General features: G+C 46.5%; 4 protein-coding genes and 2 pseudogenes across 10 annotated transcripts; 5 read left to right on the forward strand and 1 right to left on the reverse strand.

Annotated features, from left to right (window-relative positions):
- The first annotated feature begins 33,267 nt into the window (after positions 1-33,267).
- LOC118656077 (ectonucleotide pyrophosphatase/phosphodiesterase family member 7-like) lies at positions 33,268-71,819 on the forward strand. The gene is made up of 6 exons (XM_036308853.1): positions 33,268-33,448; positions 55,233-55,378; positions 64,535-65,161; positions 67,682-67,919; positions 69,292-69,415; positions 71,750-71,819. The coding sequence occupies exons 1-6, from the start codon at positions 33,355-33,357 to the stop codon at positions 71,817-71,819; spliced, it is 1,299 nt and encodes a 432-aa protein (XP_036164746.1). The 5' UTR covers positions 33,268-33,354.
- LOC118657223 lies at positions 52,927-53,071 on the forward strand (annotated as a pseudogene).
- Positions 71,820-73,890: 2,071 nt separating the features above from the next.
- EEF2KMT (eukaryotic elongation factor 2 lysine methyltransferase) lies at positions 73,891-88,004 on the forward strand. Of its 4 annotated transcripts, XM_036309051.1 has the most exons (8): positions 73,891-74,019; positions 76,476-76,535; positions 78,638-78,718; positions 79,926-80,027; positions 83,922-84,055; positions 84,142-84,437; positions 85,711-85,860; positions 87,809-88,004. In XM_036309051.1, the coding sequence occupies exons 1-8, from the start codon at positions 73,924-73,926 to the stop codon at positions 87,907-87,909; spliced, it is 1,020 nt and encodes a 339-aa protein (XP_036164944.1). In that variant the 5' UTR covers positions 73,891-73,923; the 3' UTR covers positions 87,910-88,004. The 4 variants fall into 4 exon arrangements, with proteins under 4 accessions (XP_036164944.1, XP_036164947.1, XP_036164945.1 ...); XM_036309054.1 differs by lacking the exon at positions 85,711-85,860; XM_036309052.1 differs by lacking the exon at positions 79,926-80,027.
- On the reverse strand, positions 87,186-101,138 carry ALG1 (ALG1 chitobiosyldiphosphodolichol beta-mannosyltransferase). Of its 3 annotated transcripts, XM_036309048.1 has the most exons (13): positions 100,904-101,138; positions 99,682-99,759; positions 99,434-99,537; positions 97,852-98,000; positions 96,328-96,417; positions 95,646-95,756; positions 94,550-94,671; positions 94,308-94,346; positions 93,953-94,012; positions 93,115-93,225; positions 91,709-91,823; positions 90,736-90,811; positions 87,186-89,710 (listed from the first exon to the last, which is right to left on the reverse strand). In XM_036309048.1, the coding sequence occupies exons 1-13, from the start codon at positions 101,109-101,111 to the stop codon at positions 89,579-89,581; spliced, it is 1,395 nt and encodes a 464-aa protein (XP_036164941.1). In that variant the 5' UTR covers positions 101,112-101,138; the 3' UTR covers positions 87,186-89,578. The 3 variants fall into 3 exon arrangements, with proteins under 3 accessions (XP_036164941.1, XP_036164942.1, XP_036164943.1); XM_036309049.1 differs by lacking the exon at positions 93,953-94,012; XM_036309050.1 differs by lacking the exon at positions 87,186-89,710 and having other exon boundaries at positions 91,681-91,823.
- Positions 101,139-101,504: 366 nt separating this feature from the next.
- On the forward strand, positions 101,505-102,273 carry LOC118656561 (annotated as a pseudogene).
- Positions 102,274-107,540: 5,267 nt separating this feature from the next.
- Positions 107,541-118,078, forward strand: CUNH16orf89 (chromosome unknown C16orf89 homolog). 2 transcript variants are annotated; one of them, XM_036310993.1, is made up of 8 exons: positions 107,541-107,780; positions 109,179-109,328; positions 110,378-110,528; positions 111,707-111,824; positions 113,027-113,162; positions 113,800-113,904; positions 115,281-115,367; positions 117,750-118,078. In XM_036310993.1, the coding sequence occupies exons 1-8, from the start codon at positions 107,576-107,578 to the stop codon at positions 117,911-117,913; spliced, it is 1,116 nt and encodes a 371-aa protein (XP_036166886.1). In that variant the 5' UTR covers positions 107,541-107,575; the 3' UTR covers positions 117,914-118,078. The 2 variants fall into 2 exon arrangements, with proteins under 2 accessions (XP_036166886.1, XP_036166887.1); XM_036310994.1 differs by lacking the exon at positions 109,179-109,328.
- Positions 118,079-126,637: the final 8,559 nt, after the last annotated feature.

The following is a 126,637-nucleotide window of genomic DNA, read 5'->3' on the forward strand; positions in this document are numbered from 1 at the left end:
CCCATACCCCAGGTAACTTAAATGAGCTGTGGAAAGCAGGAGGTTTCAGGGTGGATTACAGTTCAGCATCTTAGAGTCACTGTGTGGGGATGAAATCTTTTTTCCTAAGCTATGGGCTACCCCTTGTTTGTAATCTGGTTTGGTAGTTGGGAATTTGGAACTAATGGATCCGGTGGAATCAGCAAGAGCAATGCAGTGGATATGGGTCTAGCAGTTGGTTAATATTAACATTAACAAGGGTTGGCCACTGTGCTGAGAATTAGCTCATTTCAATCTCCTGGGAGCCCTATGAGTTGGGCACCATTGCAATTCCTACTGTACAGAAGCAAAACAGATCTCAAATAGGTTAAGTAACTAATCCAAGGTCACATAGCTAGTGAGTAGTGGAGCTGGGACTCAAAATCATTCTTTCTTCCCCAAGGCCTGTGCTTGAAATCATTCTGCTAGTTGGATGAAGAGAGAAGCCACCCACTCCAAGTGGGGATGGGGAGATACAGGTTGATGGCCTTAGAGGGGAAATAAAGCGGGTGAGAGAGTAAAATCGGGTGTGGGAGAGGAGAGGCATCGCGGGAGCCTCTGTGAGAAGCAAGTGGCTCTTCCTCCAAAACAGACAGTGTGGACAGAAGCCCAAGGATTCGGATCAAAGCACAATTTGAGAGAATATCATTGTGAAAGCAGAGGGGAATCACAGGGATGCCTAAGGCAACTATGAGAAAGATAGGAGGGGAGGAGAGAGAGAGAGAGAGAGAGAGAGAGAGAGAGAGAGAGGCGGGAAGGAGGTATGAGGTGGTCAGATCATTTGCATCAGAATCTCTAGGCTTCTTAAAACTACAGATTCCTGTATATTGGTGAACCTCAAAAACATTTTGCTAAGTGAAAGAAATCAGGCACAAAAGGCCATATATGTGATTCCATTTATATGAAATGTCCAGAAGAGGGAAATCCATAGAGACAGAAAGTAGATTAGTGCTGCCAGGGGCATGATGAGTGACTGTGAATGGGTGTGGGGTTTCTTTTTGGAGTGATGGAAAAGTTCTGGGAGAAAGTAAAAGCTGCCTGATGGTTACATAACTTAGTGAATGTATTAAATTGTACACTTTCAGATTGTTAAAATGATAAAGTGTACGTTATATGTATTTGCCACAATAAAAAATGCAGATTTGTTCCACCATTCATTTAAGAAATACTTGATTGGATGCTCACTATGTGCCAAGCACTGCCCTGGGTGCTGGAGATACAGCAGTGAAGAAAACAGACAAAATTCTGCTCTCATAGAGCTGACATTCTAGTGGGAAGAACTGAAAACAAATAAGATAAATACTTTAAATGTGTATGCATTGGAGATGAAAATGAAGGAGAAAACAAAACAGGGAGAGGAACAGGAAGTGTTGGAAGAAGTATGGATATTGCCATTTTAGACAGGGAGGCTGGGAAAGGCTCACTGAAAGATGAGAGAGCTGAAGGGAGAGACCTAGCCAGCGATGTGGATGTCTGGGGAAAGTGTTCCAATTAGAGGGAATAGCAAGTACAAAGGCCCTGAAGCAAGGGCAGACCTAGTATGGTCATGGAACAGAGAAGAGGCCACTGTGGCTGGACCAGAGGGAGTGATGGGGACAGTGGTAGCAGAAGAGAATAGAGAGGAGGCAACTAGGGGTCTGGTCATATGGGGTCTTGTGGGTTATAGTCAGAGCTTCAGTTTCAACTGTAAGTATGATGGGGGTGCCAAATGGTTCTGAACAGAGAGCTCATGTGACCTGAGTTCTATTTTAAAAGGATCACTCCAGCTGCTCTAAGAGAATAGACTAGGATGACAAGGGCAGAAGCAGGAGGAGACCAGTGAGGGGATACTGCAGTGACTCAGGTGGGAGTTAAGGGTGGTTCAGTCCAGATTGCTCCTGAAGAGGTTCTGGATTCTGGGTATGTTTTGAGAGGGAGAAACTCATTGACTCTTTAAAAGTGGGCCACAGGAGTCAGCATTTGTAACAAGCTTCCCAGGGGATTCTAATTCAGCCTGAAGTTGAAGAACTTCAGGTTTAAGTTATCCTTTTGTTTCATGTTTTGGGAAGTGCCTACTGGATTTTCTCCAAGCCAACTCAGAACGGCTGCTAGGAAGGGCATTCTCCAATGTCAGGACTTGTGTGCACAGCCCCCAAGCAGGCCAAATGGTATGTGGGAAACAACATAAGCTCTGTCAAATGTCAGATACCAGAAGTATAGCAGTGACCCACCATGGACCCTTTCCTCAATGGGCCTTGCATTTCATGAGGGGGAAAAAAACAGTTAAAAAATCACTTATGAGTCAGAATGGAAAGTGCTATGATGAGGGTTCACATGGAGCACATGAAAGGGGCATCTCATCTAGTATCAGGTGGTGAGAAAGACTTCCCCCAACAAACAGCCTTTAAGTTAAGACTAGAAGGTGATAGGAGTTATCCAAGTGAACAAGGAAGAGGGTAGAAGATTGCTCCAAGCAGAGGGAAGAGCATGTGCAAAGACTGGGAGCTGAAAGGGTGTTTGAGGAGATAAAAGAAGTTCATATAATTCTCAGAGTACGAGCTGAGAAATACAGAAGTTAGAGCCAAATCATAATAGTTCTTGTCAGCCATGTTTATCCTGTAGACAAAGGGAGCCAGGAGATGTCGTTAAGTAAGGGAGTAATGATCATCTCTGTGCTATAAAAAGAGAACTCTGGCTGGAAGATGGATGGATAGCAAGGAGACCAGGTGGGAGGCTCCACTAACCCAAGTGAGACAAGATGTGGTGATGTAGATAGAGAGGAGAGGTAACTTAATGTGATTGGGGAAGGAGGAGGAATACAGGATGACATCTAAGTTTTTTGGAAGTTTGATGGATCGTGGGGTGATTTGGACCTGATAAACTCAGGCAGAAGAGGAAAGGTAAGCTGAGGTCAAGTTCAAGAGGATCGTCCAAGTGGATATGACCATTGGGTAGTTGGAAATGCCAGAGCAGAGTGATATAGAGAATTCTAGAATGTAAATAAGAAAATGTAAAGACCTTGGGAGTAGGTGATTCTCCCCCCACCCAAAAAAGTGTGTGGAGGAATAAAAATAGAACCCAGGGGACAGATGAAAAGGAGAGATTCATGATTAAAACCAACCAACCATCAGACATCTTCCAAAAAAATCACTGATTGGAGGTCTTCTTAGTATGAGTTATTCAAGACCATATCTAAAGATCACATATAAAAATAATGGCTGGAAAGTCTCAAAACATGTAATGCTGCTTTTAAAAAAATAAATAAATAGTAAAAAACAGGAGTTCAGCTATTGCACAGACAATTTTACAGCAAGTGTCTATCAAACAAGAATCTGAACTCACTCAAGAAGGTGTCACATCAAGTGTAAGAATCCAATTCCATTGTCTGTAGGAGCTGTTCTGCCAGGTACAAGACCCTAATCCAGTTGAAGTGACTTTATTTTGATTAACAGGCTGGGAATACACAGGTTGCTGGTTTTTGAGATTCCCTTTCCTGGGTCTTGATGCCAGCTGTGAATAATTTTCAGAGTCAAAAAGCTCCCCACTGTCAAAATAAAAATGACACTCGGTCACAGAGGAGGCAGATTATAGGTCAATCACCTTGATTATTTTTTAACTGTGAGAAGTCATTAATGCTACTGAATAAGCAAATCTGTTTGCATAACCAGATTTTTATAGGCCACTGGGAATAAAGGTTTTCCTAAGTGGATGATTTGTACAATGATAGCCTTTGGGTCTTCGATGGAACAGCGCTGATGAGGAAATGTTCCTTTAATTATGTGGAAGGCCAATTACCACGTTATAGCCACATTGTTTTGCAGATTGCATATAATTTCGCCATTTCCATAGCTTCAGCACTATAATTCTGGAGAAAACGCAGGCACCAAGAAGACACTTGAGGCACATTATGCTGGAGATGAAGATGTTTTAGCGAATTCAATTTAAGCTACAACATTAAAGTTATTTTGTTGAATAAAACATAATGCAATAATGAGCTTGTGTATGTCAACTCTATAGTGGAGGTAATAATAGCTCAAGAGAGAGCATCCCCTTTCCCCTTTTTCATGCTCATTAGAGTAATAGATAATGCTATGGAAAGAGCCTTTCTCTAATATGTGCTTCATCTCAGGTTAATGTGCTTCTTGCAACTGGGCTTCAGGGGAAAAAGGGGATAGGAGGGGGTGACGTTAAGGACTCATTTGGAAGCCATTCACTGAAGTGCTACTACTTGATGTTTTTTATCCACTGAGATTTCATGTTCCCAATTCCAACCTGGAAAGGACTTTCTTGAGACACTTAGATTAATCACTATCTTTACATACTTAGTGTTAGGAGACTGTGAAAAGCACCCGAACTTATCAGTAGAGTGAAGACAGAGGAAGAACTTGATGGTCAAAAGGCAAGGCTATTGAAATATTTGTCTCAATTCTGGCACTAATCAGTGGGACCAATGGCTTCCCCTTTCTAGGATTCAAGTTGTTCTTGTCTGTAAAACAGAGGAGTAGGAGGGTCTTCAAGGCCCCTGAAAGTTCTACCATTTCATGACCCCACCTATCTATAAAATACTTTTCATTCTAATAAGAATCATGACTACTTTGCCAAGAAGATACACTAATCATCAAGCTGAATACACCAAACAACATAGCCTGGAACTATGTAAGCAAAAACTGAGGTTACTTGGGAAGACAGACAAATCCCCAATAAGAGTAAGAAATGTTTAGCTCACTCTCAGTGTGCTAGGCGCAATACCATGTTCACCACTCCATTCCTCTTCCTGCACATGCAGGAAGACATTTCCCAGCATCCCTTGTGGTTACATTGGGAACATGTTAGTGCATTTCCACCAACAGAAATGTAAGAAATCACGTCACTGCTGGTCTACAATAATTAAAAGCAAGTGTGGATTCCCCATGCTTCCTCTTTATCCCATCCATGTAACTACAAGTGAAAAACTTTGAGATGGCCGAATTACAAATAGAAACCTTCCAGATCTCTGAAACACTGTTGGAGGAGGGCCACCAAGGAGCCCCTGACTTGCCCTGGGCTGTGAAATGGGTGATAAATAAATGGTTGTTTTGTGAGACCTCAGCAGTTTCAGGGTTTACTAGTCACAGCAGCATTTTCTCAAGATACCCTGTCTAACCTATACGGTTCAGAGAGACCTAACAGACAGAAAAAAAGAAGTTAGACTTTAATTACATTGCTAATCTTGATTATTTATTGTGAAAATGAATAAAGGAAACTTACAATGGAGTCAGGAAGCCTAAAGGGGGGAGCTCTCATGCACTACCATTCCACATGAATTACATATGCCAACAGGAAGAAGCATCAATTACAGACCCAACAGGAAGGGACATACCTGGAAATCCCAATAAGAAGTGTCTCTACTTTATTACCACAGCAAGAGGAAGATTTTTCTTCTTGCCCAACAACAAACTCAGCCAATGGGAACCATTGCAACTCAGCCAATGAGTAGCCATCACCACCCTAAACTCTCACTTTCCTCCAATGGACTTCTGTTCAAAACACCTTCACCCAACTTCCTCATTTGTTTTCTACAAAATAACTATTCTCTCCTTTGTTTGCTAGACTTGCCTATAGTTTTTGCTACACCATGCTCATACCCAATTGCAATTCTCCGCTATTCCTGAATAAACTCATTTTTTGCTGGTGAAAATAACTATTTTAAGTTCAGTACTATTTAAAAATGAAAACGCTCTCCCAAAAAGCAGAGCATCCACTTGTTTTTAAGCATGTGTGGCATGTTTGTAAACAAAAGAAAATCACATAATAGTCCATAAGGGAAATCTCAACATAATCTACTACATAATGGGCATTGTACTGACCAGTGTACGACTGTATATGGTCGTACAGAGTAAAAAAAAAAAAAAAGTCCAGCCCCTACCTGGTTTGTCTCAGTGAATAGAGCATGAGTCTGTGGACTGAAAGGTCCCGGGTTCGATTCTGGTCACGGGCACATGCCTGGGTTGCAGACTCAATCCCCACTAGGGGGCGTGCAGGAGGCAGCTGATCAATGATTCTCATCATTGATGTTTATGTCTCTCTCCCTCTCCTTTCCTCTCTGAAATCAACTAAAAATATTTTTTTTAAAAAGCTAAACACTACATACATGTGGAAAATTTTAAATATGCTTCTGAATAATTCATGAGTTACAGGAAAAATCACAATACAAATTACTAAATATTTATAACTGAATAAGAATAAAAATTTTAGCCCTAACCGGTTTGGCTCAGTGGACAGAGCATCGGCCTGCAGACTGAAGCGTCCCAGGTTCGATTCTGGTCAAGGGCATGTACCTTGGTTGCGGGCACATCCCCAGTAGGAGGTGTGTAAGAGGCAGCTGATCGATGTTTCTCTCTCATCGATGTTTCTAACTCTCTATCCTTCTCCCTTCCTCTCTGTAATAAATCAATAAAATATATTTTTTTAAAAAGAGTAAAACTGTATATATCTATATGCCCTTTCATATGGATTCGCTCAGCTTCTTGGCTATTGCTTTCATCATGTTATTCTCAGAGGCGGCAGTTATTTGTTCTACCCCTACTTTTATTACAACCTGTAATTGATAATAGCATGCCTCTTTCACCTGGAGAGCAAAACACAGCTGAATTATTCGGCAACACAAGCGTGGAAAATGCAACTATGCATTACTGGGGTGGAGGTGGGAGATGGCGAGCATGCACACCCTTCAAACTTGTCCAAAGACAGAGACAATCAATCAGGCAGTTCTCCTTATGCTGAGCATCCAAACAGAAACTAAAAATTAATCACTGAACTATTTCAATACTTTCATTTTATTTTAACTTTTGACAGCAGGTTATGATTGAGAGAAAGAAAATAAAATGATGAGAATGTATGATAATGTACACACGTGTAAAAGAAAAATGATGAGACCGAGTTGTGTATTTATCTCTCTTTATCTCCTCAGGCCATTGATCTTATGGTATTCCAGGGGACAAAGTACAGACATGTTCCTGGAGTAGTGCCCTAGACGTACAGCCACCGTGCAGGTTAGCACTGTGTGGCAAGAGTGCACTCAAGGAATCATATGCAGGAAGGAATTTTGGGCAGTGGTTCCCACTCATACCTCTTTTTTTTTTTTTTTTTTTTTTTTGTCTTTAGGAAACAGTTGAATTTCTGATGGAGTTTCTTTACAATGGTGGTGCCTGGTTCAGGGCCAGACACACACAGCAGGGGCTGGTCAGACCCTCCCCACACCGCCCAGGGATGTGGGGGAAGGAATAGAAACAGAAAATGTAGGGCTGAGGCTTCTGCTATACCCCAGATGCAACAATCAGGGAAATCATGTTTATCAGGGAAACAAAAATCCCTCTAAACTCTGAGATACTACAATCTTTCTTTTTGATACCACACTTTTAAAACATCAAATGCATAAACATAAGGTGTCTAAGTCACCGCTCTCAGGATAACGACAGCCTGTCCACTTTGGGATGTGACTGCTGCAATTGGAGTTCCTTGATCAACTCTGAACCCAATCATCACTCAAAAAAAAAAAAATAGTTGAACACCTACTGTGCGCCAGGTACCACTTCAGGCACTGAAGATAGAGCAATGAGCAAGACAAAAATCATGGGTCTTATGGGGCCTACAGTCTAATTGAGGAAGACAGAGACAATAAATTAATATATTAACATGTGTTATTAATAAATCATGTATGGAATGCCTTAATTAGTTATATCTAATTAAGATATAGTAATATAATATATGTCTACATAACTATATTTTAAGACATTACATATATGCATATCATAGTTAACTAGAGAGTTAGTTGGTTGGTTACCAGTAGTCATAAGCGCTAAAGGGAAAGTAAAGCAAGAAAGGGAATAAGGGCTGCCGGGGTGAGTTGCAGTGTTAGCTGAGTGGCCAGGGAAGGCTTCCTTAAAGTATTCCCTAAAGGCCAGCGTCAAGCCCTGCAGCTCTCTTAGGGGAAGAACATTCCAGGTGAAGAGAACAGCAAGAGTGAGTGCCCTGAGGTTTAGTTTATTGCAGAATCACCAGGAGCAGGTGAGGGAGGGCAGAACAGCAGGTGGTGGGAGACTTTGCTTTGTCCCAGTGAGATGGAGCCACTAGAGCACTATGACCACAGGAGTGACATATTCTGAGGGCTGCATAGGAGTGGGGGAGGGGGCTTGTTATAGACGCAGAAGGACCGGTCAGAAGGTACTGTGATAACTAGGAGGAGAGATGAGGAGGGCCTGGAGCAGGGCTGTGGAGGCAAATCCAGGGAGAAGCCCTCGGAACCCCTGGTGAGAATCACTGCTACGATAGGAGGAAGGATGTGGATCTCAGGAGTGATTATTTTTCTGTTTCCTTTCACATTTCTGTGCCTTCTTTTTCCCTATCTTGAAATTGGGCCCAATGCCACCTGGCCTGCTTCCCTGGGATGTTTTGTTAGATTCGATTACCAAAACATTCATGGCTTTGACGGGAGAATGACTCACCATCCCAATCACACTGTCATAAATGCCACACCCTCTAGTTCCCCAAGAGAAAGTCCATCCGCTGTCAGGATATGAGTGGTGGAGAAAACCTCCTCCTCCCCACAGAGCCAGTTTCCCCAAAGCCTATCCCCACTTGGATCCTTTCTATTACTCTCTGGAATATGGTGTGAAAATTTGATAAGATACAATATCAAAGTTCTGGTATTTCTACAGAGAAAGCTCTCACTTGCTGATTATGTTCAGATACAGCAGGTCAAAAGTACTTTTTTATTGCTATGGGCTCTCGCTCAGTATCAGAGTTCCAAAGCAGCTGGCTGAGTCAGCTCATTCCCCACCACTCAACCTTTCAGAACATCATCTGAAAATCTACAGTGTCATGCTGATTTCTGAGATCATCCTCTGGGTGAAAAGGAACTATCTCCAGCGGGCAGGGTGGCTGGGCCGATGGCAGACACCCGGGCTCTCCTGGGTGGAGGGTCATTTTCTGAGGAACACAGGTGTTCCAAATGTAACATATGGGAAGGATTCTTCTCTCAGTTCAGCCCCTAACATAAAAATCTCAACAGATGCAGCCATGTTTAAAACTGTTAATTCTGCCGAAACCGGTTTGGCTCAGTGGATAGAGCATCGGCCTGCGGACTGAAAGGTCCAGGTTCGATTCCGGTCAGGGGCATGTACCTGGGTTGCGGGCATATCCCCAGTGGGAGATGTGCAGGAGGCAGCTGATCGATGTTTCTCTTTCATCGATGTTTCTGACTCTCTATCTCTCTCCCTTCCTCTCTGTAAAAAATCAATAAAATATATTTTAAAAAAAAAAAACTGTTAATTCTCTCCTTTGGAATATATGGGTGTGAGTTTTTCTTCTAAATAACTGAGGTGCTTGGTGGGGGAGGGAGCATATGGCCAACAAGATTGGCCATGAGTTGGTAATTATTATTGCTGAATTGTGTGATGGGTACACAGTGTGCATGAAACTATTCTATTTTTTACATATTTGAAATTTTCTATAATAAAATGTGAGTACCCTTAGAGCAATTTGACAATATCTAATAAAATTACAGATGTACATACCCTTTGGTTCAGCAATTCCGCCTCTTACAACTCACCAGATATACTAGCAAAGGTGCCAAGTAAAGTGTTACTCCTAGCAGCCCTGCCTGTAAGAGCAAGATTCTGGAAACAAGCTAAGTGTTCATCTGTTCATCAAGAGAGGATTGGCTATTATGGCACATCCAAACAATGGAATAGTATCCATGCAGCTGATAAAAGGAAAGGAACACTGTGCCCTAACATGGGATAATCTCCAAGATAAACTGATGGCAGAATAATGCACCCTCGCCCCCACCCAAAAGATGTCCACGTTCTTATCTGTGGAACCTAAGAAATGTTGCCTTACATGACAAAAGGGACTTTACAGTTGTGATTAAGGATTTTGAAATCAGATTAGTCTGGATTATCCAGTGGAGTCCAAAGCAGTCAAAAGAGCTCTTACAATAACAGAGAGGTATTTCAAGATGTTATGCTGCTGCTGGCTTTGAAGAGAGAGGAAGAGGCCATGAGCTCAGGAATGCAGGCACCTCTAAAAGCTAGTAAAGGCAAGAAACAGCTAGGGTTTTAGCCCAGTGAGACCCATTTAGGGTTTCTGGTCTCCAGAATGTACAAAAATAAATTAGCATTGTTTTAAGTACTAAATTTGTGGTAATTTGTTATAGCAGCAATAGAAAACAGTATATCATTTAAATGGAAAAAGCAAGGTGCAAAACAGTATTTATAGTGAGCTATCATTTATAGGGAATGAGGAGCTATAGGTGTAGATAAGTAAAAATTTATCTGTATAAATACAGATATACTTTCTGAAAGGAGACTAGAAACTGATAATACCATTCGCCTGTGGGAAAAACTGGTGGCAAAGGAAAAAGGATGGAAGTCTGACTTTTCAATGTGTACCCGTCTTAGACCATTCATGCTGCTCTAAAAATAAATTCCATAGACTGTGAGGCTTGTAAACAACAGGCTGGAAGTCCAGATTAAGGTGCTGCAGATTCAGTGCCTGGTGAGGACCTGCTTCCTGGTTCATAGTTGGGTCTTCCCTGTGTCCTCACATGACAAAAGGGCCAGGGAGCTCTCTGGGGTCTCTTATAAGGGCATTAATGAGGGCTACACCCTCATGACCTAATCATCTCCCAGATGCTCCACCTCCTAATATCATCACATTGGGTGGTATGATTTCAACATATGAATAGGGAGTACAAACATTTAGTCTATAGCAAACCCCTTTGTACCTTTTGAATGTTATGCCATTTGAATGTATTGGCTAGTGAAAACAATAACATTTCAGTTAAAATAAACCTCCCTCCATTACCATAGCATATAGATTTTCAAGGTTCAGATTATTTAAATTGTATAATTCAAGAAACATAGAAATAAGAGTGATCACTACCCAGTGGTTGGGGCTCATGAAAGACCCAGGATATCTGGGAAGGAAAGACAAAAATAGGAGGAAAATCTCACTAGGTTTCATTGGCTATCTGGCATGCCCAAACTCAAAGGGAGTCAGCCAGTGGCCCTTTTCAAGACGACCCAAAAAGGAAATTTCTCCCAAATAATATTTAAGCCCATATTACAGACCTTCTCCAGTCTCTCTGGAATCTGCCCCCTCCCAACACACCCCAAATTAGCAGGTGGAACAAGCTTCGATTCCACCAAGCATGTCCAGGAGCCTGGTCTGTCCTTCAATGCTCCAAGTAGGCCCAACTAGACTCTTCAACACCCCTCATTCTAACTTTAAAAAATCCTCAATTCTTTTGATTTTATATATCAGCTAGGAAAACAGTGAAAGACTGTAATAGCCCCAGGCAAAAATAGCTTCCAGACCTAAAGTGATTAGCTTTATGGAAGCCATTATGCAAATTTATGGCCATTTCAAAGCTATTCAGCCTTGAGGAGACCTACCAGAGAATGGGGAGTAGAATTGAAAAGTTTTTGATTATCCAAGTTCACTCAAATTCTAATTTGAACATTAAAACTCGCTATGATTACTATGTGGCCCCTGTACCATCAGATCTTTTTAAGCTTTACTCATATTGTGCTCAAAATCAGGGCTGTGGAGAATTGAAAACAGTGATGACTCAAGGAACAAAGGTTGATCCTGGTGTTGCCAATCCCTGGGGGGTTTCTCCTCTCTCACCTTTGTACCTGGACCACAACATCAGCCCGATATTACCACTTATCTCTTGTACATCCAGGATCAGGCAACTGCAGACACACCCAAGCTCAAAGACTATGAACCAGGGTCCAGAATGAGATCCTGACAACTGAGAAAGACAGGGAAACATTTGCTGAGCACTGTTATCAGCACACTGCAAATTGTCTCACTTACATTAACTCCTTTTCTCATCTCAGCAGACTTAGAAGATCAGTACTGTTATTAGCAACCAGATTTGCCAAATAAGAAAACTGAGGCACAGCTGGCGAGTGGCAGAGCAAAGATTCCATCCAGTGATTCAACCTCTCTGCCACACAATCTTCTAGGAATTTCGGTCTGGATAGGATGGGATCAGGCTTGGGCTCTGGAAGTAGACAACCTGGGTTCAACCTTGGCCCTCACAGTGCTCTCTATGTCATTGCAAATGGGTCTTTTTTTTTTTTCTTTTAATTGATTTTAGGGAGAGAGGTAGAGAAAGGAAGAGGAGAAAGAGAGAGAGAGAGAGAGAGAGAGATCAATGTGAGAGAGAAACATCAATCGGTTGCCTTCCACACACTCCCTGTCTGGGGATCGAACCCAAAACTGGGTATGTGCCCTGACAAGGAATTGAACTCCTGACTTCTTGGTGCACAGGACAACGCTCCAAACAACTTGAGCCACCTGGCCAGAACTTATTATTTTATTATTATTATTATTATTATTATTATTATTATTATTATTACTATTATTAAGATATGATTCACATACCATAATATTCATCATCTTAAAGTGCACAGTTCAGTGATTTTTAATATATTCACAAAATTGTGCAACAGCTACCATTCATCAGTTGATGAAAATTTTGGGGTATTTCCACTTTTTGGCTATTATGAATAATGTTGCTATGAACATTTATGTAGAGTTTCTGTGTGGCTCTCCAGCTCCAAGGCACAACTCAGAAATGCGCGAGAGTGGTCAGCACTTTCTCTCCTAAGCAGAATTCTCTAGGTGAGTGTAAACCTTGCTTGATGAGCCCTGGACCCCACACCCAGCTAAAGGCTTGAATGTGGCAGCCTCAAACTGGCCTAATCACGCCAGTCCCTTTCTTGAGAACCTTCAGTGTCTCCCCATTGCGCTAAGATGAAAATGCATGCATGACTTTCCACAATCTGGCCTCGCCTATTTCCTCAAATGATCACTAATTGTTGGAAAGATTCCAATTACTCTAGATAAGCTCCTCTGAACTCAAGCAGATGTGGTGTCTCCTTATGCTGTCGGTGTGACCTTGAAAAACCACTGTATCCCTTGAGCCTAAGGAATCCTCATCTTTATATGGCTCCCTTTCATGTTGCAGTTATTAAATGGGAATATAATTGAACAGTGCCTAGCACAGCTCCTGGCATACAGTAGACCAGGGGTCACCTATTTTTTTAAAGGGTGGATAGTAAATATCTTAGGTCTTGTGGGCCATATAGCCTCTATCACAGTTACTCAAGGCTGTAGTTTTAGTGCAAAGGCAACCATACACCATATGTAAATTAATGTACATGGCTGTGTTCCAATAAAACTTTATTTATAAAACAGGTGGTAGGCCAGTTTGGGCCTGAGGGATCTAGTTTGCCAATCCCTGCACCAGTTAACTATCTCTTGTGTTCACCCACAATATTTTATTCCTGAGCCACACCCGATTCCTCACAGTTCTTTGCATACAACCTTGAAGCCTCACAGAATACCTCCACTCAAGCTAGTCCACCATCCCAGAATGTCAGCAAGGACATCCCCACTCCAGGAGACTTAGGCCTGGCTTCCCCATGCTCTGCTGGCTCCCAAAGCCCATACAGACCCTTATCCACTCATGTCCACACCATCTCATGGTAAATTGTTTACAATTCTCCCTTCCAAACTGCCCAGGGTATCTCTATAGTCCTTATAGTCTCATGGCCCAGCTCAGCATACAGCTTACCACAGGTGATCAGTAAGTGTTCTTGAAAAAACGCAGCACTGATCTGCACAAGGAACACGATGAAGGAGTCTCACAGATGTGATGTTTGAAAGCCAGACAAAGAATTTCTACCAGATGACTTCAGCTATACGAAATTCGAGAAGAGGCAAAAATGCATCAAGGTTGTTAGAAAGCAGAACAGATGGTGACCTTGGGTGGAGAAAGAGGTTCTAATCAGGAAGGAATCCAACAGAAATTTCCAGGTGTTGAAAGGTTCTGTGTCTTCATCTCAGAGATGGTTACACAGTATATCAGTTTGCTATGCTGCCATATCAAGTGTCATAAAGTGGGTGGCTTAAGACCACAACAATTTGTTGTCTCATAGTTCTGTAGGCCAGAAGTCCAAGATCAAGGTGTCAGCAGGGCCACACTCGCCCTCTCTGATGGCTCTAGGGGAGAAGCCCTCCATGTCTCTTCCCGCTTCCAGGGGTTGCTGGCAATCTTGACTTGATTAGCTTGCAGAGGCACCATTTCGATCTGTGCCTTCTTCCCATGGCCTTCTCCCCATGCATGTGCCTGTGTCCAAATTCCCATCCTCTTACAGGGACACCAGTCATTATGGACTAAGGGCCCATTCCAATCCAATATGATCTAACCTTAACAAATTCCATCTGCAAACAACCCTGTTTTTAAATCAGGTCACATCCTGAGGTTTAGGGGCTTAGGACTTCAACATAACTTTTGGAGAGACACAATTCAACTCACAACAATAGGTGTATTCATGTGTAAAATATCAAAGTGCACATTTAAGATGAGTGCACTTTACCTTATATTACATTTCCATAAAACAAAATGAAAGGAAAAAAATAAGCAATAACCAACAAGTCACACATCTCTGTTGGCATCTGAGAAACGCCAGTAATAATATCCTCTGCTCACGGAGAAGGTAGTTGTTTTTTTAAAAAAATTCTTTTTTCCCCCCTCATTTATGGCTTTGGACATGCACTCTCTCCCCATAAAATCTTCTGGGGCTCCTGGGATCTGCCTTTACAGAGAGACCGATGGTGAAGCAGCCGTCACTTTCATAGTGAAGCTGCCTTGAAATTAGCAGGACCAGCCAGCTGCTCACTTTCCACGCTCACGTGCCACACTTGGCAGTCGAGAAGGAATTTTTAAAGGCTGATTACACATTCTTTTTTATTGGTGCCATGTTTGTAGTATTTGCTGTCCCCAGCTGGTGCCACAGTGGGTGATGTAAGAAGATGTATGAATAATGGATACAACAGCTCCAGAGTCATCAGCCAAAACAGGAAGGCACAGCAGGCTGAGATGGATGAGAGGGGTAAGTGGGAAAAATGCACATTCCTGCCTAGTTTTCCCTGAAAACTGTGGGTTGTGGTTGGCTTGAAGATGAACAAGTGGATCTGCATCAGGCCCTAGAAAAAAGCTCAAGAACTTATGGGGTATTCAAACACAGGAAACCCATATCCAGAAATCCAACCTGCCAAGATAGTCACAGATGTATAAATATTTATGGACAAGGATGTTGATTTCAGCACTATCCTAACTGGAGAGAAAAAAATTAAAGCTACTGAATTAATACTGTTTCTCCATAAAGTTCCCCCCGCCCCTTGAGGCATGAGTCTTCCAAATAAAAGCTGCCTGAGACAGTCCCTGACACGAGTTGATACACAAAGGTCTTGAGTGATAAATGAGGTGATATCTTGTTGCAGTGGGGTAGGTTGAATGTAGTGGAATAGAAGAGCACATGGATAAGTTGGTGATTTGTTTGGAAAATTTGGAGGATTGTTTGTTCATGGGTAGAGGCCTCTTCTCAGCTCTTTCTCTCTTGCCTCTATCTACAGAGATGGAATAAAAGAGATGCTTGCTTTCCCAGCCATCCTTGCAGTTAGGTGGCCATGTGACTCAGTCTTGACCAATGAGACATAAAGGGAGATCTCCTGGGAAAGAAATCTTCTCCTTCATAGGAAGACCAATGTCTCCCTCCCACCACCTCTCTTCTTCTTTTCTCCTGCTCTTTCTCCTCCTCTTCCTTCTCCTCTTCTTCCTCTTCCTCTTCTCCTTTTCCTCTTCCTCCTCCCCACCCTTCTTATCCTCCTCCTCCTTTTCTCCTCCTCTCTCTCTCTCTCTCTCTCTCTCTCTCTCTCTCTCTCTCTCCTCTCTCTCTCTCTCACACACACACACACACACACACACACACATCCCTGGTCATCTCCAACCCCCTTACATTTCACACCTTTGGATGGAACTATGTAAAGATTTCCTGCTTGGGTCACAGCAGCCATCTTGCAGTCATGAAGGAAAAGGCAAGAAAAGTGCAGAATCCCCAACCCAGAAGCCTGATATCATGGAGCTGCTGAACCACCCCCAGGAACACCAACCTTCAGGTCTCTTGTGGATTTCCCCACTCACCTACTGAAAGTTGATTCTCAGTTGCTTGCAGGTGAGTGCTCCCTAACTGCTCCATACCTAGCCTATGCTGCCTGAATGCCACAGTAACGCCTATTAAGCCTCCAAAAATCCCTGGCCTTTTGCCTAAGGCAACTGAAAGTACCAAGACACTCTCTGTAGTGAACTGAAATGTATCCCCACAAAATATCATGTCTAGCCCAAACCTTAGAATATGATCTTATTTGAAAATAGGTTCTTTGCAGATATAACTAAGGTAATAACTGAGATGAGATCATTAGGGTGGGCCCTGAATACAATGAAAGAAAGTGTCCTTATAAGAAACAGAAAAGGACATACAAATATTCAGGAACGAAGGCCATGTAAAGACAGAGGCAGATTGTGGTGATGTAACCACAAGCTAAGAATGCCAGGTGCCGCCAAAAGCTGGAAGAGGCAAGGAAGGATTCTCCCCTAGAGCATGACCCTGCCAACATCTTGATCTTAGACTTCTGAGCTCCAGAACTGTGAAAGAATAAATATATGTTGTTTTAAGCCACCCAGGTGTGATTTATTGGGGCAGCTCCAGGAAATAATACTCACTCAAGTCTGTTCTGAGGCCCTAATACTTGCTGGGACCCTTTGGTGACACCAATGTGTCTCCCTCACCCAGTGACCTGAGCCACACCCTTCTTGGGGCCTCTCAGGCTGTGGGGATGACCTTCCTGCCCCCACCTCATGGCCAGCAAACCTCATCCCTTCATGCCTGGCTCAGAGGTCCATCTCTTCCTTCCCACTTGGTGGAAGCAGAGGAGACAGCAAGGAAGCACACTTTTGATTTACTCAAGTCTAGAAAATCTGTGTCCTCAGGATAAGGGCCTCTTCAGAGAAGAAAAAAAAAAACAAAAACTATCATTTAATTCCACATTCACAACTAGAAAAAAAATGTATCTTTACCTAGATAAAACACAGCTGAAATGTCCATGAATAGGAGATGGGCTAAATAAATTATGGTATATTTATAAGAGGAGTATCACATAGCAGTTAAAAAGAAATGATGCGGCCCTAGCCGGTTTGGCTCAGTGGATAGAGCATCAACCTGCAGACTGAGAGGTCCCAGGTTCAATTCCAGTCAAGGGCACATGCCCCGTTTGCGGGCTCAATCCCCAGTAGGAGCCGTGCAGGAGGCAGTCTATCAATGATTCTCTCTCATCACTGATGTTTCTCTCTTTCTCTCCCTTCCTCTCTGAAATCAATAAAAATATTTTTTAGAAAAAAGGAATGACATGTGCTGGTACATTCATAAATGCAGTGCTATGATGTTTGGGATGTTCTCCAAAATAATGTGGAAAGGAGGAAGTAGATGGGAGGGGGTGTCTTCATGAAATATGTTTGGACAGGAGTTGGCAATTACTGAAGTTGGGTGAGGGGGGACTCATTTTACTATTCTCTCTACTTTTGTATATGTTTGAAAGTTTCTGTCATAACGAGTTTGTTAAACTGAGGCAGTCTTTATGTACCCTCTTGGAAAGAAGTCCATGATATATTCTAAAGTAAAAGAAATAGCTAGTTTAAAAATAATGTATATGGTATAATTCCATTGATTTGTGTGTGTATTTTATATGAATGTAAGAATGGAGAATAATCTACAATTATTATTACAGATAATAACTATAAGATCTATAATGACTTCATTATGTAATCTATAAATTATATAATAATCTATACAACAAACCCAATAATGATTATAAAATCTGCCCAGCTGTCATTCCCTCTCATATCACCATTTCTTTTCCAAAACATTTCTTGTGTTTGTAGTTATGCATTCACAGGCCTGTGCATATTAATCACTCTATATCTATTTAGCCAGTGGGTGTCTGACTTCCCTTCCTCCCACCTGTGGAGTCAAGAACTTGCTGAATTCACCAAATGAACAAGGGAGAGCCTGGACCTAAGAGGCTCTGGAAGTTATTACCATTCCAGAGCAGTTTATTATTTATTCTTGTAAACAGAAATTCTACTCTTGGCAGAATAGCCTGTGGGCTCAAGTGCAAAATTATAACATGAAGGCAGACCTTGGGAACAACCGAGGCAGCCGCAAACAAGATCATATACTTGAAATCGATCAACACGAAAGCCCTGGAAGGCTCTCCCACCAGAAAAAGCTCATTTTGAAAGAAACATTTTGCTGAGACCCAGAGGTCAGCTCACAGTGGGGTTGGGGAGTTTTGCTAAGGCCAGGGGAGTGTGGGGAGGGGCATGTCACCAGAAAGGATCTGTCGTGGTTGGGGTTCACTCTGACAAGTTCATCTCGAGTTGTCAAAAAGTTAGTGTAAGCCAGGACCAAGGTGGGCACATTGTCTCACCATAGGGTACAGCAGCCACATCTGAGGTCAGAGTTCTATCCTTCTCTACCTGTATTGCAAATTTAAAAAGGTACACCATGAACACCCCTCTCAGCTGGAATGGGAGGAACAAAAGAAGAAGGAAAGTTCGCCCAACCCCAACACACATCACCTACCAACCACCACTTATCCATAAACTTCACAGTATAAGATACAGGCTGAGCTTGGACATTGTTGCCAACAGACCTGATTCCAAGTCCTGGCTCAGAAACTAACTTGGTCAAATAGCTTCAATTCTCTAAGCCTCAGTTTCCTCATCTGTAAGATGGAGCTGATGATGGTTCCTCCTGGACAAGGCTGATGTGAAGATTAAATGAGATGAGATATGCCTAAAGTGGTTGAAGTACATGATGTCCCAGAAGCAGACCCCCTCTGATATGGATTTGGGCACAGGTAGGGAGGAGATCCTAAGAAGCATTGATAGGGGAGTTGAGACATGAGGCAGTGACAGGAAGAAGCCAATACTGGAGGTCTGATGAGCAGGTCTCTACTATGGGCATCTGAGGCTCAACTGCACTGGAAAACTCAGAAAGACTACGTAAAGCACGTTCCAGAAGCTTCTCTCCTGAAGGGGAAGGGAGCTGGGGGTTATCTACCAATGTGTGTAGTTGGCTGGGGACTGCTCCCAGTGTGGTAACTCCCTGGTATATCTTGTCTACCCCATGCACTGGCTGAGCAAGCAGGTGGTCATGGGTGCAGGAAGGAATACTGTGCACAAAGGAGTGCGAGTACTGAGACCTGAAGCCAGGCCCCAGCAGTCTGCTACAACTACACACCATGTTGGCTAAGAGAGCCAACACTGAAGCCAGAATGTCAGGGTTGAATCCTAACTGTACCACCTACCATCTGCAGGGCCTTGAGGCAAGGGTCCCCAGATTATAACCAAGGCTGTTGACATGAGGAAATGAAAGTGGGCAACAAATGTCACTATGCTGGGCCACGGTGATCATTTAAAAAGTCAACCCAGTGATCCCTGAGAAACACAAGTGCTTTGTAATATAAAGCATAAGTATATTGTATACCTAAGACAACCACCTCAGGTAGGTGGAATGACCCAGCCGACATGCAGAAAGAACCCTGTGAGCCTCAGATCCTCCAGACTCCTGTGCACCAGGGTCACCAGGGAGAGTTGATAAAAATGCAGACTCTTGGGCTCCAGCACCAGAGAGTCTAGTACAGCAGGTTCCCAGGGCCCAGGAATCTGCATTTTAATAAGCTCCAGTCACTTTGACCCAGATGAACAAAGGACAGTGTTTAGAGAAATTTTGTCCTGACAGAACCCAAGGCTTGGTTTTTCAAATCTCCTGGCAACACCAAATGGGTAAGAGACACCTTTGGGGAAAGGTCACTATTGGACATTTAAAACAAGTGTGCACATATGAACACCCACACTATGCACATACATGTGCACATCAACAATACCAACAAATAGGGCTTGGAGCACCAACTATGTTCACTCAACAAAAGAAATGACTCTGCTCCCAACATACTCCAGAAATTATCAAAGAATAGTGCATAAGCTCTACGACCACCACAACCACCACCTCCTCCCCCACCAAAAAAGCCTCCTGAGAACCGCCAAGGTTAATGAGGCTGGTGGTTAACTGCTGAGTAAGTGCTGGCCACGCAAGTTAAGCTGCCTGAAGGCGGATTCAATTTATGGGTCCAATTTTTCCAGGAACACAAAGAAAAATGCATGAGAAGAGAGGCCAGATGCCACAGGCCTGGGTGAGAGGAAGCGACTGCAGGGTTCCACCAGGCTGTACTTGGAATTTGGTCCGGGGTGAGCATCTGGCTCTCCAAATGCCTTTGTTTCCTCTCTATCAGACTCACTCTTCTCCCGCTCCATCTACTGAGCCAAAGACAGAAAGAGGAACCTCTTCAAAGCTTTCTGTCACATTGAGCAAAGCTCCCTACTCCTTGCTTCTGAAGGTGAAGGTAACTATGGTTCCCACCTGTCCTGCTTAGCCCCCATCCACCCCCAGGCAGTGGGCAGACTGGCTGGGCTCAATGAGTATCAGCTGGGTTATTTCTCTATTGACGTGCATAGAGGTAGCACAGATCCTTGAAAACTTTACTGCTCAAAGTGAGGTTCTCAGGCCAGCGGCAGCGGCAGCGGCAGCGGCAGCGGCAGCGGCACCAACTCAGGAGCTCATCAGAAATGCCGAACCTCAGGCCCCACCCAAAATGCCCTGAATCAGAATCTGAATTTTAATAAGATCCTTAGGCAACTTGTCGGCACACATTAAAGGTCCCCGGTGTCCTCCAAATAGGGCCTGACATGCTCTCCATGTGTAGGGACACCTGCCTTAGAAAGTGTGGGGGTGGGGGACCACAGACCTTAGCTGTCTCTGTGACAGTCATTCTAGGTCTCCCCAGAGACAGCACTCAGCATGTATTTATTCGAATACTAATGGAAAATTGGTCATTTTAGTACTGTCCTAAACCAAACATAATTGTGTGTGGCAATTTACAGTGCTGATTTTACTTAATTTAAACTTTTCTCATAAGGTCTCAGATGATTAGATCATAGTTTAAATCAGGGCTGCAGCTTTATTTGGTTTTGCCTGCATAGTGTTTTTACATTTTTGTTAATTAGTTGCCAATATTTTAAAATTAGGATTTTCCACAATTTTTTTTAATTTGATTGTTCTTTGCCAGTGTAGCTCAGTTGGTTAAGTGTAGTCCCATGCACCAAAGGGTCGCTAGTTCGATTCCCGTTCAGGGCACATACCCATGTTGTGGGTTCAATCCCCAGTTGGGATGTATATGGAAGGCTGATCAATGTTTCTCACATTGAAGTTTCTCTCCCTCCCTCTCCCCTCCTCTCTCTAAGAATCAATGAAAACATATTTTAAGAAACACTTTAAAATAAAAATAAAAAATCTGATTGCTAACTTCTAAAAAAAATCAGAACGCAGGGCTCAGCAACAGAAGCTGAGAGGTAGCTGTCCCTCTAGACGGGGCCTCTGTTTACCCCTGACCCCATCCAGCCCCTGAGGATAATTGAGTCGGCAATCCTAGTTATTACCACATTTCTGGTGTTTACCCAGCTTTCTGTAACTGAGGGAACATGTATGTCCCTCTCACATATTGCACCGCCCTGTGTTAATGTCCTGTGGCTGCCATAACAAATTACCACAAGCCAGCTGGCTTAAGACCACAGAAATTATCTCCCAGGTCTGGAGGCAGAAGTTCAAAATCAAGGTGTCAGCAGGGATGGGCTGTCTCCAATGGCTCTAGTAGAGGACCCTTCCTCTCTTCCTCCTGCTCTGGTGACTCCCAGCAATGCTTGGCACTTCCTGGTTTGAGGCTGCATCACTCCAACCTCTGCCTCCATCGTATATGGCTGGCTCCCTGTGTCTGCTCTGTGTCTCTGTATCTAAATCTTCCTATGCTTTGTCTTGTGAAGATACCAGTCATTGGATTAGCCCTCCCGACTACCAATCCAGTATGACCTCATCTTAACTTGATTGCATCTGCAAAGACCATATTTCCAAATAAGGTTATACTCACAGGTACAAGGGTTAGGACTTAGACATAGCTTTTGAAAGGACCCAATATAACCCACTACACCACTAACTACATGGCCCCCATGCCTTCACAGGGATGCTTTTTAGCATTTTTCCCCTGGTCCCGTCTCCTTCCTGCACATCCTTCAGTCCCACCCCCAGCCATCACTTCTCTCGGGAAGCCTTTTCCCTAGCCCAGTCGCTCATTTAAGGGCCCTCTTCTCTTCCCAACTCATACCCCATACCTTGAAATTGCCTTTTTAAGCATCTCTCCTACCACTGTATATAAACTCAAAGAGGGAAAATAACTGTGTCCATCTGTCCACCATTTTAACTCTAGTACTTGTACTTTGTAGATATATAGCAAGCACTGAAATATTTGTTAAAGGAATAAAGGAATGAGCAACAGAATGAATGAAAGGGAGGAAGGAGAGAAGAAGGGGAGGAGACAGTAGCATATCTCGCACCTCAGATTTACAAGGATATATGCTGTGGCAAGAGACACTTTAAACAAAACTGGTCAGTGCATTTTATTTCCTCTCCTAATCAATACTGCCCAATCTCAGTGCTGGCTCCTGTCTCATTAACATTTATCAACAATGCTTGATGACATGCGGTCTTTTGCAATTGTTTACTGACTCTGGATTTTAGTTCGTCTCACGGGCAGACCATTTAGCATCAGGCGAGGACAGAGGCTGCTTCTAATCTGTATCTCATTGAGCTCGCAGGCTTCATCAATGTCATTCCAAACCCAGGCTGGCTGAGGCTCTTCCTCCCTTTTTGGAATTATATCAGTTCTAAGAATCCTTCACAATCCAGGCTGATGCTCCATCTTACTCTATCATGTCACCTTTTTTGTTGACAGGGGAGGGCCCTTCTCTATCCTGCCTGGCAGTGATGTACAGGCAAGTGATTCCCGTCCACTCTGTGGTGCTGATGTTGACAAGTATTGAGTGCAATTTCAAAGTGCAGAATGAGGGAGGGACAGGGGTCCCCGGGCTATTTCCTCCACTGCAGTCCCATTAGGGACCTGTGGGCATCTGTCACAGGCCTCTGAAAGGGGTCTCAGAATTACCATCTCAGTTCATTCCCTGGAAATGACCTTGTCACGCACAAGGCTTTGCTGAGAGGAACCTAGATTCCTCCAGGTTAGTGGCTTTTTGTTGCTAGCCAACACTGACTTCCATCGTGCTTGTTAGCAAGCATACCCCCTGGCCCTGTGAGCAAGAAGAGACTGTTTTCCCACACAGGTGGTTGGTAATTTGGTTCTCGGTACATCGCATCAGCTTCTCTGGACCTCCTTCTGCAGAACTGAGACAGCATTTGTTTTGCTTCAAAGAGCTCTGACATGCGGCAGATTAAAAAAAAAAAAACACAAAAAAAAACCACCACCATTTAAAATGTGTTTTCTCTCTGGGTTTTATTCATTTGAGGTTTGTTTTCCTGTGCCTTCAGTTTATGGAGCCATTGGGAAGAACTATCTTGAATATTTCTTTATTCCCGTGATCCCACTTATTACTTGCCTGCAGCTCTGATCATGACACCTGGCAATTCCAGCTCACCCCTGGTGGATCTCAGAGTGGGAGGGGAAGGGAGAGCAACTGCAGGCTCGGCCTCAGGAGAGAAAGAGAGGAATCTAAATGCCCTGGTATTACCTTGGTCTTGGCTGGTTGGGAAGGTACAGCCCCATCAAAACACAAAATGGACAAAGTTTTTCACACTTGCCTCTTAATCTCCTCCATCCTAGCCCAACACCAGACTGTCTCAACCTCTGGCCTGTGCTCATCTGTGTTAGCTTCCCTCTCATCTGCTCTTCTTGGAGAGAATAAGTTGTCTTAGAATTCTGAGATGGACCCCAAGATCCCCACTCCCCCAAGTGTCCATACCTATACAATCTCTCCTTGAGTATGGGCAGAACCGGCCATTAGGTTACATAACAAAGGGGAAGGAATTTTCAAATGCAGTTAAGGTCCTTAATCAGTTGACTTGAAGTTAATCAAAAGGAGATCAGCCCAGCCAGCATGGCTCAATGATTGAATGTCGACCTATGAGCCAGGAGGTCATTGTTCGATTCCTGGTCAGGGAACATGCCCGGGTTGTGGGCTTGATCCCCATTGTGGAGCCTGCGGGAGGCAGCTAGTCAATAATTCTCTCTCATCATTGATGTTTCTATCTCTCTCCCCCTCTCCCTTCCTCTCTGAAATCAATAAAAAAAATTTTTTTTTTAAAGGGAGATCATCCTTTTAAAAAGGTGGGCCTATCCTCATCAGGTGAAGGTTTCAAAAGAAAAGAAAAATGCAAAAAATAAAACCTTTAAAGAAGGTTTCAAAAGAAAAGAAAAAAGCAAAAAATAAATAAAAAATAAAGAAGGTAAAGTTTCAGAGATTTACCCCTTGGCCTCCAAGGAGAAGCAGGTAGCCATGCTGTGAGTTGCCTGTGGAGACAGGCAGCCTCTAGGAACTGCGAGCCTAAATCCAACAACTACAAGAACTGAATTCTGCCAACAAACTGAATAAGTCTGGATGAGGACCCTGCGCCTCAGAAGACTCACCAACTGATACCTTAATTTCAGCCTTGTGAGACCCAGGTAAGCCCTGACCAGACTCGACCCATGGAAACCATGAAATAATAAATGCATGGTGTTTTAAGTCACTAAGTTTGTGGTAATTTGTTACACAGCAATAGAATCTTAATATAGAAGTTAACTACCACTTTTGAACAACAGTGGAAGTTACTGCTATTCCCTCTTCCTTAATCATCTTTATCTCAGTCCTGAAAAACAAAGTGGATGCTATAGATGAGATTTGTTATAGATGAGGCTGAAGCCCAAGGAAGTGCCAGAATTTAGCAAAGGCTGCCTGCTATCTGTTGCTTAACTAGAATTCCGCTACAATCTTTAAAATACCCACTAAATTTTTCCCCTGACTCAGCCTTATTCTTCAGAAACCCGTTCCTTCAATGATAGATCCCAATCAAGTGTTAAAAGTTAGTCATGATTTTGACAAAATTTAGTAACTACCTACCAAAATTAATAATAATAAATAGTATTTTTTAACCCATATGTTTTAAGCACTGGGCTATTCCTATTGGGATAGATAGATATTATTATTATTATTATTATTATTATTATTATTACTATTATTATTGAGGAAACTGAAGCATAAAAAAATAAAGTTGCCAAAGATGACACAGTCAAAAAGCAGTAGAAATAGCAGAGCCCTGCTTTTAATCATCACACCATACTTTCCTCTGACAAAAGTCTCAAGTCTGACATTCTGAAACAAAATGGTGCCCAATAATATCTTGGAAATGCACATATCTTCTGCACATTAATAGATTACAATTAACTTTAGGGGAATCACAACTAAGGGGCTACATTAAATGAGTTCTGATAGGAGTATAACTGATAGGAGTAGTCAGCAAGGCTGTTCACAAACGTTTTGGTTGGCCTCCAGGTACATGGGAGTTGGGCATGACCATGTGATCTATTTTGTTCAATGAAACATGAACAAAAGTAATTTGTGTCACTTCCAGGTGTAAGAGTTAAGAGATTGCAATTTACCGCATTCCTTCCCCTACAATGGTAATCAAGGATATGTCCACAGATGCTTTCAACAGCCTGGATTCCTGAGTGTCTAGAATGAACAGACCACCCCCACAATGCCAGATACACAGTCAACATGAAACATGACCAAGAATAAACCTTGCTGAGTTGAGCCACTGAGGTTTGGTATTGTTGTTACAACAGTATAACCCAAACCATCCTGACTAATACATTGCCCTAATTAGGGCTTCTTACCAAAAGCAAAGGCATTTTAAAATATGGTGAAGGCCTGGGGAGGAGGGGGTGGTTATTGGAGGAAGAGCAAAAGGAGGGGATGGGGGACATCTGTAATAGTGTCAGCAATAAATAATGACATAAATAAAATAGCAAATGCCAATATAATCTGCCACTTTGTCAAGCTAACAAACCCAAGCAAAGCCAACAGCCATAAGTTAAAAGAAACAAATCATTAGGTTGAAAATAGAACTGTCAAAACAGGCACAACTAACTAATCTAGTGATTGGTGATGAACATCAGGCAAGACACAGATGTTGTTATAATCATCATTTATTGCATGTCTAATTGCACATAATGTCTGACTAAGAAAAACACAGTGTTTAAGCTCATTGTCTGTAGTTCAGAGAAGTAATTCTCCATTTATTTATCCCTTCATCCTGGATTTATTTATTAAGCAACCATTATGTTTCATGCACTGTGCTGGGTGCTAGTGATATAATGATGAACAGGATAGGCATGCCCCACCCTCAAAGACCTTATGGGCTATTGGGGGAGACAAGAATAAAAATATATAAATAAATAATAAATAATTAAAATGATAATAAAGAAATATAGAATTTTAAAAAAGAAAGTCCATGAAGGGAGTAGCAAGAGGCTGAAATGGAAAATAAAGAGGGTCAGGAAAGACCACTCTGTGTAGACATTTAAGCTAAGACTTAAAGGGTATTAAGAAGCCAAGCCTTATTCTGGGGAAGAGCAAAGGAAAATCATTCCCCGCAAACAACAGGTCTGAGATGGGAAAGAACCAAAAGAGGCCAGTGTAACTGAAGAGGTGGAAAGGTGGGCAGGAGCCAGCAGGTCTTGATTTTACTCTCTGTGCAATGGGAAGCCAAAGCATGGACCGTAAGATCACTTTAGCTCCCAGGTAGGAAATGTACTGCTAAGGATCAAGATTGGGAGCAGAAAACAGGTCAGGAGGCTGCTGCCATATCTGGCTGAGATATGGTTGGTATTCTGGACTAAGACAGTGTCAGTAAAGATGGAGAGAATGGACAACTGGAATCACAGGACTTGCTCATGGGGAAAGAGGGCAAAGAGAGAAATGCCTGGCTTTCTGCCCTGAACAGCTGGGTAGATGGTTGTATCATTTAAGGAATGGAGAAGGCATGGATGGGGCACAAGGAGGAGGAGGACAAAAAGCAAAAGTTTGGCTTTAGTGGCTTTGGACATGCTAAGTGTGAGATGTCAACTTTGTTGGCATGTGAGGGGAAAAAATAAAACAAGAAAAACCTTGCATGTGTAAATCTGGTGTTCAAAGGAGAAGTCTGGTCTAGAGAAAGACATTCAGGGGTCAACAGCCAAGAAATGGCAGCTAACCCTATGGGAATGAATGAGCTCATTGAGTGAGCAAGTCTAGAGAGAGCAGAGAAGAGCGTCAGGACAAAGCTGTGAGAACAACCAACATGTCAAAGGTGTGTTGGACAAGCGAATACTTGATTGTATTCCACCTTCTATCCCTCACTCTCGGCTTTATGCCGAGAAGGGGCTCAGCCTCTGGTGATTTCCAGTGAACCCCCACATGACATTCATTCTTCTGGGACCTTTTCCAAAATCCTCCTTCCATACTTAGTGAGTAGGATTCTCAACATACTTGCCTTTTCTTCCTCCATCCAGTCTAAGCAAAAACTTTTGGCTATGAGAGGAATAAAGGAGTCTTTAGTATCTGTTCTACACTGCTAATTCCATCAACAAGTTCTCATTATTCATGCCTGATGATCTAATTTTCTTCTTTGGCCTCTTCCAGCACAGTCATAGCCTTAATTTTTGACCTTTTCACTCTCCTACCACTACCTTTTTCCCTTGTCTCAATTATCAGGAAGTTCTTCTCACAGAATTATCTTCTGGATCCTCACCTGGGAGTAGACATTGTTTAAGTGGACATCTCCCCTTCTCATCTTTATCAAACAAGTCGGAGATCTCTGTGCATCAAATATTAAAGTCAAGCTTGATGGACCATGCTTCTCGTTTCTATCCTTCCAGCCAGTAAATTAAGAGGTTTACAACCTTTGCCAAGAAGTCTCACCAAATTTTCACAAGGTCAGGGTTTCTGTGATGGTTGCTCCTCTCTCTTTCTCCTGCTCAGAATGTGTCATGAGAGAGTGTTACAACGTCACATATGCAGAATGAGGCATCTTGTTCTAGTGGCCTCATTTTAAGAGATGGACAAATTAACAGGCTTTCATAAAATGGTTACCACCGTAGGGAAGAAAATCAAAGCCACACCAAAAAGCATTGGTCAAAGGAGTTAGAGATATTCAGGCTGCAGATAATTTTCTGGAGCAGCAGAGATCAGAAAACCATACCACCTGCACCCACGTTTTTGTAAATAAAGTGTTATTGGAACTCAGCCACATTTACAGTTGTGAGTACGTGAAACACAGAGTTCATACTTGTATTATTATTTATTAATTACTGCATTACTTTTCATTAGAATAACTGTAAGCCTACATTTTCTCCACCCTGTATTTATTTACAAGTATCTATGGCTGATTTTCATGCAATAGTGGCAGAGGTGAGTAGCTGTGACAGAGACCATATGGCCTTTGAGGACTAAAATATTTACTATCTGCTCATTATAGAAAAAGTTTGCCAACCCAACTCTAGAAAATGAAAAGAAGGAAGGAGAAAAGGAGGGAGGGAGGGAGAGGGTGGAGAGTGAGAGTGGGGGGAGAGAGAGATAACAAATGTGGCTGTATGCAAGCATCTGTTGTAAGAAAGAGGGATTTGACTTGTTCAGTGTGGCCGAAAATATCTAACAAGGAGCAATAAATTGAAATTTCAAAAACATGGGGGCAGGTGCATCCACTGCTAGCCAGAACCTAAACTTGACAGTAGTCAATGGAAGAAATAAATTAGACTATCCTACATGCCAGTTCTCTTCCTGCTTAACTTCAGCCTCATCATAAGCAGAGTTTATGTCCCTTGCACATAGGAAATGTTTGGTTCATAGTTGTTGGATTTTTTTTTCCTTTCCACTTAAATCATGCTGCAAGAACCATAATAAAAATTTATATTTAAAAAAAATTTAAGCCCCAGTTAACAGGGACTTAAACCTGTTAACAGGTTTAACAGGATGTATCTCCTAATCCTTTCAACACAGACATCTATAATTTTTTTCTGCCCACCCCGTCTCCCTTCTATTGAGACTTATACCTCTTCCTACTCCAGTCACATGGTTCTAGTGAGGGCTACTATGTTCCCACATGACCCCACCCCCCACCCCCCAGCTACAATTGATTGGTCCAGGGATAGGCATCTGACTCAAACAGGCAAATCAGAGCTCTTCCCTTGGATTTTTTGTCCTAAGTGGGACTGGAAAAATATAATCTTTCTCTCTAATAACAGGAACTGTAGAGTGAGAAAAACAGGAGCTTTTGTGACCACATTCCTCACCCTAGAGAGAAAACCACTCCTAAGTGAGAGAAAATTAAGCTGATGTACAAAAAAAAAAAAGACTGAGAGAGATCTGGTAGTGTATGAGTACCTGGTCCCTGGAGCCCTGATGCATCCCTGTCTTTCTGCAAAATGATTTCAAATGCCCTGCCCATAGTCTGTTGGTACTCATCCTAGTTGCATGCACTGAAGACTGAAGCACCTCAGGTTGGCTTACTTCCCTTCCTTGAATCACTTCCCCACTCCCTATTGGGGCTCCCTGGGATCATCTCCCAAACAAAGTACTTGCATGCCCATCCTTGTTTCAGGGTCTGGTTCAGAGGGATACCAGACTAGAGCATGATCCCTTTTCTTACCTACACTAGTAAGATGCAGCCAAGAGTTCTGACTATTACCTCCATCTGTGGTGATTCCTGAAATGTTTGTGGAATGAATTTCCCCACCTCCACACCAGTGGCCATGTCATAAATATGTAGATTTATTAACAAAATTTAATGGTATTCTTTGATCAATCTTGAATTTCACAAATTCGTTGCACTTCCATAACAGTTCCCCATGATTGACCTGTCAGTCATGCAGAAGAAGGTAAGAGTCAGAGATGGCTCTACTGGACTTGCGAGGAAGAGTCTACTTCAGGGTGGCACTGTTGGGAGATGCTTTTGGAACTCTGGGACCCTCAAGCCTGCATGTCCCACAGGTGAGTCCTGAGACAGCTTGAAAACACACTGGCAGGAAGAGATTTACTCTCCTCCATGTTTTATCCTCTGAGCTCTCCAAGGTGCTCAAGAAATATTTGCTAAGCAAGTAATGGATTTATGCCTTCCAAACCAAAACTCACCAAAGAGAAACCAAGACACACCACAGTACTGTGACCATAAGCATCACAGTGACTATAATCAGAATTCTCTCTAGACACCCACCTCCACTAAGCTCTGCTGGTTACACCAAACATTAAACTTCAGGGAACTTTCAGTGGACTTAGCGCATTGCTGAATGACTGCTGGCTATTTTTTCTGTGTTTCCAGAATATAGAGATGTGTGTGGATTATCCCTAAAAGCACCTAACTGATTAATATACACTTCCCAAAGAGCCAAACTATTTAATACAAGTATTTGTATTCCTTCAGAGAATTTACACACCAGGGACTCAAAGTTCTCTCCAGACCAAAGAGTGCTTGGCCTTGGACAGTCTCGTCCTGGTATCAACAGCAACTCTCCCCTGGGCCTGGCTGTCTCAGAGTAGATTCCATTGTTCATTGTCACCAAGGGCATCCAGGGACACAAACTAAAGATAATGATGTTATTTATTGGCCTTTAATCGTCTGTCCCTCCCACATGCTGGAAGGAGTGTCAAGTCTAATTTGTCCATCATTGACCTCATCAGATCAGATAATGAAACTATCAGTAGTAATTTATCATCATACTAAAAGTAACTAACAGTAATACTTTAAACAAATAATTTAAATTTAAAAAATAATAATAAAAGTAACTAACATCTCTTGGGCACTTACTAGTACTAGGGATCAATGTAAGCACTTAACATGCTGCATTAGCGAGGATAGACTAGGTTATGCCACAGTAACAAATTAACCTCAAAATATCAGTGCCTTGGCAACAGAGGTTGACTTCTCACATTCCATGTCCACCATGCGTTGGCTGGAGACTATGCTCTCTATATAGTCACTCAGAGACTAAAATGATGGAAATTCTCCATCTCAACATAAAGCTTCCATAGTTACTGCAGAGAGAATAGAATGGTTATGCACCAGCCTTTGAAAGCTTTGGGCTAGAAGCTGTATAAAGATGTCACCAATAGGTTTTCTACTCACAGCACATTGGCCATAAATTACAAGGGGTCTGGAAGATGAAGGGGAGCACATGGATACCCCACAAGCAGTAAGTGTTCTTGTCAACATGCATGATTTAATCAGAGCCTCCCAACTTCAGGAAACATATCGGCATTCCTTCTTACAGAGAAGGAAACAGAGGCATAGAGAGGTTGTGGGACTTTCTCCATGTGTGATAGAAAGTAAGTGGCAGAGCTGAGCTGCAAACCCAGGCCTGGCAAGCTTCAAAACACTCCCAACCATGATGCTGCATACTCATCACAAAATCCTACGAAAATCCCTCATATAGCAAAACACCATGCTAATTAATTATAGCAAAACACCGTGCTAACAACCCAACTTATGCAACTACAAAATGGAGCTCCCCTGACATGCCACCTCCTCACCCCAAAGATTCAAGCTAAGCAAGTGCCTGGAACAGAATTCTCAGGCAATTTTGCAAGAGGGAAATGGATGATCTCATCTGAGTCTGACATCCAGCTTTCAGCCCACTATGTCAAGACAAAAACTTACAAAAGCCTACAAAAACCTTACAAAAACTGAAAATCAGCCAACTGTTACCAGAAAACCTATTGGTGGCATCTTCAAACAACTCGAAAGTTTGCAGAACTTACAAAAAGTGCAAAGGTAAGTATCACCCATGCACCCACAGGAAAAGGCCAGAGGCAGGGGGAGAGACTGTGGTCATATCCAAATGAGTGGCTGAGTGAAGGTGCTTCCAAGAGGCAAAGTTCTCCCAGTCTGCAAAACTCAAGTCTAGCACCACCTCCTCCAGGAAGCCCTAAGCTGCCCAGCTTCTCAAGGTTAGGACCTGCTCCTGCATCACTTCCCACATGAACCTCCGGCAGGGCCCTTCCACTACATGTAACCCTTTATTTGTCTCCTGGAGTCTGTGATATACCAGGCAACCCCTGTATCTATACCTCTGTGTCTCCTGCACAGTAAATATGGAGTGGATGGGAACATGCTTAAACGTGTTCTCTTGGCAATTTTAAACCCCCTGTGCCCAGTAAACATGTAGCCAACTATTAAAATTATAGTTCTGGCCTCACTTGTGCTATATGACCTTGGAGTGGTTCCATATCTTCTATAAGCTGTTTGTTCAGTAAAAAAACACCCCATACATTGTAAAAATTAAGTGGAAAGCAGAATTATTCAAACCAAAGCCTATACAGTAATGTTCACTGCAGCACTTCTCACAATAGCCAAAGGTAGGAATAACCCAAATGTCCATCAGCTGGTGAACAGATATATAAAATGTAAACTATCCATACAATGGAAAATTATTCAACCATAAAAAGGAATGAAGCACTGATTCATGATACAGTTTGGATGAGCCTTGAAAGCATTACGCTCAGTGGAAGAAGCCAGTCACAAAAGACCACATTATTGTATGAGTCCACTTATATGAAATGTCCAGAATAGGTAAATCTGAACAGATAGAAAGCATATTAGTGGTTGCTGGGGCTAGAGGATAGAGGAATGAGGAATGACTGCCAATGGGTATAGAGTCACTTTTTGGGATGATGAGGATATTCTGGAACTAGATAGTGGTGATGGTTGCCCAACACTGAATGTACTAGATATCAATAAATTTGTATACTTACAAATAATTAAAATGGTAAATTTTATCTTATGTGTATTTTACCACAATGACTTTTTAATTCTTATAGGGAATTTTCAACTAATAACCTTCCTAAGATTTAAAAAAATAATAATGAAATGGGCATTTATGACCATGCTGGCTGTTTTCATAATCATAATGAATGACCACTTATCTTCCCTATCAAAACAGGATTTTACTGAGCAAAAGAAAGCACCAATCTAATTTGTTCTCCAAATCTTAGCACAGTATAGGAATTAGTATAGGAATCCAAAATATTTCACACCATTTGACTTTTCTTATCGGGATAAATACACACAACATAAAATTTACCTTTTTTACCATTTTAAAGTGTACAATTCAGTGGCATTAAGCGTGTCCACAATGCTGTGCAAACGTCAACTCTATGCATTTCCAGAACTTTTTCATCATGGAACACGTGCCACACTCCAGGCATTTTGATCCTCAGCAGAGCTGGGGCAGAATTATCAATGTGGACTTTGTTCAACCGCAGATAAAAAAGGGAGAAAATGGGAGCGGGCCCAGGAACTCTGCGATGTGTGAGTGTAAGGTGCTCACAGCATGACGGGGCTCCGAGTCCTCGGGCTGGTGCTGCCCATCCTACTAGATGCGGCCAGCGGCCACCCCATCTCCGGGAGGAAGAGCTTCAACAAGCTGCTGCTGATCTCGTTTGATGGCTTCCGCTGGAACTATGACCAGGATGTGGACACCCCCAACATGGACCGCCTGGCCCGGGAAGGGGTGAAGGCCAAGTACCTCACCCCACCGTTCGTGACAATGACCTCCCCATCCCACTTCACCACAATCTCAGGTAAGTGCCTCTCTGCAGCCAGTCTGCACATGCTGGTGGAAGGCCCGGCATCTGTCATTCCCTGAGGGAGAGCCCATTCTGGCTCAGCTCTGGGGAGACAGGCAGCTCATGCAACTTGGGCTCACTCCCTGGAAGAAGCACCAACTTAGAAGAGCCTGAGATCTCAGAGCTATTTCTAGAACCCTGTGGGCTACAGAGCCCTGACCTACAAGCAGGATCAGGACTAGGACCATAGCCTCCTGAGGGATCTCTGCACTCCCAGGCCCACCCCACCCTCCACCCTGACTTTCACACAGTGGCTGGTGATCTTTTTAAAAAGTAAGTCAATAGCCCTAGTCGGTTCGGCTCAGTAGATAGAGCGTCGGCCTGTGGACTGCAGGGTCCCGGGTTCAATTCCAATCAAGGGCACATGCCTGGGTTGCAGGCTCGATCCCCAGTAGGGGACATGCAGGAGTCAGCCAATCAATGATTCTCTCTCATCATTGATGTTTCTAGCTCTCTCTCCCTCTCCCTTCATCTCTAAAATCAATAAAAATATATTTTTTAAAATAAATAAAAATAAAAAGTAAATCAATAATTGAATTTTATAAAAATAATAAAACGTTAAAGTTTAAATAATTCAATTAGATCAGGCAACTTTCCTGCTTAATGTTGGTGAGTTAAAGGGACACCAGTGGTCTACGAGAAAATGCAAATGTTGTCTTTCTGTAGCCCAGAATGTCCCCATAGCCTGGCCCCTGGTCTCTCCTGGCCTTTCTCATCTCTCTTCCCCTCGAGTGCTTCCCTGCATATCACAAAGGCCTCCTACCTGTGCCTCCACTCAGCCCCACCTGCCTCAGGACCCTCGCCCGTGCTGGTCTCCTCAGCTCATCGGGAGCCTGTAGTCCACTGGGGCAGACAGACATCAGACAAGCACACACTCTAATAGATCTCATTACAACTTGGAGAGGCACCAGGAAGGAAGAGCAGAGTTTCTCCAGGAGAAGATGGCCAGAGTGAGTGGATTTGTAATTGGAGAGGCAGGAAAGGGTCTCTGAGATGGGGCTGTTGAGCTGCAAGGGAAAGAGACCTCGAGTGACAGGAGGAAGGAAAAGAGTTCCAGCAGAGGGAACAGCATGTGTGGGGTCTCTGTGAGAAGAAGGAACATGGTTGTTCCAGAATCCACATTGCAAAGGACTCCACTATAATAAGAATAACCTTGCCGAAACCGGTTTGGCTCAGTGGATAGAGCGTCGGCCTGCGGACTGAAAGGTCCCAGGTTCGATTCCAGTCAAGGGCATGTACCTGGGTTGCGGGCATATCCCCAGTAGGAGATGTGCAGGAGGCAGCTGATCGATGTTTCTCTCTCATCGATGTTTCTAGCTCTCTATCTCTCTCCCTTCCTCTCTGTAAAAAGTCAATAAAAATATTTTAAAAATCAATAAAATATATTAAAAAAATAAGAAGAAGAAGAAGAAGAAGAAGAAGAAGAAGAAGAAGAAGAAGAAGAAGAAGAAGAAGAAGAAGAAGAAGAAGAAGAAGAAGAAGAAGAAGAAGAAGAAGAAGAACCAACTCCCATTTCTCCAACACAGCCTTGATGTTGGGCACTGTACTAGGTGCTTTCCCTTCATTATCTTTTCTCATTCCACAGATGAGAAAACTAAAGCTGAGTAACCGCCCAGTCACTGGGCTGGAAATGGGGAAGGGAGGAGCAAGGCCTGAACCCAGGGTGCCACACAGCACTGGTTCTGCCCAGTTCTGAGCTAGGAATCCACAGATCTCTCTCCCAGGGCAGGAGAGGTGCCTGGCAGCAAGAGCCTCCCCGCTATCCTGAGAACCATTCCCTGGGGGTCCAAGGGCAGCTCAAGGAATCTCTGCATGACATGCAAACTGCTGGCGCCATTTTTCGGGGAGAGTGTTTTATCGCTCCCATCAGACTCTCAAAAGAGCCCTCAAATCAGAAACTTAAAAAATAAAGCTGAACAGCCACTCAGAGGGAGATTTGCTGAGAGAGATTTCCCTACATATAAACTCTTCAAGAAGCTCGTCATTCGGAAACTATTAGCACCAGGAAGCAGGAACTAAATAGCCCTTTTCTGGAGAAAGCAAATGCTGCTTCCTGGCAGTTTTAACTTCATTGCACTTAACAAGATCTCCTGTAGACAGATGGGGGGTCCCTGGACATTGAGAATATGGTGGGCACAAAATATTATAAGGCTCGTCCACGACTTATTTATTCCCAGAGGGCTTTAATGAGAAGATATAAACAGTGAGAGCAAATTTTTAAAATTACAAAATCACCCCAACTCCTCTTCTACGTTCCCTGCCAGTGGGAAATGGAAATGGAACAGCTCCAGTAGAGGGTAATTTGACAACTTCCAACACAATCACGAACGCAGGGACTTTCTTATTTGGCAACAGCACTTGTAGGACTTTATCCATCAAATATATACTGGTTAATAATGTGAATTTTGTAATAAAAGAAAACACGATAATTTTAGGAGAAACATCAAAAGTGCTTTATTCAAAGTAATGTCCATCGCTAGCTACACATTTCCCCCATCTTTCAGGTAATTTGTGGATACCGTCCCAATAGAACTTTTCTTGTTTTGAGGCAAACCATTCAGAGACCCAATTTTCCACTTCTTCGTACGTTTTGAAGTGCTGCTCAGAAAGTGCATGTGCCATCGATCGGAACAAGTGGTAATCTGAAGGAGCAAGGTCTGGTGAATATAGCAGGGTGGGTTCATACTTCCCAGGCAAGATCTTTTAACGTGTCTTTAACTGGTTTTGAAGTGTGTGATGGTGCGTTATCATAAAGCAAAATTACTTTGCCGTGTCTTCTGGCCCATTCTGGTCGTTTTACAATCAAAGCATGATTCAAATTGATTATTGGTTGTCGGTAGCGATCAGTATTAAACGGTTTCACCTGGTTTTAGAAGCTCATAAGTCACCATACCTTCCTGATCCCACCAAATGCAGAGCATTGTCTTCTTTCCGAAGCGATTTGGCGTTGCAGTCAATGTTGATGGTTGACCTGGATCAGCCCATGATTTTGTGCATTTGGGATTCTCAAAATAAATCCACTTTTCATTGTCAGTCACAATTCAATGCAAAAAAGACTTTCTTTCATTTCATTGAAGCAACATTTTACTGATGACTTTTCAGGTTTCCATTTGTCTTTCATTCAGTTGATGTAGCACCCATTTTCCTTCCTTTAAAATCTTTCCCATTGCTTGTAAATGATCGGAAATTGTTTGCTGAGCAACATTTAATCTTTCTGCAAGTTGTTTTTGAGTTTGACACACATCTTCATCCAATAATGCTTGTAATTGTTGGTCTTCAAACTTTTTCAGTTGACCTGAACTTTCTTTGTCTTTCACATCGAAAGCATCACTTTTAAAGCATTTAAAGCATTTTAAAGCATTTAAGCATTCACAAGTATCTTGAGATAAGCTTCCTGAAGTATACGATAACTTTTTCTTCAAAATAAAGTAATGAAGTAAAACTTCCCGCAAATGCTCTTTTTTTGGCACGAAATTCGACATTTTTAAGTGCAAAAATACCTATGATGTTAACACCTTCAGCAAATTTGACATATGAAGTTTTGAAGCTTGCTGTCAATACAACAAAACAGCATACATATAAAATCGCATATATATCAACATATCTGTAACTCCATCTACTGAAAAAAATCTGCATTATTAACTGGTACACCTGGTATACACACACACACACACACACACACACACACACACACACACACACACTAGAGGCCTGATGCATGAAATTCATGTACCTTCATCCAGAAGGTCGTCTGGAAGGACCTCTGGAAGGTTGTTTGGCTGTCTAATTAGCATATTATGCTTTTATTATTATACTAGAGGCCCAATGCACAAAATTCGTGAAAGAGTAGGCCTTCCTTCCCCTGGCTGCTGGCAGGCACCCGGGACCTGGGCTTCCCTTGCAGCCCTGGCTTCGTCTGGAAGGTTGTCCAATCTAATTAGCATATTATGCTTTTACTAGTGGCAAAATTCGTGCACATTAAAAGGGTAAAAAAAAATCCCATTTACCATCGCACCAAAAAAATTAAGCTACCTAGGAATAAACTTAACTAAGGAGGTAAAAGACCTCTACTCAGAAAACTACAGGACGTTGAAAAAAAAAATAGAGGAAGACATAAACAGATGGAAGGACATACCATGTTCTTGGATTGGTAGAATCAACATCATTAAAATGTCCATACTACCCAAAGCAATCTATAAATTCAACACACTTCCCATTAAAATACCAACGGCATATTTCACAGGCCTAGAACGAACTCTCCAAAAATTCATCTGGAATTTAAAAAGCCCCCGAATAGCTGCAGCAATCCTGAGAAAGAACAAAGTAGGTGGGATCTCAATACCAGATATCAAGATGTATTACAAAGCCACTGTTCTCAAAACTGCCTGGTACTGTCACAAGACAGACATATAGATCAATGGAATAGAATAGAGAGCCCAGAAATGGGCCCGAACCAATATGCTCAATTAATATTTGACAAAGGAGGCAAGAACATACAATGGAGTCAAGATAGTCTCTTCAATAAATGGTGTTGGGAAAATTGGACAGATATATGCAAGAAAATGAAACTAGACCACCAACTTACACCATACACAAAAATAAACTCAAAATGGATAAAGGACTTAAATGTATGACAGGAAACCATAAAAATATTAGCAGAATCCAAAGACAACAAAATCTCAGACATATGCCGAAGCAATTTCTTCACTGATACAGCTCCTAGGACATTGGAAACTAAAGAGAAAATGAACAAATGGGACTACATCAAAATAAAAAGCTTCTGCTCAGCAAAAGAAACCATCAACAAAACAACAAGAAAGCCCACTGCATGGGAAAACATATTTGCCAATGTCATATCTGATAAGGGCCTAATCTCCAAAATTTATAGAGAACTCATACAACTTAACAAAAGGAAGATAAACAATCCAATCAAAAGATGGGCAAAGGACCTAAATAGACACCTTTCAAAAGAGGACATTCAGAAAGCCAAGAGACATATGAAAACTTGCTCAAAGTCACTAATCATCCGAGAGATGCAAATCAAAACAACAATGAGGTACCATCTCTCACCTGTCAGAATGGCTATCATCAACAAATCAACAAATGACAAGTGCTGGAAAGGATGTAGAGAAAAAGGAACACTCGTGCACTGCTGGTGGGAACGCAGACTGGTGCAGCCACTATGGAAGACAGTATGGAGTTTCCTCAAAAAACTAAAAATGGAACTTCCATTTGACCCTGTGATCTCACTTCTAGGAATATATCCCAAGAAACCAGAAACACCAATCAGAAAGGACATATGCACCCATATGTTCATAGCAGCACAATTCACCAAAGCTAAGATCTGGAAACAGCCTAAGTGCCCATCAGTAGATGAATGGATTAGAAAACTGTGGTACATCTACACGATGGAATACTATGCTGCTGTAAAAAAGAAGGAACTTGCCAAACCGGTTTGGCTCAGTGGATAGAGCGTCGGCCTGCAGACTGAAAGGTCCCAGGTTCGATTCCGGTCAAGGGCATGTACCTTGGTTGTGGGCACATCCCCAGTAGGGGGTATACAGGAGGCAGCTGGTCGATGTTTCTCTCTCATCAATGTTTCTAACTCTCTATCTCTCTCCCTTCCTCTCTGTAAAAATCAATAAAATATATTAAAAAAAAAAAAGAAGGAACTCTTACCATTTGCAACGGCATGGATGGTACTGGAGAGCATTATGCTAAGTGAAATAAGCCAGTCAATGAAGGAAAAACACCACATGATCTCACTCACTCATGGATAATAAAGACCATTAAAAACTTATGAACAAAAATAGATACAGAGGCAGAGCTGCCTCGAACAGACTGTCAAACTACAGCGGGAAAGCCAGGGAGGATTGAGGGCCGGGGGGGGGGGGGGGGGGGGGTTAAAGAGATCAACCAAAGGACTGGTATGCATGCATATAAGCATAACCAATGGACATAAGACACTGGGGGGTAGGGGAGGCTGGGGGATTGTTAAGGGCGGGAAAAAAAGGAGACATATGTAATACTCTTTGTAATACTTTAAGCAATAAAACAATTTTTAAAAGGGGGGGGGGGATTAATAGGAGGAAATATTTTAATATTGCTATTTGCCCTTTCTCTATAATAGAAGTATCAGAGATGAAAGAAAGTTAGTAAAATGTATATGAAAATCTTCCTCCTGTCAGAGTCTGGGGCACACCACAGGACCCAGAGTCAAGTCCCAGCCCACCCACGTGCACCTTAAAATCGCCCAAGACCCAGACCTGGCTGCCCCCCCCCCATTGGACTAGATCCAGACCCAGCTGAACCCACCCCTGTTAAGCTCCACCGGGCGGGGGATGCAGCCGCAGGTCCCCGGGCCCGGCGCCAGGGCAGAGGACACAGCCTGATGTCTCCCAGCCCGCGCCGGGGCGGGGACACACCTTGAGGTACCACATCAAGCCCCGTTGGGCAGGGGCCGTGGCCTGAGATCCCCTGTCAAGCCCTGCCGGGTGGGGGGCACACCTTGAGGTCCTCTGTCAAGCCCTGCCAGGTGAGGGGCGCAGCCTGAGGTCCCCTGGCCTGGAAACAGTGTGGGGGGTGTGGCCTGAGGTCCCCTGTCAAGCCCCACAGGGGGGGAGGGGTGCAGCCTCAGGTCCCTGCTGATTGCTCGTTAAGGCTCATTACAGGAGCTCAGCCTCCACTGTGGGCGCAGCCATCTTGTGTTACAGAAACCCCACCTCCACTGTGTGTGCCACCATCTTTGTGATGGTATGATGGTCAATTTGCATATTCCCTCTTTATTAGATAGGACTAGAAGTCCAATGCACAAAATTCATACAAGAGTAGGCCTTCCTTCCCCCAGCTGCCGACAGCAGCTTCCCTCTGGCACCTGGGACCCAGGCTTCCCTCACAGTCCTGGCTTTGTCCAGAAGGTTGTCTGGTCTAATTAGCATATTATGCTTTTGTTATTATATAGACTAGAGGCCCGGTGCACGAAATTCATGCAAGGGAGGGGTGTGTCCCTCAACCCAGCCTGCACCCTCTCCAATCTGGGACCCCTCAAAGGATGTCTGACTGCCCGTTCAGGCCCAATCCTGGTGGGATCGAGCCTGAACGGGCAGTCAGACATCCCTCTCACAATCCAGGACTGCTGGCTCCCAACCGCTAACCTGCCTGCCTGCCTGATCACCCCCTAACCATTCCCACTCCCCTGCCAGCCTGATCAATGCCTAACTGCTCCCCTGCCGGCACAATTGCCCCTAACTGCCCTCCCCTGCAGGCCTGGTCCCTCCCTACTGCCCTTCCCTGCAGGCTTGGTCCCCCCCCAACTGCCCTCCCCTGCAGGCCTGGTCCCTCCCAATTGCCCTTCCTTGCCAGCCCAGTCACCCCTAACTGCCCTCTCCTGCCAGCCTGGTCACCCCCAACTGCTCTCCCCTGCAGGCCTGGTCCCTCCCAACTGCTCTCCTGTGCTGGCCTGGTCCCTCCCAACTGCCCTCCCCTGTAGGCCTGGTCTCCCCCAACTGCCCTCCCCTCCAGGCCTGGTCCCCCCTCAACTGCCCTCCCCTGCAGGCCTGGTCCCTCCCAAGTGCCCTCCCCTGCAGGCCTAGTCGCCCCTAAGTGTCCTCCCCTGCAGGCCTGGTCACCCCCAACTGCCCTCCTCTGCCGGCCATCTTGTGTCCACATGGGGGTGGCCATCTTGTGTGTTAGAGTGATGGTCAATTTGCATATTACCTCTTCATTATATAGGATAGATATAGATATAGATAGATATCTGTGCAGTGGAAAACCAAGTATTTACAAAGTTATTCATTGCATTAGTGTCTGTAACCACAAAAGAAAATATCTATCCAGGTAGAAGTGGCTAAATAAAATATACCCACAGAATGGCATACTCTGTCACCTTTAAAAGGAAAAATGAGGGTGGTCTTGGTGCCCAATTAGAAGCTATCTCCAAGATGGATTAAGCAACAAAAGATGCAAAGAATATGTGTAGCGTACATCTAATACAAAGGTGGGTATATGCACATACAATTGCTTCTAGATGCCTAGAGGACCTCTGGATAAATAAGCTGGTGCCACCAGGAAAGGGGCTGGGTGGGAGGAGACTTCAGACTGTATGCCCTGTGCACCTTTTAGATATTGGACCATGTGAACATATTGACTATCAAAAACAAAGTGCTATAACAAAAAAATTTTTTTTAATTCACCCTTGTGGAAAAAGTATGTTCCTGTGCCCCCTTATTTATAACCACCACTTCTCGATTGATGTTTGGGACCAGATCGTTTTGCAGTACAACTACCCTGTGCACTACAGCATGTTGCACAGCCTCCACCCACTACTCCCATGGTGACAACTAAAAATGTCTCCAGACATTGCCCAGCTCCTACTTGAAAAACCACTGCCTTGAGTGGTTGAGCCCAGGACCTGACTTACAAAATGCCCAGCAGATACCACAATTACCATGACCTTCAATTCCATAACACTGATATGAGGTCAGGACAGTTACCCTCTTTATAGGTGAGATATCCAAGGCTCATCAAATATACAAATATTCCCTGGGGCAGGAGCAGGATTCAAACTCAGCCCAGAACAGTTCAGACAACGGGTCTTCAATCCCTGACCCAGTATGATTATAACCCTCTGATATCTTAGGTTTAATTAAGCAATCAATCCAAACCCCTCTGAATGTTGCCCATCCTCAGAGCTTCCAGGCAATGTGCATATATGCTGAATACATTGTATTAATGAAAGAGAGGCCATCCCAGACCCAGCAAAACCACTGGTATTCATTTTCATGAGGTGGGCTCAAGCCGACCTCTGTCTGACTCCAATGTGGAAAAGAATCATCTGTAATCAGAAAAATAATGGATAAAAATTGGTGCTGCCAGCACCCAGAGACCTCATCAGATTCTAGGGGGTCGGCCTGACACAAACGATGATAAAAGATGCTCTCTTGGCCCAACAACTAATTCACTGGTGTTCTAGGAACACCTCTGGGCAATTTAACACAGGAGAGAGGTGATGATGGGGAACGCTGCTGCACTGCTTCACATCTCATCTGTGAAGTAGTATGGCACAGCTCCAACAAGGGCTCAGGTCCAAGAAGCCACATGGCCACACCTCCTAGCATCCTAGACAGAGTCCAAGGAACCAGGGCCAGGTGTCCCAGGCAGGGAGCAAGGCTGGAGAGGCCATGCCCCAGGCACAGGGCCCAGGAGCAAGCCCCCTAAAACATAGCTGGAAAGCAGACCTCCTCCTGCTTTGGGGCTGCCAGCTGTGCAAATATCTCAGCCTTCGTAAGCCAGGATTTCAGGAACCCCATCAGTGTTCCCTGCTGCTGGTGTAGAAGGTCTTCAGTGTAGAGTGTTTTTACAGTGCTCCGGCCATACGCATTCTTTCATTCGCCGATTATTGTTTGAACATCTTCACTGGGCCAGACAATGGGGACAGTGGCAACTAGACACATGTGTCTCCAGGGTCTTGCCATCTTTCCAGGGCTTGTCCCACCACACGGGTTCACGTCCATTGTGCTCCCAGATCCCACAGACCATTTGGGGGACTTGCTTCTGTTTCTCCGTAGTTCAATGAGGGAGAGGGACAAAGAGCTGATTTCCTGGGGATCCGTCCACCTCTGCTTCCTTTCTCTGACAGCTCAGGGCATCAGACTGGGGAGCTTTGTTGTTGCTCAACTGTGTCCCCCCAAACCATTCTCTGCACCCTAACCCCCCTATGGCGCCCATAAGGAATCAAGCTTGTGACACTCCAAAGCCAGAGGAGTCTCTGCCTTCTACCCTTTCTTGCATGCTGTTCTTTCCTTGAAGAATGGAGGACAGAAGTCCTGGCTGTTTGAAGGAGGGAAAGGCTAAGGGGGAGATAATTTTTTAACTGGTTATTCAAAATTTCCCACCTTATCATCTTTCCATTCAAGAAAATCTTTGCATCCTTACAAAGAGGGTGTGTTTTTCCTTCAAGTATCTGCCTCCCAGAACCACCTACAAGAGGGGGAAGTGGGACCTCTGTCTGGGATCAAGGCTTCCGAGTGCAGCAAGACCTGGCTGTGGGCTGGCATTCTCCCTCCAGCTCCCCAAGGCTGAGCACTGGGTTGGCCTGCATATTCATTGAGCTCCCTCCCTCCTCGGATGGGCCATGACTTCCTCCAAGATGGTTTTCTTCTTCCCACCTCGATCCATCCCCCTACCCATCCATCTGCCCCACCCATCTATCCTCCCACCCCCATGCCACACACACACAAAGCAGGGCTTGGCCACAACACCTGAAAGTTCCTTAAGATGGAAAGACGCATTAGTTTTCTATGTCTGTATAACAAATTACCATGAACTTAGCAGCTTAGAACAATAGCCATTTATTATCTCAGTTTCCATAGGTCAGGAGTCTGAACATGACAGTTCTGTCCTCTGCACAGGGTCTCACAAGGCTGCAATCAAGGTGTCGACCAGGCTGGGATCTTCTCCCAAGCTCACATGGTTTTAGGAAGAAGTCATTTCCTTGCAGCTTAGAACTCACAGCAGCTTGCTTAGCCAAGGCCAGCAGGAGAGCGTCTCTCTCTCGTGACCCTCTTTTAAGAGCTCACCTGATTATATCAGGCCCATCCCAAATAATTTCCCTTTTGATTAACTCGGAGTGAACTGATTAGGGGCCTCAGTTACATCTGCAAAATCCCTTCAACTTTTCCTTGTACTATTGGTTAGAAGCGAGCCACGGGTAACCCCCATGTGCAAGGAGGGAGAACTAAACAAGGTGTGCAGATGGGAAGGCAGGAATCTTGGGGCCATCTTGGAATTCTGCTTACCTCAAACAGGTCCTTGATGGAGCTCAGATAACCAGGGGGTGAGCATCAGTCTTTGTTTAAAGGCAATAGAAAGCATGGGATAGTTCCTCAGAGTGGAGCTCCAGAAAGCCCCCAGAATTATGGTTTAACTTCTGAGCCCCAGGGGTCAATGCAGGAGGGACAATGAGTGACCATAGAGGCTGGACTCCCCACATCACAGTGTGTCACTACATCAGTATTAGATGAAGATGAAGATGGTGATGATTTTGAAGAAAAGAAAGGGAGAAGAAGGAGAAAGAAGAGAAGGAGAAAGAAAACTATTAATCTGAAATTACTTACATTCATTTCCTAGGGCTTTCATAACAAATGACCACAAACTGGGTGGCCTAAAACAACAGAAACTTGTCTAGCAGTTTGGAGGACAGAACCCTGAAGTCAGTGTCATTAGAACTACACTCCCTATAACACCTGTAGGGAATCCCTCTTTGTCTCTTCTTAGCTTCCTGTGGTTCACAGGCAATCTTTGGTGTTCCTTGGCTTGTACATGCATCACTACAATCCTCCTTGCAATCTGTGGAGTTCTCCCTGTGTCACATGGCCGTCTTCTCATAAGGACACTAGTCACTTAGATAAAAGGCCCATCCTACTCCTCATCTCTGCGATGGCCCTATTTCCACATAAGGTCACATTCTGAGGTCCAGGGGTTTAGGACTTCAAAATATCTTTTTCGAGGAACACAATTCAACCCATAATGGTCATATAACACATAATTCATTGATAACTTCAGATATGGCTACATCCTCAAATTATATCATCAAAATGATTCTCTCTCTCTCTCTCTCTCTCTCTCTCTCTCTCTCTCTCTCTCTCTCTCTATTTTTTTCCTAAGAGTGACCACAAAGCTCCCAAGATGACTCTCATTAGGCCAATCTGCTTCTCAAAACCAATTGCTATGGCCAAGGGGATGGAATGGTGCTGAACACCCAAGCTGGGACTGCATGCCCACCCACAGGTCAGGATGGCAGGTGGCAAGCACCACACAACGCATATGGACTGTGAGTGGTGGGCTGGTGGGTCCCCAGGGGAAAATCAGGGACTATTATCAGAGGAAGGAACAAGGGAAGAAAAACTGGCAGAAATGACAGAAGCCCACCACATCATCCCAGTCCTGACAGTGCAGGGATATGGATTTGCAGTCCTGTGACGCAGTACTCAGTCCCAAGAAATCACACCTGTATCTATGGGGCTACTCACAGGGCATGGATTCAGTGATCACATATGCAAAGAGCCACCTCCCAGGACTGTCCCTCCATCTCCTTGAACTCTGTCGTAATTCCCCTCAGATCTCACCAAAATAAAGAGTCATTCTCTAAGGGTTAGCAGCTCATTGTGCTAGTTGAAATCACCCAATTCCCTCTCTCTCGCTCTCTTGAGAAGCCTGTACTTACTGCTCCATCACTAGTAATGACAACGAACATTTTTGCAATCTCAGTTTTTATTGAAAAATGATTGAGGACCAGTAACAGTAAGTTATGCTACTGAAACTAAGGAAATTCTGCCAAGCAAACGGTGGGTGGATAGGAAGTCTTATGGAGGCAGCATAAATATATTTTCTCCCCCAAGGAACTGACTGAAATTAAGAAGCTATCACCACTATGTTTCAGACAAAATATATCAAAAGCATAAGCCATGATATTATCATTTGACAATTTTAGATCTAGTCAAATGGATATGGCCCCGGGGTGAAAAGGAGCTGCTCCATAACTAGACTATGGTCAAGAATAATAAAAGTGAGGTCCTCTTTGTTCAACATTTTCTCCTTCCTTGAAAGGACACTTGATGGTAGCCTCAGGGCCCCTGCTGGCCAGATATTAATCCTCTTCCAGTTCCAGAACCCTGCCCCAGGGCAACCCTCAAACCAGAGCGACCACTTACAGCAACATAGATTGTGTACAGCCCAATTCTAGGGGGTTGCTTTCATGAATAACATGTGGGTGGTACAAGGCACAGCTTACACAAATCATCAGTCGCTTACATTCCATCTCCAAATCAATTTATGGGAGGTAAAAATTTCCCACAGATGTAATCAGTCATGAGTCCACCTGGCCTACATGAGACAGGAGCAAAGGAAGTGTGGTCAAATGTACTTGGATGATCTTTAAGACTAAATCAGAGTTCCTCAACTTCGGCACTATCAAAATTTGGGGCCAGATCATTCTTTGTCTTGAGGGGCTGTTTTGTACATTGTAGAGTATTTACCAGCATCCCTGGCCTCTGCCCACTAGATGCTAGCACCATCCCTCCCTCAGTTGTGAAAACCAAAATTGGCTCCAGATATTGTCAAATGTTTGGGGGGGTGAGGGGGTCACCACCTAGTTGAGAACCCCTGGACTAGATATATAATATGCAAATAACATGTAAATCTGAGAGTCAAAGGTCACACATATGACATTCTAGCCAATAGGGGAAAAGTCTACAAGAGGTAATGGAGGTAGGAAAAGAGAAAGGAAATTAAATTCCTGCTGCCATAACAATACAAGCCCAGCAGATATTGTTGGAAACCTTGTTAGAAGATATTGTAAACTTTAATCAGATCCCGTACTGCTCCCCCAGCAGGAGCTCCCCGCTAAAAAGTCCTAGAAGTCACAAAGCCCAAAACACAGGCAAAAAGAGCAAAGAAACCACAGATTGAGACAAAAAGATGCCCCTCCAACACCAGTCATTTCCACAAAGGGAGAAAAAAATGAAATCTTGAAAATAAAGACAGCTGGGAAACCAAGGTATCTTGTAACTTTTCATTATGGAAATTTCTGCAGAAAAAGCAGAGAAAATTGCACAATGAACTGCCATGTACCCAGCACCAAGCTTCAAGAAATTGTTCACATTTTGCCAGCCTAGTTCCATTATCCCTACCCAATGTCATTTTCTTCTTTTCTTCCTTCCCATCTTCCTTCTCTCCTTCCTTCCTTTCTGGAATTTTTTAAAGCAGATGCCAGACTTCATGTCATTGCATCCACAACACATCAGTATGCATTTCTAATCTAAGTTTCTACATAACCTCCACGCCATATTTAACAGATTTAACTTAAAGTAACTAATTCTTCAAGTGAAGAATCTTTCCTACTAAAGCTATTCAAATTTGAACTTGTATATGAACCACCTGGGGATCTGGTTAAAATGAAGATTCTGGTTCAGTGTGTGTGGGCTGGTCCCTAAGAGTCCATATTTCTACCAAGCTCCCAGGCCAACCCCCAAAACAGAGCCACCACTTGCAGCCATATAGATTGTGTGCAGCCCAATTCTAGGGGGTTGCTTTCATGAATAACATGTGGGTGACACTAAAGGTCCATGGACCACACGAGAGGAAGGATCAGCCCAAAACACCACAGCAACCAAACAAAAAATCATGACTGCTCTGGATTCCAAGGTCTTGAGTGAGGAGAGGCTGAAACCACTTGAGACTGAAGCACAAGTATATTAGTTTCCTGTGACTGCTATAACAAAGTATCATAAGCTTGTGACTTAAAGCAACAAAATGTCTAGAGGTCAGAAATCCAAAATCAAGGTGCCAGCAGGGCTGTGCTCCCTCCTGAGGTTCTATGAGCAAATCCTCCCTTGCTTTTTCTGGTGACTGCCAGCATTCCTTGGCTTGTAGCAGCACCACTCCAGTCTCTGCCTCCCTGGTCACATTGCCTCCACCTGTATGTATCCCCTCCCCTCCCCCTCCCCCTCCCTTTCCCCCTCCTCCTCCTCCCCCTTCTCCTCCTCCTCCTCCTCCTCCTCCTCCTCCTCCTCCTCCTCCCCTTCTTCTTCTTTCTCTCTTCTCTCTCTTCTCTCTTCTCTCTTCTCTCTCTCTCTCCTGCTCTTATAAGGTAACTTGTCTTTGGATTTAGAGCCCATAAAGATAATCCAGGATGATCTCCTTATCTCAAGATCCTTAACATAATCACTTTTGCAAAGACACTGTTTCCAAATAAGGTCACATCCGCCTGTTTTGAGAATAAGAATATGGTCATATCTTTGGAGAGAAAGAGCTTGTTACAGGGGTAAGAGGAAAAAGTGAAGTGAGGAAAAATGCAGAAGGAAGGACAGGTCCTGTCTCTGTGACAGTGGCTAGTAGTAAGTCAGACCCAAGGTACAACTGTGTGTCAATAGGGTTCCCACCGGAACTCAAGGGCAGCTCATCTGCTTCCAGCTCCTTGAAGAGAGAGCATTTCTATTTCTGACAGCAAATTAAAGGAAGAGGAGGGGGTGAGAAAGCCCATTCTCTGCTGGCCTAGTTCCTAAGGAATTGTGCCTCTGCCTTAGAGCCATTCTCAGTCTTATTCAAGGATAAAGTGGTTTATTGATTGCCATAATTAAAAAGCAATGTCAAAAACAACCAACATCAGCATTTCTCATTTGCATTTACACATGAGCAAGAGCAGCTTAATAAAATGGGTGCACTAGGGTTTTATTTTCTCCATCCAGCGAAGGCTTCCATTATCTGGTGCTAGTGTTGGGGTCAAGCCTCATTTCTAGAGCAGGAGTTGATAAGGTGTTAAATTTCGGTTGTGCACTGGGACACCTGTTCTCATTTCAATACTTTAGTTATGTTATCAATAGGTGGTGCCCCCAGTACTAGACTTGGGGTGAATGTGGTTTGGAGCTCCCATATGGGCTGTTTTTCCATCAGTGTCTTGGCTGTGGTTTTGAATGAGCTTGTCTGCTCAAAACTGGAGCACTGGGTTGATTTAAGATGGTTGGTCGACTTGATATGGCAGTTGTTCTTCCTTTCTGATTTCATACTAGCTGGTTAATAAGATATTTTCTTCTTTGTTTTGGGGAATGTGAACTTAATGAAACACTGGACTTCTCAAATCAGAAGGAAAATTAAGATACATTTATAGCTTATATGGTAGATTTAATAAATGTCACATAGTAGGTCCTTATTAAGTAAGTAAATGCATGAAAGTATGTCAATGCCCAAATGGACACATTTTGAATAATTACAAAGGCAGCGTTTATTCAAGTACATTCCATTTTCAAAATTTAAAGTGTATATACATTTTTTGGAAGACCCTGTATATATACTATTACACCTGAAAATTAGTAGTTAGAAGCTGAGGAAATGTTGGGAGAGGGAGGATCTTATTGAATCATTAATTATAGCATGGATTATTTTAATCCCACTAAAGTATTTTTTTACCAAATGGACTTTGGGCTAAAACAAGTTCTGCTTTCTATTTGTTCAGATTATACCTGGCCATCTGCAAATGGGGCAGGGGAGTGGGAGGGAGTTTATTCTATTCAATTCAACAAACATCTGTTGAATGCCCTATGCTTTGTGCCAGTGAGATACCAAAATTAATGAGGCACCGCCCTATTCTCAGCCTTGTCAGAGAAAAATGGTTATAAGAAAAAAAAATCCATTCACACTAACTCAAGGGAAAAGACCGCACTGCAAGGCTCTAACAAGCAAACTCATGGATCTGAGAACCAGATTAAAGGCAATTAGACAAGGAAAACTTCCTCTTTCTGGCTCTCAGCCCAAGGACTTTATCTCTGCTTCCCTCACTCATAGCCATCTTTCTCTTTTTGCTCATGGTCAACCACTGGCTGATTAGCTACTGTGTCTCTTGGTTCAAGTCTTGAGAAAGAGGGAATTGGGTTTCCAGTCAACCAATTGAATATAGGGAGGAGGCATCACATGGTACAAATATGGTGCCTAGACCCGCCTTTCAGCAGTATATGTGAGTAGGGGGATTGTGGGCACTGCAGGCACTCCAGAACATATTTTTTCTGTTTTTAACTCTCTCCCCTGTCCCCTAGTTGCAAATAGCATGAGACAATCTAGGATAGTACTTGGCTCAAAAATATTTGAAAAAGAGAAGGAGAAAGGAAAAGTTGGACCAAACTCTGGACTTCATGGTTTCCTAAATTCACTCTGCAAGTTTGAGAAATAAATGTCAGTTCCTGAGAATCAACAGCAAAACATGTTCTATCTGGGTTTGTTCCCAGACCTGAAATGCTTGGCTGGGTAAATTTACCCACACCTTGGCGTAACTGATATGGTGTGGGAGTCTGCATTGTACCCTGATTAAAGCAAAATTAGCAAGCAGCAGGAATCTCATTCACGAGGATAGCTCATCCTACTTCCTAAACTGCATAATTACCCGCATCACCAGACATTGGAATGACACAGATGACAAACTCTCCATATGACACAGCCAAAAAGGCTCTTGGAAATTGTTATCCTGGCTTGTTTTACAAAAAGGGAAACTGAGGCCCAGAGTGAGCACAAGGACTACAGGAGCCAAGACGAACCCTCTCCTCCAGTCCAGGCCCCCTTGTGCAGCATCATACCGCAGTTAGGGCAGCACCTCCTAACCCAGGTGAAACCTGCTCCTTTGCAGCTTCCAGAACTCCAGGCACAACCCACAGGGTACCCTTCACATGGTTTTTCCAGCCAGGTCCCTGGTTATCTCCAGAGTAGAAAATGAAATTAAAGTACAATGTGAATGCTGGTCCCTACAGCTGTTTGTTTCTCAGCCTTTCTTCTCCTCTGTCATGTTTCGCCCACATTCCAGAACTGGCCCTTGGCTGGGATAAAGAGGCTCACGCATCAGGAAGGAAGAATCAAAGGGAGAGTGGCAACCTCTGCTGGGTCATTAGTGGTCCCCAGCCACTGGATGGATTTAGAACATGCCTTTAAGTGTCAGGGTGGAAATAACCCAAATATCACAGAGATGGTCTATTTGTGAAATTACTGAGACTAGCCAAGCCACAGAATGAAAGGGTCATGCTCCCTGAGCTCATTTTAGCTTAGTTGTTTGAAACTTGGGTAACATTGCTTTGAGGGGGAAATGGATTATATGATTGGTTCCCAGGCTAGTCTACTTAACTGAAATTATAATTGACCTCTGGATCCCAGGCCATGCAAGCAGCATCCTTAAGGTACAGCAGGGGAAGTTTCTCTATCCATGACATCCTTTGCTTTCTCCCATTCCTTCTCCCAAGTCCTCCCAGTGACTCTGGAACTCCAAGCTTTCCCAGGTACTGGAGTGAGCCAGGTTTTGATGACTGCCTGCCCTCCCCCTGGTTCAACAGTAATGGGACATCTGCTGGAATTAATGCATGTATGTTAATGACTAACACACATGTGTGAGTGACTAAAAGCCCCTGAATGAGTGGTTCTGACATTGTCAGTGGGCACTAAAACCACCTAGACAACTTGTTAAATGCAGACTCCCAGACCCCATGCCAGAAATGAGGATTCAGCAAGGGCTAGAATTGGGACCAGGGACTCTATGGGGATATATATATATCTTTTTTATTGATTTCAGAGAGGAAGAGAGGAGAGAGAGAGAGAGAAACATCAGTGGTGAAAGAATCACTGATGAACTGCCTCCTGCAGGCCCCAAACTGGAGATCAAGCCTAAAACCCAAGCATGTTCTCTGACCAGGAATCGAACCTCCAGGTTCATAGGTCCACGCTGAACCACTGAACCAAGCTGGCCAGGCAGGAATCTGTGTTTTAACAAGCAGCTCAATTGAGTCAAATGTTGATGGTAGAAAACACCATGGAGAAATGCTACAATAGACGAAATGGCAGGTGTTTGTAATCCCAGGGTGATTTGCTTTTTACTGGACAGGAAGATAGAACAGAATCCACGATGATTCGGGTTTTTTAAAAAAAGACAAAGTAGAGTTGCTCCCTGGATGAATTATCTCTGTGCTGCCATTTCATCTACTGGAATGTGGCAGGGCACAGCCAGGAGGAAACTCAGACACTATGACAAGAAGAGGGCTCACTGTAGATTTCAGAAGGCTTCCATGATTCATCTGTGAGGCTCAAAATGTTCTTACACATTATGCCCTCTACCTACCAGAAACAAAGTGCTACCACTCAAGGTGCTCCCACTCAAACCCCCACTCCTGAGAGTATAGCAGAGAGATTAAAAGTGCTTAACACCATCAGGCATTGAGAAATGAAAGTCAAAAGCACAATGAGACACCACTTCACACCTACTGGATTGGTCATCATTTTAAAAAGGGTAAAATAACAAGTGATGGTGAGGATGTGGGGAAATTGGAACCCTTGAACATTGTTGGTGAGAATGTAAAATGGTGCAGCCACTTTGGAAAATAGTTTCCTCAAAAACTTAAACGGAGAGTTACCATGTGACCCAGCAATTTTAGTCCCCAAAGAATTAAAAGCAGAGACTCAAACAGATATCTGTACATGAATGTTCATAGCAGCATTATTCACAGTAGATCAAAAAAAATGAAAAAAACCTAAATGTCCATCAACTGATGAATGAATACACAAATTCTGGTCTTTCCAGACATGGAATATTATTAAGCCATAAAAAGGAATGAAGTACAAAAACATGCTACAGAACGGATGAGCCTGGAAAACATTGTGTTCAGTACAAGAAACCAGGCACAAAAAGCCAATATTGTATAATTTCATTTCTATGAAGTGTCCAGAATAGACAAACCCAAAGAGACAGAAAGTAAATCAGTGGCCGACAGGGGGCAAGGGAATGGAGGAATGTAAATATATACAAGGTCTCCTTTTGGGGTGATGAAAATATCTTAGAACTAGAGAGAGGTGCTTATTTCACAACCTATGACTGCACAAAATGCCACTGAATTTGTACACTTTAAAATGTTAGTGGTTACCAATGGGCAAGGAGATATCTGATTGGTGGTGTTGCTCTTATATCAATCAGGGGCAAAGCAGATGTACAGTCCTTAGTTCATCCTAGCTTGATCCCTGTGTCAATGACCAGAGCTGTTTCATGCCTGAGGCACATAAAGTTATAATTCCTAGGTCTTGGAGGGGAAAAGATCAGAAACACTGATCTCATAATAAGTAGATTATTAATATTAACTGAGGCTCAGGAGGGGATGTAGTTTTAAAGTTTGTGGAGATGTTGTGATTAGTCTAGTAACTTCTAGATAACAGTAAGTAGGTAGTTCTAGCACAACTCCATTAAGAGTGAACATGTCACTTAACAGTTTTTGTGGCAATTGTGCAATAGGACGTGGATATATGTCATTCTGCACATAAAGCTGGATGCTATAAATAATAAGTGGGTCACTATTGGCTTTCAGAAAATTGGGTGGGGGTCTAATATGGTAATATTGGGATTATTTCTGAGAGCAGTTACTGTGAATCATGTATTCTCAGGAGCCAGAAAGTGTTCAAATCCTGAGTCTCTGCCATTTAACTGTCAGTGTGGTCTTAGATGCCTCTACCTACCAGAAACAAAATGTTCCCACTCGAGGTAGTCAACCCCCACAGTCCATGGGGAAATAGCATCTGCCTGTTTCTCACCTGAAAAGTGAGTTTTAATGATAGTGCATATGAGTTGTTGGAAAAAAATAAAACATGAGAAGCATGTAAAATGGGGCCTGGCAGTTATAGCTAATAATATATATAAACATTTATCTTTTTCTGGGTTTAGAAGAAAAAAAATATTTAAATAAATAAATAAAATGTTAATGGTTAATTTTAAGTTATGTAAATGTTACCTGAATAAAATAACAAAAACGCATTGGTAATAACCAAACCTCCAAGGTTCAAAGCCTGGCTCTGCTGCATGACCTGAAGCAAACTCAGTGCCTCAGTTTCCTATAAAGGAAGAAATCTCTAAAGGGGACTATAATAAAACCCACTTGCAGGCCTATTAGAATTACATGAATTAATGCCCAAAAGGACTTGGGAGAGATGGTGCATAGCATGGTACATGTGTGCCATGATTTCATTACACAAACCCTATCCTATTACATAGGCAAACCACGGCCAGCATGGGTAGGGGCTTGTTCAAGTTCACACAGCAAGTTCAGAAGTCATGTCGGAGTGGCACCCAGCTCTAGGTCACTGCTCTTCCTCTGCCAACAGTCTAATTGAATCTCTGACCAAGAATTTTGACATTCCAAGACCCCAACCCCTGGCAGCAGCACAAATTCTTCCAGTGTGGCTGGCTGGCTGGCCTACATACCAGGCGGAAACAACTGATCAAAGCTTTATAGCAACAACTCTTTTTGCATCTTCCCAGGTGAAAGCCTTGGCCACCTGAGGGGAACTTTAGCCTGGTGGTGACTGACCCAGAAGAGAGCTTTCCCCTTCCCTGTTCCCATGACCATGAATGTCCTGCCTCAGTTTACCTTGGACGTGACAGAAATCCTCACTAACTTATTAAGTCAGTAGGGTCATCCAGGGTCTTTCTTCTCCAGGAAGCAGGGAAGAGTAGGAGCTCAGATCTTACCTTACACTGCCCCCTATGTGCACTCCCCTTTTCCCTGGTTCAGTGTGAGATCACAGGGATTTTTCAGACTCGGTTCAATTCCTGTGTCTTCAGGAACAATCTAGCTTACTCACATTCCCCAGCAACCACCTTCCTCCCTCAAGTAGAGAGAAATAAGTCTACACCCATCCACATCTAGCAATCCTTCCTGATTCCACTGGTTCCCTCAAACAGCACAGCCCATGGGAGTCCTAGGAGAAACCCTGGGAGGTTTGTTGAGAATCGGGCTGACTGGATGTTCAATATTGAATCATCATCACAAGCAGAAGATAAGAAAAATAATCCCACAGGAAGCATCCAAATCCTAGGCTCTTAGCTTCTGGGTGCAGAAATAACCCAAGGAACCCGGCCTCCCTGTGCCCTGCCTTCCTTCCTTCTTCATCAGCTTCCACAGCCAACGCCAGCTTCCCTCTGGGCTGTGAGGTCTGTTCCTGAGAGCAGATCCAATCTGGCATGAGAGAGATGTAATGAGTCCTTCCTTTGTGGCTACCAATGTTTGCACTTCCAGAAAAACAAGTCTGAAGCCCCTGGGTGGCCACCTGGAGCCATAGTCCAAAAGATGTAGGCCAGCCAGCAGGGTGTTGGGGAAAGTGGTCTTAAGATCACATTAATACCCGTAACAGCATCCATTCATAGAACTTATACCTTCCCTCCTTTATCTCCAAGGTCGCTGGATTGAAGATCATGGAGTCATACACAACATGATGTTTAACACTGAGACAGGATGGAAGTACTCCTTCAAGACCACACAGAACAAGACTGAGTGGTGGGACAATGGCATTCTCCCCCTCTGGATCACAGCCCAGAGACAGGTACAGTCAGAAATCCTAGGCTGGCTTCCAGGGACGTTGCCTCTCATTCTAAGGCCTGTGGGATGGAGATTAGAAGCTGTGTGACCTTGGGCAAGTGACTTAGCCTCTCTAAGCATGTGTTTCCCTAAATGTGTAGTTAGGGATCATGATGGTGTGCTTCTTTAATAGATTTGAGGTCAGGATTAAATGAGATATGTGTGAAAGGGAGTGGGCACAGAGGAAATGCTCAGTAAGTTTTAGCTATTGTGGATGAACAAGTCAGGGCATAGACTGGCTTAATCATGATTGTACCTCCAGGGCTCTTCACAGGGTCTGGGCCCAGCAGCTCTTTAATAAATATCTGTTTGTACACTTCCTCGGACTTAGGCATAAAGGCCCTTGGGAATGAAGTTGACCATGTAATGCATCTTCAGACGATGAAAAGCTCTTATGAGAACATTCACTTGAAAGGATTCCAACGGCCATTCATTATTGCTTTGAAAGGGCAGAAATCAGAGCTGTGTGTTCAACTCCCAGCCCAAAAACCTGTTGCCAGCTTTGCATTTTGTCAATGAGATGGCAGTCGTCACTGTAGAATAGGACCTCTTTCTTCTTCCACATGACACCAGCCTTTGCTCCAAATCTATCCTGGGTACCAGGGCTGCATCTCTGTGCTGCAAGCCAACACTAAGCATGTCACGTGGCAAGGTGGTGTGATGCAGCAGCTCAGAACGCGGTTTGTGGACTCAGACTCCTGTAGCAGGATATCAGCTGCCTCCACCCTCTCCAGCTGCATGACCTTGAGCAATGACTTCCTCTCTGTGCTTGAGTTGCCGATAGGTAAAATAAAGATTGTCAGAGTCCCTGCTTCATAGGGTCATTGTGGGGGATTAACCGAGATAATGCCTGTAAGATACTTAGATCTAAGTGCTCAAAAACTGTCAGTCGTGCTTATGATTGGAAGCTAAATCATTTTAGCACTAACTCAGCTGGTCACTACAGCTCTAGGTCAGAACTATCCAATGGAACATTCCATGATAACGGACATGTTCTACTGCACACAGTCCAATATGGAAGCCACTAGGCATATGTGGTTTTTGAGCCCTTGAAATGTGGCTAGTGAGATTGAGGAACTGAATTTTAATTGTATTTAAGTTTAATTAATTTCAATTTAAATCTAAATACATGTAGCTAGGGGTTGCCATATTGGACAATTCTCTAGAACAGTGGTTCTCAACCTTCTGGCCCTTTAAATACAGTTCCTCATGTTGTGACCAAAACATAAAATTATTTTCGTTGCTACTTCATAACTGTAATGTTGCTACTGTTATGAATCATAATGTAAATATCTGATATGCAGGATGGTCTTAGGCGACCCCTGTGAAAGGGTCATTCGACCACCAAAGGGGTCGCGACCCACAGGTTGAGAACCGCTGCTCTAGAATAATCACAGGGGGTGGCCAATGATCCTATCCTACTTCAGGTTCATTTTTTCCCTAGCTGTTGGGCCTTAATTCCTTCCTCTTCTGTCACATTTTTAAACTTTAAGAAATAGATTACACAAATAAATTCTGTCCTCCCAAGAAAATCATGCTCACAACACTATGAGCCAGGCACTGATTTAAGTGCTTTACATATATTAATGTATAACAACTCTGAGGCGTTGTTATATCCATTTAACAATTGAGTAAATTGAGGCACGGAGCAGTGCCAAACTTCTCAAAGTCACAAAGCCAGTAAAAGGCAGGGCTGAAATTTAAACTCAACCCTGAGTTCAGCAACTCTTAACACTTAACCATGACATATTACTTCTGTGGCCAAAACATTTAGCCATGGATTTCATAATAAATCTTCTATTTGCCTAGCCCCTAGGGAGGTCTGGACAGTCTTCTTTAATTCACTATTCAAAACCCAGGGCCTCTCTAGTCTCTTGCCATGGTATTTGTTCACTGGCGTGGGGCCTCTGGTAGCATTCTCCTTTCCTGTTATTTTTCTTATTCACGGTTCGTGTCTCATTGCCATTTATTTGCAGAATTTTCTTTCCTTCTGCTCAATTCATCATCAGAGTGTTCTTCCTCTCTGCTGAATTCATAAGCGGTTATGCAAAAAGAGGATCTGGTGCAGGGCCAGGCAACTGACAACACACCACTTGTTTGGCAAGTGAATGTCCAATTGGTATATCTCGTTCTGCCACTGGCAGCTCCTGCCACGGGACAGGGCCATCAGCCAGCGCCCTGAGGGCCTGACAGAAAAGCCACTGCCATCAGATCAAACCTGTGGCCCCAAGCCAGCACCCCAGCAACAGCACTCCAGATGACCCCAAACACCGTTCAGGGGCACATCTGTATTGCCAGGCAGGGCTGGAGGAAGGGGGCCTAACCCATATCCATCACTGGGAAAATCCATCCTTCTCCCAAGTCTCTTCCTGGTGAACTTTGTGGAGATTGATACATGAACCTTTAATATGACTAAAATGTTCTCCTCAGTGACACTAAAGCTGCCTTAATCCATCAAGAATGGACATGCCTTGGTGGATGATGCCTAAAAGATGGGATTCCTGACCACCTCTGCATCCATTATTCAAGCCCACAAGCACACCTACATTCCAGCAGGACTTCACTAACGGTCAGGGTACAGACTGAGAGGCTCCATTCGGAACAGCCTCGGATTTTTGATGAGCACCCCCAATAACTGAACTTGATCAATGACCAAGGTACTTCACCTCATTCACAAGTCCTAATTCTCAGAGAAAGGCAGGCAGCCGTGACTGTAAGAACTAGGAAAACCATAGGGATATGCTCCCCCTCTCTCCAGAAAAGCTATAGAGCATATTAAGCAGTGTGACGGCAGAGCATGGTTAAGTGAGATTGGCATGGTGCCAAGAGTCTGTAACAAGACCACAGTAGGCGAGCACTAGGAAGGGGTTTGGGGAGAGAGTGGGAGGGCAGCTATGTCGCGACCCCTTTAGCAGTCGAACGACCCTTTCACAAGGGTTGCCTAAGACCATCCTGCATATCAGATATTTACATTACAATTCATAACAGTACCAACATTACAGTTATGAAGTAGCAACAAAAATAATTTTATGGTTGGGTCACAACATGAAGAACTGTATTTAAAGGGCCAGAAGGTTGAGAACCACTGTCCTAGACAATAGCTTCCAAACTTGGAAGAGCTGTGAGCAGGATCTGCCAAGAATAGCAAGGTAATGCATCCCAATATTGGCCCAAACTGTGTCTTTATTATGCATCATAAAGGCTCTAAGAATAACAATCTCTCCTCCAAAAGGGTGGGAGGGAGAAAACAGAATCTTGAACGTAGAGCTGCCTTCTGTTCAGTGGCTCCTCCTAAGCATAGAAAGGCAATGAAAATGCCCAGAACCAATTTCGACTTCTGAATTTTAAATACATGGAGTCCATCTCTTCCCACTCGATCATTCCCTCAAATGAATAAGGAACTCGTTTCCCTAAGCCACACATACTCCCCACCAAAGCACAGGCACCTTCATAAAATGTGTGCCTTGTAACATTAATTATGTCACCTAAGGGAAGAGACAAGACAAAATGCAAAACCAAACTGAAACTTTTCCCCTAATTATTGGTTCTGAAGAGTTTGGTGAATCTGTACAAAACCCAACAGTCAGGATTTCCCTGTAGAAAATACCAACTCTTGTTTTTAAAAAGCAACTTAAAAGTAATAGCGACATCGATGCAACACTACACTAAGGGAGAATAATGAACCTAATAAAACTAGCGATTTTCCAATTGCTATTGCTACTAGAAACACTGATTATGCTAATTAAAGGGTAGAATAGTAAATACCAACTCTTTTGCATCCAATTAAGTGCTCAGATTATTTCTCAGAAGTATTTGTTGAAAATAGCACTTCTGATTATCATGGGTCCCAAATAAACAGAGTCGTGTGTGTGTGTGTGTGTGTGTGTGTGTGTGTGTGTGTACATGCACACTCACACACATTTCTCTCTGGAGCTCATTTCACAGAGCAGCAAAAACTCCTAAAATTCCTATGGGACCAAGTGAGAAAAATCAGTTTCCTAAGACTACAGCTTGGAATATCTTTAAAGAAGGTGTGTGTTGAAAATACAGCACACGAAAATAATTCCATTTCAAGATGGGAATACCTGAGATTTAACATGCAAACATCAGGAATTCAACTGAATATGCAGGGCTGCCTAAGTCCCTGGGAATTTCAATGTCAATTATTCTAAATAATAAAACAGCTGGTCAAACCACATTCTACAAAATGTTAGAAGTGTCATCCTTCCAGTCAATTCCATACTTCAGAGCAAAGTCAATTTATATGTAAGTTAAACAAAGAACCGTCGCTAAAAACTGAGAATTATGTCGACTGACAATCAGAAATGCAATAAATAAATATTAGAGGATTTGCAAGTTAAATCAACCATAGAAATTCTATTATCAGAAAGAAAATGTGTTACCTGTGGAGGTTACAAATAAGATGCTAGAACCCAAAAGAGAAAGAGTTTCTGTAATGATTCCATAAGTTAATCAGAATTCATGCATTCATTCAACATGCATTTAATCAACAGCACTTACTCTGAGCCAGGCCTGTTCTGGGTCCCAGGGAAAGTGTGGTCAATAAGAAAGACATGGTTCTTGGTCTCCTTGAGCTCACATTCTAGAGGAGAGAAACAGATAATAAATAAGTAAACAAGCCCTAACCGGTTTGGCTCAGTGGATAGAGCTTCGGCCTGCGGACTGAAGGGTCCCGGGTTCGATTCTGGTCAAGGGCATGTACCTTGGTTGCCGGCACATCCCCAGTAGGGGGTGTGCAGTAGGCAGCTGATCGATGTTTCTCTCTCATCGATGCTTCTAACTCTCTATCCCTCTCCCTTCCTCTCTGTAAAAAATCAATAAAATATATATTTTTTAAAATAAGTAAACAAAGTAAGATGATTTCAGATTGGGGAAAGCACTTTAGAGAAAATAAAACTGGATCGCCTAATAGAAAATGAATGCTGGAGGGTAGAGAGGATATTATTTCACCTATAGCTATAGATAGAAGAGTTCCTGCCAAAACCGGTTTGGCTCAGTGGATAGAGCGTCAGCCTGCGGACTGAAGGGTCCCAGGTTCGATTCCGGTCAGGGGCATGTGCCTGGGTTGCGGGCATATCCCCAGTAGGAGATGTGCAGGAGGCAGCTGATCGATGTTTCTCTCTCATCGATGTTTCTAACTCTCTGTCTCTCTCCCTTCCTCTCTGTAAAAAATCAATAAAAAATATATTTAAAAAAAAAAAAAAAGAAGAGTTCCTGAAGCCTTGAAAAGTATTTAGTATTAAGAACTTTAGGTCAAGTTTCCTAGAAGCAGAGCCTGAGGCAGGAATGCAGTGCAGGTAATGCATTGAGGGAGAGGTTTCAAGAGAAGGGAGTAAGAAAAACTGAGGGGCCAGGGGAAAGAGTTAAGTGAGATGTGGTCCCAGCTGGAGACCAGCTTCAGCCTGATCCGATGGGAAGCTCTGGAACACAAACTGAACCCCAATGTTGTCCCACCCTGAGGCCAGGGAGCTTGTCTTTTGTCCTCCCAATCACTGGCCACAGGCAGCTAGGGGTGAAGGAGATACCTTCCCAGATGAGATAGGACGTGGCTACTTGGATGAGGATAATTTTCTAGATAGTGAGGCAGCTGAGAGTCTCACAGTAGTGGGTGTGGGTACATTGGTCCAGTAAGGGGATTTGGATGGGGCACCAATAGCAACCCCTTCAACTTCCAAATTACTTTCCTACTTCTCAAATGTACATGGAAAGTTTTGGCATTACTCTTGGTTGTACTTTTCTGCTCATTTGTTGAAAAAATAGCCACAACCTAGAGGCCATTACCCCAAAATTCTTTCCCATTTATTCTCCATATCATCAACATAGTCACACCATTACCATCCCTTGGTTCCACTGAAGCCAATGAACTTCAGAGTGTTTTTCAGAGCATCCAAATCATGAGTGATACAAGGAGTGTCATATAACAGCCCTCAAGATAATAGTTTAGCAGAGATGAAGGAAAGCACTTGCTCCCCAAATAATAAGGCCATTAATTCACTGAACCAAAAATCTATTGAGTATCTACTATGTGCCTGTTCCTGGTTGGGGAGCTGCTTTGACCCACTTAGTGAGATGTGTCCACCTCATTGATAATACATTGGTGAACATACAAAACATTATTTTCTTTTCCTAACTATTTTACCAAGCTTTGTCCAAAACCATCTTTCTGCTGGGGAGCAGATCACTTAAGAATGTTTTCATGCCCTGGTCAGGTAGCTTAGCTGGTTAGAGCATCATCCTGGTATGCCAAGGTAGCAGGTTTAATGCCCAGTGAGGACACATACAAGAACCAACCAATGAATGCATAAATAAGTAGAACAACAAATTGATGTATTTCTCTCTCTCAATTCAATTTTTTAGAAAGAATATTTTCATGACTTTGTAGTCACCTGTTTTGTTAAAACAGCCCCATTTCTGAAGATTCAGTTCTGTTCATGGTAGAACCTTCATCTCCAATCCAAGTCAAAACTCTCTTTCCCAGATGCCCCCCTATCCTCTCCATAGACCCTGTGGTGGTCCCAGCAGCCTGGAGTAGGAGGAGCATGGCCTGTGCTCAACTCTTTCAGACACATACACACCCTTCCCTGGTTTACTCTCTGGAGACAAGAAAAAAAAGAAACATATAGGCTCCTCCGATGAAAGATTGTAGGGAGGCCATGATCCTTTTCCCGTTCACTATAATTTGTTGCTCTACCTAGTTGCCTATGGTCTCACATAGAGGGGTGAAGGTAACCAGGCCTCACTGGCAAGTCTCAGTGTCAAGCAGCAACCCCAGGCCTCGCTGGGGCCTTGCAAGACTCGGCCACATTTCATAGTGCTGGGGTCCAACCCCAGCAGGGTCCAGGGGTCCCCAAAGGTGTGGACGGTGTCGGCGAAGAAGGAATGACATGGAGACAGCGTTCAGTTGATCAGCAGCCTAGTTAGGATCTCTAGCCAGGATCTCCAGCCAAGTTCTGGTCTGGGTCTCCAGCGAAGTTCTGGTTAGGATCTCCAGCCAGGTTCTGTGTCCATGTTCTCTTGCTAGGTTCTCCAGCCAGGTTCTCCAGGTTCTCCAGCCAGGTTCTGTCACCAGGTTCTAGTCAGATTCTCTTGCCATGTTCTATCCAGTTTCTGTAGCCAGGTTCTGTCTCTAGGTTCTTCAGCCAGTTTCTATCCAGGATCTTTTGCCATGTTCTCTCGCTAGGTTCTGTCTCTAGGTTCTGTGTCCAGTTTCTGTCCAGGATCTTTTGCCATGTTCTCTCGCTAGGTTCTGTCTTTAGGTTCTGTGTCCAGTTTCTGTCCAGGATCTTTTGCCATGTTCTCTCCAGCGAAGTTCTTCTGTCTCTAGGTTCTGTGTAGGTTCTGTGTCTAGGTTCTGTGTGTAGGTTCTGTGTCCTGTTGTCTTGTTACATCTGTATTTATACCAGTTGATTCCAATCCTATCAATCTCTATTCCAAAGGTTAGGGCGTTTCTTATCTCCATTCCAGGGAGTAAAGATTATGTACTTTAAGCATGATTGTTCGTAGTTAAAGTGATTAATTACCCGCCTGGCACTTAGTTAAGGGGTTTTATTCCCTCCCTAACTTCAGGGGAAAATCCCTACCTGGGGAAACAACCTTTCTCAGAGAGGTGACCTTGGTTAAAACACATAGTGCCAAGAAGGTGAGCAAACATGTTAAGAACAGTATGCCATATATGCCAGGTCCCTTGAAACAGCAAGGATGGACCGGCTCCCGGCATCATAGCTGACCCATCCTATTCCTCTGTTGTAAAGAACTCAATGCCCTATCCTATAGTCATTTCTGCCACTACAAAGGTCCTCAACCTCACCTTCTCTCTGCAGTCCCCAACCCTGTGATTTACAGGCACATTCCAGATTCACCTTTAGTACCCTGCAGGAGACAGAAACTAGAGGGAATAATCGTTGCCCCCTCTTTACCTGATCATGCTACCTTGCCCAATGCTCTCTGTCCCTCTGCAGGAAAAATAAAAGCTAAGCTCATTAGCTTACTAATGTGCTCTACATACATTTAGCCCTCACAACTAACCCACGAAGTAGAATAATCATCTCCATTTTGCAGACGTGGAAACTGAGGTGGAGAGCATGAGTAACATGCATCCAAGTGGTGGGAAAGACTATCACCAGGCAATCCAGCATCAGAACACACTTTTAACTACCATCCTATTCTGTCTCTGAGCAGGTTGTCAGGCCCAGTGGTTGAGCAAACTGCACAGTGAACAAGATAGTCTCCCCTTCTTGCATACACCCCCAAATTTTATAAGCATTAGATATGGGAACCAGTAGGGTAGATTCTCCCCTCTCCAACAGCCCCAAAGGAAGTCCCATGATTGTATCTCATTAGCTTGGACATGGGCCCAAGGCTGAACCAACTACAGTGACCAGAGGATGCAGTGTCATCTAACCAAGCTAGATCCTCAACCCACATCTGGAGCCAGATGTGGACCCAACACATCCTGAACCTGGCATGAAGCAAGGGCAGAGAGGAAAGTCTCCAGAGAAAGTCAGGAGTGGACTGAACCAGTAGACAGAGGAGTGGGTGCTGGGCAAGCAAACATATTAACTGTCCACTGCACATACTGGGGAAGACCTGTAGTGGCTTGTTATATCTGGAAGCAAAGAGTGCCTACTATGTGCCAAAAGATGATGTCCAACATTTTACCTTAAAATTAATTGGCTCAAACCTCACAAAAATTCTGTCAACTTTTTGGCATTTTACATGTAGAAACATTGAAGCATAAGAGATTAAACAACTCACTATCACCAATTTAGAGCCATTTTTCCTCCATTCTAATGAATTTTTTAATTTTATTTTATTTTTTCGCCATCTATGAAGTTAGAATACATCTTCCAATCCCTGGAGTGTGGTGTTTTAATTGACAGCATTGCTTTCCCTATCAGTGCATAAAATAATGGCATGTCTTTCAACTAATGGAGTTTTAGATTTAATGAGATCCTAGTGAAGCCAAGAATGAAATCCACCCTCATCTGACTCCAAAGCCCATGTGGTTCCTAAACGTCTGGACGAGGGTAGGGATGTTGATCAGGTGGGCTTTGCTTGTTCTGAGAAATGGCCTGATAGAATTTTCTTCTTGTCCTTCCAGGGGAGGAAGACTGCGTCATTCCACTATCCCGGGGGAGGTGCTAAATACAAAGGTGAAGCTGTCCAGAGGTCCCTGGTGGAGTCTTACACTCACCCAGACAGCAACGAGACAGAGTGGAGGGAGAACATTGATATTGTCATGAACTGGTTCACTAAGGAAGACTTTGACTTTGTGACTCTGTACTATGGAGAGCCAGATAATGTGGGACACAAATTCGGGCCCGAGACGGAAAACAGAAGGGTAATAATTAAGCAAATCGACAGAACCATCGGGTACCTGGTAGAAGCCATTGAGAGGCACGGTTTGACTGAGCACCTCAATGTCATCATCACATCAGACCACGGCATGACTACAGTAAAAAAGAAGCCCAATGTCACTGAAATCCTCTTGACCAACTACATCAAGTACAGGGACTTAGTCAAGTTTGATATTGTGGACTATGGAGGCTTTGGGATGCTCCTGCCCAAACCAGGGAAAGAGGAAGCCCTTTACCAAGCACTGAAGAATGCACATCCACACCTCCATGTCTATAAGAAGGAGGAATTTCCAGAACGCTTCCACTTTGCTAAGCATGAGCGGGTCCTGCCAATCCTAGTGTATGCGGACTCTGGTTACAACATCAATGGGGTGAGTTGATTTTTAAATGAATAAAGTCATATTGGATCTGGGAGAGAGCCACTAGGGAGAGACAGTTCTGGAAAACAACAAAACATAAGTGTATACACAGTGAGTGGTAACCCACTGTTTTCTACATGTTCCCCACCCCCATATCCCACATCCCATGCAATCACCCCTGCCTCACATCACTACTATCCAATAATAATGACAAACACCTCTGACCAAGGCTAATTATCCAGCACTGTGCTAAAAACCTAACATGAGTTAGTTCATGTCTGTCTAAAGATAGATGATCTTATCTCCCTCATTTTAATAAGAAACCAGAGCTAGAGAGGAATGATTTGGGACTAGAAGTATAAGGCTGAAGTCTGAACCCATAATTATGTTTGCAATCTGTGTTTGATTATTATGCACAGATCACCAGGAGATTCACCAAAAAACTACTTCCTGGTTCCCTTGGTACATATCAAAAAGAAAACAACAAAAAGCAATCCTATTCATACAAAAATGTATATACCGATGCTCACAGCAGCATTATTCACAATAAGCAAAAAGTGAAAACAACCCAAATGCCTATCAACTGATGAATGGATAAACAAAATATGGTATATCCATACAGTGGAATATTGTGTAGACATTAAAAGGAACAAAGAACTGATACATGCTACAACTCAAATGAACCTTGAAAACATTATGCCCAGTTAGATACGAAGGACCACATATTGTATGATTCCATTTAAATGAAATATCCAGAACAGGAAAATCAATAGAGATAGAATATAAGATTGGTGGTTGTCTAGGGCCAGAGGTGGAGAGGACTTGGGGACAAATGGGGAGTGACTATAGAAGGCCACAGGGTTTCTTTTTGGGATGACGGAAATCTTCTAAGCTGGTTGTGATAATAGTTGCACAGCTCTGTGCATACACTAAAAATCATTGAATTGTACACTTTAAATGGGTAAATTGTATGGCATGTAAATTTTATCTCAACAAATTTTATTAGATTTGAATAAGCAAATCTAAAGAAGAAAATACCAAAACCAATGCTAATTGTGAGACATAAGTAAAATGGTCTGGTTTTTCTTAACTACCAACCAATAATTCATGTCAGAACAAAGTTGATGTGATATTTAAATATCACATAACAGAATACCATCTCAGGTATCGCTTGAAGAAGCCTTATCTAAGGCTGTGGACAGGGCCAAACATTATCATTATGTTTGCAATCGGTATATTCTCAGCTTGCTACAAGTCTTGGGAAAATTCACTAGGTTATTGTCTAGTGGTGGTGGAAATATTCACAATAAAGTGCAATAATTTATTGGTATCTTGTAATCCTTCAAATAGCCCAAACCACTGAGGATGTGTGCCCAACGCTAAGGCCTCTCCAAGGAGAGATTCCAGAGTCAGTGGCCTCTTTGTAAACCTGGTTCATGATGTAATAGATTGCAAGTATGGCGAAGGCATTTAATGGGACAGTCACATTCCCAACATGACCAACCAGAGAGTTGGAGGGAATAGGATGCTGTGATCAGTTTAATCTTCTGGGAAACTAACAATTAGACAGAAAATCTTTTGGTCTCAGTACATCTCACTGAGTACACTACTCAGATTTCCATTCATCTGCCTGCCTTGAGGTGCAGAGTAAAGTGGATGCTACTCTTCTCTCTTCAGGGACTAAAGAGCTTGCAAACCACATGAGGGAGTCACTGGGGCACTTGCTCTTGATGGGCTTCCCTATGGCCTTAAAGGTCATTGGACTGGTTTCTTTAGGGTGAGGGAGCCTGAGCTGAGTGACAGGAGCTTTCTGTAGTCACCTGGCCAAATATGAGACCAACTTTCCAAAGTACAGAGCACCACATTTCTTCCCTGCTGGAACTTCTGCTGGTCCTAAGAAAATATAAAGTGTTGTGACTGATGTTACTTAATCATTTGAAAAAGGGCACAGACAAAAACCTATCTGGCATTCATTAAACAATTACCTACAGTCCTTATTCCCTCCTCTCCAAACTCCCCCCAAATATATATACTGGTATATACACTTTTATGCCATAAAAAAAACATATTTGGCTCTAGAACCATACAGTCTGGGTTCAGACACCTGCTCCAAACCCTGCTACTACATGACTAAGGGCAGGCTCCTCAGTTTTCACATCTTCAAAATAAGGAAGATAATAACAGTGCTCTCCCTGGGCCACTGTGAGGGTAAAAAGAGTTAACATATATTTATAAAGCATTCAGAACAATTCATGGTACATTGTAAGCACTCTCTGCTTGAGCTTATTGTGATTGTCAGTATTGTTATCATTATATTCTTGCTGTTTCTAATGGATATGCTTTCTAATTTATTCTATCTTAAAGATCTTTCATTCTTTGCTCTTCTCTCTGCCAGTGCAGAAAGCAGTGTCCTTGCTCGTCATTTAAATTTTCAAAGATTTCGTGGATCTGACAAGCATGATATTAACTAAGGGGCAGTTTTCTTTCAGTGAATTGGGTTCTAAAATGGCGTTTTTTGTTGTTATTTTTCAGCGACTTATAATTTACTTCAACAAAGGAGACCATGGCTTTGATAATGATCTCGAGGACATGAAGACCATATTCAGAGCTTTCGGGCCAAATTTCAAGAAGAATCACCTGGCTGAGCCTTTTGACAGCATCCATATCTACCCACTCATGTGTAAGCTCCTGGGGGTTACCCCCGAACCCCACAATGGCTCCCTGGAAATCACCCAACAAATGCTTGTGGACTCTTTCGACCAGCGACCAGGTGAGATGCAAAAGCAACCACCAGAAAATTGGCAGTTGCTTCCTGTCCTGAGAAAGAATAGATTCATAATGGGGTCTCCTGGGGAGGGGATGAAATCAAGCAGAATAATCCTATTTCCCAGCAGCTTCAGCACCCCCGGTACAAGGTATCAGGAGCTCTAAAAAGATAGCAGAGGAGGTAGGGAACCCCTGGATGTGCTGGTGACATTTTACATAGTGCTTCAGGGGCAAAGGGAAGGCTCTCCATATAGGAAGTCAGAGGATAATCCTACTGATCATCAGAAATTGTGTGCAGTCTGCCCTTTTTAGATACCCAAAATTAGTCTTCCTTCTCCAACTCCATGTATGCTAGCGCCTGGAGAAAAGCTGCTAACCATTTCACTCATTGCTGAAGAAAGGGGCAAGGGTTCCTGTAAATGAGGTTGCTAATTCTTAAGACTTCAAAATCCTAAATCTGTCCCCTGGCCGGGGGCTCAGTTGATTGGATCGCCTTCCCGTACACTGAGTTCGATCCCCAGTCCGGGCTCCTGTGGGAGGCAACCAACAAGCCAATCGATGTTTCTCTCATCTCACGTGCTCTCTCTCTCTCTCTCCCTCCCCCTCCCTCCATCCCTCCCTCCTTTTCTTTCTCTCTCTAAAATCAATAAACACATCCTTGGGTGAGGGTTTTTTAAAAATCCTGAATCTGGGCGACATGAAGGAAGAAAGAAATCATCTCTGGGAATTCAGTGTTTGCAAACATTGGCTAGCTTTTCTTCTGCCGGGAGAGACTCAGATACTGCCTGATGATTTATTGAGTGCTTAGAGCAACCATATTCAATCAAAACAGAGTATAAAGAAGAGCTTCCTGCACCCTTTTCCCTTCTTCCAAGCCACTGCCCACGATCTTCTTGTGAACTTACAGAAAGCAGGCCATTTTGCAGAAAACTAATCAAGTAAATGACCACTTCGCCAAAGTATTGAGGACTTTTTAAAGCACGTTAGAATTTTGCTCAACTATTTGGACCCCACTTCTGTCCCATAGCACACTGGGAGCTGGGGTAAGGTGTGTCTGACCACCAGTTATTAATAAGCAGTAGACATTCCACCAACTGATTTTCAGTGAATTGGCTTTTAGCAAATTGGTCATTTGGCAAAGTGGTCATTAGGCAAATGGGTCATTTGGCGAATAGGTCGTTTAGTAAATCGTCTTTCAATGACTTGCCCTGTGAGATTTCTCTACAGTGAGCACTTTCTTGGGTTAAATGTACATTTCATTTCCATAATTAATATTCACTAGCGCCTGGATGGGAAACTTCCCACGGACCCTGGAGCATCTGAAACAGCCTCTTAATAATCAGACAATTAAAACCCATCTGATTTTTTTTTAACAGGAGCAGAGATGCAGAGGTCATCTGTTCTCCAAAATACAGCAATAGGTCTCGGGACTGTCACAGGAGTTCTTGCAGTTCTGTTTGTCGCTAGCGTGACATACACAGCCATTCGTCGGAAAAAGAAGTGAGTGGCCTTTGGGTTTCCTGTGGTTGGTGCACATTGTAATCATCCATTTCAATCACTTCCTGCCACAAGGGGTCCAGCACTTTGAGAACCCAGCAACTAGAGCCAGCTTGGGCCCAGGACTCAGAAAAGACCCCAGCTTGGTTTAATAAGCTACTATCACAGGCTCAAAATTCTTAACAAGGACCCTGCATTTTCATGTTGCACTAGACACCCCCCCCAAATTATGCACTAGTTAGTTTTCTAGGACTGCCATAACAAAGTACCACAAACTGGGTGGCTTAAAACAACAGAAAAGTATTGTTTCATAGATCTGGAGGCTAAAAATACAAAATCAAGGGTTGGGCAGGGCCATGGTCCGTCTGAAACCTGTAGGGGAGGGTCCTTCTGTGCCTCTTCTAGCTTCCAGTGGTTGCCAACAGTCCTTGATGTTCTTCCTCCAATCTCTGCCTCCATTGCCACACTGCCCCCTTCTACCTGTGTCGCTATCTTCTAAGGCAGTAGACAACCCACCAATGAGGTTGGTGGATTAGGAAGGTTCTCAACCTTCCTAATGCCGCGACCCTTTAATACAGTTCCTCATGTTGTGGTGACCTCCAACCATAAAATTATTTTCATTGCTACTTCATAACAGTAATTTTGCTACTGTTATGAATCGTAATGTAAATATCTGATATGCACGATGTATTTTCATTGTTAAAAATTGAACATAATTAAAGCCTAGTGATTAATCACAAAAACAATATGTAATTATATATGCGTTTTCCGATGGTCTTAGGCGACCCCTGTGAAAGGGTCATTCGGCCCCCAAAGGGGTTGCGACCCACAGGTTGAGAACTGCTGTTCTAAGGACACCAGTCATGGGATTTAGGGTCCCCTGTAATCCAGTATGACCCTATCTTAATTTAATTATGTCTGCAAAGACCCTATTTCCAAATAAGGTCACATTCCTACGACTTTTACCATAACTTTGGGGGAGAGGAACAATTCAACCCATAATATTGGTTCTGCCACCCATCAAAGCATTATATGAGCTGGTGCACTGCTTTCTACATCTCAGTAGTTTATCACTAGACTGAGCCTTCCGTATTCTTGCACACAACCCTGACCATTTTTCTACTTGGATGCAGCATGGGGACCTCCTGAACACTATAAACTACCGAAAAGCAGAACTTTACTTAACCTTAACTCCATTTCACAGCCCACAGTTAACGTAATTCCTATTTAAACTATAAAATTTTCCTGTGAATTGAAACATGACCTATAAAGGTCTCTATACCCTGAAGCAACATTTTAGAAAGAAATCAATTGGTCCTTTTTTACAGAAACCATTAGCCATAGGAGAGATACAGGAAAAACTGCAATGTACTGATTGAATTGCCATGCCCACAGCATAATTTCTAAAATGCAACCGTTCCATACAGTTAAAATGTATTAGGTTTTTATTATTATTACTATTAGAGAAAGCCTCAAATCCAGAAGCTGAATCACTAATTTGGCATGTGCTCATGCACATCCCTCTTGCCACTGGAAGGACCACTGGGATGTCCTAATGCTTCTCTCCATATCGACACCACCTGGAGTTTCTATTTGTGTTACACGCCAGGCAGTCCTAATCTTCACTTACGCCTGAACATACCACACCTTTGAGGTCCATAGAACCTTAAACATCCCTTCAGTGCCTTGACCCTTCCAGAGTCAGACCTGAAATGCATCACCTTTGTCCCTCCTGAGAGCCCGCATGCAAAGATGAAGGTTTCTTCTGGGTGTAGGTCAATGCTGTGGCTCACTCAGGATCCTTCCCCAATCTGCTTCCCATCTCCGGCATTAGGTAAGGTTGGACCAGCCTGGGCTTATTAATATCTTAGTATAACGTCAGTGTTACTATGGTACTAACTATACATGTCCTTTCACTCCTCAGAGCAGCGTTTCTCAACCTGTGGGTCGCGACCCCTTTGGGGAGCAAACGACCCTTTCACAGGGGTCGCCTAAGACCATCGGAAAACACATATATAATTGCATATTGTTTTTGTGATTAATCACTATGCTTTAATTATGTTCAATTTGTATCAATGAAAATACATCCTGTATATCAGATATTTACATCACGATTCATAACAGTAGCAAAATTACAGTTATGAAGTAGCAATGAAAATAATTTTATGGTTGGGGGTCACCACAACATGAGGAACTGCATTAAAGGGTCGCGGCATTAGGAAGGTTGAGAACCACTGCCTCAGAGGAAAGATAATTAATCGCTATTATGTGTGTTCATAGAGTAAGCCCTGTGTTTATGAGTTTAACTGACCCGTTGTCATTGGTTTTCTACTGCAGGCAGCACACCGATCAAAACAGCGGAAGTGAACCAGGGCACCTGACCGAAATCCCGAGAGTCGCCCTTTAGGACCAAGTCTCAAATCATAGTGAAGACTCATTGTTGTGTCGCTGGTGACCCCATCTCCGGACACTGTGACTAGGAGGATTTTGCAACATCTCGGGACCCGAACCCAGGAGTTCCATGTGAAGACACAGCAATCGCCACAGCGCACCTTCTTGCTCTAAGTCAGCGGTTCTCAACCTGTGGGTCGCGACCCCTTTGGGGGTCAAACGACCCTTTCACAGGGGTCGCCTAAGACCATCGGAAGACACATATATAATTACATATTGTTTTTGTGATTAATCACTATGCTTTAATTATGTTCAATTTGTAACAATGAAATTGGGGGTCACCACAACATGAGGAACTGTATTAAAGGGTCTCAGCGTTAGGAAGGTTGAGAACCACTGCTCTAAGTCAACAAGTGTTGGGAGAATGAAAGATAAACCACTCTTGTGCCAGATCCTGTGCTCTCCTGGTTGTGGAAAAAGCACAACAGATATGAGAGAATAAACGCATTCAGTTAGAATGAATTCTCCTCTCTAGTGCTCAGAGCTGAACAGGGCTCCTGTGTCGCTCATCCGAAGGGGGTGAGGAGACTTAATCTGTCCTCTCGTCTGCCTTCTGCAAATTAGCCCTCGAGATGCTTCTAAGCAGAGTTGTGTGAGAGATTTGTGAAGTCAGCCGTGCAGACTTTGAACACGGTTCAAACTCCAGGGGCAGCGCTGGGACGTGGGGGACTCTGCCCTGCCTTTCACTCCAGACGCGATCATGTCACACAGAAGTCATTATTGTTTAATCTCCCTCCCTATGCCCGCCTCTGTGCCACTCCACAGCACCCCAGAGCCCCCTTGCTCTTCTCTCAGCGCCTTTTTCCTGCACAGTCGGCCTGGCATAGAATGCCGTCATGCTTCTGCCTGTGGGGGCGACGATAACGTCACTGGCCCCTTCCCCCAAGAGCCCCTGAGGCCCCGGGAGCAGGGACCACTCCCGGCTTTTCTCACTGCGGCATCCCCAGCGCCAAGCACGTGAGAGCCTACTCAGCATTTGGTGAACCAACGTCCCCCTGGGGTTAGGGACTGACCCACAGGCTGGGGGAGCGAGAGCTCCGGCCTTCCGTCGGAGGAGGCCATGGAGAGGACGCGACCTCCGGCGGACCTGCGAGCGCCTCTCCCCTCCCCTGCCCTGCCCGCCGTCCCCAAAGTGGGAGCGGGGTCCTGAGAGAACTGTGGTGAGGGACCACCCGGAGTGGGCACGGGCACGACTGACCCGGTCAGTGCCTCTACGGAAACTTAAGATTTCTGTGGGGAGCGCGGAGGCCTTCTCCTCTCGAGACTCCCCAGACAAGACTCTTCATTAAATTTCCTTATTAAACCTGCCACCTCACCATCTGGGGTGGTCTGCCTCTCTCCCGTTTCTCTTCGCCCTCCGTGTGCCAGCCAGTTTGCAAAACAACACCCTGACATAATACCCTTTTCCAAGGAGGGAAAGGGCGGCCATGGCCGGAGCCCACGGACCCCGGGCCTGAGGAGGCACCCCCTCCAGGGGCATGAAGGGCGGTCAGGGAAGGTCCCTTTTGCCCATTCACACAGAGAGGTGGCGCCAACGGGGACAGGTCTAGGTTAGGGAGGCGGGGGCTGCCCCCGACAAAGAAACCCTCGGGAAAGTGCGGGAACAGCAGAATGTTTACCGGCATCTCAGCCTCAGGGGACGCTCCCCGGGGAGCGCTCGCGGAGCTGCAAAGCTTTCGTGTGGCGCCAAACCCTGGCCCCGCCCCGCCCCGCCCGCGCCTGGCCCCGCCCCTTCCCTGGCCCCACCTCCCAGGTCTCAGCTCGCCAGAGCCGCCTCCCGCACCGCCTCCAACTTTCCCCAAGTCCCACCTCCCAGAGCCCGCAACGCCCGGACTTCCCGCCCAAACCACACCCAGGGACCCAGCATCGCCTAGCCTCTCCAACCAGAGCGCGAGCGCGCCAGGCCCCGCCCCCAACCCCGCCCCCGCCCCTCCGGCCTTCTCTGGCCGCTTCAAGCCCCGCCCTCGGCCCCGGCCAGTCGCCTAGGCTGGTACCGCCTCCTCCGGGCACCTCCCCGCTTCCGCCCCGTCTCCGGAGCAACGCGGCGGCTCCGCCCCGTCATGGCGCGGGAGGAGAGCGTGGAAGCCTCGCGCCTGCTGCAGAGTTTCGAGCGCCGCTTCCTGGCGGCGCGCGCGCTGCGCTCCTTCCCCTGGCAGGTGGGCGGCGGGGCGCGCTGAGTGCGAGCGGCGGGGGGCGCAGCACTGGTGAGGGGGGCGCTACGGGCTCCCTCCCCGCCACGGGACGGCCTCGGCTTTTTCGGGTGTCGGGGCCATACCTCTGGTCCCCGTCCTGGGGCTGCGCCGGGGCCGCGCGGGCTGGTGGCGGAGAGCAGGAGGTGCACCTGCGCGCCACTGGGAAGCCCACCCTTCCCCCGGCCATCAGCTCCCTCCCCTCTGGGCCCTTCCCGCCCTCCGCTACCTGTGCTGACTTGGGTCCCACGAATTGAAGGAATGCGGGGTTTCCTCCCAACTCCCTTTTTCACTCAGCTTTTTAGGGTCATGAACAGTTCCCAATAATTTTCATGACTTTTTCTTTTTAGCCAGTTATCATCCCGGGCATGAAAAACAGCTGCTGTTGCCTATTTTAATGGTCAAGGCCTCAGCACAGCTGGAGATCAGGTTGCAATGAGCGCAGTGACCAGATCACAGACAACCCCCCCACCCACCCACCCAATTACAGACACACGCACGCCACTGGGTGTTTTCATCCTTGTCATCAGCTTTGGACAAAATCGTCTCAGAGGCAACTTGGAGGCTCTTAAGCCTCGGATGGAAGAGACAGGGAGGGACAAAGCCGGCCAGAAAATAGACGGTAGAGGTCTCAGCTCCCCTGCCCTGGGGACCTGCCACTGCACAGGCCAATGGCATGGCAGCAGCTTCCTCCTGCCAAGGAGATTTCCAATGACATTGCCTCCTTTATAATTCATGTGCGGTGAGCTCACTGGGATGACTCAGTTTGGATATGTATCCTTCCCAGGTCTTCCCCTCCTTAGTCATTTGTATTTTATTGACATAAACCATTTAGCATTCTGAGAGCTCATTTCCAGTCACAAAGGGATATGTACATTTTTAACCCAAAATGTAAACCTTTCTAACAGCATCTATGGAACCCAATTCCATAGCAGCTAAAATTGTTCACGTAAAATAAGCGCATACTCTGTACCAGGACCATGCTAAATGCATGCTTAGGCTGGCCCACAACACCCATGTGGTGGGTGCTATTGCTATTGTGTTTTGCCACACAGGTTGTTTGACTAGAAGAGAGGTAGAGTGCAGACCTGAGAGACAGCCTCCTGCTTGGAATCCTGGCCCAATCCCATACAAGCTGTGTGACCTTGGGCAAGTGACTGCATACTTCTGGGCTGTGGTTTTCTTATTAGTAAAACAGGATGCTTACCTCAAAGGGCTGTTATCAGGAGTACATGACAGTGAAGTATCTGAGGCAGTGCCTGGCTCATGGTAAATGGATGTAAGTGTTAGCTAGTATGTTTATTCCATCCAAATGTTTACTGACTGCCTTCCAGGAGCCAGGCACCAGGATCAGCAGCACACAGATGAGGCCTTGTTCAGATGGGAGAGCCAGAGAATAAACACGTAAATGAATAAATAAGAAAACGCCACGGGCCGAAACCGGTTTGGCTCAGTGGATAGAGCGTCGGCCTGCGGACTGAAAGGTCCCAGGTTCAATTCCGGTCAAGGGCATGTACCTTGGTTGCGGGCACATCCCCAGTGGGAGGTGTGCAGGAGGCAGCTGATCGATGTTTCTCTCTCATCGATGTTTCTCTCTCATCGATGTTTCTGACTCTATCTCTCTCCCTTCCTCTCTGTAGGGAATCAATAAAATATATTTAAAAAAAGAAAACGCCACGGGATGATAGCAGTGGCTATAAAGTCAATAAAACAAGGAAATGTTTCATCAAAGGAGGGGAATCCGGGAAGGCCTCCAAGAGGGGAAATTTGAGCCAGGACCTGAACAGTGAAGCAGTGGGCTGTGGGAGGTCTTGGGGAGCAGGGAGTGCAGAGATTTGCCAGTGAGAGCAAGCTGCAGTAAGGAGGCCAGTGTGGCTGGAGTGACATGAGCAGAGGTGAGATGGATGACGGCAAGAGAGAGGCCAGGGCCAGGTCTTACAACATGTGATAAGTCGTTCTGGAGAAACAAAGGGATCTGCCCAGGGTCGCACACCAGCCAGGCAGTCTGCCTGATTCTGGAGCCTGAGCTCACTACCAGGAGTCAGCCCCCTGCAGGAGAGGACAGTGTATAAGCTGGGCCTGGCAGCTGCACATTAACTCAGTGTCAAGTCCAAGGCAAGCCCACCAGGCGCTGACATCCTGAGTAACTGTAATTCCTGGCTGACAAGGACAGCCACCAAGCCGGTCTGTGACCCAGGCGAGGCTTAGCAGCCAGGGCTAATGCAAACCATGAGTCTATCTCCTGATATTCTTTCTCTGACTCATCCAGGTATAACCTAAGACTTGTCAAGGTCAGGCTTTCACCCACCCAGGTCCCTGGGGAGAGATCACTTAGCACTTTTCCAACATGTCCTATTGCATGTTTAATGTTCCTGTGAAAATGTCTTGATTTCTCTCTCTCCCCCCAATCTATCTCCAAATAGAGCCTAGAAGAGAAATTAAGGGACTCCGGTTCTGAGCTGCTGCTGGATATTTTGCAGAAGGTAAGAATCACAGGGTCAGTCACTGGGATGCAATCACCAGCCTCCTGACATGCCCATGAGGACAGGACAGAAGTGCAGTGCCTGTGCTTGTCTCCTTTAAAAAGAAAGGCTCTGCATTTGGGTGGGAGCACCTCAGAGAGCTCTGTCTTAGATGAAGATATCAGAATATACAAAAATCTACTTGAGAGGAGGGAGTCTGGCAGATGTTTTTTAAACTGTCCACAGAGAAAACAAGTGACAGCTGTGGGAACATCTAGCATTTGCTAACTGTTCAGAGAATTTCTTCTTTACATTTAAGGGAAAAATAAAGATGCAAGTCTTGCCCACTTGTGTCTCTTTTCCAGATGTAGGTGGGCCCCTGCTTTTTGGAGTTGAGTTTTGGATTCTAAGATGCGTGTGGGTGGGGGTATATGTGGAACCACCACTGTGCCTGACCTGCCCCTGGCCATGTGGATCAAGTGCAGATTACATTGCCTCCTGGCTCCCAACCCTCTGAAGGGTCATGAACCCTTCTCAAAACCCAAAGCTATGGGCTCTCCCCCCAGAAAAAAAAAGCATCAGAATACATTTGGAATACAAATTCAGGGGAGTCACAGATCCTCCTCCCACCACTAAGCCCTCCAAGGAACCCAATGGGGCTCAGTTGGTTGTAGAATAGTCCCGTCTACCAAAAGGTTGCAGCTTTGATTCCAGGTCAGGGGACATACGGTAGGCAACCAGTTGATCAATGTTTCTTCTCTCTCTCTCTCTCTCTCTCTCTCTCTCTCTCTCTCTCTCTCAACCTCAGTTGAGGATTAAAAAAAGAAAAAAGAATTCCTATGTGGAGGGTAAACCAGGGGTATCCTTCTGACCACCAAGTAGAGAAGGTGGAGCTGTAACTGGGGAAGACTTCAGGGCAATCTAGTATTTAGGACTGTGAGCTCAGAGATGTCCAAGGTTATTGTTCATTGTAGGCTACTCTGATTCTTCCCCCACCTAACACCAGCCAACTAGAAAGCCCCTGAGCAGTGTGTGGGTATTTTATTGCCCTTGGGTAAAATAATGTCCCTCCAGCCAACAGGCCCCCTGGAACTGGTCCCTACTCTCATTGCTCCTGTCACCCTGCCCTCCTTCCCAAAATGCCAGGCTGTGGCCACCTTGGAGCCTGCTTAAGCTGTTCTCTCTGCCTGGGCCTCCTTCTCCAGCTTTTTGATTCCACTGAACTGTCACCCCTGAGAGCCCCCTTTCCCCTCCTCCACATCCCAGGTGGAGCCCCCATCTTCCTCTGCCCTGGCCACCAGGGCACTCATCATGGTCTGGCTCCTGCTCATCTCCTTGGCTGGAATATGAGTTCCAGGAGGACAGGTGCCAAATCTGCCTTGTTCCACCATTTGGGCTCTTGCCTCTTCCATGGAGCCAGGCAATCCCACACTTGTCCTTACTACAAACTCTCATTCATGCTGGCTGCCCTGGGAAGGGGTGTGTCTTAGACCAGTCCAGCTGCTCTAACAGAATACCATAGACTGCGTGGCTTATAAACAACAGTAATTTATTTCGCACAGTTTTGGAGGCTGCGAAGTCCAAGATCAAGGTGCCAAGTTCAGTGTCTGCTGAGGGTCTGCTATCTCGTTCATAGAGGGCCATCTTCTCATTGTATCCTCATATGGTGGAAGGCACAAGGGACTGCTATGGGGGTCTCTCATATAAGTGCACTAATCTATTCTTGGGGGCTCCACCTGCATGACCTAATCACCTCCCGAAGGCCCCACCTCATAAAACCATTGCATTGGATGTTAGATTTCACATATGAATTTGGGGAGATGCAGACATTCAGTCAATAGCAGGGTGTTTGCTTGGGTCTGTGTGCCTCACATACCTGCCCAGAATGGGTGTTAGAAACACCGCCACAGCCTGTGCTGCTGCAGCAGAGAAGTGTTGGGAAAGGGCTTATTCTGAAGACTTACTCTTTCAGATGCACGAGAATCACCTAGAGCCAGAACCTTTGTGTCTGTATGTGTTTGCTGAGGGATCGGGTAACTGGGGTTTGCTCTGTAGTCACGTAGAGCCCATGGGAGACTACAGGCCGGGTTTCTTCAGCAACTCACATGTGTCCCTTGTCACAGACCGTGAAACATCCTCTGTGTGTGAAGCATCCGCCGTCTGTGAAGTATGCCCGGTGCTTTCTCTCGGAGCTCATCAGAAAGGTCAGTGGTGGGCATGTCTGCCTGGTAGCCAGACAGCATCTGGCACTTGGCTGGCTCTCCAGAAGTGGGCCCTCTGCCCAGCTTTGCTTGTTGGAGCTCAGATCCGGCCCATGCCCTTTGCCTCCTCTGCAAACCCCGTATGGCAGGTGCTCCCTGGGCAGCTGTCTCCCAGCTGGGTTCGACCAATGAAAGGCCGTGGAGGGCGGAAAGAGAACGCCAAGGCCTGTCTCTCTCTCTGCCTCGAGGGATCTCCAGCAGCAGCTGCGTCTCCTCTGTGGTCCCTGTGCGAGTTGTCATTTCCACCGGGCAGCCCTGAGCATCGAATCCCCACCTTCTCCTTCTCTTCTCCCACCTGAGAGGTTTTGACAGTTTCCTGCTGTTGCCAATCTCTGGATTGCTGCACTATCCTTGTTGGAGGTTTTAGGTCTTGCAATGCCTTTATAACTAGTTCCCCTTACTACCTTCCTCCCAATGAACTACTGGAATAGCTCTTTTCCTGACTGATACAGGATGGATTTTAAGGTTGAACCCAAATTTGCTGAATTTCATGTTAGACTGGAGTTCAGTAAGACAAAACCTCAGTGGTCAGTAGCAGGCCTGACCTGTTTGGCCTCTGAATACAAGGGCCGTGCCTCACCCATGCTTAGCACATGGAGCAATCCCGGCTTCTCCGTTGCCTCCATCCCTCGTTCTCACCAGCAGGTCTCTCCCACACCACTAGGGGGAGCAAGGCCACCGATGCCCCCCACCCCACCCCACCTCCGTGGGGCGCAGGACAGGTTGCCCACTGATGAAGCCACACCCTGAAGTGTGGAGTGCCCATCCTGTGGCTTTTGCCCGGGCCCACTTAAAAGCACCATTTGTATTCTCCATCCCAGACATCCTGGTCAAAGGGCAGAGCTCTCTGTCCTTGACACACAGCAGCTCCCATGCCATTCCGTTTCTGCTGCCATAGATTACTCCTTATTCTCACCCTCGCCCTCTCTGTACCTCTTTGAGATACTCAGGTCCCCCAACTGAGTGAATTTTTTATATGCCAGGTAGCCTGTGTTACGTCAGTCCATCCCAATCTGCCTCACCATATTTGGTGAAAATCCTCCAGTCGTTTTTAGAAGTCAGAGTAAAGGCAAATAGACAGGACCTTTGTTTGGTTCATGAGGGTCCATATTTAATGCTCTTGCTGAAGCTCTCGCTCCACCACCCCCAGCACGAAGCTGCTCATGAAGAGCCTTTGGACGAGCTGTACGAGGCGTTGGCAGAGATCCTGACAGCCGAGGAGCCCACTCAGTGCCACAGGAGCTATCTGTTGGTAGGAGCCGTGCGCCTCCCTCCCCCCACAGGCCAGACACCCGCCTCTGCACACAGTTACAACTCAGGCTCCAGCAGCCTTCCATGGGTTCGGACCCATCAGCTCTGTGGTCTTAGGTGGAGTCAGTTAACTGCCCCTGAGCTTAGTTTCTTCATCTGTAAATCAAGCACTTTGACAAATAATAGTACCTGTTTTATGGGGTGGCTGGGAGTTAAATTAGGTTGTGCATAGTATTTACTAGCAGGAACAGTCCCCAATAAATGCTTGATGAGTGGGTGTTACAGGACAGCAGTCACTTCCCACTCTCCCCCCCCCCACCCCCACCCCACTATCCTCACCAGCCTGGACCACTGTCACAGCCTTCTGACTGGTCTTCCAGCTTCATGCCCCACAAAAATCCATTCTGCACACAACAGTCAAAGGGATCTTGGATGTTTTTGTCTGTTTTTAACCTTTTACCATAAAATAAAGCATAGATACAGAAAACCACACAAAATAAATATACAGCTTATTGAATCATTGCAAGGCAGCCACCCTGGTAACCATCACTTCAGTCAAAAGACAGAATTTTGGCAGCCAGCTCACAAGGCCCTACTCTTAAGGGCTCAGATGATAAAATTGGTCTCACCCAGATAATCCAGGATAATTTTTCCATCTCAAGTCCTGTAACCTTAACCACATCTTCAGATCCCTTTGCCTTGTAACATAACAGACACGGGGCCCAGGGGGTGGGCATAGACATGAATGACCTAGCACACATCCCATAGTCTCTTCCTTTTCAATCTGTATGTCTTTAGAGCTCCCCTCAATCCACATGTTGACGTCTCTCTAGCCATTTTGGTTGTCTGAAGTTTGGTCTCTAATAGATTCTTTAAGGAGGGCTTCTGGGATTGACCTTCCCTGCATTCTTACATGTTGATAACAGTATGAGCCATTTATACTTGAATTCTGACTCATATTTTCTCTCCTTGAGTCTCTTAAATATGTTTCTCCCTTTTCTTTGGCATGAAGCATTGCTGTGGGAAAGCCTGATGATAATCTAATTTTCTCTCCCTTTTCTCTTCGATGGGCAACGGGTCTTCTTTCTTCAAAGTTCAGTCATTTTACTAGAATGTGTCTTGGGTTGATTATTGGGGGCTGGTGATCCCAGGAGCAATGTTTGTATTCCTTCCGTGTTATTTCAAATCATTTTGTTTTTTCAGGAATGCTTTCTTAAATTATAATTTTTAGTACTTGTTCTTTGCTTTTGTTTTTCATTAAAAAATACCTTAAAACATGTAGCCTAAACAAAAGAAATGTATCACCTCACAGTTCTGGAAGCTATAGCTCCACAGTCAGGTTGTTAGTAGGGCTGCAGGGAAGGCTGTGTCCAGCCACTCCTCGGCTTGCAGGTGGCCGTCTCCTCCCTGTCTCTTCACAGCATCATCCCTTGTGGTGTTTCGATGTCCTGATATCCTCTTCATATAAGGATGCAGTCAGGACCTTATTTGAACTTGATTTCCTCTGTGAAGACCCCGTCTTCAAATAAGGTCACATTCAGAGGTGCTGGGGGTTAGGACTTCAGCATATGAATTGGAAGTGGGGGTGGGGGACACAGTTCATCCCATAGCAATCTCTTTCTTAATTTATTTTTTTTTTTTTAGGGGGGGAATACACGCACACACACACACACACATATATTTGTTGTTAATCCTCACCAGGGGATATTTTTCCAATGATTTTTAGGGAGAGTGGAAGAGAGAGGGAAAGACAGAGAGAATCATTGATGTGGGAGAAACATATCGATTGGTTGCCTCCTGCACAAGCCCTGACCAGGCCCCCAGGCCAGGAAAGAGCCTGCAACCAAGGTACCCTTGAACAGAATCGAACCCAGGACTGCAGTCCGATGTTCTATCCACTGAGCAAAACCAGCTAGGGCTTAAATTTATTTGTATTGATTTCAGAAAGGAAGGGAGAGAGAAAGAAACATCAATGATGAGAGAGAATCATTGATTGGCTGCCTCCTGTACGCCCCACACTGGGGACCGAGCCTGCAACTCAAGTATGTGCCCTGACCAAGAATCGAACTATGACCTCCTGGTTCATATGTCAAAACTCAACCACTGAGGCACATCAGCCGGACTTCTTTTATATTTTTAAAAATCACTTCATTTCACCTCCTTTTTCTCTTAACTTTACCTAGTTTTGTTTTGTTTTCATTCTCATATTCCTTCGTGTAGTCCTTGACCACCTCGGATGGTCAAGTTTCCTCCTAGGTGTTCTTGCTGTTCTTGGCCAGCCCCTGCATCCCGATGAATGCCTGTAGCTCTGGGTTCTCCTGTCCTCAGGTCAGCCACATGCCCCATTGCTTCCCTCTTCTGTCTCCACAGACAAAATGAGCATGAGGCTTATGCCTGTGGTTTCCCCTCATCTGTTGATATTTTTAGGCTCACAGAGATACTTTGTTGTAAATGTTGTCCCTATCTCACTGCTCTGTCTGTTCTTGATGTAGAGATTCAGGAAGATTCAAAAGTAATCTGTAGCCATCTTCCCCAAATTCCCCTGAGTGATCCCCGATTTGAGGTAAATTCGATCATGTCACTCACCTGTTCAGAACCCACCAGTGGCTTCCCTTTGCACCATCACTCAATCCTAATTCCTTAGGTGGCCTATGAGTCCCACATGCCCTGCCCCAGCCTTTCTCTCTTGTCTAGTACCTTCTGCTTTCCCTGAGCCCCAGCCCCCTGGTCTTCTTTCTCTTCCTTGAACTCACTAACTGCAACGCTGCCTCAGGGCCTTTGCACTTGCTCTGCCTAGAATACTCTCCCCCAAGAACCTCACATGCCTCACTTCTCCTTTTCACCCACATCTCAGGTCATATGTCACCCCCTCAAAAAAGCTATCTCTGACCAATCTATCTGAAGCAGACCTCCCTTCCCCACCCCCAGTCTTAATAAAAGACTAAGAGTGGGTGATTGCATCTTGGGGGTGTCATTCTCAGCAGCCCCAGGTTGGAGAACATGTTTCAGGACTGGATGTTCCAAGAAACACATGCCAGTAAGCCAAGCATGAGGTCCCCACCTGCTGTGGGGATGGAAATGACAGGAAACTCCAAAGGCCAGAGACTCCCCCAGCCCCAGATGTCAGGTTGAACTCAGGAAGCCCCACACACTGAGACTGTTCACATGTAGCTCATGGTACCAGAGAGGTGTAACTTCTGTTTATTAACTAGAGGCCTGACGCATGAAACTCGTGCAAGGGGCTCCACCCTCCCAGCCCTGGCTTCGTCCGGAAGGACATCTGGTCTGATTAGCATATTATGCTTTTATTATTATAGAAAACTATAGATTCACAGAAAGCTGCAAAAATCGTACAGGGAGGCCCACATGCTCTTTCCCCAGTGTCCCCCAGCGGAAACACCTGGCACTCACAGCATCACAGCCAGGACACTGACATGGCACAGTGTGTGTGTAATTCTGTGTCATCCACCACATGTGGGGACTGCACAGGCACCACCACAGTCAAGACACGGAACTGTTCTGTCACGGCAAAGACCTCCCTCAGGACACCCCTTCATAGTCACACCCATGGCTAGTCCCCATTCCTACCCCAGGCAGCCCCGCCACTGATCTGTTTCTCCGTCTCCACAACTCTGTAATTTGAGAATGTTAGATAAGTGGAATCACACAGTATGTGACCTTCTGAGATTGGTTTTTTTCATTCAGCATAACGCCCTTGCAATCCATCCAGGTTGGTGCATGTGTCAACAATTTGTTCTTTTTTATTGCTGTGTGGTATTCCATGGCATGGGCATACCAGTTTATTTAGCCATCCACCTGCTGTGATTTTTTTCTCTTTAACACCAGCTTATTGTCTTCTGGTAGCTGGATTATCTCTCTACCTGTCTCCATCCAGCCTTCCGGAGACTCAGTCACACTTTCTGAGAGCTCAGCCATCATTTCCCATGGCACCACCGGCCTGGTCACGTGGAATGCTGCACTCTACCTTGCAGAATGGGCCATAGAGAACCCAGCGGCTTTCACTCACAGGTGACCTCGGGGCACAGGGCAGGCAGGGTACCAAGGCGAGTTTTCCCCAGCACGATTTCAAACACATGTCCCCTTCTCCCACTCAGGACTGTCTTAGAGCTCGGCAGTGGAGCCGGCCTCACAGGCCTGGCCATTTGCAAGATGTGCCATCCTAGAGCATATGTCTTCAGTGACTGTCACAGCCTTGTCCTCGAGCAGCTCCGAGGGAACATCCTTCTCAATGGCCTCCTGTTAGAGTCAGATGCCACCGCCCCTGCGCAGCACCCAGGACACACCACCCACAACACAGAGAGCCCCAGGGTGACGGTGGCACAGCTGGACTGGGACATCGTGACGGCCCCTCAGCTTGCTGCCTTCCAGCCAGACGTCATCATCGCAGCAGGTGCCATTCAGCCCCCTGTGGCTTCCATTTGTGGCTTCCCTGTGGCTCCACCCACTGTCAGTTTAGGGAAGGGGACCATGGACTCTGCAGGGTCAGGGAGGTACAGATGGATGAGACATCTGGAAGGGTCACTGTGAGCCTCCAGAGTGACATCAAAGCACAGGGTGTGCCTCTGGGGTGCCCTAAAGCCACATGCGCCTGTTTGATCAAGTGGCTACTTGCATTCCCATTGTAGTGGTTCTAGCAGATAAATGAACCTGGCTCTTGCCGTCAAGGCCTGGGATGAGCAGAGCAGGCCCCAGGGCACCAGGGTGGTCTGACCTATTAGCCCAGCCTTTGTGTCCCTCTCCAGAGCCTGAGGGAGGCTACTCAGTTGCCATCTGGAACCTAAATCAAGTAGTGGGAGCAGCCCCATCTTCAGACCGAGGGGGTGGGAAATGGCTGTGGCAGCCTTGTCCTTTCAGGGCCACAGGAACAGCACAGTATTCCCAGGACTGTCTGAGTCCCCTGTGTGTCACGGGAACCCAGGGGCTCACCGTCCAACCATAGTGGAGTCTGAGTCAGGGAAGGCGCTCTGAGTACCCCCCCTCTGTCAGCGCTGGCTTCCCTGTGCTCGGTACCATCGCCATCTGTGTGGCCCTGAGGAGAACAGCTCCTGCATGTTTCTATCCCAGATGCACACCGTGTCTTTCGGAGACGAGTCCCCACAGAGGGGACCCCCCGCTTCTAGTGCAAGGACAGGTTCCTTGAGAGAAGGGACATTTGGCTTGGCCACCAACAGACCCCTTATCCCTGGCTGACAGAGCTGTCTATACCTCTGGTCCTGGGCCACAGCCCTGAGACCCATAGGCACACAGTGGCCGGAGCGTAGAGCCCAAGCAGCACACCCCAAGGTGGCACCATCCCTGTAAGCCTGGCTGTCAGGCCGGAGCAAGGTGGTCCCCACCCCGCAGAGAGCAAAGACGCAAGAAGTCTGAAGCAGACTCAGGTTTGCTTTATTAAAGAATTGATTTTTTTTTTTTTTTTTTTTTTTTTTTTTAAGGAACAACAATGAGTCCTTGATATTTTTCAGTTGTTGCCTTGTCTTTCAGCAGCTTTCATTCTCCTTAGGATTTTCTTTTTATACATACATAACTTTCTTTCCATCTAATAGAACTGCTGCTTTCCTGCCCCTTGACCTGCTACCAAGGTTGGCACAACCTAGCACTCTCCATTCTGGGGTCCTGAATCCTAGAGGGAGTCCCTGTTAGTGACCCAGGGTTTTTCATTACAGATGTGCTGTACTGCCCAGAAACTGTCCTCTCGCTGGTCAGGGTCCTGCAGACACTCTCTGCTTGCCAGAAGGACCGGCAGGCTCCTGACGCCTACATTGCCTTCACCATCCGCAACCCAGAGACATGCCGGCTGTTCACCACTGAGCTAGGTGAGCCCAGGACAGGCTGCAAGGCCGTCCAGCCTGCAGGGGCCACTGTGCTGGCCCCACACAGGACTCCAGTGAGGCAGAAACCAGGGAAGTGAAAGAATGGGGCCCCAGCAACAAATCAGAAGCTGGGCTGGGCGATAACTCCCGCCCTGAAGTCAGCAGAGGAGGCAGTGTGGAGAGCGGGCTCCCAGGGAGAGAGAGCGCACACCATGATCCTAGAGGGCTGGGACCAGCAGCCCTGCCATGTGTTTAGGGCAGGTTTCATTGGCTGTAAAGTGGACGGGATGGCGGATGCCAGTGGTGTCAGGGTAGACGAGGTTCAGACCACATTGCCGTCAGGCACAGGCTCCAGAGTTGGTTCCAACACTCGCCCTGGTGGAGCTGAGTTGGCACTGCCTCCGGGCATCTATACAGTGGGAACATCCACCTGAGGTGGAGCAGGGTCTGACTCACAGGAACGCCCAGGAAAACGGGAGCTGCTATTACTGGATTAAATGCACAGTAAATGAAAGAACAAGGGGTGACTTTCAGAAGGGAGAGGAGTCTGCCATTTACAGCCCTGAACTGGCATTTCTGTGGACCAGGCACTGTCCCCAAACCTGACGTGCCAGCCCCTCTAGCAGCTGGAGGGGTGTCATCCTCTGTTGCCCATGGAAACATGGGTGTAGGGAGGCTAAGTAACTCCTGCTCTCCACCGCTAATCTCCCACCCCACACCCACTGCCCTGCAATTCCCACCACCTGCCAGGCCCAACCAGGCCTTCTATCTCGGAACCTGACAACAGTGCAGGACCCATTTGCCCCAACACCCTCCCCCAGCAAAGCCCCACCGCAGCAGCCTCTGCTGACAAACACAGAGACCACCCGAACACCCACCCACACGTGCCCATGTCCTATTGGCAGAGTACTGTGAGCCTCGAAAAGAATGAAGTCCTTCTGGAGATGGGACTTATAAGGGAAAGTATCTACAGTATGTATTTTTTAATACATACTAGTTTTAGGTGTACAACCCTGTGGTTATATATTTATGTAACTTAAAAAGTGATGACGCCGGCAATTCCCTGGGCAGTAAACCACGCACCATCTTGTGACCCCCCTCCCTCAATAATAAATTTTTTAAAAAAAGTGATGACGCCAATAAATCTAGTAACCATCTAATATCATAGTTATTACAATATAATTGACTATATCCTCTTTGCTGTAGTTTACATCTCCATGACTACCAATGTGTAGTTCTCAGTCCCTTCACCTTTTTCACCTATCCCCAACCCCTCCCGTCTGGTAACCATCAAAATCTACAATATATTTTAAATGAAGAACGCGAAGTACCAAAAAGCATAAATAGCATAAGCCAATTTTTATTTTAAAAAATAATCACCTTTATATTACTATTCACGTGGGGGAAATCTGGAATAGTTAACAGTTGTTATGCTTGGACAGCAGGATCATAGATGCTTCCATGCTTTTCTTTCCTTTCATTTCCTTTTTAAATATTAATTTTTCATTCAAAATAAAACTTACAAAATGAACCTCACCAATGGCTCTTCAGACATCTGTGCTCATGAAGAGGGCGGCTGCCCCTTCAGATTCGTGTCCAGCCTTTGTGAGGAGGCACGTGCTGACCAGTCAGGCAGAGCGGGTTCAGGTCTTGGCTGCACCCGATGAGGTGTAGGACAGGTGCAGAGCTACAGGGAACCCAGGCAGGCCATGACCTTCTGGGGATGGGCATGGCCGATGGGCAGAGACAGCAAACCTGGCTGTCATGAAGTGTTCAAAAACACGATTCCTGGTCCTGCTCCCAGAGGCTGACTCTAGATGTCTGGATGGGGCTTGAAAATCTGTACCCTCCCCCACTCTCCACCCCCAGGCCCGTCCGGCAGCCCTGCACTGACAGGCGACATCCTGTCCCCAGACCCCACCATCCTGAGACACATATGTTCTGTTTCCAGGGAAGGCTGGGATCTCATGGGAAGCAGCGCCTCGCCACAACCAGAAGCTATTTCCCTACGAAGAGCACTCGGAGATGGAAATTCTGAAACTAATGCTGTAGGTTTGCAGATGTTTGGGGAAATTACCATGAAAATTAAATCACTTGGGAAAGAATTTTTATGTGGGAAAGCTGATAAAACTTTCCCTGGACTTAAATGTTTGAAGAGTGTTCAATTCTGAATCAGGAACCACCAACTTTGTTCTAATGAAATATAACCGTTCAAGTGTGGGGGTACCCCTTTCTGTCAGCAGTTCTGGTTGTAAGCAAATCACCATAAATCAGAAATGAAAATTTTGGCTCAGAGATAAGCATTCCACTTGTGCAGGTAAAAACATATATATCAAGTATGTTTTCCTCCATTCTGGACACACATCCTACAGTACACATGGCACATCTCTGCTCACAGTGTGGGGGCCGCGGTGCCCATGTCAAGGCAGGAATCAAAACATTAGGGACTTGACAGAACAGATGCTGAGAGAGGCAGACACCAGGAGACAAAAACAGGGACAAAGAGATGTTGAATAGACCACAGGCAATTAACAGGAAAGTAATAAACTAGAGGGAAGAAAGGAGAGAGAGAGAGAAGTGACTCAAGGCTGGACTAGTTTCCTGGGCCACAGATTCCCAGTCATTAGAATAAGTTCATTCCAAGCTGAATGAACTCATTCCTTCCTCAGCGTGTGTGGGAAGCCTCTTGGCTGTTGAGATGTCCCACATCCCCTGCTACGTGGTTAGCCTCACATGTAGAGCTGTGGAAGCTCCCTCCCGGAGTTTGAGGTGCGAGGCAGACACCCCTTTCCCTACTTTAGGAAAATGTGGGACTCATACTCCAGTGCTCTGTAAAGATCTCCGTATTACAGGTCCTCTCCCCTTAACGGTTCCAATCACCCAAACCCTTTTACCCTTCATAAAGCAGGAAGAGCAATGAAATGGTCTCTGACAATATACATCGGGAACTAGCACTTCACTTGGTAGACAGCCTTCTCCATCTTACTGAGAATTTCTTGTGGCCCTTTGGTTTGGGATTTCTCCTCCGTTTCTGATGTGTTAATGTTGTTGACTGTGACAGCCCAATGCATCTAACGCTCTGAGCACAGGCCCACAGCCTGGCTGTCTGGAGGTATTTAAATCATTCTCAAAGAAAACAGGAAGCAATGAGGCTTCCAACAGATTCTGTGTAGAATGGACCTCCCAAAACTGGAGCAGCCAGCACGAGAAAAGCACATCCCCCCGTCACAGAGGTGCAACTGAGTGTCCCCAGGCATGGGAAGCCATCTATACCAGCGCCAATTAAATGAAAACGTTCTTGCTGCCCTCACCTCTCTGTCCTGAATTGAGACTGTCTGGCAACTTAGAAAATGACCATACGACTTTTTATTGACCAAAGTGGTCATGAAACTGCCATAATTCATGACAGCAAACCTGGCTGTCATGAAGTGTTTTAAAAAAGTTTGAATAAAGTTTAAAGGAAGGGGTGGGGGGGAATAATTTCATCCCATGCATGGCACCTGCTGCTATCCTTTCAACTGCCATCCACTGGGAGGCGCTGCTCTACACAGTTTGCGCAGGGAACAAGCAGCTGGAAGAGGCTGGAGGAGGGACAGGGAGCACGGTTCTGGTGGGAAGCCAATGAGAGCAAGGCGGAGTTTGCATGAGCCTCAGGGTCTTCCTCTTTGTGACATCCAACACCAGGACATGCTCAGGAGGGTTCAGTCTTTGGCCCAAGGGGTCATGTGTCCACAAGCAAAGGGAGAACTGTCTGCTTCCAGCTCTCGTCCCAACGAAGCTGCTTGGACTCCCGAAGATTCTTCCGGAACTGGTTCAGTTTGCCAGCAGGATCAGGAAACTTTGAGAAAAGCATCTATAAGAAAAATGACAAAAACTTCCCTCATCACCGCTTCCCGACACCCCCACCCCTGTTCCCAGCAGCCTGGACCTCTGCTGCACCCCAAACACAGCTGCACCCCAAACACAGCTGTCCGGGCAGTGATTTAGAAACCCTCCCTCTGTGGCCACACTACCACCACCAGTGGCTGGGAGTCTCCAGTGGCCTCCCTGCACCAGCCTGCCCAGTTTCCACACAGTGTGGGAAACTGGTCTCAAACATCTCTGAGCCTGACCTCCCTGGCCCAGCCAGCCCCTCCCTCACTGGTCTTACTGGACCCCTCACACCCCAGCCATGTTCCATTTCCTACTCCTCCTACTCAACAGCTCAGCCAAGCTGCAGTGCTCGCCATCCACACACTGACCTGCAGTAGCCCCCAGCCTCTGCCATGCTGTTCTTTCCTCCAAGAGCACCCACCCCTCAGTCTCTGCCCAGCACCATCCAGCCCATGGGCTGGGAACAAGACAATGTCTGTGTTCTTTCCAGTTTCACTAAACTGAGTCAGGTATCTGCAAACTGTAGTCTGTAGGCTGAATTGGACCTTCCACCTGTCTTTGTAAATAGAGCTTTACTGAAACACAGTCACACCAGATTTTTCTAGCTGGGCCTTTCAAGAAAGTTTGCCACCCATGTCTCAACTATCAAAAATGATGATATAAGACTTTTTGTAATAAGAAATAAGTATCCTGTGAAGACTCCCGTCCATCTTGCAAGGCTGGTCTAGGAAGCTCCCTTCACTCCTCACTCTCCCTCCTGATATCCATTGCTCCCTAAATGACCGTCCACCTGTGCACCATCATCTGCGTGGCATAAGCTCCACAAACCTAGCAGCAGGTGGAGTGTGCCTGAATTCCCCCGGGCCCACTGAGGCCCAACCTCTGGGACCGCGGTTCCCTCCTGCTGCCTTTCTCCAGACCCAGCGCAGGCTCACGGAGTCCAGAGGCATGGCCCAGTGCCAGCCTGAGGCTCTGCAAGCCCTGGCACAGCGGCAGACACACTACCTGCAGCTGAGCAGCCAGTTCCTCTGCATCCTCAAAGACCAGGCCGTTTTCCTCATGTTTCACAAGCTCACGTAAGCTGCAGAGAGAATCGAGGGCAGCCTGAGAGCTGCCTGGAGAAGACACCAGAACTCCAAGGTGCCCACCTGGACCCCCATGCCACCACTCCCCACCCACAGGCCAAACCAGGGGTCAGGAACAGTCAGTCTGGTTCCAATGAATCTGGTCTTAGATTTGACATCTGAATAGAAAACAGACCTGGGAAGGTACATATCAAAACTCCAAACCGATTTGGGGGCATGGGAGGTGGGGGGTGGACAATGAACAGGGATCTGGGCCTTTCCTGCTCTCTGCTCTTCACAGTGAGGACACGCTCAGTGGGTTCTGCTTGTTTTTTAACCATGCGGCAGAGAAACAAGGTAAAAGGCAACCCCATTGGAGGCAGCACATTACGGGTGACTTTTCTGGGTAACCCCAGAGTGCAGTGCTCAGCTCACACAAGGGTCTAACATCCTGATTTCCATCCAGAGGCTGGCTCATGAGCCCATGGGAGAGCAGTTTCTAGAGCCTCTTCTCACACTGTCCTCTCCAAACCCCCATCTTTGCCAGGAAGAGTGGAGACAGAATTGCACTCATTTGACTAATTTGAATAAGAGTAAATGAGCTCAGACAAAAGGGAGAGAGAAATAAAATCATGTAAACTGTGCAGGCAATTTCAGCCACCGCTTTATCCTTTGAGCACAAGCCCCGAGTTGAGTATTGAGGACGAGTAGTTTTCCTTCAACATGAGCTCTAAGCGGAAGCCAACTCCTGCAGTAGGACTCAGCCCACCCGGGGACTCCCACTCCCAGGGCCACCTGGCTGAGCGCCCCGATCAGGAGGTGGAGCCTTTCTGGGGGGCAGCTCTGGCCACACTGGTTCCCCCAGCTGCTAATCTGAGAACCTAACTCCCAGAAGATTCCGTTTCCGCTCCTACCACCGGAAGTTCACGGCACACACAGGCAGGCAGCATCCAAACATGTCCACCACCTTCATGGGCAGGTCCAGGCCGCTGGAGGACTTGTGCAGGCAGACGCCCAGGTCCGCTGACCCTGCGGAGGGGGTGGGGGTGGGGTTGTCAGAGCACTGGCCATGCTCCCTTTGACCACACGTGCTGTGAGGACTGTGGGTCGACGCCTCTGGTGGGGAGTGGGAAGTGGGAAACACTCCCAACCCCTCATAGAACTGGCTGGAGCCGGCCAAGCATCCGGTGCAGGGTGGGGACACACAGTGTCCAATCCTGGCCACGCAGCCCTATCTGAAAACTACCTGTCTATCATTGACATTTTAATTTAAACAGACTCCCTTTTCCTACTTAACCACCATTTATTTTAAAAGAACCCACAGCAATTATGCTGAATGGATTCAGAGTGTCTGCTTGGGGTGATGAGGCTGTTTTGGAAACAGACAGTGATGATGATTGCACAACACTGTGAACATAATTCATGCCACTGAGTTGTATGTACACTTTAAATGGGAAAGTGGTTAAAATGGCAAACTCTGTTATATATATTTTATCATAATAATTAGAAAAATTTTGAACCCACAGCAGACTCAACAGAAAACCAGCTGTCGCTGTGAAAATAAAGCCAAATAAACAAGCTCACTTCACTAAGTATCGGCTGGAAACGCCTGCCTACAAGGCTCTCTGCCTGGACTGCTCACTGGCTGCTGGAAGATGAGCCTTGGAGATGCATCAGCACCAGGCCAACTCTGCCCTCCCCAGAGTAATGGAGACGGGAAGAGAAGGGGAGGACAGTCTCGAAGGGAACGTAAATATGCCTAAACCTCATCTCGGCACTGCCCTCCGGCACTTGGGAACAATGGGCCCCAACCAGAGCCAGCCCAGCCCTCTTGCCTGGACGGAAGAGCAGGACTGAACGGAGGGCGTGAGGCCTAAAAGGACATAAACCTCTTACAATCCCTGGCAAACAGCACCTGAGCCCACCGGGCAAGGAGGAGCTGGCACACCAGGAAACAGCCTCCCTTCCTGGAGTTCAGTCAGCAGCTCCTCCGACAGGTTCCTGGCAAGCAGCATCTCTGTCCCAGGTGGCCCCTGGAGCAGGGCCCAAGGCCAGGCCCAACTCAGCCTGAGGCTGATGTGTGTATGGCCCTTGAGCTGAGAATATCTTTTAATTTTTAAAGGGTTGCAAAAACAAATGTGCAACAGAGGCCAATAAAATATTTACAATCTTGTCATTTTCAGAAAAAGTCTGTCCTCCAGCCCTAAAGTATTCCCTCTTAAACCTCAGCCCAGCCCCCCCTCTGTCACTCCCACCACCCGCCTCCAACGCCCCCCCCCCCCGCCCGCCCCGCCCCAGGCCTCCTGCCAGGCATCCTCACCTAGAAGCAGGGGGTAATCCTCAGCCTCCAGCCATGGGGTACAGACCTGGATGTGCTGGAGATGCTTCTGGCCAATGAGGTGGCTGTAATGCTCCTTCAGAGGCCCTTTGCCTTTCAGAGAAAATCGGAGTTACTGCACTGGCCCGCCTCTGGCTCCACCCATGGCCAGACCTGAGAAGCCCCTGCCAAGGAAGCCCACACTCCTCAGCTCCAAGCAAACTCCCATCTGGCTCCTTCCGGAAACAACCCTCCAGGGCTGTGCACCCTGACCACTGAGGCCATGGCAGCCTGCACCCAGCAGGCTGCGAGCGTGGCCAGGATAAACTCTGGCCTGGCGCCAGAGTGCCAATTAGACACCGATTCTCACATGGACTGCCCTGTGCCTCGCCAGGAGTCCCAGGTGGCATGGCATGTGCAGTGGGCTTCTGCCACCCTGGGAGCCCAGAGGCCAGGAGGAGGGGAGTGCTGAAGGTGGGACACCTGGCCCAGGACCCTCCTCCTCCGACCACAGCTCTGCTTCTCTTCCCACTGGGCTACTCTGGAAGCAATTTTATGTCAGACAGTGGCCTCTTTTAAAGAAACACCTGCAAACCACTGAAAAAGTGAAAAGCTCAGATTCAAACCCAGGCCCCAGGCCCTGCTGTGAGGCCCTCTGAGCCTCAGTTTCCCCCGCTGTCAAATAGGTGTAGAAAAACCTATGTCAGGGAGCTGCCATGAGGATTAAGGAAACAAGGACATTCCGTGCCTGACATAGGAGAGGCACACCAGAAAGGCAGATGCCTTCCCCTCTCCTTGCCCCCAAGCCAAATACAGGAACATGGAGGGTCCCAGGCAGTACCTGTTATCACACAGACCAAAGAAGGCAAGCTTTCTCCATTCAGGATCAGCTGTTCAAACTCTGTGTTTAAGAAAATACATGATGACCAGGATCGTCTACTCAGGTGAGGGAGGGGTGGGGGAGGGGAATGCGGAGGGACAATTCCAGACACAAGGTCACTCTCCCAGAGATGGCACTTCAGTTCTGGGCCTGGACACTCAATGACCCAAATGGGGACTCAGAGCCACCACCTCTACCACCCAAGTGCCCAGGCTGCCCACCCTGCAGCCCAGGGGGGAGGGACACTCTGCAGAGGACACCACGCAGCTCAACAGCCCCTGACAAGCCCAGCTCCTGATCACAGCCACACACCTACTTTCTAACGCTGCCAGGAAGATGGAGAAGTCTTCATCCTCTACAAGAAGAGAGACAGTATCATGCTGGTTTCTAAATGTCTCCCCCCACCTCCATCCCACCCAGCTCAACGCCCTCCCCTTTCTCATCAGGGCCTCAGGGCACCCCAAATGTATGTGGGGGGCACAGGCCTGGCAGGAAGGAGAATGCCGGCTCAGACAGGTGCTCATACAAGCCCCCAAGTGCACAGGGGGATCCTGAGACCTGTCCAGCTCGTGCTGCTGACCAACAGGGCCGGCCGCCCACGAAGACGTGTCACCATCCCGCTGTTAGCATCCCGCTCCGTGAAGGCCGACCTCTCCGTGGCGGGGTCCAAGGGATCTGAGCTGAAGGAGCAGAGACAGAGCCTGTAAGATGCTACAGAGCAGGCCCACAGGCCCCAGGACGGCCATCGCCCACCAGAGCGAGGCCCCGAAGCTCCCGAAGGTCAGGGTATGGCCATGTCAGCCACACCGAGCCAACCCTACAACCCTAGGCCAGGGCACAGACATGAGCCTTGCTTTCTGTATCAATATTTATTGGTTCTAGGTGCTGAGGTCACAACAGCAGACAAGACCGACTCAGCCCCAGCCTTCACCAACTTCCTGTTCTTATCATTCCCTCAACTTAGGGCAGTGGTCGGCAAACTGCGGCTCGCGAGCCACTTGTGGCTCTTTGCCCCCTTGAGTGTGGCTCTTCCACAAAATACCACATGCGGGCGTGCATGTACAGTGCGATTGAAACTTCGTGGCCCATGCGCAGAAGTCTGTATTTTGTGGAAGAGCCACACTCAAGGGGGCAAAGAGCCACATGTGGCTCGCGAGCCACAGTTTGCCGACCACTGACTTAGGATGAAGATGCTGTGACCTCCCACCTGGCTCCCAGGTTACTGAAAGGAGCAAACAACTGGCCTGTGAACTGCTGCTAAAGGGCCTTTCCTGAGCCCTGGGAGACCCCACAGATCACACAGGTCCACAGACGCCGCCATGGGGTCAGGAGCCTGCAGGCAGGAGGGTAAAATGCCCACAACCTTCTGCAGGCCAAACATTTCTTTAAATGGCCAGAGAATAAACACTTCAAGCTTTTATTTGATCTCTTTTGTAACAGCTCCACTGTTGTAGTGTGAAAGCAGCCATGGACAATGCGTAAGCGAATGAATGTGCTGCATTCCAATAAAACTTTATTTATGAACAGGCAGTGGGCCTGGAGCCATAGTTAGCCAACCCATAGATTTAGTGGATTCCTAAGTCTGCAGCAAAGAGGCGGGGGAGAAGCCAGGACAGCAGCGAACACAAGAGAAGATGGAAGACAGGAGACCTACCTGGCCCTGAGTGCAGGGTAGGTGCGGCCCAGCTTCATAAAGAGCCGGTGTTGCAGGTCCAAGGGCGTCTCTTTAAAGAAAGATGCTGGCTTGTCGTAGACAGTCACAGCTCTGCAAAGAGATCAGAGGGAGGCTCTAGGAGTGGAGAAGGGCTTAAGGAATAGAAGACCCAGGAGGATCTGAAAAAAGAAGGGCACTTGGGGGATCCAAGTCTCAGACAATGACAATAATAAGCTATGAATTACTTGGGGAATCAGAAAGAGAAGTTCTAACATCAAAACTGCCTGGGCCAGTCCAGCTGGTGTGGCTCAGCGATTGAGTGCCGACCTAAAAACCAGAGGTCACAGTTCAATTCCCAGCATATGTCTGGGTTGCAGGCTTGATCCCCAGTGGGGAACACGCAAGAGGCAGCCAATCAATGATTCTCTCTCATCATTGATGTTTCTATCTCTCTCTCCCTCTTCTTTCCTCTCTGAAATTAACCAACATATATATTTAAAAATTGCCTGGGCCATCTGGCTGGCTGGGAAAGAAACTCCAACCTCCTCCGCCCTCAGCTTCTCAAGACAATAACCATCTCCCAGGCCCCTGGATATTTCCAGATGCCTCGCCAACATGACACAGCAAGCACTGCAGCTGGGACCAACCAAGCTGGGGCCCCTTGCCCACCCCAGGTCCCTACTTGATGCCCCAGTTCTCTGCCAGGTCTTCCCGCATCTCACTGGTCACACACAGGTTCAGGTGGGAGAGGCGTCCGCAAAGCTTTTCGTACCTGAAAAGACACAGTGTTGCTCAGCCAGGAGCCCTGGCCAGGCCCCATGACCATAACCACCATGTGACTAGAAACCTTTCCATACAGAAGAGGCTGCAGAGCTGGGGTCTCCCAAATCGGGTCACTGGCAAGGTAACTTCCCAGGATTTGTACTGAGTTCCACCTGTGCTACTGTTCCTTCACATCTTTCTTTACATTGTATCGCTTCTCAGCTTAAATACAATTACTTTCAAAGGAAACAATATATGCTACCGAAGGGAAAATCCGCTCTCTCTTGCCATAAGAAGAAATACAATAAAGTCCCTGTTATTAAATTTTAGCTACCCTGCAATTTTAGCCTTTAGTTCCCTACAAAGGCTGTAGGGCTGAGGATGCTCCCCATGTGTTACAGAGGAGTTTGGCAAATGACAGAGAGGTGTCAACAACAGTTTTGCTCCAAATGGAGGCTTGCAACCTGATGATAGGGCAGAACTGAAAGAGAACCGAAAAGGGGGAATGAGACTCAGGTTAACACCATTGGTGTATCGGGGCTTGTTGCTAACTCAGGATGCAGAGAGCTCTGGAATTGGACAGCCTGGGCCTGAATTTTGGTCCACACACTTTTAGCTGTGAGACAAGAGACATAATGGTTCTCAGCCTTGATTTCCCAGCCTGTAAAAGGGGGGTAGTGTAGACTGAATGGGATAAAGGACTTGGACTGAGCCTGGCATGCAGCAAGTGCTCAATAATTACTGCTGCCACCACTGCTGTTACCACCATCAGAGAATGACCCATCAGGGGAGGCTGCAAATCCCAGCTGAGGCAGGTGTTGTATACTGGGGCTCAGAACAGACCAACTCTGCCTGCTCCTGGTCAAACCTGCAACCACAGATCCTTCTTCCCTCTCCCTGTCTCATCAGCCGCATTAAACGGTGGCCTGTGTCTCTATCTTCCAGCAGCAGCCCGTGTTTATTTGGGAATCTGGTCTGGGTACACCTGGGATCCCAGCTCTCCCAGTGGAGCACTTGTGCCAAGCCTGAGGCAGTGTGGTGCAACAGCTCCTGGCCTCAGTGGGAGGTCACAGGATGGCAGGTGCCAATCAGAGGCTCACTCTCTCCAGAGCCTGACAGGGTGAGGCTGACAGCAAGGGGAGCTCCCAGAACCTGAGAAATACCTCCCAGAGGGAGTGTGGAAAGAGAGATGAAAGGGGTCCTGATAACACCCTTTTTGAGTTTAAGTCAGCCATTTCTCTGGACTTTTCTGTTTCATGAGCCATCAAATGTGTCCTTTGCTTAGGCCTGTTTCCATCACTTTTAACCAGCATCCGCCCAATTCCCCAGCCTAGCCCTTACCCCACAGAGTATATAAGGAACCAGCTTCACTGAGTCTCCCCCCAGGCCCTTTTTCCTACCACAGTTTAGGGAAGGTATCTGCACCATCCTTCCAGACCCTCACCACTTGGCCAGCAGAACGAGGCAGTGGCTGGGGCCATGTACCAGACCCATAATGGAGTAGCCATAGTTGTGCCAGTCGATGACGAGCTTGGTCCCACAGAGGCAGGCCACAAACCAGCAGACAGCAATGGCAGGCAGGCCGGGGGGGTTCTTGGAAAAAGAGAGACTTGAATGAAGAGGAGGAAAGCAGACCATCATTGACAATAAACTGGGTGCAATGTACACGATCGATAGCCAGAAGACCCTCTTCTTCACTAAAAAAGGTATAAAATGTCATAAAAGAAACAAACTGACCAACCTGAAAAGTCCCAGGTCATCAAACCAAGGAGGTACATTTAGTTAGGTGGCAATTGTGTGAGGGAAGAGGCATCCCCTTGGGTGGGGGATAAATTGGCCCATCCTTACTCTAGGACTATCAGGTAGCACACCACAGCATTTTAAAGTGCATCAGTTTTGACCAAGCACTTCCACTCCTATGAATGGATCCCAAGAAAGAGATCAGACTTATGCAAAAAACATATATTCATTGATACTCTTTTACCATAAAATAGGACTAAATAAATAATTAGGGTACATCAGCCAATTAAATGAAGGTGCTTCTACCAGCCGGTATGGCTCAGTGGTTAAGTGTCGGCCTGTGCACCAGGAGGTCACCGGTTCGATTCCTGGTCTGGGCACATGCCTAGGTTGTAGGCTCAATCCCCAGCAGGGAGGTGTGTAGGAAGCAGCCGATCGATGTTTCTCTCTCATTGGTGTTTCTATCCCTCTCGCTCCCTTCCTTTTTCTCTAAAATCAATTTTTTAAAAAAATGTTTAAATAAATAAAAAAAGGTGTTTCTATATGCTAAAAAGTGAAGGGAAGAGGTTAAGAGCATAAGTCCAGAGCCAGACTGACTACCTAGTTCAAATGCTGCCTCCAGCCCCAGTCGGTCTAGTTCAGTGGATAGAGCATCAGTCCACAGACTGAAGGGTCACAGGTTCAATTCCAGTCAAGCGCACATACCTCGGTTGCAGGCTCAATCCCCAGCCCCGGGTCAGGGCCCATGCAGGAGGCAACCAATCAATGTTTCTTTCTCTCTCTCTCCCCCCCCCCCCCCCCCCCCCCCCCGCTCACCCCTCCAACCCCTGCCCTTCTACTCTCTCCAAAACTCAATAGAATAAAATACCCTTGGGTAAAGATGGAAAAAACAAAAAATTCTGCCTCCAGCACTTCCTAGCTATGTAACAATGGGCTACTTACTGAACTTCTCTGGATCTAGGTCTCCTCATCTCTAAAATCTCTAAAATGTAATATAAGAACCTATTTCTTAGGATTGCTGTCAGTGATTAAATGAGTTAACACATGTAAAACACTTAGATGTGTAATAAGTACAACATGAGACTTACCTGTAATGACACAGAAAAGTAAACTGGATGGGTACCATAAACAGAATGGACACATACTCTAGTCTCCTATTCATATCCTTAAAAGTTTATACACACAGACGTGCAATTTATTTACCAACCTGTGCATTTTTAAAGGCTGGAAAGTAAGGAGAACTGTTAACAGTGATTCTCACAGAAAGAAGCAGGGCTGTCATATACCTGGAGAAAGATGTAGGCTGCTGGCTCACTGCACATCAACTTCCACAGCAAGTGCACTGCCTGAAATACAACTTTGACTCCATACTGAAGAATGTGCGGCCCAACTGCAAGTCAAAAAACAGCTGTCACTACCAAAAGAGTTCTTGGCAATTTGCAGACACCACCAGCACCCCCACACACACCACCCCGCCACACACACACACACACACACACACACACACAGAAATATGGAGTGTGCTGCACCCTACCTGCAAGTCTCTCAAGTTCTGTCAAAGGTACAATCCGAATTCTGTCACTCTGCAAGAGCTCATCGTGGGGTTTGGAGTCTGAAAAGAATGTCCCCTTTAATGAACCAGACAGGACAATCTAATTTAAAGACAGATGACCTGCCAGCTCAGGCAAAATAGTGGAGAGTATTTTGGAAAATAGGACTTTTCTTTTTTAAAAAAAAAAAAAATATTTTTATTGATTTCAAAGAGGAAAGGAGAGGGAGAGAGAGATAGAAACATCAATGATGAGAATCATTGATCAGCTGCCTCCTGCATGCCCCCTATTGGGGATCGAGCTTGCAACCTGGGCATGTGCACTTGACCGGAATCGAACCTGGGACCCTTCAGTCCACAGGCCGATGCTCTATCCACTGAGCCAAATCAGCTAGGGCAGAAAATAGGACTTTCCAAACAATTCTGTTCCTCAATTGCCAGAACAGAGAATGAGGCCAATTCTTGTTCAGATTCCACTAGACTTCCCACAGAGGAAGGGCCTGAATCCTATTCACCTTTAGGTAACACAATACTTGGCACATAGTAGCCCCTCAAACTGATCTAGATTCCCTGGATGGTGGTATTATCCCACCACAGGGAGACCCCTATGAAGTCCCACTCCACCCCCCACCCTCAGAGAGCAGACTCTAAACAGAGACCAAAGGCAACCAGTGCTCTTATTACTGCTTTACACTCATATAGAATGAGCTGCCCTTTAACGATGTCAACACGGAAGAGGATGGAGGAGCAGACACACGTGACGCTACACACTGAGGGGAAAGCTGGACATGCTGTGCAAATGAAAGGCATCTGCCTGCAGAGCTCTGCAAAGAGGAAGGCAGGGGAAACAGGCTGCCTGTCTCCTCAGACGCAGCCTGACAAGAGCAGCAGCAGAGACGCGGTTACCAATACTGACCCTGGGGTCACACGCACCTGGGTTCCAGCCCGCCTTTCCACTTACTAGGAGGGTTCAGTGAGAACTACGCAATGAGTCCATTTAGCTTAGCACTGTCCTGGCATATGGCAGGCGCTCGTTTACAGCTCCCTTAGCCTGTTCACGCAGACCCACCCAGCAAAGCCTGGGACCTGGCAGCAGCTGTCCAGGACAACAGCGGGCTCGTGCACCGCGGAGAGCTGCCCAAGGGAGGAGAGAGAACAGGTGATCAAGCTGAGAGAGCTGCCGCCTTCCCAGATCCCCGGCACTCACTGCAGAACCCCAGGAGGGTCACGGAGAAGCCACACTTGGCCAAGGACAGCGCGTGATACTGCATTCGGGGGCTGCGACCCACGTCGCCCAGCACCACGACGACCGCGTGCCGGGCCATGCGCTCCCGCCGCCAGCGCTTCCACGCGATCAGCAGCAGCAGCGGCAACGACAGGGACAGCGCTAACACGGCCACGCAGGAGGCAGCCATCTTGGCCGACTGGTCGCAGTCACGTGACCGCGCTCCCTCCGGCGGGCGCGCTGTGCGCAGCCGCACATCGAGCCCCCGAGGTGGGCGGAGATAAGGCAGGGGAGGGCGTGGTTCCCTCAGAGGCGGCCCGCGGAACCCTTGAAGAGTCCCCAGGGTCCAAGAATTAGTTGAATGAAGGTGAAGTTTTTACCATGTGGGGATCTAGGAACATTTTATTTCACAAGTTGGAAGACAACAATTTGGATGAATCTCTAAACATACTGTATTGAGAAAAGGGGCCAGATGCCAAAGAGTAAATGCTGGCTGGTTCCATTTATATAAAAGGAGATTAATTTTCCATCTTTCTCGCTTTCAGTCAGACCCGCCGGAGAGTCTTCTGAAAGTAACATCATGATGCTTTCCCAAGGAGAACCCCAGGTTTAGTTCTAACTGGTGTTGGCTGGTGATGACGGGACTGGGAAAACTCCACTGGAGAAAAATCATCTGGTGAGTTTGAGAAGTATGTAGCCCCTTGGTGTTGAAGTCCATCCCCTCCTGTTTCACACCAGCAGAGGGCCTATTAACTATTAATTCAATGTGGCGGGTACATCGGGCCAGGAGAAGTTCAGCGGATGAGACAGGTATGACATCCGAGCCCAGGGGGCAGTTGTAATGTCTGATGTAACTTCGAGAGTTACTTAAAAGAAGGTGCCTAACTGGCATAGAGATCTGGAGAGAGAGAGAGAGAGAGAGAGAGAGAGAGAGAGAGAGAGAGAGAGAGAGAGAGAGAAAGAGAGAGAGAGAGAGAGAGAGAGAGAGAGAGAGAGAGAGAACATCCCCGTCATGTGGTGTGCCTACAAAGTGGCTATCAAGCCCAGGAAAGTTAAGGCAAAATCATTGTCTTCCACGAAAGAACCACCTCTGTACTATGATATTTCTGCCAAAAGTAACTACCACTTTGCAAAGCCCTTCCTCTGGCTTGCTAGAAAGCTAACTGGAGAACCTAGCTGGGAGTTTGCCGCCATGCCTGCTCTTGCCCCACCAGAGGTTGTCCGGAACCCATTATGAGCATGACCCAGAGGTTGCCCAGACCACTGCTCTCCCGGACGAGGATGATGGCCTGGGAGGAAGGGAAGCTGGAGCCCAGCGTCAGAAGCCTAGTTTCACAGTCACCTTCCTGTGATGTCAGTGTTTGCCCCTTTATCATGGAGCTAAGCGGAGCCCGTGCTTGACCTTTAGGATGCTGAAGGAGATGAATGGGCTTCGGCGTGAATGTGGCCGTTTAAAAATACCTTCATTTTTTGGACCTGCACATTTAGCTGTTGGAATGCAGTTGTTTCCTTATTGAGCTTCAAATAGAAAAGTGCTGCAGTCACATCACAACATTCAGTGGCAGAGCCTTGTACATTACTGTCATTCTCATTCCTTTTCGTTTAGAATCAGAATTAAGTGTATTTCAAGTATCTAAAAAAAAAAAAAAGTCTTTGCTGTCAGAAGTCAGGGGAATGACCTCTTTGGAGAGTCAGGAAGTGAGTGGGAGGGGGTCAACGGGAAGGTGGAGGGTGGAGCGATCATGTTCTGTTTCTTGGTCTGGGTGCTCCTAACGTAGTGTGTTCCACTTGGGAAAATTCATCCAACATCAACTTATTAGTTTTTCAGGATACGTGTTGTACTTGAATAAAACACTTAAAACATAAAGAGAAAGGGAAGAGGAAAGGACAAAGAAGAAAGTAAAAGCCATAATGATTTTAAGTATCCATAGTATTGAGGAAAAATTTCCCCCCTGACCCTCCAAAGTCACCACCCAAAGTAGTCACACTGCCGAGTTTAGTGTGTGTCCATGTGACAGCTTGTTGACTTTGAAAGGGGTCCCCTTGCTGAAGAACATGGAGAACGTGTTGGTGAAGCCACCCCAACTGCCCCTACTTGGGAGCTGCCCCAGAACCTGCAGAGCACCCAGCACAGCCGCCACTCACCTTCAGACCTGCCTTACTCAGTTGCGCATTCCATAAAGAAACCTCCTCCCTGGATAAGAGCCTGGGCAGGTTCGTGCCCCCTGGACAGGGCAGCACCGTGCTGATGCACTTCCTCGGTGACCCTAGCTCACCACTTAGCACATTGCTTATTTGGTTCTCACAATAGCCCTATGATTCCCCTTTTTACATCTAAGGACACTGAAGGTCACATGATTAATGAATATGTGGCAAAGGCAGGGCTTGAAACCTGATCTGAGAGAGGAAGGAAGGGCGAGTAAATACGTACAGATGGGAGGGGTGGGCAGTCACCGTTGCAGCCTCATTATCCCTTCATTTACCAGTGAGGCTCCTGCCTTTAGTTGCATGTGCCCTGCCCACTCCGTCCACCCTCTGTGGTGGAGGGGGGCTCAGATCTGGAGACCTCAGTCTCATGGGTTCCTTGATCTTGAGCAAGTCACTTTAGATCGATCGATTAGCTGTCCTGACCTGTAAATTAAGGGAGGGAACTTCACATCTCAGAGCTCCCCTCTTGCTCTGATGATCTAAGGCAGGGGTGGGGAATGTCCGGCCCACAGGCCGTAGAAGGCCCTTGAAATCATTTGGCCTGGCCCTGCCAAGGCAACCGCAGGCGGGACTTGAAGGTCAATAAATCTAGGAGCTTTTTTTTCATAACAATACAAATTTATATTAAGTGAATTATATTAAGCGAATGACGTTATAAATATCCAAATGGCCGTTGGCCGAAAAAAAGGTTCCCCAACCCTGATCTAAAAGGATGAGGACGAGGCACAACGGTTATGACAAACTGAGAGTAAATGCCTTGCTATGGAAGATGAAACCTCAATTGGAAAAGAAGTTGAGAACATTTCTCTAGGGAAAGAGGAGTAAGGTGCCTCGCCAGCCAGCCCAGCTTACCTTCCTTGTCCCATTGATATTCACACATGAGAGTCAGTCCTTCCAAAGGTCAGGAGGATATTGTTTCCCCTTCCAGAGAGAGGAGGTGAACCCTGGCAGGATTTCCTGATGCCGAAGATGTCAACTCAGGAACTGGCATGCATGAAACACCTGATACTAGCTGTGAGACTATGGGTCACAGTAAGTCACTTACCCCACCCCACCCCCACCCCCTCAGAGCCAAATATTTAAAAAGGGAATAAGAATAGTTCCCACTTCAGGGTCTCTGTAAGGATTAACAGAAGTGACGACAGCACCAAGCTTCACCTGGAACACCCATTCTCAATGGCACACTCAAGAGGGCAAAAGATGGATCTTGGGAAGCAAAGGAAATCTACTCTTTTATGTATGAAGCCTAGATACATACAGTGCATAAACAAATATATAGTATATCTGCAGTATTAAGATTTCACTGGAGTTCGCACCAAAATGTATGCATGAAGAGCCCTCAGACATTGCTGGCGGGAATGTACGATGGTGCAGCCACTGGGGAAAATAATTGGACAGTTCCTCACTAATTAAACGTAAAACATACCACATGACCCAGCAATTGCATCCTAGGTATATACCCAAGAGAACTGAAGACAGGTTTCAAACAAAAATGTGTAAATGAGTGTTTATATCAGCATTATTCACAATAGCAGGAAAGTGGCAACAACTCAAATGTCCATCAACAATGAGTGGATGAAGTGTGACTCATCCACACAATGGAATATTATTCAGCCATAAAAAGGAATGAAGTATTGATTCATGCTGCGGCATAGATGAACCTTGAAAACATTATGTTGACAATATCTCAAGCTTTTTCTTTCCAACTTGGGCCCAGCATAATGGCTCCCGCAAAACAGGGTGGCGAGAAGAAGAGGCCACTCGCCCATCAATGAGGTGGTGACCAGAGAACACACCATCAACATTCACAAGTGCATCCATGGAGTGGGTTTCAAGAAGCGTGCCCCTCGGACACTCAAAGAGATCCGGAAATCTGCCATGAAGGAGATGGGAGCTCCAGAAGTGCACATTGACACTGGGCTCAACAAAGTGGTCTGGGCCAAAGGAATAAGGAATGTCCCATACCATATCCCATGCGGTTGTCCACAGCACGTAATGAGGATGCAGATTGACCAAGCAAGTTCTACACATTGGTTACCTACATACCTGTCACCACTTCCATAAATCTGCAAACAGTTAATGTGGATGAAAACTAACTGCTGATTGTCAAATAAGGTTATAAAACTGCCCCCAAAAAGAGAACGTTATGCTACATGAAGGAAGTCATATACAAAAGGTCACATATTGTATGATTGTTTTATGAAATGCCCAGAATAGGCAAATTTATAGAAACGGAAAGTAGATTAGTGGCTGCCAGGGGATGGAGGGCTGAGGGGGTGGAGGGAGTGGGAAGTGACTGCTAATGGGTATGGGGTTTCCTTTTGGGTGATGAAAATATTCAATAATAAGACAGTGGTAGTAGTTGCACAGCTTTGTGAATAGACTTGAAAAGACACTGCCTGGATTTTATAGTATATGAATTATATTTCAATAAGTCTGTTATTTTCTTTTTTTATATCAGAGAGGAAGATGGCGAGAGAGACATTGAAACATCAGTGATGAGAATCATCAATCAGCTACCCACTGTACACCCCCCTTACTGGGGATAGAGCCCACATCCTGGGCATGAGCACTGACGGTGAGTCAAATGGTGATCGCCTGGTTCATATCGTCACTCAACCACTGAGCCACACCAGCAGGGCAAATCTGTTATCTATAATAATAAAAGCATAATATGCAAATCGACCGAACAGCCGAACGACCGTCCAGCAGACGACCTTCCGGACAAAGCCAGGGCTGCAAGGGCTGATACAGCTGGGGCTGCGAAGGCCTACACTTGCATGAATTTCGTGCATCAGGCCTCTATTTCTTAAATGTTCAGGGAAAATGTCTAAAAAGGCCAGGAGTCAGAGATGTGGGGAAAGGCAAGAATGAAATTAAAAGGTTGAGAAACCCTGACCTGTGGGCAGGTTCTGGCCCACAGGAGCATCTGATGCACTTTTGTGTGGTGGCATTTTTATTATTTTTACAGATCTGTAATCTCTTAACTTAAGCCCTGGGGCCAGGTATACTTCTGAAATCAGAATATTTTGAGTCTTGGAAAGATAATATGACGTGCATACACGTGACAGTCGGGCAAGGTTTGGGGATAGCACCACATTGAAATTTCCTCAGGGAAATAGACGTTCTTTCACACTGAGTGAGCTACCTGAGGGCTCTACGTCCTCACTTCCTCACCATCCAGGGCAGAAGCACATGGGGCTGTCGGGCTCTGGAAATGTGGCTAGCCAAGTTGAAGTGTGCCCTGAGTATAAACACTCGTCCAGATTTCAAAGACTTCATACAAGAAAAATAATATTTTAAAAAGAATGTAGCCGTGGCTGGTTTTCTCAGTAGTTAGAGCAGCCGTGGGCAAACTACGGCCCGCGGGCCGGATCCGGCCCGTTTGAAATGAATAAAACAAACAAAAAAAAAGACCGTACCCTTTTATGTAATAATGTTTACTTTGAATTTATATTAGTTCACACAAACACTCCATCCATGCTTTTGTTCCGGCCCTCCGGTCCAGTTTAAGAACCCATTGTGGCCCTCGAGTCAAAAAGTTTGCCCACCCCTGAGTTAGAGCATCGCCCCACAGTCCCATGGGTTGCAGGTTTGATTACCAGTCGAGGGCATGTACCTGGGTTGTGGGTTTGCTCCCCACCCTCTGTTGGGGCACATGTGGGAGGCAACCAGTCGATGTGTCTCTCTCACATCAATGTTTTTCTCTCTCTTCCCCTCCTCCCTCCTTCCTACTTTCTCTAAAATTCAATGGAAAAAATATCCTTGAGTGAGGATTTAAAAAAATTCCTGACCTGCAGGTCATCATCATCATCCACACAATTCTTTTTTTTAATAAAGAATGTAAAATCTAATCATGTGTATATTGGTTAAGTTGAAAAGGTAATATTTTGGAACTACAGGACTAAATAAAATAGGTTGTTAAAATTCATTTCACCTGCTTCTCAGTGTTTTTTTCATGTGGCTACTAGAAAATTTGTAAGTGACCATGTGGCTTGTCTTTGTGGCTCGTATTCTGTTTCTACCAGACAGGTGCCCGCCCTTCCAAGGAATCTTCGGTCAGTTTGGGGCAGGTGTACGCTCAAATGAGTTTCTTCTAAATGTATTTTTAAAAACAACAGCTTTGCATTTCAGTGTTTGGGGATTTCTGCATTGTAATTGCAGTTGCTAGATCAAACATGCAGCTTGTGGGCCTGGAGGCTCCGGTGAGAATGAAAGGGTGGGTGCTCCTCTCCCCAGCTTTTGGCCAGCTGGCTCCACACCCAGTCCTGGCCTCACTGATGTCCCTCCAGAGCCCTTGCCCAGGCCACCCCAGCTGCTGGGTTAGCCCTGCCCAGCCACTTGTCTGCAGCTCTGCAGGGAGAGAAGGGGGAGGAGGCAGGAGGAGGGCGTGGGGCGGGCTGGCCTGGGCTGAAGCTCTCCACAAGCCTCAAGCAGAAGCCAGCCATGTCCAGCCTGGGGCTCCTGCTCCTGCTCCTGCTTCTGGCACGGCCGGTGTCACCCTCCTCATTGCCACCGCTGGACACCCCAGAGGGCAAGGCCACCATCGCCGGCCTCGTCCTCTCGGCACTGGAGAGAGCCACCTCCTTCTTGGAGAAGAGGTTGCCCGAAATCAACCTGGACGGCGTGGTGGGGTTCCGGGTGCTGGAAGGTGGGTGTGCTCTCATTCCCCTGGACTGGCCGCCAGGAAAACCAGTTCTTAGCCTGTCACCCGCCTGCTCTGTGCCCCTGGGACCTGGCCACCTTCTGGCTTGATGATTAGGAAAGGGGGGATTTGCTTCTTTGGGGTGTCTCGGGGCCCTGCTGTTATCAGATATTTTAGAAGCAGGGAGGATTCAAAGGCCACACGAGAAAAGATTAGGAAAGTATTGTTTTCCCGGGAGGAAATGATCCACTTGACAGTCCCTGCGGATATGCCATGAACAAGGTGGGCAGAGGGAGTGTACCTTCTGAAGGGGTATTTATGGGAGGGTGGCCATGGACAAAGCACCCCCGGCCCCAGCACTCCCTACTTCCAGTCAAAGCCAACAGGAGGCTCTGAGAAAAGAGCCAAGTGTTTGTTCAGCTTTGAGAAATATAAGATCCCCGAGGAAGGAATTGGAGACAGGCCAAGGCAAACAGGTAGCCACCCTCAACACACAATGAGTGGCAGCAAACCCTTCCCCACAGGCCGCCCTAAGAGACAAAGAGCCAACGGGGTGTCAGCCTGGGGCTCTGGCTGGCCCCTGTGCCAAGTCAGCCCTCTGTGCACTAGTTAGTAGCCAGTGCAGCTTTCGGCCCACCAGGTCCCAGTGGGAGGAGGGGCTCTGGGACAAAGGCATCTCTCTTTCTGGCCACCACCCTTCTCTCCCACTCCTGAGGGGTCACTGCTAGCCAGCCCATAGAGCACCTCTGTGAGAATGAGAAAAAGGCAACCCCTTCCTCAAGTCACTTGACTGCCATCTGCTGGAAAATTGTCTTAATACATATACACGAACCCATGATGGGGACCTGTGTTGTCCTCATGCGGTGTATGACTTGCTCAACTGCACATGGTGGTTCTATGCCCTACAAGCTGAATCCTCCCTCACCTTTCTCTCCTGTACAGCCAGCCTGTCTCCTTAATTAGCAGGAATAGCTAAACTTGATTAAGCCCTCACTTTGCACTATGGACAATGCTAAGTCCTCTCATGCATTAGGTCAGTTAATCCTTATAACCCCCTCCTTCAAGAAGGAAGGACTATCATTATCCCCATTTTACAGATGAAGAAAGAGAAGTGGAGAGAAATTAAATGACTCTCTGGTTACCCAACAAAAAAGCATCTGAGTCAGGATTTGAATCCAGGCCCACGTCCAGATCTCTCAGCCACCCACCACCTCCTGTCACTCTGGCTCCACCCGGGTGGCCCAGCTCAGTCCTACAGAGGCCTACTTCCCAATCAGCTCAGCAAAGTCTTTCCCCTCCGTAGCTGGAGGAGGCAGAGGCTCAGTAAGCACTAGCTCACAGGGTCTTTTTCCTTCCCACACGGGTTGTCAGATGGTGGAATGAGCGCTCTCTGTTCCCCCCCAGTGCAGCTGAAAGGTGTTCAGGAGGAGTGGGCCTGGGACCCCCGGCTGCGGCCGCAGAGCCTGCGAGTGGGGAAGCTGGCGCAGGAACTGGAGCTTCTCCTCCACAGATCTGTCTCCTACCTCAGGCTCAGTGACCCCCGGTACCTAAGAGGTAATGGCATGGGGTGGAGTCCATTTCTTCAGGAGCACAGCCTCTGGGGACATTACTGAGATACCCTGGTGCGGCGCCTCTGGTACAAAGGGAAGGTTGAGGACGGCTGCGTCCTGTCGTCTTATTGTCCTGTCGGCCAAGCGCACCACAGGCTGGCCCTGGGGACTGTCTGTTCATCCTTGACTTCAGATTGAGACGACCTCTCCCACCCACATAGAGGGGGCGGAAAGTAGGGAACATGTCGCCTCTCATTTGTTCAGCTTGTGCCCAGGTTGGGGACCTTCATCCTAGACCAGAGGGGACGGGAGGTGGGAATCTAAATGCTAATTCAGCCCTTTGCACAGAAAATATTAGCATCTCGCTAGCATCTGTCTGGTGCCCTATAAAGCTAGGAGTTCCTTCTCCTGGTCAGCCTTGAGTTGCCCTACGAAGGGTCGCATCCCATGAGCCTGGCCTGGACTGCTCCAAGGGCTATCAAACCAGCCCATCATGCTCCTCTGACCCTGTCTCCCAGGCCCACAGCTCTTGCCAGGCCCTGCTGCTCGTGACCCCAGCCCAGCCCTGCCCAGCCCTGGCCTCCCTCTGCGGTGGAGATCCTCCATCCTCTCCCAGGCTGGGCCCCTGAGACCCTGCCAGCTCATGTCACTCTAGAGAAGCCCCTTGGCTGGGTATTTCTGATGTAAGAGCTTCACTTTCTCTCTGAACTGAAGGAACCAACTAACCCTTTTTATCTGTCTCAAGCTTCCACAGATGCCGTGGATTTAGCCAAAGCCAGTCCCAACATTGTTCTAGTTATTTTTATGGTGTTTGTTTTTGTTGTTGCTTGTTTGTTTCTTAGAAAAAGAGCCTCCTGAGTGTTTCAAACGCAATGCCCAACCAGCGGGCAAGGCTTAGAGCCTGAGCAGACACCATGTGGTCGGGGCTGCCCAGGGAGGATCACCCAGGTCCTGGGCTCTGAGCCACAGGAGCCAGGGGGCGGTTAGCAAGGCCCACTGCGCCTGGGGCCCACTGCGCCTGGGGCCCTCCCTCCACCCCCTTCTTTCCGCCAGAGTTCCAGCCAACCGTCCAGCCTGGATTTTGGAAGCTCCCACACGTCTGGACACACACCAACACCTCCATGGTGTACCCCACGATCGAGATCCAGGACTCCTTCTCAGAGGAACACAGTGACATGTGCCTGGTGCAGCTGCTGGGAACCGGGTGGGCCCCCTATGCTTGCCCCCTTCCCGAAAACCCAAAAGTGCTCTCTCCCCCAATCCTCCTGTTCCACTAGCTCTCCGAGTCCCCGGGGGTTTATAGCAAACCAGGAGCAGCTTCCCCAGAGCCACCCTGACACCGCCCTCTCCCACCCCCAGCACATGTGAGTTGGCCACACTCTCCACCCACGCTGCCAGCCTGGTCCAGCCACCGCCACCGCTGCAGGCCCACCCTCACCTGCTGACTGGTCTCCCCACACCAGAGGAATCTTGTCAAAAAACACACTTGAAGCTTCCTGTTGTTCTCAGGACAAAGCCCTACCTCCTACCACCCTTCCAGGCCCCCAGGCCCTTCTGGTCCACCCTGAGAGGCTCCCTCCCATTAGAAGCCTGTCCCTTTGCCAAGAACATGCCCCTATGGGGCCTCCTCCCACCCCATCCTCCCCACCCCTGTGCCTAAGTAACTGCTCACAGTTGAGGACCAGCTCCAGAACCTTCCCTGACCCCACTGCCCGTGCTGGCCTCCCATGATGGGCTGCCTCTCCTAACACCACAGGAGCCACAGATGCAGTATACATTTGTTTCAAGGTTCTGTGTCCCCACCAGGCTGTAGGTCTGGAGAGCGGGACCTGAGCCTCGTAGAGTCCCCCATTTTGTCCTGCTGAGCCTTGGCCTTAGAGCATATCCCCAGGGCAGCCCTAGACGCAGGGAACGTTGGGCAGAGGGCAGCAGGTGCTCAGGCCCCCAGCATCCTTCCAAGAGGTGTGTGGGCCAGGACACAGCTGGGCTCACTGAGGGTCTGTCCTGTCCCCTCTCAGCCAGCGAGGGACCCACCCCTTTTGTCCTATCTCTTTTATGAGGCAGGCCTGGAGGGGGACTGGGCATGCTGGGCCCAGACCCCAAGCTGTCTGGGTTCAGAGTTCCCATGGAGTAATGGGAAGTTGCAGTCCCAGTGGCTCCTCCAACCCAACACTGTTCCAGGTCACCTCCTTGTGCTGGGGGCACTGATTTAGCCAATCAAAACCCAGACACTTGTGTCTTATTCCGCAGCCCCTTGTGCCCAGCTGGGTGCCTGGAACCTCAGGGCTCTAGTAACTATGGGGCAATCAGGACCAGGGGAGGCTCCAGGCCTTGGACTTCCTTTAGGACACCCTCACCAGCCTGGAACCACCTCTCCCCCAGGACAGACAGCAGCCGGCCCTGCAGGCTCTCAGACTTCTGCAGGACCCTCATGACCAAGCCTGGCTGCTCAGGCTACTGCCTGTCCCACCAGCTGCTCTTCTTCCTCTCGGCCAGAATGGTGAGTGCTGAGTAGGCCTGGCCACACCCCAAGGGGGTGGAAGCTGATGAAAAGGGGCTCTTGGCTATGTGATCTTGTATGCTACACACTGGGAAAGGAAGCAGGTTTTTGGACTTGTGTTTCGGACAACTGGAAGGAGAAGTGAGAGTAGCCTGCCATCCACCAGCTAGACAATCTAACCAACCTGGCTGGGGGCGGGGGAGAGGGGCTGTGGATTTGGGATTCTGTTGGACAGAGAGCTTTGCATGCTGAACTGGATCCTAGGGCATCAGGAAAATAAAAACAGCCGAAGAGAAGCAGCAGAAAGAACTCAGCAAATGCAAACAAATGGAAAAGGACTTAGACTGGAGTTGATAGTTGCTTCCAGGAGCTCAAATCAAGACTAAACCAGCCCCACCCCCTCCAGGACCCAAGCTCCTCCAAGCCCAAGAGCTCAAACTCTGCTAATAATAACAGTGGTCATTTTAAAGCATCTATATTTCTTTATATAGAAGGGTAGGGCTCATTATCTCCATTTTTAAAATGTTATTAACTGTCCAGAGATTTCATCTGAAAGGGGACTTGCTGGTTTTGTTTAACAGATTCTTTTATTATTATTTATTTGCAAACCGTCACGGACCAGTATTTTTGTAAATACAAAAAACAAATTACAAGGAACGTTATTTTGACTTAGATTCGATAGGTAGAAAGTAGCCCTGACATTGCCGTAGAAGTTTCCAAAGCCTAGTCTCATCTCCTGTCCCCTCTCAGTAACCAAGGCCCACCCTCTGAGTAGCCCTGAAGCCGCCAGCCCAGTCTGGAATCAGAATGTCCTAACAGCAGCTCCTGGCTATAGGGTGCCCCCTTGCGCTGGGCATCCTGTCCCGCACTTTCTAGTATATATCGCTCGCCAGTGTGAGCGTCCGCCCCTGCAGCTCCCAGCAGCATTGCCCGTTCCCTGTGAAGACCCTTGAGGCTCCGAAAGGTTAACTTGGCGGACCTAGGTCACACAGCTCCTAAGTGGCAGAGGACTCAAACCCAGATCTCTCTGAGCCCAGTGACTGAGCTCCATCAGGCTAAGATGGTGGGGGGGAAATTCTGGGAAAAGGGGAAAGACCTGACCCAAAGGTAGCTACTTCCGGACCATCTCAGAACTGCAAGTCTTTTCCCCAAACAGATGGCACCCCTGTCACCTGTACCACCAACCCCCATTGTCCCCGCAGAAGGGATGCACAAAGGGGCTGTTCCGCCAGAGCCAGCACTACATGGACCTGTTCTGTGCCAACATGATGGACCTGAACCGGAGGGCCGAAGCCGTCGGATACGCCTACCCCATCCGGGACATCTTCATGGAAAACAGTGGGCATTCCTCTCTGGGGACAGCGCAACAGGGTGTCCCTGATAACGGGCATATGCGCGCAGAGTAGGGCTGCCAGGGTGAGCAAATGGAAGTACAGGATGCCCGGTAAATTTGAACTTCACAAAAACAATGAATAACTTTTAGTAAAAATGTATCCCAAACATGGCATGAGCTATACTTATACTTAAAATTTTTAATTTGTTGTTTATTGGAAACTCAGATTTCACTGGGCCTCCTGTGTTTTATCTGCCACTGTTTTGACTGCTTCCTGCCCCCAAAGGCTGACCCAGTGACAGAGCTCTGGATGGACGGACAGTTAGAGCCTTAGAGATGAGGCCGAAAGGGGGTCCTGGGTGGCCGCTTCTTAGCTTCAGTGTCCAGATCCCTCTCCTGATCCTGACTCTAGACTCGCTTTGAACAAGGACCTAAGTGGGAGGCAGGACCCAGGCCGGGAGCCCCTGTTCCTAATGCAGAGCCTCAGGGCTTCCTCCTGTAGGCCACTGCGTTGAGCGTCCACCTCCTGGCACTGCCCGGCCCTGGTGAGAGGGGGCAGCTGGCACTGCAGTGGCCTGGGGAGTGGGAGGAGGTGGACCTGTGGGGACAGGGTTGCAGAGGGTCCCCTGTGTTTGCTTCTAGTCATGCTCTATGGAATCGGCGGCTTCTCCGACTTCTACAAGCTCCGGTGGCTGGAGGCCATTCTCAGCTGGCAGAAGCCACAGGAAGGATGCTTTGGGAGGCCTGGTGAGCTGCCCTCCGGCCCTGGCTGGGAGCATGTTCTGTGCCAGATGGGGAAAGGGACACAGTGGTGTTAGGGACGCAAAGAGAGATCTGCAACAACCATATGCGTGTGTGCACGAGCACGCGTGCGCGTGTACACACACACACACACACACACACACACACACGAGGGGACATGGGCTCGGAACTTTGGAAGCCAAAACCTTGCAGGACAGGAGGCAGTCCTGTTGAAAGATGTTAGCCCCCTGCACCTGCATTAACAAAGGCATTCCTTCAACGAGTATTCCCTGAGTACCTACTGTGTGCCAGACACTGTGCTAAGCTCCAGATCAACTAGGGCACTGGGAAAAAGAGGCAGATCCTACCTAAACAAACCAATAGTGAAATAATTGTGAGTTCTGAAAGGGCTATGAAGGAGACACAGGCTGAGAAGGGAAAGAACATCATGGAAGGTTCTTTAGGCGGAGTGGTCGGGAGGGGGTGGGGATGTCTGGGAGGGGTGACATAGAAGCAAAGGGTGGAGGATGTAGTCCCTTTCCAGCCATGTGATACTGGTCCTCATTGGAGTAAGTTGCTTTCCCTCTCTGAGCCTCAGTTTCCCCATCTGTAAATAAATGGGCATAATTCCTTTCTAAACTGTGAGAAGCAGGTATAACACATGTGAAACCACCTGACCTGTCTGGGTACAGAGGAGGATCCCAATCTACGCTGGTGTCCTAAATGAAACTATTAAGATGCTCCAAGAGGCATAGCTTTTGAAATAAGAGAGTCTGGTTTTGAAACAGAGGAGATCAGGAAATGAAGATTCTCAGGCCCCCAGACCTATAGATTCAGCAGGTGGAGGGGGAGCTGTAGAACCTGCATTTTAAAAATAATTTCTTTCAATTTATTTTTCAATTGCAGTTGACATACAATATCATATTAGTTTCAGGAACCTGCATTTTTTAAATATTTTTTATTGATTTCAGAGAGGAAGGGAGAGGGAGAGAGAAATTGAAACATCAATGACGAGAATTATTGATAGGCTGCCTCCTGCACGCCCCCAACAATGGGGATCAAGCCCACAACCCTGGCATGTGCCCCGACAGGGAATCGAACCATGACCTCCAGGCTCATAGATGGACGCTCAACCACTGAACCTGCATTTTTAATGCGCTCCTCTGGCCATTCAGATGTGGGGGACCACAATTTGAGAAATACCAGATGACAAATTTAGGCCCTGCGAAATGGTCTGCAGACAGGTGCTCCAGGGGACTTCTGGAAGAGCCTCCAGAGCCAAGAGAGGAGCTGAGTGGCTTGAGGTGTTGTAATTGGAGGCTGTTCAGCACGCAATGTTTTAAAATCCATCTTGAGAAGTTCATCTTTCACTCTTCTCCCAGATACTGAAGATGAGGAATTATCTAACGTCATTCAACACCAACAGCATTCTTCGAGAAGAGTAAAGAGGCGAGAAACACTATTTGCAGGTAATAAAAATATCCAAGAGACCTTCTTGGCATGAAACGGAGATGTCCAGAAAGGAGGTGCACACAGATGGCCCTCGGTGGAAGGCAGGCCCTGCAACCCTGAAGGGGCTGATCGAAGCGCACTTGTGGTTGGGCGGAGAGGGCTGAGGCTAGGGGTCCCTGACGCCCTCCCCTTGGAAAATGGTGAGTCCAGAGATATTGTCTCAGTGAAAGGAGCACAAAAGAGAAGTTTCCGGGTAATACTGGAAAACCACCGAGTTAACCCCTCTCTATCAAAGTCTAATCAGGAGAACAGAATCCACATGTGAACCTCCCCAAGAGGGAATTAAATGTAGGCAACTTGCATGCTGTTGGTGGGCAAGGCAGCCTGGGAAGTGTAGTTTGAAGAGGTCAGCACACTGGGATTTGGAGCAATGAGGGGTAGGGAGGGAATCTAGGAGCCAGCACCCAAGTAACCAGCACAATCCCAAGGGCCACATGTCCTGGCGTCCCCAGCTTACACCAGTTTTTCTGGTGTCATTATGAATAGTGCCCTTTTCCTCCCCAAAGCATCCTGGTTGAAAAGGTAAGTTATGTGGTTAGCTCACCCATTCAGGGAGACTGAGAATAGGATATAACTATATTGGAAAGGAAAGAAAGGCAAAATGTAACATGGAATAAAGGGGTGGGCGGAGAGAGGTAGAGAGGGAGGGAGAAAGAATAAAGAGAGGAGGACTTGATTTCAATCTTTTTATTTTTTAAAAATATATTGTTATTGATTTCAGAAACGAAGAGAGAGAAGGAGAGACAGAAACATCAATGATGCAAGGGGATCATTGATCGGCTGCCTCCTGCACGCCCCATATGGGATCGAACCTGCAACCCGGGCATGTGCCCTGACCGAGAATTGAACCATGACCTCCTGGTTCATAGGTTGACTCTCAACCACTGAGCCATGCTGGCCGGGCTCAATCTTTTTATTAATAAAAAGTAATTGTAAGGCAAAAACAGGAAGGGAAGTGGAGTAGCCAGCTCAGAGTAGATGTCCAGCGTACGCTGGGGGATGATTTCAGTAACTAAGCATCTCACCATCAACCCCACCACGGTCTCACACCTACCTGCAGGTAGACAAGAGAGGGAGTGGCGTCACACATGCAATGGGTCCATTTTACAGCTGCCCCCAGGGGTTGGGCAGAGCAAGGGACTCTCAGGAGACTGACTCCTCCAGGCCCCTGCCCTGGTTAGGCCTTCCTGACATGGAGGGGCAGGGGCTGCCTGTGGGGGTGGTAGGGAGCCTGCTGTGCACACCCTGGGAGCTGGCTGCCTCCTAGAGACTGAGAGCTGGGGAGAGAGCTGGAGAAATTCAGAAGCCCCGGCCCTAACTTGTGCCCCTGATGGTTGACCAGCAGCCTAGAAAACTGCCCAGGAGGGAGCAATGTGCTCCTTCCTTCATTTATGACGCACACCCATGGAGGTCAGGAGCACAGAACCTGAAGGCAGGCTGTCTGGGTTTGAATCCGCTTCTGCCTTTATTCACTGTGGGTATCACTCTACCTCTCTGAGCCTCAGTTTCCTCTGTGAAATGGGGACCAAACAGTGTGTCCTTCATAGGGCTGTTGGGGTTAATATCAGATCATTGTGCACAGCAATCCCCACGGAATTTGGTGTACGGTAGGCCACGGATAAGTGTGGACTGCCAGGGTGAGTCATTAGGTTCCTGGAAACCTGCATTCTCCCTCCCTCCAAGGGGCCTGGCTGGGGTTCTTCTCTTCTCCAAGTTTGTGAGAGGAAAGTCTACGCTCCTCCCACCTTCCCAGAAACTGAAGGTGAGCGGCCCACTCTGAGTTCATTTGAGTTCAGAGAACTAAAGGACATCTAATGAGTTCCTGCTTCAGGCAGGTATCACATGGGACCCGCAGGCCCGAGGCAGCAATGAGGGAGGCTGTCCGGGTCAAGAAATGAACTGTGGAATTACCAGGGCTGGGAGCTCAGCTCTGCTACCTGCACCTCAGTTTTCCCAACTGTAAAATGGGGCAATGAGGTGCTAAATGTTTCAGAGGGCCTTAGAGCAGGGGAAACAGGAAGGAGCTGGACAAGGGTGCATGTGGCCTCAGGTCAGATCCCATGGGAAGGGGCTCGAGCAGGAATCGCACCACCGAGTCACACCCCAAGACAGGGGCCTGGCTTTTGGGTCCCTGTATTACTAAGTCATTGGGAGGTATAACCTCCCAGATGGCTGAAGACATTTCTCTGGAGAAGGAAGCCATTAGCAGCCAACACACTCACAGCAGCAGGTGAATGGGTGCCCAATCCAGCTGTGGGTCCCAGGCTGGCTGGGGGAATATCTGCAAAGCACTCGGGAGGGAACTGTGGCCCCACCCAGCACTCTGTCTCTCTCCCCAGATGGCTGCTCCTCCCACAACACAGCCATGGCCGTGGCAGCCCTGGGTGGCTTTCTCTACGCCCTGGCACAATACCCCCCAGCAAACGGAGAGCTGCAGCCAGCCACACTGGCACCACCAACGACCACTGACACGGCTGGCTCCAGTCCTGCCGCCCCAAGATGAAGCCCACCCCTTTAGTCCTTCCTTCCTGAAGTCCCGGGCCACACCCTGAGGAGGCAGCTGAGAGCAAAGCACCCCAGCTTTGTCCCCTCAGGGCACAAGACCAGGGGAGGGGGTCGGGATGGATCCAGGTGTGGCAGCAGGTGAATAAACCCAGAGTGCAGTTGAGTGGGGAGTTGAGCCTTATTTCTCAGCCTTTTAGACAACATCTGGGACTGTGTTCTGAATCTTCAACCCACTCAACACAAATGCTAGAGACCCATAAACTTGAGTCTGAAAGCAATTTGATCAGGTGTCAACGGTTGCGTCTTCCCCCCTGAGAGAAATAAGGGTCTTGAAAAATAATCGTGGCCTAGATCTCAAGATAGGAGCAGGAAAGGCAGCACATAAACTCTCTACATCCTGTGCAAAAACCTCTGCGATATCAGGTCACATCCTGTCACAGTCACGTCACTTTACCAAGGCTGTGTGGCACGATGGGAACCACGTGTTCTGTGCCCTGGCTGCCTGGGTGCAAGTCCCAGTTCCCACTCATTAGCGCAGAGTCCCTGGGCAGGGTCATTTAGTGTCTCTGTGGCTCGCGTCCTCTTCAGTTGGGATGATTAGTGCACCTACCTCAGTTTTGGCCTCACTGCTGTGAGAGTTACGTTTGCAGAGGGCAGAGAATGGTACCTGTGACGCAGTAAGTTCCAGGTAAGTATTACCTGCTACCACAACAGTGGCTACCACAACAGTGGAGATGTCAGGTGACGTGGGGACTTGTCCCCAAGCCCCAGCAGCCGACTGGTCAACATTTCTCTTATCCCAGCTTGTGTCTCTCCCCCCACGCTCTGCCTATGTGTGAGCAGAGCCAAACATCAGCTGGGGCTCTGACAATAATCAAGTGTTTGAGGAAAGACCTTCCAGAGCCTCATTATGGGGCCAGGCCCTGTCTGTGGTGCCGATTTCAGGCTGGCATCAGATGGGCATCAAAATTAGATTCCAGGGTAGAAAAACCAGCTAAAAACCCAGTCCTTGGGCTGGAAGGCTCTGAGTCCATCTTGCTTTGCTTCACAGTGGGAAATCGTAGCCCTGGCTGGTGTGGCTCATTTGGATGAGTGTCCTCCCATGCACCAGAACGTCACCGGTTCAATTCCCAGTCAGTGCTCTGGGTTGCAGGCTCAATCGATGTTTCTCTCTCACATCGATCTTTCTCTCTCTCTCTCTCTCTCCCTGCACTCTCTCTAAAATATAAAAAATAGACAAACAGCCCTGGCTAGTTTGGCTCAGTGGATAAAGCGTTGCCCTGTGGACTGAAGGGTCCTGAGTTTGATTCCGGTCAAGGGCACATGCCTAGGTTACAGGCTCAGTCTCCATCAGGCAGCTGATTACTGATTCTCTCTCATCATTGATATTTCTATCTCTCTCTCCCTCTCCCTTCCTCTATGAAATTAATAAAAATATATGTTTAAAAAATAGACAAAGTGGTAATCACTGCTGATCATCCTTATGTCACAATGTAGTCATATTTGAGGATCTGAAATAAAATACTCCGGGGAGGGGTGGAGTTCTTCTAAATCTTTCCTTTAGGAGTGTCCTCTGTCTACTCCTCTTTGCCGCTGTCCCTGGAAGCTTTCCTGAAACTGCTCTGAAGATGTGCGTCAGGTCCTTTTACATTGCCTTGCAAACAAAAGTTAGCCAAGACAGGCACACAGCCAGACTGGGGAGAGGTGGCACACCTCTCCCAGTCCTTCCTGAAGTGGATGGATTAGTCAGGGACCTGACACCCATTCTTTTTAAAAGGCTTAAATTACCAAAGTGGGGGAGGGGCCTCTGGGAGAAACTGGAGCCTACAAGTCACTTTAAGAAGAGCAACTCCTCAGGCAAAATGGGAAAACTTGTGAGTTAAGACTTCCTCACCTCAGTGTGAATCAGTTTGTGGGAACCAGATCTGATAGAACAAAAGGAAGAAAAATCACAATTAGCGGGAGCCCAGATGAGCTCAAGCGTCTACGCTTTCCCGTTTTTTCTCTCTGGGCGATTGTGCCTCTACTTCCCCCTCACACACCGCTGGTCAGGGGACTGAATCAGGCAACGTTTCACCAGCACCCTCTGCATTTCCCAGGACTTAACTTATTCCCTTTCTTCCACCTGGATTACCTGTTCTGCTCCTAGCCCCCAACTCAGTTACAATTTTATTTGACCTTTAACATTCAACTGGAAGGTCACTTGTCCTATGAAATCTCCCATCCTCCCTCCTAACTCCCTATCTACTTCTTTTATATCCAGCTCTTTTGACATTTTATTCTGGCATTTATTTATGTACATGTCGATTTGTGGACGAAAGGGGCCACATGCTAACCTGACAAACCCAGGGGAGGCCTGCATGGTGGTCTTGCAAACTCAGAGAACTAAAGTAACCACAAAGGATGGTCTGAAATTAAACTTTAACTAAAAGCAGTTATGGTGGGTAGTTACATCCTAGGCTGGTATCTTCACTGACAAGATCAACCTTTACCTTAACTGAGCCTATCTGTCTTTTTGCATCTATAATAACATACCCTTGAAATGTCTGGGTGACTTGTAAACCTCCCTTTTTCTGGACCCCTTGGGGTACAAATTCCTTCATTATCATGTTAATTGTTCCTAAATCCACCTAAGTATGTGTCTATATCCAATCCCAGGGGTCCCCCTCTCCCTCCCGCCCCCCACTTTGCTTTCTCCCACCTCTCTAGTCTATCACCAATGGATTTCATGTAACCCACCTATGTCCCTTTCCTTTGATTGCCAATTTATAAATACAGATGTAACCCGCCATTCTCCAGAGCATAATCTCAATTCATTGACGTTCTGTTCCCAGCATATGTCCACAGTTTGGCTCAAATAAACTCACAAAAATTCTTTACAGGTTTCAATGGTTTTTTACGTTAACAGATTCTATCATCAAATTGTAAACTAGGGCATGGGCGATATTGTGCTCCTCTTCAGGAGCCCAGCTCCTACTGAACTGCCTGGAGCACGGAAGTGTTCAATACGTGTTTGTGGAATTAAGTGGGGGAGGGAGAAGAACAGGCTCTCTGGATTATGTTCAGGTGTTAGCCAGTGGAAGAGACCTTGGGCTGTGACATTGTTGAGTCGGATCTGGCCATTTGGCAGCCCCCCAACTCCATGCAGAATACCAGGGACCTAATGTCACCTCCCACCCCATAGAGCATATACAACAGAACCTCCTGCTTCTCAAAACCTCGAAGCTGGTTCTAGGACATCGTAAATGCCCTCGTAGCACTTTATAGGATGGATACAAACACTACACAAACATAAGAAAATGATCTTCGTTTATAATTCTTAAAAAGGCTTTATGAAAAGCAACCTTGGTTTTTCAGGCTCCAAAACAAACACGCATCCCCACTGAGAAGGAAGCTGCTTCTGGGTGGGAGAGCAGAGGGCTACCAGCTCATGCTTCAGAACCAGCTGCCTCGTCTTACAGCTGTGTGACCATGGGCCCGAGCCTGCCCTCTCCGTGTCTCCATTTCCTTTTCTGTACAAAGGACAACTTAAGAATACCCACCTACTAGGATCCATGAGGCATCCAATAAAATGGTGCAGGTTAAGCCGCCTGCACACTGCCTGAGGTTTAGATGAGCTCAAGTGGCTGTCAGCTGAGTTTTCTTCTAAACCAGCATCCACACCATCTCTGGGGTTTTATCAGTCACTGATTAGACCTAGCAAATGATGTCATTCCTATCCATTCGTTCAATAAATACTGATGGAGAGCCTGCTGTGTGCCAAGCTGTGCTCTGGGCATGGGAAATGCAGCTGAGAACACAATGACCCCGCTCCCATCCATTTGTTCAAGAAATATCGTAAAGCGCCTACTGTGTGCCAGGCACATGCTAAGTGCTGGGGAAAAGCAGTGCGCTCTATCCTCATAGATGTGACAGTCAAAGTGGGAGAGAGACATTAGAAAAGAGTTTCAATCAAGCAGGTGGCGCTTATAGTAGGGAAAGACTGGGTGCACAGCTTAAACATTTTATTCTGTCCCTCAAGTCATAATCTCATACCAATGCATAAATGCTGTTCATGTTCTAGGTGAGTGGAGAAAACACAGATACTTGCTATATTCTACACTCAGTCAGAAAGCCTGCTAACTGCTTGTAAAAGCTCCACAGCAACAGAGGAGGCCTCTTCAGGAAAGGTGTGCCCAGCCCTGAACTGGGGGCAGGAACTCAGAGGCTGGAGCCCATGGGCTGAGGGCTCAGGGAGGAGTCCACAACCCTCAGTGCCATCCTGTCAGCCTCAGGATTAACACCCTCCCTGCAGTTTGCAATCACTCCCTGTCCCAGCCCCAGCTCTAGGCAACCACTAATCTGCTTTCTGCCTGCAAATTTGCCTTTTCCAAACATTTAATACAAATAAAACCACTCGACAAAACTTTGGCGGGGGGGGGGGGGGGGGGGGATTAAAATGTCCTAAAAGTGCGCTAAGGTGATGCTGAGAGATCTCTATACCTTTAAGTGTAAATCTTATCTTACTGTATGTAAGTTATACCTCAATTAAATTCTGTGTTGTTGTGGGTTTTTTAAAATATATTTTATTGATTTTTTTACAGAGAGGAAGTGAGAGGGATAGAGAGGTAGAAACATCCATGAGAGAGAAACATCCATCAGCTGCCTCCTGCACACCCCCTACTGGGAATGTGCCCGCAACCAAGGTATATACCCTTGACCAGAATCAAACCTGGGACTCTTCAGTCCACAGGCCGACGCTCTAGCCACTGAGCCAAACTGGTCAGGGCGTGTGTTGTTGTTTTAAACTTCCAGTGGCTTCCTATTATTTTGGGCTAAAATCCAAATTCATTTGCTTGGAGCCCTGCGAGACCTGGCATTGGCCTGGCCCTCCCACCTCAACCCTCCGCTTCCTCTGCTCTCCTTGCTGGCTGAACCTCCGCCTCCTGCCAAGCTCTGCCCTACCTCCAGGCCCTGCAGTGCCCTCTGCCTGCAAGCTCTGGCCCTCATCTCCCCACAACTGCCCCTTCTTTCCTGTCCTTTATGTCTCCATCTAAATGAGCTCACAGAGGCCTTCCCTGCCGGTGACACTGTTCTCTCTCTTTCCTTCTTCCCAGCTCTCACCATGTTTGCATTGTTAAATGTCTACAGTATTTCACCATTAAAATCTAAGATCCTGCCTGGCCAGGCATGGCTCTCAGTGTTTGAGTGTGACCTATGAACCAGGAGGTCACGGTTTGATTCATGGTCAGGGCACATGCCTGGGTTGTAGGTTCTATCCCCAGGAGGAGGCATGCAGGAGGCAGCCGATCAATAATTCTCTCTCATTATTGATGTTTCTCTCTCTCTCTCTCTCCCTCTCCCTCTCTGAAAGCAATAAAAACATTTTTTTTTTAAAATCTAAGATTTAGGAGGGCAGGGCCAGTCTGTTTGTTTCATCAGCATCTAACACATAGGGGAGCTCAATCCGTTGAACCCTCCAATGGTGGTGGAACCTGGATGAGGATGCTAAGAAGGGACCAAGGTATTTCAAATGAAGAACAGGTGTGCGCAAAGGAGACTGCCATGAGTCAATTAGAACTGCGGATTTGGGCTTGTTAAAAGATAAACAGAGGCATGTTTAAACATGTAAGAGTTTACTTAAGTGAAAATCAATTCAAATCAGGCAGCACCAAACTGGAAAACTCCTATGGAAAAGTGGGGAAGCGACACAAGGAAATTGAGTGGCTATAGCTTAAAGCTTAGCTAACAGTTTATGGTTGGTTGTTTATGACAGCACTTCGATTTCGTAACCTTGAGGTTTACGTTTTGGTTTACTTACTTTATAGACAGCCACGGTATTAGAACCCCATCCGTCTAATGGCCTCCTTATTGAATCAATGAAACAGGCTGCTCAGTTCAAATGGAGAATTTCTGTGGCACTTAAGTGCTTAGAACTTGGCAAAGGAGTAACAAACATCAAAGCAGGAAGAAGACAAAAGATCAGAACTCACCGGAGACTGCCTGCCACTTGCCAACTCCTCGTTGACATAGGGAAAGAGGACTTCAGAGGCACGGAAGCTGGCAGCAGGCCTTGGCTTGTTTGCTGATGCTTCTTGGCAGCCTGGACATAAAGAACAGAAAGACCTAATCCTTCCACATCAATATATGTGCGTCAGGGGGGTAATTTAATCCCCGAGAGGAGCAGTCACTTTGAATGTGGTTAACTGAGGTGAACTTTGGTTCCGCCTCAGGCCTCAGAGATGCTCTTGGGGCCCATTTGAGGTCACTGACTGTTAGTTCAGGTGTCAGCAGCCCTCTGAAGCCTTGCGGGAGAATCCGTCCTGTCCCCCTCTCCTAGTTTCCTGAGGTTGCCAGCAAGCCTTGGCGTTCCTCGGTTTGTAGCTGCCTCACTCCAGCCTCTGCCTGTCTTTTTTTTTTTTTTTTTAATATATTTTATTGATTTTTTACAGAGAGGAAGGGAGAGGGATAGAGAGTTAGAAACATCGATGAGAGAGAAACATCGATCAGCTGCCTCCTGCACATCTCCTACTGGGGATGTGCCCGCAACCCAGGTACATGCCCTTGACCAGAATCGAACCTGGGACCTTTCAGTCTGCAGGCCGACGCTCTATCCACTGAGCCAAACCGGTTTCGGCAGCCTCTGCCTGTCTTCACATGGCCGTCTTCCCTCTGTGTATCGCTAGGTGTGTGTCTTTTCTTACAAGGACACAGGTCAGTCTGTTTTTAGGGCCCACCCTACTCCAATATCACCTTATCTTAATGTATACATCTGCAAGGATCCTGCTTCCAAAAAAGGTCACATTCTATGGTTTGGGGAAGGGTGTGAATTTGGAGGGGACACTATCCAACCCGGTACACTGACCCTGAGTGGCTCTCAGGAGTAGTGGCTCAAACAGCAGCCTGAGTTCAAGCACTAATTGTACTGACTGTGGACAGAAAGAGTCGGACCTGGCCCTGAGTGCCCATGGCCAACAGACTTCTGCTGGCTCCTAGGTGCACTGGCACCAACAGGTGCCACCTAACCCTGGACACTGCCTTGGACCAGAAGCCTGAAAAGAGGTATCCTCTCAAAAGAATCCTGAAGCCCTAACTGGTTTGGCTCAGTGGATAGAGTGTCTGCCTGCAGACTGAAGGGTCCCAGGTTCGATTCCAGTCAAGGGCATGTACCTTGGTTGTGGGCACATCTAGGGGTGTGCAGGAGGCAGCTGATCGATGTTTCTCTCTCATCGATGTTTCTAGCTCTCTATCCTTCTCCCTTCCTCTCTGTAAAAAAATCAATAAAATGTATTAAAAAAGAGAAGAATCCTGAAGTACATGCTACAAAATAATAGGCCAGTTCCGTGGGCTTCCAACCTGTGTAGGTTCACAGGGCCTGTGCACAGAGGGGTTCCATGCTAGCTTTCATACTCTGCTCTCAACATGTTGAAATTCTTAATATTTTAACAAGGATCCCTGCAAATTATGCAGCTGACCTGCCTGTCCTCTTCCAAAATGTCAAGCTCAGTTGGTTAGAGCATCACCCCAATACGCCAAGGTTGAGGGTTCAATTCCTCGTCAGGGCATACACAAGAAGCAACCAATGAATGCATAAGTGGAACAACGAATTGATGTTTCTCTCAGTCTCTCTCTTCTTTTCTCTCTCTCTAAAATCAATCAAAAAATTTTATAGCCCTGCCAGTGTTGCTCAGTGGTTGAACACTGACCCATGAACCAAGAGGTCTCCAGTACAATTCCTGGTGAGGACACATGCTCAGGTTGGAGACTCCATCCCCAGTAGGGGGCATGCAGGAGGCAGCCGATCGATGATTCACTCTCATTGATGTTTCTATCTCTCTATCCCTCTCTCTTCCTCTCTCTAAAAATCAGTATAAATTTTTTTTTTTTACAAAAACATCATTAAAGACAAAGAAAGGCTGAGGAGCTGTTTCAGATTCCGGAAGACCAAAGAGACATGACAATTAAATGCAACCCCTAGATTGGATCCCAGATGTGGGGAAAATAGCTACAAAGGACTGTTAAAATACTAAGCTATGTAAATTTGAGGATCTAATTGGTTTTATTAAATGATTCCAAAATCAGGCAGCACCCCATCTAGCAATTAGAAAGAAGATCCAAGGAGATGTACAAAATGAAAGCCTTTTATGGACAGAAGAGGGAAAAGTGTGGATTATTTCAGGCAAGATCACCTCCTTCAAGAGACAAAAGGGATCTATCAGGCAGATGTCAATATAAGAATGTCCAAACCTGTAGAGAATTTTTATAATAATGTATTTGAGCCAGAGAATATGCCTGTAAGCAAGATCTCAAAAGACTGAGGAAAATGCTCGAGAATAACAGTTTGCAGTTTCTTTCATGCTTTTGAGATTAAGGAGGGATCATAGGAAAGATTAAATGAAGGTGGGAGAAAGCAAGGCACGGATCAATCGAATTATAGGATAGTTAAGATTTGTGCTCTCTTGAAGGAGGGGGCTGAAAAAAAGGAATTTCAAAGGTGTGTTAACCATGCACAGAAACAGAGGGCATGGCTTGCTTAAGGCAAAGATACGCCTTTTACTAGGGCATTATATGCCTGGGGCATGACTACCCACCACGACCTGCCCCGTTAAGAATTTGTGATCAGAACCACTTTTTGTCTACACACATTGCCTCTGTAGTGTGTGACCAGGAAAATCAGACTGACAGTGTGAGATTACCTTCCTGAGGGGGGCTGAAATTGCAATGTGGTGATGTAGGACTTAGC

Source organism: Myotis myotis, unplaced genomic scaffold, assembly GCF_014108235.1.
Source record: "Myotis myotis isolate mMyoMyo1 unplaced genomic scaffold, mMyoMyo1.p scaffold_m19_p_5, whole genome shotgun sequence".
Classification (NCBI taxonomy): domain Eukaryota; kingdom Metazoa; phylum Chordata; class Mammalia; order Chiroptera; family Vespertilionidae; genus Myotis; species Myotis myotis.

Bases quoted from the DNA above. Each gene is read 5' to 3' on its own strand.
- LOC118656077 (XM_036308853.1), top strand. From the start codon at position 33,355: ATGGACCGCCTGGCCCGGGAAGGGGTGAAGGCCAAGTACCTCACCCCA. The intron at 55,379-64,534 runs GTACAGTCAGAA...TTGTCCTTCCAG, and splicing joins GGATCACAGCCCAGAGACAG to GGGAGGAAGACTGCGTCATT. The intron at 67,920-69,291 runs GTGAGATGCAAA...TTTTTTTAACAG, and splicing joins CTCTTTCGACCAGCGACCAG to GAGCAGAGATGCAGAGGTCA.
- EEF2KMT (XM_036309051.1), top strand. From the start codon at position 73,924: ATGGCGCGGGAGGAGAGCGTGGAAGCCTCGCGCCTGCTGCAGAGTTTC. The intron at 74,020-76,475 runs GTGGGCGGCGGG...ATCTCCAAATAG, and splicing joins TGCGCTCCTTCCCCTGGCAG to AGCCTAGAAGAGAAATTAAG. The intron at 85,861-87,808 runs GTGAGCCCAGGA...TTCTGTTTCCAG, and splicing joins GCTGTTCACCACTGAGCTAG to GGAAGGCTGGGATCTCATGG.
- ALG1 (XM_036309048.1), bottom strand. From the start codon at position 101,111: ATGGCTGCCTCCTGCGTGGCCGTGTTAGCGCTGTCCCTGTCGTTGCCG. The intron at 95,757-96,327 runs GTAGGGACCTGG...ATCTCTTTGCAG, and splicing joins GCAGAGAACTGGGGCATCAA to AGCTGTGACTGTCTACGACA. The intron at 89,711-90,735 runs GTAGTGTGTCTG...TTTTTCTTATAG, and splicing joins AACTGGCTGCTCAGCTGCAG to ATGCTTTTCTCAAAGTTTCC.
- CUNH16orf89 (XM_036310993.1), top strand. From the start codon at position 107,576: ATGTCCAGCCTGGGGCTCCTGCTCCTGCTCCTGCTTCTGGCACGGCCG. The intron at 109,329-110,377 runs GTAATGGCATGG...TCTTTCCGCCAG, and splicing joins TGACCCCCGGTACCTAAGAG to AGTTCCAGCCAACCGTCCAG. The intron at 115,368-117,749 runs GTAATAAAAATA...CTCTCTCCCCAG, and splicing joins GCGAGAAACACTATTTGCAG to ATGGCTGCTCCTCCCACAAC.